At 40.3% G+C, this 137921-nt stretch overlaps 10 protein-coding genes across 16 annotated transcripts; 5 read left to right on the forward strand and 5 right to left on the reverse strand.

The window, feature by feature from the left end:
- Positions 1–2049: 2049 nt before the first annotated feature.
- Positions 2050–11797, forward strand: LOC134626630 (EGF-like repeat and discoidin I-like domain-containing protein 3). The gene is made up of 10 exons (XM_063472613.1): positions 2050–2310; positions 4893–5018; positions 5099–5230; positions 7947–8060; positions 8261–8442; positions 8530–8685; positions 9439–9583; positions 10278–10480; positions 10576–10728; positions 11138–11797. Exons 1-10 carry the CDS (start codon positions 2235–2237, stop codon positions 11279–11281), a joined length of 1431 nt encoding a protein of 476 aa, XP_063328683.1. The 5' UTR covers positions 2050–2234; the 3' UTR covers positions 11282–11797.
- A 3398-nt stretch (positions 11798–15195) lies between these two features.
- On the forward strand, positions 15196–19094 carry LOC134638407 (hyaluronan and proteoglycan link protein 3-like; the record flags this gene model as incomplete). Its single annotated transcript, XM_063489399.2, has 4 exons — positions 15196–15425; positions 15499–15644; positions 16629–16931; positions 17360–19094. Coding segments are annotated over 4 exons (975 nt in total), but the record flags the coding sequence as incomplete, so codon positions are not given.
- An 8190-nt stretch (positions 19095–27284) lies between these two features.
- On the forward strand, positions 27285–29616 carry mibp2 (muscle-specific beta 1 integrin binding protein 2). Of its 2 annotated transcripts, XM_063484467.1 has the most exons (8): positions 27285–27550; positions 27945–28035; positions 28233–28281; positions 28501–28690; positions 28774–28845; positions 28936–29042; positions 29147–29237; positions 29327–29616. In XM_063484467.1, the coding sequence occupies exons 1-7, from the start codon at positions 27525–27527 to the stop codon at positions 29230–29232; spliced, it is 621 nt and encodes a 206-aa protein (XP_063340537.1). In that variant the 5' UTR covers positions 27285–27524; the 3' UTR covers positions 29233–29237; positions 29327–29616. The 2 variants fall into 2 exon arrangements, with proteins under 2 accessions (XP_063340537.1, XP_063340598.1); XM_063484528.1 differs by lacking the exons at positions 27285–27550; positions 28233–28281 and having other exon boundaries at positions 27939–28035.
- A 10031-nt stretch (positions 29617–39647) lies between these two features.
- Positions 39648–44176, reverse strand: bloc1s6 (biogenesis of lysosomal organelles complex-1, subunit 6, pallidin). The gene is made up of 6 exons (XM_063472641.1): positions 44056–44176; positions 43758–43856; positions 42116–42275; positions 41297–41384; positions 41109–41195; positions 39648–41005 (listed from the first exon to the last, which is right to left on the reverse strand). Exons 2-6 carry the CDS (start codon positions 43819–43821, stop codon positions 40886–40888), a joined length of 519 nt encoding a protein of 172 aa, XP_063328711.1. The 5' UTR covers positions 43822–43856; positions 44056–44176; the 3' UTR covers positions 39648–40885.
- slc30a4 (solute carrier family 30 member 4) lies at positions 43830–54512 on the forward strand. 4 transcript variants are annotated; one of them, XM_063472636.1, is made up of 8 exons: positions 43830–43936; positions 44699–45208; positions 45839–45985; positions 47877–48030; positions 48173–48398; positions 48819–48924; positions 49039–49173; positions 53294–54512. In XM_063472636.1, exons 2-8 carry the CDS (start codon positions 44815–44817, stop codon positions 53446–53448), a joined length of 1317 nt encoding a protein of 438 aa, XP_063328706.1. In that variant the 5' UTR covers positions 43830–43936; positions 44699–44814; the 3' UTR covers positions 53449–54512. The 4 variants fall into 4 exon arrangements, 3 of the variants coding, with proteins under 3 accessions (XP_063328706.1, XP_063328697.1, XP_063328709.1); XM_063472627.1 differs by lacking the exon at positions 43830–43936 and adding an exon at positions 44234–44363; XM_063472639.1 differs by lacking the exon at positions 43830–43936 and adding an exon at positions 44433–44562.
- A 6660-nt stretch (positions 54513–61172) lies between these two features.
- On the reverse strand, positions 61173–62610 carry lg1h15orf48 (linkage group 1 C15orf48 homolog). The gene is made up of 4 exons (XM_063472644.1): positions 62444–62610; positions 62222–62310; positions 62007–62067; positions 61173–61696 (listed from the first exon to the last, which is right to left on the reverse strand). Exons 1-4 carry the CDS (start codon positions 62480–62482, stop codon positions 61628–61630), a joined length of 258 nt encoding a protein of 85 aa, XP_063328714.1. The 5' UTR covers positions 62483–62610; the 3' UTR covers positions 61173–61627.
- Positions 62611–62816: 206 nt separating this feature from the next.
- On the reverse strand, positions 62817–67347 carry afg2b (AFG2 AAA ATPase homolog B). The gene is made up of 11 exons (XM_063472643.1): positions 67242–67347; positions 66453–67053; positions 66168–66353; positions 65763–66047; positions 65297–65482; positions 64883–65041; positions 64571–64780; positions 64244–64471; positions 63508–63642; positions 63228–63353; positions 62817–63126 (listed from the first exon to the last, which is right to left on the reverse strand). The coding sequence occupies exons 2-11, from the start codon at positions 67044–67046 to the stop codon at positions 62989–62991; spliced, it is 2247 nt and encodes a 748-aa protein (XP_063328713.1). The 5' UTR covers positions 67047–67053; positions 67242–67347; the 3' UTR covers positions 62817–62988.
- Positions 67348–68942: 1595 nt separating this feature from the next.
- On the forward strand, positions 68943–86374 carry LOC134626693 (NAD(P) transhydrogenase, mitochondrial-like). Of its 2 annotated transcripts, none has more exons than XM_063472647.1 (22): positions 68943–69097; positions 69784–69950; positions 70677–70906; positions 71665–71864; positions 71947–72034; positions 72177–72265; positions 72352–72539; positions 73098–73231; positions 73369–73560; positions 74077–74227; positions 75894–76055; positions 76147–76257; positions 76367–76512; positions 78990–79185; positions 80104–80337; positions 80862–81022; positions 81217–81396; positions 81475–81634; positions 85289–85370; positions 85480–85598; positions 85936–86051; positions 86153–86374. In XM_063472647.1, exons 2-22 carry the CDS (start codon positions 69821–69823, stop codon positions 86297–86299), a joined length of 3216 nt encoding a protein of 1071 aa, XP_063328717.1. In that variant the 5' UTR covers positions 68943–69097; positions 69784–69820; the 3' UTR covers positions 86300–86374. The 2 variants fall into 2 exon arrangements, with proteins under 2 accessions (XP_063328717.1, XP_063328718.1); XM_063472648.1 differs by lacking the exon at positions 68943–69097 and adding an exon at positions 69343–69680.
- Positions 86375–86487: 113 nt separating this feature from the next.
- On the reverse strand, positions 86488–91538 carry dtwd1 (DTW domain containing 1). Of its 2 annotated transcripts, none has more exons than XM_063472657.1 (5): positions 91477–91538; positions 89419–89720; positions 89110–89247; positions 87255–87531; positions 86488–87132 (listed from the first exon to the last, which is right to left on the reverse strand). In XM_063472657.1, exons 2-5 carry the CDS (start codon positions 89716–89718, stop codon positions 86903–86905), a joined length of 945 nt encoding a protein of 314 aa, XP_063328727.1. In that variant the 5' UTR covers positions 89719–89720; positions 91477–91538; the 3' UTR covers positions 86488–86902. The 2 variants fall into 2 exon arrangements, with proteins under 2 accessions (XP_063328727.1, XP_063328721.1); XM_063472651.1 differs by lacking the exon at positions 91477–91538 and adding an exon at positions 90927–91436.
- A 5918-nt stretch (positions 91539–97456) lies between these two features.
- On the reverse strand, positions 97457–103530 carry fgf7 (fibroblast growth factor 7). The gene is made up of 4 exons (XM_063484618.1): positions 103331–103530; positions 102432–103032; positions 99128–99234; positions 97457–99000 (listed from the first exon to the last, which is right to left on the reverse strand). The coding sequence occupies exons 2-4, from the start codon at positions 102715–102717 to the stop codon at positions 98791–98793; spliced, it is 603 nt and encodes a 200-aa protein (XP_063340688.1). The 5' UTR covers positions 102718–103032; positions 103331–103530; the 3' UTR covers positions 97457–98790.
- Positions 103531–137921: the final 34391 nt, after the last annotated feature.

Below are 137921 nucleotides of genomic sequence, written 5' to 3' on the forward strand. Positions count from 1 at the left end.
ACAAGCTGTAGCCTATATAACGTAAGCGTAAAATTCACAACAACACATTAGGCTGAAATACAAGTATACACATTACATTTAATTGTATTTCAGGTAAACACGGGGGATGATAGACCTAAATGACCAGGCTTCTATTTACAGGTCAAGCCCTCGTCATAGATACGCTGAAGGTCAGTGTGACAGGACAAAATAACATTCCCTGTCAAAGAGCCTATGAAAAAGATAATTATCAGGAGGACATGTTAGGTGATTGGAAGATTTAGAATGGTCATTTTTTGCTTGCCAATTAAACACAGCCAGTCTACAACTTTTAATAGCTTTAATTTATCACTTTGAATCACTACAACTCCCATGCCTTCACTGTAAATTACATATATACTGTGCTATATATATAACATAATGTGTTGTACTTTAACACAATTTCTTCTAAAATTTACTATAACGCTTAGAATGTCTGCATTTACAAGATGCTATTTATATTTGCTTATGCAAAGTTATATATTTGTGTTATTGATCGGATCTTTGGGATTACGAGTCTAACAGAGTTCAGATAATTTAATAATATTAATAAGATTAATGTCCCCACTGCAATTGCAGCTTGATATCCACTAGATGGAGACAGAGTTTAATCTCCTTGTGGCGTCTATTAATTTAGCAGGCAACCGAAAGAGGCACTGGCTTTATTGTAGTTTGTCACTTTAGTTTTAAGTACCCTTAGCATTAAGTACTACTTAAAAATAAATAATGGCTATTATATATTTGGTAATAATCTAGCCAGTACCCATGACCAAAGAAAGCGCGTGCCCTCAGATGTGGATCAGTTTGATTTCTGCAGTGTGACTGCTCTGCTACCAAACAGTCGAGTTTTCCCACGAGGATTTAATTTAGACTTGTTAAATCCCTCTGTTTTTCGGTTTCTTTTATGTTGGGGGAAACAAAAGATCCTGTCAGCAAAATGTTCCAACTGCATGTTTTCATGTAATTTTACAGTACTGTGCAAAAGTCTTGGGCGCTCCCTAATTTCTTCACATTTTTCTAGGAAAATGAGAAATATCTTCCAACTGGTTTATTGAAACATTTTCAAAGATACATGGAAATACAGTGTATAAGGCAAAAACAGAATATGTACAATTCTAACAAGCTTGAAAGTTAATATATGTTATGATCATCTTTGTTCTTCAACACAGCCTGAACACTCTCCAGGAATATGTCACCAGGCTTCTTTAAGGACATTCAAAGCTCTTCTTTGGATTGTTTACTACATTTTGTAATTAATAGCTTTTCAGTAATTGCTGATTTGGTACAAAAATGCTGTCAAATTGTGCTATCTTTGGTTAGATTCAGCTAAAGAAATAGGAAGCAGGCTGCTAGTAGCATAAAGATACGATTAAAAATTGCTTATTTACTAAGTTGTATGTCGTGTGTAGACACAACACTGGCTCATCTTTATAGGCCAGTGTTAAAGAAGAATTTTAATAAAGTCTGGCTCCTTGGAAGTGAAATAAAAAGAAGTGAGGTGTGGTTCAAGACTTTTGCACAGTACCCTATGCTACAGGTGTTTTCGTTTCCAGTATATAATCCCTGGGGCTAATTCAAATCTCAGCCTAACCTGTCAATCTGGCCAAGGGGAGGGGGTAGTGGTGCTTTCACATGCTCACAATAAAACAAGTTATTCAACGCACAAATATTTTAGGGTGCAATGTGAAGTGGAATAACAGGTTATTAAGCTGACTGATGCCTTTCAACGACTTTCAGTTAATTTTAGATAAAAGTTAACTCACGGTGAAGAGACAAAATTAAAGTGGAAAATGCCTTTAATGGTAAGGTATATTAGAATAGATAAAGTAAATTTAAAAAATTGACCAGCACCATAGCACATAAATACATTTGTTTTCGTTGTTTGTTGTTGTTTTGTTTAAATGTAGGAGTAAGTAAGTTTGAATTCAACAAGAAGTAAAAATAATGAAAGAAGTGGCGAACAGACTGCCATGAATGAATGTCAGAGGACTTCCTCCTCACTTGTCTCCGCCCACCAGAAAACGTCACACGTCGTTAACTCGGGTATTAGCGAAAATCTCAGCTCTCCCATTTATCACCCGGCTCTTCATCTGCGTTTTAATCGGAATTGCGATATTTCCGACTGCATTTCAAAGCCGCATTGGTATTCAAATTTTAAAAGTAGCGCGTCTTTCCGGACAAACAACCCCCCGGGACAAAGTAAGGCTAAAACAAATATGAAACGTCCTGGAAATGTAACCCCAGCGTATGTAGGAACATTTGCTCTGCTGCTTTGCCTGCATTCAGTCACAGGTAAGTTTCCTTTTGAATAAACGACACGAATCAAAGCGGATTATTGCGTTAACGCAGAACTTAAAAGTTTACTTTGTTGACAGGTCTCTGCCTCTAACACTAGACTCCATTTACTCCTTAAGGGGACTCTGGTGCTGTTTGTTGTATTTTCCATGGCATTTGCTTCCCCTTTCCCAATTATATTGTCAATTCACAGTGAAGTGACCTACTTTGATTGCTTTTTGTTTTTCCTTTTCACATAAATCAACGTAATGCAGGGTGAAAAGAAAACAGCAGATGTACAACAGTAGCCTAAATATCTCAAGTATTTTTACTATTCTTACTTAAGCATTTAGGATTCAGTTTTTTAAATGTGCTCTTTTTTTGCCCCCTGAAAGCAGTCAGTGTAGACGTATGCCTATGATAATGTGAGCTCATTATTGTCCTGGTAGACTAGGTGATTAAATGTGAGACCGGTCTGTTATTACACGTGATACTCTGTTATTACTAAGCTCTATTCTGAGTAGTGATCATTGTACAAGAAGCGATACTAGCAGTAGTGAACAGTTCTCGTGTTTGTTTTCCCCTTTCTCAGTGGACAGTGTTTCTAGAAATGTCATTATTCTCACAGGCACACTTACAGGTGTCCCTTTAGTTGTCTCTGTGGACATCTACCTGGACTCACAAGGATTTGGTGCAGATGGAAAGGAAATTAATGCCATCTGTGCTCCTGTCTGGGGCCATCATGAACCAGCTGTCCACTCATCTAAATTTAGTTCAACATGCAAATGTGATTTTGTTCTCATGGTTGTTGTGTACATTCAGAGTCCCACCTGTCTGTCAGGTGCGGTGCATATCCTGTCCCACCCCTGAGCTGCTGTATTGTCATGCTGTGTACCTAGTCTGTTTTTCAAAGATCCGCATGCTTCTGGAAAACCCAGCTAATCCTGGACATAAACACATTCTGCTGTCAGAGGTTGGCTCATAAAGACAGTGGCTACATCATAGGAACAGCTGTTTTCCAGCTCACGCAGCCTTAGACACTTTCCAGCATTTATTCAGGTTATACTTTTTGAGAATTTAACCACATAAAACTTTATATTGAGTCACATTTCCACTGTATTTTGGGCTATTTATTATGTGTTTATTCTTCTGATCCGTTTTCATGGCGAATAGTTTTGTAAACATAGATTGTGCTGTATTCAAGAATAATTCATGTAGGGTTTTGGCCTCACTGCCAAACAAAATGCCAGTAAATTGCAGTTTGTTCTACCTGGAGCTGCTCACAGTTTGAATGGTGACTGCTGCTGTTGAGTCAATAGACTGGAAAAAGAAAAAAAAGAAAACAAACATAATGAGGTAAAGGTTTTGTAACTTTGAGAGATCTCGTATGACTCATAAGTTTTTGTCCTGCCGCTCCCACTGAGGTCTGAGCGATCATTTCACACAATCCAGGCATGATGTGTGACTCAGTGCTTCCCAGCAAAAACTGCAGGAGCACTGATCAAGGCAGAAACTCCAGCAACACCAGGGAAAGATCTCTGTGTTACTCTTTAGATACACCTGATGGCTGTACCCAACCATTTACCATACATTATCTGCAATAGAACTGAACTTTGGGAAATGCAGTGCTATATTGAGTTGGTAGTGCTGAGCGATACCATCTTTTAGACCTGGGGCATCAAACATAATGCCCGGGAACTAGAATTATCTGCCAAAGACACCAATTTGGCCCACTCTGCAGGTTTGAATAATGTAAAGGAGGGCATATATTTTGGAGGCTTGCAGCTTCTCCTGCTGATTAAGACATCTCCCAGGCCATTCATACTACAACAAAGTAATTAATTAATAGATAAACAATTAAATGACAAGTTTTTTTGTTTTGTTTTTGTTTTTTTCACTATCTACTATAGAAATGTGTGCTTTTTGCAGTGGGTTCACATAAATAATATAATTAGAGGACAGTCTACAAAATGAGCTAACAGAATTTTTTCTGTCATTTTACAAATGTATTTCTTAAAATTTAAAACGTTCTTGTTTTAGAGTAAACATTTGGAGATTCGCATGATCTGCTGCTTCAGTTTTAGTAATTCCTTTCTCCTTAAATTGCTTGTTTGCAACTCCCAGAGTCTCTGAAGATGTCACACGGTCACGGCAGATGGCTCCCCCTCCCTGAGCCTGTTTCTGCCAGAGGTTTCTTCCTGTGGAAAGGGGGGTTTTCCTCCCCACTGTCACCAAGCGCTTGCTCATAGGGGGTCATCTGATTGTTCAGGTTTTCTCTGTATTATTGTAGGTTACCATACAATATAAAGAACCTTGAGGCATCTGCTGTGATTTGGTGTTATATAAATAAAACTGACTTGAACTGAAGCTGGTAGAGACAATTTTAAATTTACTGTCATGATTTTCTTTTTTGCTATGTAAAGGCTTTCGTTCCATTGAATAAACAACATTTTATTTGGGAAACCTGTGGTCACAACACATTAAATTGACTGCTCTTGTACACCAAAGCAGGCCTAAATGTGGCATGCATGTGCAGCTGCGGTGTGAATAGTAAATACTAATAATCGTTGCACTGCCTTTCCTTTATCTCTTTCACTCAGCTGACTACTGTAAGGTAAATCACTGCTACAATGGAGCAACATGCGTGACTGGAGTAGGAGAGGAACCCTTCATCTGCATCTGTGCCGATGGCTTTGGTGGAGACACCTGTAACCTGACAGAGACAGGTAGAGCTGAAAAGGAAAATTCTGGTGGGAAAGCACCGAAGCACGTACCGAAATTAACACCTTTCTTTTTCCATCTTCAGGACCTTGCAGTCCCAACCCCTGCAAGAACGATGGGTCCTGCGAGGTCATCGCTCCGACCAGACGAGGAGATGTTTTCAATGAGTACATCTGCAAGTGCCAGCCCGGCTTTAAGGGAGTGCACTGCCAGATCAGTAAGTTACTTCTGGCTATGAGTCAAAAGCCTGAACTGAACCCTTTTTGTCTTGTGCATCTATAAGACTACATGCTGTACTCCAGAGGACATCTAACTCCTTATTCAATGAATTTTAAAACAATTTCTGGCCACTTAATGTTGACATAAAAGATTTATCGTTTAGGAATGGGTTGCATTCTAATTTATTTTTTTTTAAAGTAGTATTTTTTAGAGAACAGCTTACCCAAAAATGTGAAAAACACAGTAGCAAGCTCCACTTTCAGCAGATTTCTCTAGAAGTTTTAACACAAGGAGTTTTTTCTTCCGGTCACATCTTCGGCAATGAAAGGGATGTGTAGTCCGCTCAGCAGCTTCATGAAAGGAGCTCATTCAGTGGCTTCTGTGGTTATTCTGTTTGGCTAATTAGTAAAAGACCACTCCAAGTCTCTTAGCATGCAGATGCTTCTCACACAGGGTCAACATTGCATCTATTTTAACCCAGTCAAATGAATAGTGAATTCAGTCATATCCTCATAGTAGAATCCAATACAAGTTTGCTTGTAAAATTAGCATTAAAACATAGGGATTATTAGTGGAGCAAATGCATGAGAAAATAAAAAAGGAAGCCAAACTTAGGATGGGTTTTGTGTGTGTGTGTGTGAATATTATTCCTAGACACCTCTGAGCAGTGACTGACATCCTGAACTGTGAATCTGGAAGCAAAAATGATGAAAAGGATTTAATGTATAAACCTTCTGATTCAAAATCTTGCATAACTTTGTGAAGAGGCTTTTTTTTCCCCCTCTTTTCCTCTTTTTGTGGAGGAACAGCTCACCCTCCCAAAGCCTGCACTCTGACCACCAATTGTAGTGTTGGTGCAGTCTGGTCGTCTACTCCCATATTTGCTAATTTTGAACCAGGCAGACAATATACGCCACACTCTATAATATGTCCAGTAAATGCACGGAAATAACGCTCCACAAAAAACAAGTGATGTGATAGTAGGTAAAGAGCCTTTGAGAAGTCACTGAGGTGAAGCCAGAGCGTGTGAAAATGAATTCCACTTGAAAAAAATAAAATGTTCAGTACAGGCCAGATCTTCAGGCTTCAGATTTAAGTAACAAAAAAAAGCAAAGGCTATTTCACGGTCCGTCTCTTGGTAAGATCATTTGTTTCTCAGTGTTATTAGCTGTGCTGTGCCCGTGCTGTTGTGACCAATCCTCTTAGCATTAACTGGAACACGAATTAAACAGACCCATGTGGCATTACGTCAGCCCTGCATTCATTCTGAAGTTTCTAGGCGTTACTAAAACAGGTGAAATAAGGCATGTGTGATGCTTAGGTGTAGGTGTCAGATACACAGCTTTTTTCAAGTCTGAACTTAATAAAGTAACAACGCTTTTGGACTTTACCTTTAAAAAAAAAATCTTATTAGATTTTGTCACTGTCACTATAAAAGTTTGCCCGTAAACTCCTCCTACACAATTAGAGTTAAGCAAACAAAATTGGCACGTAGGTACATTAGGACCCTAAAGTTTCTTATCTATATACGATATTATGCCATCACATTGCCTAGCAACCACCTACCAACTGGCTGAAATGACGCATTTGTAGCATTTATGCACCTATAACACCTTATAAAAGCACTGTATCATTGCAATTTTACAACAGTTAATTTATATTCATATTATAAACTATATATTATGTTGTATCATCATATGTCATATCCCTGTATTAGCCAGTGCGCATACTATTTCTCACACAGAGATGAAAAAGCAGAAGACAGCGTATTTTACTGTGTAGATCGTATAATTTATTGATGCGGCTGAGATTTTCTACTTGTGGATTTTTCATGGAGCAGGGAGTAAGGCTGACTTCCTCTGGCTGCAGGCTTAGGAAAACATCATAAACATGGTACACACTGGTTTTCAATAAAAACCAAACAAAGACTTAACATAACCTACTATTATTACAAAGCAATCTATATACTGGTCATTTAGTAAAACAGCACCTTTTGTCTTCTTAGCTGCTTACCTTCAGTCACATTTTGCCTTTTAAAAACTAAAATACCTGGAATATTGTTTGGTGTGCAATCTCACTACTTGGTTTAAAAATGAATAGGTTCTTTTTCAAACAATAGAGAAGAAAAATGTGCAATCATCCCAGTTGTCTGTAGTCTTCATGTTGTATGAGGGTGCCACCTTGTGGAGATTACCAAGTATTACCTAGACAGTGGACCTTCAATCAAAACTTGACCTTCAATCAAAGGAGAAACATTAATGATACTTAATGACAAATTTCACTATCATTTGAAATACCTTTTTTTTTTTTTTTTTTTAAAGAGCTCAGTTTGTGTATACTGCTGTTGAGCAGATGTTCTAGCTTGTTGCCAGAATAGTTGGTGTGTAAGTGTGTCAGGTGACACGACATGGATATAACTTCAAAGTTTCCGCTGTTCCCACCTGTTCCCTGTTCCTTCTCCAATGACGCCATGCCTCAGGGCCACTTCTGTCAACGCAATAAGATTGAGGGGTAATTATTCGTCATGTTGGAGACACAGTGAAATTATTATGGTCATTCACCTGCTTCAGTCCTCCACCAGTTTTCCCTCAGATGTTTGTGTTTGTTTGACAAGTGTGAACCGCATCTCAAGCACTCTTTGTTTGTTTTTTTTTGTTGTTGTTGTTGTTGTTGTTTTATTTATTTGTTTTGTAATTTCTGAATTTGATTTTCAGATGTAAATGACTGTGAAAACCAGCCTTGTAAGAATGGAGGGCAATGCCAAGATCTGGATGGAGACTACTCCTGCCAGTGCCCCTCACCGTATGTTGGAAAGCAGTGCCAGCTACGTATGTGCACCACTATTAGACACACACATTTCAAACACGGACAGCCTGTTGTTACTCGCTTTGCCTCAACATTTTTTATAAATTTCATTAAGGACTTAAAGAATGATGAGATATCCTTGTAAGCGTGGCTCACTCAAGCATGAGAAAAAGATCTAAAGCGTGGCATGAGTAACAAAAAATCCCTCCATCTCATACCCCAGGGTGTGTTTCTCTGCTGGGGATGGAGGGAGGAGCAATCGTGGAGTCCCAGATTTCTGCTTCCTCTGTGCACTATGGCATTTTGGGTCTTCAGCGCTGGGGCCCAGAGTTGGCTCGACTGAACAACCAAGGCATCGTCAACGCCTGGACGTCAGCCGCACACGACAAGAACCCCTGGATCGAGGTGAGAGAAGTGAATGCTTTTGACGAGACTGACCAGTGCATGACCTGTCCAGATGCTCACTGACCCATGGCGTTTTGGTTACAACAGATTAATATGCAGAAGATTATGCGTCTGACGGGCATCATCACTCAGGGTGCCAGTCGCCTGGGCACAGCTGAGTACATCAAAGCCTTCAAGGTGGCGAGCAGCCTTGATGGAAACTCCTACATCACTTACAAAGTGGTAGGCCAGCAGAGGGATAAGGTTAGACACAACTTTGTACTACATATGTTATTTTCTATTGTGTTTAAAGTGGACCTGTTAAGCTTTTTCTCATTTTCTAACACATAGATACTCTTACAGTGGTGGATGTCGATATTAAGGTGTTAAACAATCTAGAACAATGAGATGAGGTGTAGAATTAATGCCAATGAGCCAAAAGGACCCAATTTGAGACATTTTTTTTTTAACTCTTGCCTCTCCCTGATGTTTATTTAGAGCTGTGTTCCTGAGATGACAGATGATATGTGCTCTCACTGACAAGCTCCACACACCTCTTGTTTGAACCCTCTATTTGTAAGAGGCAGCCAATCAAAAAAAAAAAGTTGAAGGGTAGGCAGTCCAAACTGCCCTGTTGCACCAAAGTCCAGTGCAGGACAAATAAGGAGTATTCTCTTTGTCTTCAAACTTCACAACTATATACTACCCTTGGGGGACCTGGGTATCTAGGTTGGCTAAGCATTTGACCTTGACCTTCAAAATCAACTTTGACTCCAAGATCAAAGTTGATCTTGAAAAGAATTTAAAGAAACCATATTGAGTAATCTATCATATGAAAGGGCACAGACAGAGCTGTACAACACACCGTGACGCCATAACAGGCTGACATCATCATGTTGTAATAAAAACATCATAAAACATCACAGTTTTAGTATAGCCCTTGCCCTTTGCAGGTCGTGCTCTCTGTCTTGTTAGCTTTGTTTATTCAGTTTGCTCACCTGTGTTTTTTTGCTGCAGGTTTTTGTGGGCAACATAGATAACGACCGCACAAAGACGAACCTTTTTGACGTTCCTATCGTGGCCCAGTACATCCGCATCATCCCCGTGGTTTGTCGCAGGGCCTGCACGCTGCGTATGGAGCTGCTGGGCTGTGAACTTCATGGTAAACACAATGAAACTTCCAGCACTGCAGTAAGACTTATAGCAAGGTCAGAGAGCAAAAGCAGTTAGAAAAAAGATAGGACAATAATGAAAAAGGACAGGTGGTGTACACTAAGTCAAAGTCAGGTCACAGCCTTTGTGAACCCTTAACCTAAACTGCATAACTTCTTGCAGCATCGTTTATGTGTCTTGTGCTACTGTGTTGATGTCTTCTTACTGTGGTCTTGCTGACAGGTGAAATGACAGACTTTTTAAATTTAATTGCACCACATCTAGCCTAGTTTGACCACATAGAAGATATCCACTATAACTCTTTGGTGCAGTCCTTATTATGAAACAACAAAAGAAGCCATTTCAAGCACTCAAGACGGCCGGCTGTGTTTTTGTCCATCTTCAGCTTTTGTCTTATTTGATCTTAACTCTAAAAGGTTTAAAGAAAAACAGCTCTGTGTGCTATGTTGCATGCTTTCTTCTGCTTTGTGTGGCTCTTCTGTTTTTTTCCTTTCACTCGGTCACTGGTGGGTGTTTGTGATTGTAATCAGTTACTCGCTTTGTGAATATTCGTCATTCTTAAAATGTTGGGTGAAGTTGATTCTTCTTTTCTGTCGGGTGATTTCAATTTTTCCCCTCTTTTCTCTTTCTGTCGCTTTGGCTTCCCCCTCCCTCCGTCTGTCCATCTGCCTTTTGATTCACAGTTTATTCAAACACGGCAGGTTGCTCAGAGCCTCTTGGTATGAAGTCTCGGTTCATCTCAGACGGGCAACTTTCAGCCTCCAGCTCTTACCGCACGTGGGGCATTGATACTTTCACGTGGCACCCTCAGTTTGCCCGGCTGGATAAGGTGGGGAAGACTAATGCATGGTCTCCTGCTTACAACAACCGCTCAGAGTGGATCCAGGTGAGGGAAACCGCAGCAGTCACCTTTTTTAAAAATCTTGTTTTCTTTGAAGTTACTAGTTGGTAATGCCATTTTTTTTCCTGCTCCTTCCCCAGGTTGATCTAGAGAAGACAAAGCGCCTCACGGGCATCATCACACAGGGTGCAAAGGACTTTGGAGTAGTGCAGTTTGTGTCAGTATTTAAAGTTGCTTACAGCAATGATGGGGAGTCCTGGAGTACGGTGAAGGAGAACACTGGAAATGATAAGGTCAGACGTATGTGAATACCTGAAATGCCATTTCCTCTTTTTTTCCCATATATGTCAAAGCTAAGTTAAAAATAAGGTACGATATACTTTATTAACTCAAAAGTTGAGAAATTGCTGTGTTGCAGCAGCCAAAACATTAAACAAAACCTAATAAAATACAATATGACAAAATGATATTTTGATTCAGTAAGGTAAAAATGCAGGAGCTGTATTAGAAAACCTACACAAAATCATAGAAAATTCCACTTCACCTCCACTTCAAAAAATTGTAATCTAACAAACAAAACACACACCCATGCATGCACAAAAACAGTCACTGACACATGAGTAAATGGGAATGCTACAGTTATGAAAATGTGTTCAAAACAATGTGTTTTCATTTAACAGTAACCTTAACATGTTTTTGCAGCTCTTCCAGGGAAACACTGACAACAACACCCATAAGAAGAATCTTTTTGAGCCTCCGGTCTATGCTCGATACGTCCGAGTCATCCCCTGGGAATGGCACGAGCGCATCACTCTGCGCATGGAGGTGTTGGGCTGCGATGATTAGAAACTAGTCAATAACCATTTATCAGCACTCCATCCTCATCCTCAGATGCTCCGTCTGCTCGCACCACAGCAGAGGACAGATTGCAAACGGAATCATTTGCTTTGTTTTTTACTCCATGGGAATCATATTTGCTGAATAGCTTGGACTTTAACACTTGTAGCACTTTGACTGTAGCAACTCCCCCCCCTAATGTTTACATTGCTAAAAGTTTGTTTGATGCTGCAACATTGAACTGCTCACAGATCCCTCACAGATTGATCATTTGTCCTTTAGGAGCTTTTTTTTGCACAGATCTTCTCTTAGTCTGTCTAAGAATGCAAGCCCTGAGATTTTCCCGGTGTAATACAGAGTGTATTTATGGCATTTCCAACCACACAGGACAGGAACGCTTGTCCAGAACAGGAAAATGATAACTTTCACATTTTGACTCCACGGATGAGTAGGGTTTTCTGTTTGTTTGTTTGTTTTGGGGGGGGTTTAAACACATTTTGACACCTTTTTGCTTTGTTCCTAAACTTAATTTCATGACCAACTAATTCTTTTTACAAAAAATGTGAAATATGTAGAAAACAGCAACGTTTTGCATTCCTTTTTTAATTCACTGTTGATTAACATTATTAAATGTTTAAAAAAAAATCTCTTTCTACACTTTGTGTATCTTTTCAGCTGAGACACTAAAATACATTTTTGAGCTAATGCCCATGTTAGAGTAGATGTTTACAGCTGATTTAAGCATGAGCTGACTTGTTAGCAGAGTCACGTACACGGGGTACAAAGTGAAGGCGTAGATAAAGAAGACAAAAGTGAGCATTCTTTTGTACAACTCAGCATTTAAAAGGAGATAAAACTTAAAAGAAGGTGCAGTTTTTGAGCAGCCTGGCGTCGGCTGTGTTCCTCTTTGTTTCGCAAAGAACAAACTGTTCTAACCACACAAAACATGATGTGAGTCTTCATGCTCAGCCTGGTGATGGTGAAATTCAAGCTAAGGAATTCAGGAAATCATTTCTTAAACACCGATACACAAAAACACATCCTTTAACTTACTATTATGTTTGCAATTTTATGTCCTTTTTATAAGGTTTCAATGTGATTCCACTTTTATAGCAGTTTTATTTTACTCTCACATCCAATGGGAATCTCTACCAAACAGTGGAAACACTGTGGATGTCAAATTTGAGTGAGTGACACGCAGTACAAAAGTACAGGAATCACTCTTAAACTGTTTTCTAACAACCAAATTAGCTCAAACAGCCTGTTTATGTAATAAATAAATACATGATACAGCAATAAGAAAGAGACATGGCAAAAATGGCATCCATGGGGGAGTTCAAGGAGAAAACCACTGCTGACTAAAGAGAACACAATGGCTCGTCTTACATGTGCCAAAAAACATCTTGATGACTTTGGGGAAACTATTCTGTGAACTGACAAGACCAAAGCTGAACTTTTAGGAAGTTTTGAGTCTGTTACATCTGCGTAAAACTAACAGCATTTCATCAAAAGAACTTCATAGCAACAGTGAAACATGGTGGTGGTAGTGTGATGGTCTGCGGATGTTTTGGTGCTTTCCTGAAGCACACTTGGATGTTCCAAAACACGCCAGCAGGTTCATCTCTGAGTAGCTCCAAAAAAAAAAAAAAAATTGGAAGCGGCCTAATTAAAATCCGGACTTTGATCTGATACTTAAAACACCACTCATGCTTGAAAACCCTCCAGCATGTTTGAATAAAACAATTCTGTAATAAAGAGTGTGCCAAACTCCTCCACAGCAAGAGAGACTCGTTGGAAGTTATCGCAAACGCTTGAATGCAGTTCTTGCAGAAGACTTTGGCTTGCTCTTTACACCAGTAATTACACCTTGTTAGCCCATAAGCTCACAATCCTGGCATGTTTGGCCTCTGGCAACATCTTTCATCTCTGTAAAATAAAGGCAGTGGAGGTCAAAGCATCTCTAACACATGATACTTCTTCACTGTTTGTGTCTGCTGTATATGACTGTGTAGGTCATGTTTTCCACACCATAAAAGGAGTTCTTTTTAAAGATTATGGTGTTTCTAGTAAATGCTGCTGCCCTCCATAACAAGTATCTGCTTTCAAAGAGTTTTCCTCCACAAACAGCCCCTCAGCGATCCCATGTGCCTTTCCCGTTGAAGTGTATTACTGTCGTGACCTTAAAAAAAGACAAAAATAATTTTGTGTATTTTAATATTTTTATAGAGCCTCCACAAAGAGTTTACCCAATAGTAGAATAATATGCATAACATAAAAAGCTAAATTTCCATCAAAATCACGATGATCTTTAACTTTCTTTTAAAGCTATAAACCACTGTAACTGCGCTTACTTTGCGGGGGTGGGGGTAATTTCTGTAGGTCTTCTTGAACCGCAGATGCCCTACCTCCATTCACAGCTTGCACAAAGAGACACACACGGGGATGTTTCCAGCAGCTTGATGACTGAACTTTAGCGTCAGAGCAGCGGTACGACCCGATACTCCTCAGGGAGAAGAAAGGTCAGGACACTCTTCATCATTATTAACTGGCCCCATATAGCTGCACCTGCTTTATCATCGACAGAGACTGAGAGGAAGCTAAATGCGGTATTAATATCCTGGGAATATTTTTGATCACTTTGCCTCCAGCTCTCCAACATCAGACCTTTCACACGAGGTGGAAAAACCACGCAGACAGTTTCGTGGTAAGTGGGAAAGAAAGCCATCTAATAATTATTATTATTATAACAACTGTACGTCAGATATAATTTGTTAGCTTTAAAAGTTGATTAAGGGTTTCTTTTGTTTTGTTTTTGTTTTTTAACCGGTAAACTCTTGGGACTCTTGTATTTCACCTGCTTGTTAGCTGGTCGTTTTTTTTGTTTATTCTCACCTGTATTGCAGGTGGGCCTACGCCATGTTTCTAAACTGAGTAAAGTGTGGTAAGAGCTGTAGCATTTAGAAAACGTCATTAAAGGTCTATGGGGCGATAAAGGTGAACAATGATGCTCAGATATTTCTTGTTCCCACGTACCTGCAAAGGAATGTGGGGGGTGGGGGGGTCACCAGAAAACTACTGTGACGAAAATTAATGGCTATTGTTAAATCTAAACACTGAAGTCACTTTAAGTAACAGTCCCGCAGTGTAAAAACGCCTTTTCCCTGTATAAACACAGCAAACTATATACAGTGAGGTCATTACATTTGGCACATCTGCTAAAATTGTATCGTGCTTTCCTTTACTGCTGCTGCTTTATCACAACATCCAGTGTTCACAATACAGCAAGCAGAGTCTTCATTAAAAAAAACAAAACTCTTGAACAAATACTTTAAAACTGGCTTTGATGATTCTTCTTCTTTCGTCTGAGTCACCATGGCAGATCATCCACATCCATCTCACTTTATTCCCAGTATCTTCCTCCGTCACACCAACCTTCTCCATGTCCTCCTTTACTATCATAAATCTTCTCTGATGTCTTTCTTTTGTCCTCCTCCCTGTCAGCTCCATATTCAACATCTTTTGTCGAGTATATTCAAAATCCCGACTCTGCACATGTGCTAACCACCTCAGCCTTGCCTCTCCTTGTCTCCAAGCTGCTCAGTCTGAGCCGTCCCTCTGCTGAACTCATTTCTGATCTTGTCCATCCCTGACCTTTAATGATTAATTAGCTAATATTTTTTCTCTTCGCAGGTTTGAGGATTGTGCAGACACTGCTGATGATGATTTGGTGCTTCCAGACTGTATTGTTGTTCATAGCTCACCTGGTTCTCTCAGACTGGGCCCCGGCTGCCCCCCCAACCCAAAACAGCTTCTTCTACAGTGACTACCTCAATGAAAGCGGCAACAACGAACGTATGCACATTATTGCTCAGACCCTAACCTTTTAATATAAAATCAGTATGATAAGTTAAATTTGTATTTATTCTGCAGTTCATTTTATTGGTATGAAACTCCACGTGGACTCTGCTGAGCCATCAGTGCTTTCGGTCAGAGGGGGTAATGCGACCCTGCAATGCAGATTTTGGTATGAGCCTGTGCCGAGCTCACCAAGGGAGGTCCGGGTCAAGTGGTCTTGGCTGCCCGCCGCTGGGGGACAGGAGACTGACGTGATCGTGGCTTTCGGCCCTCAATTCCGAAGTTTTGGAGATTTCAGGTTAAAGAAATGATCGCTGACTGTTTGACCTTGTTTGTCTCTAAACTATTAACATGCACTGTCTGTCGGGCAGGGGTCGTGTGCAGTTCCGACAGGATTTCCCAGGAGATGCTGCACTTGTGTTGAATAAACTCTGGCTGAATGATACAGGTCGCTATCGGTGTACTGTGGTGGATGGACTGGAGGACCAAAGCACAGTGGTTCACCTAGAGTTACAAGGTGCTCCATTTACACCTTCAGCTATAGACAAATTTCCTGTTTGCTTCAGTGAATGAAAGCTGCGACATGTAGAGTCTAGATCAGCGATCCCCAAACTTTTTGGCACCACGGACCAGTTTATGTCCGACAATATTTTCACAGACTGGTCATTAAGGTGTCGCGGAGAAATTCAACAAAACCAGTACCGGTACCAAAAAGAAGATGATTTATTCATAACACACGGGAAAAGTCCCAGAGAAACAGAGTTAACGATAAAAACGTCGAGAAAACAAAAACAAAAACAAAAAAAAAACTCTGACAAGCTAAAAACCGATAAAAACTTCGCATCCAAGCCTCAACTCTCACGGCCCATTACCAAACGACTTATGGACCGGTAGCGGTCTGTGGCCCGGGGGTTGGGGACCGCTGGTGTAGATATCCATTATCAAAGCAGACTGCTTTACATTTAAGATCCATGTACTGAAGGTGAAAAGCTTGAAAAGGCTTGCATCGGAAATTTGTATGTTATTTAAACACATTAAATGCATTTTACTGTGTTAGTTACAACAGAAACTTAACCTTAATACCTTTAGGAACACCTTTAATCTGCAAATAAATCATCCATTTAAAAAAAAAGCAAAAGACAAAAAAGCTGCAAACAACTGATAAACATTTTACTTTCCAAATTGAGTTGCCATAGAAAACCACACAATTAACTTTAACCACTCATCTGTTTGGTTCAGCTGACCCAGTAGCCTGTGATTTCCCACTGTTGCAGATCAAAGTGTTTTCTTTTGTAGTTTGTAGTAAGAGCAGAGGATTGCAAACCTACTTCCTGGAATTTAAAAAAAAAACAACAACAACAACAAAAAACCCACAAGCCAGTGGTAGTATCACCTGGTAAGCAAAGTAGTAACAATAGATGAAATAACAATAGCAGTGAAAGCTTGACACACTTTGAAGTCCACATAGATATTCTGATGTCTGATTGAATCCTCCACCCAGGTGTGGTGTTTCCCTACCAACACCCTCGTGGTCGTTACCATCTGACCTTCCTGGGAGCCCAGCAAGCCTGTAAGGAGCAGGACTCAACAGTGGCCACCATCACACAGCTCTTCCAGTCTTGGAAAGAGGGAATGAACTGGTGCAATGCCGGCTGGCTGGCTGATGGGACAGTCCAGTATCCGATCACACAGTCCAGGGAGCCCTGCGGGGGAGCCCGCCTCGCCCCGGGTGTCCGCCGCTACGATAGACTTCACCTCTACCCTAATCACTACGATGTCTTCTGTTTCTCCTCTTTGCTCCAAGGTGAGGCGAAGCAGAAGGTGATGCGAGGTCAACAAGGCCACAGAGAAGCTAAAGTGATATTGAGTGGCCATTTCCTGATGTGTAATTGTGTTTTCCTTACTGTGACATGTCAAGATGCCCACACTGACAAAGATTAGCAGATCCATTACTTAGCAGTTTCACACCCTCATTTCTGAAGAGCTCAGTGGCACAGATTCCCATTTTCTCTCTTTAAATGTGCTAAGACTCATTTTTTGAGCCCCCATTTATTTATACAACCACTGTATGAATAAATGACCTAACTGAATATTCTAATTAATCATAATTAATTTTGCAGAAACTCAAGTACAAATACACATTAGTATTTATGTGGGATAAATCGCAGTTAAATAGCAGTCTGAAACACATCTGTGCAGCTAACTGTCAAAATAAATGTGTTTTATTCTAAGGGAGAGTCTACTACCTTCAGTCCTCTCACAAGATGAATCTGACTGAAGCTCAGCATGCGTGTCAGGAGGACGGAGCAGAGATTGCCAAAGTTGGACAGCTGTATTCTGCGTGGAAGTTCACGGGGCTTGACCGCTGTGATGCCGGCTGGCTGGCCGATGGAAGCGTTCGCTATCCCATCACCAGACCTCGAAGTAACTGTGGTCCGTCTGAGCCAGGGGTACGCAGCTTTGGTTTCCCACCTCCACAGCACAAGCATGGAGTCTACTGTTACAAATTAGAGACTGAAAGTGTGTAGATCTCCACCCATCCTTGGTGGGCCATAACATTTAAACATTTTTTTTTAATTATTATTATAGCCAATAAGAGGCTTAACACTGTAGACGAGTGTACTTCTGCAGTCTGCAAAACATATACAGGTTCACAAGATGATGAACAGAAGAAGCTTTAATGCCACACCATTTAAAAAAAATCAAAACTCTTATACATTTCTTTCCATGTGAGCTACTACAGATTTTACTTATAATTACCACTGAAATTATTCAAGTAGAATAAAACTACTTTCAGCTGTTTCTTTATTAACAAGGGCTCACCACATCAGCTAGCACTGCACATTTGATTTAGCAGTTTTTGTAGAGCTTTTTCACTTGTTGGATCAATATGTAAACGACTACACTATGGAGCTGTAAAATACTCCAACAGAATAGTAAAAAGAAAATCCCTCGTTATATTTGACACGAGGATTCAGAGCTCAAATACTGGAATTCCTGTAGTTTTTAAACATTTTTTTCCTTTCACTTTTACTATAGCTGAGAGACAGCAGAAATATAAAAGATAGGAAAACCTGGGGAGAAGGAAAATAACATTCAAAACAAAGTTGCTGTCTGATTTCCTCTTTCATACATGAACGTACAGCATTTACTGTGGTGTCTCACCAAGTTGTACTTACATCGTCTGAAGCACATGACAATCAACTCAAAACCTAGCAAAGGAGCTGGCTAGTTGATTTTTTTTTCCTAATGGAAATATATATCCTATTTATTACAAATAAAGACCCTCATACAGAACATCTGTCTTTGTCTCTCTGCTCATACTGCACCTCAGTGTCTGAATGTATAACTTAAGCATGCCACCTGTCCTCAACAAATAAGTCTGTTAATTGTTAAACTAAAAAAAAGGTGTTTGAATTAAACTATCCTGCTAATTCGCACACATTTATTTTAAATACTGAAATGTTTGAAATAATTGTCATGATGTAGGTTTGCATTTAAGATGCAGTAGCCTGGCACAAAGACACAAAACACTCCAGGCTTTGTCCACAATGAAAAAGAAAACGTATCACTTCCACTTCTTTGAGTAATTCATGTGCAATCAAAAAAAAAAAATCTGTATTTATATATAAGAAGGTATGCCCTTCTCTATGTAAACTGAGCTTCGAGAAGAAGATGTTCGATTTTCATCCTGACCCCTGCCTTTTTCTGAGGAGCCAACTTCTTAAACACTTTCGTGAGGGTCATAAAGTAATACTCATCGCAGTCTTGTGGTTTTGGAGTGTCTGTCTGTACACCTTTGTGACATTTAGAGGAGTCCGTCTCTGTACTCCTCTTCATTTTCCTCCCAGTGTCACATTTGCCTGATCTGGTGAAACTGTGAGACACAGAATGGCCGCCGCTGGCTCCATGGCTGTTTTGACCCTCTGAATCTGAGACGATAGTTATGCCTTTACCGTTCACATCCCTCTCCTGTGAAGATAAAACAATTTTTTTAAACCAATTCAAATCTCTTGGATGACTTTCCTTTTTGTTTTGGAGTGCAAATAGCTTAAATATGTGCAGGGTTCACATCTCGCCATAAGGATTGTGGTAATCAGTGGGACCTTCAACCGATGTTAGCATATTTAAATTTAGCAATGAAACAGAAGCAGCTGGTTCAGCTGGTTGAAGGTAATGGTTATTAGGTGACTGCTGCTTGTCTGATATATGGCTGGCAGTGCATGATTTTATTAATATAAATAGAAAGGTACTCTACTACAATTAAAAGTCCATAAAAATCGTAAAATGAAACCTATTCTCTCAACCCCCTCAGCCCCAATTATCATGAATGTTGAATATCAGAGACATCCACTCATTCTGGGCCATCTCTTTTTCCTTCAGAGAAGGGGAGTTGTGCCCCATCTATTAATTTTTTGGATGTCCCCCTGATGTTTTTAACAAATGCTGGTTTGCTTTGCTTTGACAAGCTGACCAATTGGAAGGGGCTGAGTCTCTTTCTAAAGTGGCTACAGCTTTTCCACTAGACCACACACAAAGTATTCAATAAACTATGGACATGCACACTAAATATTTAGGAACATTGTTAAGAGATGATGCATATCTGCTTTAACGTAGAGCGTGTGCAACACTACACCATCACACCCTCACCATGTCATATGAAGGGCTCCCTCTGTCATTTTGGATTCTTTGTGTCAATTCAGCCTTTAGTTTGGATAATTTCCGGGCCCTCCTCTGTTGTTGCTCACCGCAAAATGACAGATGACTGTGGAAAGTTTTCTTTCTTATTACTGTGGCTTTGCAGTACAAACAGTGGTAATGCGCCTGACTTCTGCACTGGAGTCTACACCTGTGGAAGGTGTATTCTGAAACAGAAAAGATGTAAACATCATGATTAGGAATGAATTGTTTTTGCTGAAACTTAAAGTTAGGAAACATACTTCCAGTTTCAAAGGCTTCCCTTCGATGGCTGTCCAAGTGGATCCTAAGACTGGGGCGGTTTGTGGGTTTGAAAATTTCAGGTGAACAAAACGGACAATGAAATTTTCCTGGAGAACAGCAAGTGTTGCATTTTTGCAGAGCAGGAATAGAAGATCCCTTCCGGATAGACACGTGAAACTGGAATAGATAATAAAGTCATTAATCTGAAAATATCAGATGCATGAAGAAGGGCAGCCAATAACAAGTCCTAATGTCTGCTGGAGGTACGACAGCAAGGAAGCTTAGTAGAAATGCAAGTACTTGGAAACAGCAATGTGGAATCATAAAGTTTTAATTTGTGTTATTTAATGTGTCCAATGCAAAGAAAAAAAATGTGTAATTCTGATTGCAGTTGAATCACTTTTAATGACTCTTAGACCAGGTTTGTCAGCAACTGCTAGCCTTTTTCAGAGTTAAACTTACTCTTTGCATCTCTTAAACAATGTCAAAAAAGAAAAATGCAAACAAACAGTTCCTATGACCATAGACTAGCTTCATTGTTAGCCACCTACTAGATAAGCTGAATGACACTTAGTTAGCTGCCAAATAGAAAACAGTCAACCTGCTATGAAGGTGAAAGGCTCATAATCAATGCTGCCTGGAATAAAAATACTTACATTTAACTGCTGGGGACTGTCCATCTTTCTCACAGAGCTACCTGAGGCCTGCTCTTCTTCTTTGGGGAGCTCACTGCAGTTTATCACCCTTTATATTGCTTTGCTGCCTCCTTCTGGTTTTGAAGTGTCTGTCTGTACACATTTTAACATTTTTGTACTCCTTTTCGTCTTCCTCACGTTCACTTGACCAGGGGAAGCTTCGGTGCTCTGAAATGATAGTTATTTTGTTACAGTCAAAACCTTTGATGTAACTTGCCTGTGTGATGCTCAGTTTGTAGTAACATGCAAGTAACATTATTCAACATGCCCACATCTTTCTAAAGTGCTTATAAACCAGCTTTGTCACCGACTGCTAACCATTTTTAGGGTTAAAGTTACTCTTTTGCTTCTCTTATGTTAAATAAAAATATAAGCAAATAATTTCCACTGTTATGATTAGCCTATCTGATATGTTGCCTGTAAGCCAATTAGCTACCAGACAGAAGAGTTAACCCCCTATGAATATAAAAGGCTCATAATAACTGTTAGTTGCTAGCTAAAACAATATTTGCATTGTACTGTTGGTCACTGTCCATCTTGCTCACAGAACTACCTGAAGCCTGTCTTCTCTATGGATATAACAGCAATTGGTTATCCTTTAAATTGCTTTACTGCCCCCTTCTGGTTCCTGTCAACAATAGTTTGAGTCTTTTAATTAATCCAGTGAATTTTAGAAACCTTTAACATTAATCCCCCCCCCCCCCCCTTTTAGTCCATAGACTGTAGTACATGTGCAAACTTGACCTTAACTTGCACCAGTAAAACTGTAAACACTGCTATCTATAAACAGTAAGTACAGTTGTCAGTAAAGAAGTATGCACAAATCTTGAGTCACCACTCTTGTCTTTATATTTTGCTAGAAAACTGCTAAATAAATGCAGCGATTTTTTGAGTTTGTACAGTTCTAACGAACATGACAGTCAATATTTATTATGACCATCTTTATCCTTTGACACAGCCTGAACTTTCTTAAGACAGCTTCCTTCTTTAAATAGTCTTCAGGAATAGTTCTCCAGGCTTCTAGAAGGACATTCAAAGCTCTTCTTTGAATGTTTTGCCTTTTGTTGTGTTCTCTGTCAAATTTATCCCACACTAAGGTTGAGGTCAAGGCTCTGTGGAGGCCAATCCATGACTGATAGTTTTTCACTGTGTGTTTTTCTATCCAGGTGAGCTTTCAATGCATTGAGAATCTGGTTTGGGATTATTGTGATGCTAAAACAAATGCTGTTCCCAGAAACTTTCCAAATGGTACTTCATGCTGGATTAAAATTTCACAGCACTTTTCTGTGCAGAACAGCAGTTGCTGAAATGAAGCCACAAACGCTCGTGTTTTACAGAGGCTGTAGGCACTCACCTCACTCCTGACCTCCTCTATACCTGCTGATGATGATTTTGAAGCAAAAACCTTACATTTGGATTCATCACTCCATAAGACTTCTTGTCACTGATTTTTAGAACAGTTTTTATGTAACTTGGCATGCCTGCGCCTTTTCTCCCTGTTTCCTTCCTTAAGAATGGCTTCTCGACTGCCACCCTTCCACTGAGAATATTTCTGATGATGCTTCAGTGAACAATGTAGATGGAGCAGGTCCTGTCAGGTCTTTGGTGGATTTTATTCCCCTGTTTTTTAATAACATGACTCTCAGATACTTTTCATCTGCTGTAGATAGTTTTTAAGTTTAAAAGGAAACTCTGAAAACATCATATTTTTGTTTCTGTTATATAGAAACTGACAATTTGATTGAAATTGAGGCTTTTCGGGAAGCAATGAGAACCACAACCTTTAAATCCACCAGATGACAGTCATATGTTTTGGCTGTAATGTGGAGCTCAAGTATATATGTAGCATCTACTTACTTAAAACAAAGCATTTTAAATTCTTATCAACATGACATTCATGCCTTAATTTCACATGATCGCCTGTCTGTATCACACAGCCAGGCAAAATAATAGATTTCCTTGATTTCCTGAACTCAGTGTGAATAACATGCAGAAAATTATTTTCAAAGGCAACTTAATTAAGCATGAAGAATGCAGGGTGGCAAAGCTTTGACCTCTGAAAATCTGAAATGAAATATTATGTGTGAACAGTGAGAAGAAAGCAGAAAATTCAGTGTACATTCACACACCCCTCAGTATCTTTCAGGTGTATGAGGCATTTGTGTTTGAGGCAGTGCAATATTTGTTTTGACTGTGAGTCAGCATCTCGAGTATGGTTGGGATCATGTTGGGAAGTTCAATAACAAAAACTTCACCTAAAAACTGTTAAATGTCCTGTCTAAAATTTGGTACAGATAGAGTAAACAGCAGCATTAACAGTAAGGAAACATCATGTGAAATATTGTTTTTCCCTTTTAAGCAGCCTTAAGGTTGTCAGTATCTTGATCCTCAGCTCCCAGCTTTTTCCCCATTATCTTTTTTTCCAGGTATATCTTTAATATGATAATATAAAACTGTCATTCAACCATAAAACTTTATGGGTGATTTAGCATGAATGCCTCCTTTGATGTTACAGTCAGCACTTAAGAGCAAAACACATAAAACTTGAATGATCTGATTAATTTTCTGACGGACATAAACTTATAACTCTTCAACTCCCACCTCCAGCAGAATTTTAACAGCTTTCCAAGGGAGTTTGGAAGTGGGAGCTAATCCCACTCCTCGTCCTCCTGCCGCCCCTTGATTCCACATTAGACAGGTGTCACAACAGGTGTTGATTGTATCTCCGGTGTTTGATCCTTTGAGGAATTTCCTCTGCTTTGCCACACGGTGGAGTCAGTGTAATACAACACAAGGACTTTTGCAGACAAAACAAGCAACCCCAGTCATCTCATAAACTGCTCACATAGGAATTGAATAGGAGAAAGGGAAAAAAAGGAGGAAATGACCGTTTTAGATCCCAGGCAATCAGTGAATCAACAATCAGATATAAGTCATTAAATGTTAGACAGAAAACCACCTCCAAAGAGTGCCACCTTCTTACTGCTTTTCTTTGTGAAACTACTTTCTCTGTACACAAACATCCTTTTTATGAATCCCTCGTTAAATGGAAATAGGGCATCCTATTGTGAGTCATTTTATATAAATTGGTTTGTTTGTATAAAATGATCTAAAACCTGTTTTTCTGTTGAGTTACTGGTGCCCGAAACTGACCCGAAAGCAGAGCACTGTGTGTTTGGCAAGCTATGGCATCTAATGTTTTATAGGAAAGGAAAGACACAAAGAGTGCAGTTTTACAGCCATGTGTATAAATGCCTCTAAATAGAAACAAAACAAAGGCGGTGGATAAAATTTGACCAAATATGAGGCTGCAAGTACACAAATACTTGGTTTGTTGGCTTTACAATGTGGACTATTAATACTCTACCTTGCATAACAAGTAATTCTTCACAAAAACATGCATTAGGTGGATTCATTCATTTTGTTCTCACATTAGAGCCAACAGCAGAATATGCAATATAGTTCCACTTCATGGTTCTTTGTAATGGCTTTATAGCAATTTTGTTTTGGGGAAAAAATATCCTGTTTCCAATACAGGTGCTAATTGCCTTGCAGGTCAGGTTACGGTAAATTGTAATTAGCCAACATTATACAGCAATCTGCCAATACAACAATGTGAGAGAGATTTTACTCTGAAAACCTAAATATACGCCATGCCTCAGTAGCTTGTAGAACCACCTTCAACAGCAACAACTCGAAGTAATGGTTTTCTGTATAACTTTATCAGCCTTTCACATCACTGTGGAGGAATTATGGCCCACTCTTCTATACAACACTGCTCCACTTCATTGAAGTTTATTACCATTACTTATGCATGCCTAAGTCTTGCCACAGTATTTCAGTTGAGCTGAAGTCTGGACATCATTTTCTGCCATTCTGTTGTAGATTTCCTGCTGTGCTTGAGCTCAAGTCCTGTTAAATGACCCAGTTTTTTCCAACCTTTAGTTGTCACACGGATGGCCTCACGGCCTACAGATGAGTTTGTGGTCAGCTCAATGACTGGAAGGTGCCCAGGCCATGTGGCAGAAAAACAAGCCCAAACCATCACCACTCCACCACCATGTTTAGTTGGTATTGTTGTTTTGTTTTGTTTTTTTTCAAATATGCTACCGTGCATTACGGCCAAAGATCTGCACTCTGGTCTCATATGTCGAAAGGACATTGTTCCAGAAATCTTGTGGGTCATTGTCATGCAACTTTACCAGCTCTACTGCCGTGTTCTTTTTAGAGAGAAGCGGCTTTTTCCTGGCAACCCATCCAAACAAGCCAAACAAGTATTTTTAGTGAAATTAGTCATGAACTTGAACATTTAACATACAAACCAAGGGCCTGTAGAGTGTGAGATGTAGCCCTTCTTTCTTTGAGTATTGCACGATCGGACATCGGGGTGAAAAACTTCTGAAACTGACAGAATTTGTGTTTTTATAAAGGCGCTCACACTTTCTTATCAGCTAATCAGTTAATTAAGTGCATTTGATTATCAGCACCTGGCTGCTACTTGTCCACCTAATTCCTGTGGAAGCAGCAAAGATGTACTTAGTATCTTTTTCATGTAGAGCTGTTTTTCAGAGCACAATAGACTATAAAATAATATAATGACAATGATACAAAACTAACAAATATATTTAGGGTTCTAAACGTATGCATAATTTAACAATTATCATTTTACCGTAATTTTTAGGTTAAAGGAGCATTTTCATATTGTGCTACATTTGCCTAGCAACATGAACATTTGTTTCACTACAGGCTGCTTTTGTATACATGAGAGGACTGTAACACAGCAGTCACACAGCTAGAAGTGACTTCTTCAGCATTCTAGTTATCTATATTTTGTCAACATATAGATAACTAGAATACCGGTATCTCTCTGTGTAATACTCAGAGAGAATTTTTTCTATGACTTTTGGTGCAGATGTAGTCTCAGTATCAGAGGAGGTGTTGATTATTTGACTCCTGTTGACCTTGAAGAACACAATTACACCATAAAATGAAGGCTTTGTTGCTGATTCCTCTTCTTCAAGAAATTCATGAAACTCTCAGACTCCAAGCTGCCAGAATATAGCTCTGTCAAGCTATAAATATAAGTCTTACAAGCTGAACTGAATTCCACACTTGGCCACTTGCTCTTCATAGTTGAGGTTGTAAGGCCTAACACAGGCAATATTTTGGTGCAACCTCAGGAAACAGTGTCATGGAGTTGGTTGGGAAGTTTCAAAACAAAACAGAAAAAGGTCAGCAGCATACTGGCCAAAGTAACACCACAGCAATGTGAGTGTGTAAAGACACACTCACATTGCACATTTTATATTTATTTATTTATTTATTTATTTATTTATATATGTACAGCATTGTGCATTGCGATTAAACCAAGCCGCAAAATGCCACGAGGTTATGAAAGAAAATCTGTAAAAGAAAGCGGCAAATAATTGGAAAGTTCATCTTCCACCAGTTGCCCTAAAGTCACACATCTGTCAGCCCCAGTTAGTCAAAGAGCCTCTGTCTTCTCTGATTAGATAAGTGAAATGCTACCAACGAGGCACTTTCTGTAAAGTGCTTTCTGCCTTTATGGTGATTTTACACCTTCTATAACTCAGTGAAGTGGCATAGTGTGCACTAGGACTCTGTATATCATATCTTAAAGGTGATGATATTGATTATGCCATGGTGCTCATGAGAAAAATCAGGAATTCAGTGGAAAGCGTTCATATGACTTGTAGCTGATATTATATCACAGTGCTGTGCAGAAGTTCATCTAAGTTTGACCCTTTACAATTAGTGCACATGTGATGCATCAAAAGGTTATGCTGGATTAAAAAAAAAGTATCACTTCTGTCACCTCATTGTTACCATGACCAATTATTTTAAAATAGTTTTTTGTTATTTTAATTGTTGGTTTCATTGTCATTTCATTGTGCATATCATTTTAAATTGCTGTACTAATGTAAACTGCTTTTGGACTTTGAAATGGGCCTAGAAATAAAACGTATTATTATTTTTATTATTTTTATGTAAAAAATTGTGAAAGGGGCAGTAACATTAAAAAGGTATGCCTTCCTGGGTCCTGTAATAACTCTGTAACTAACTAGACTTTCCTGGTGTGAGATAATGTTTCTTCTCGTGATTAAAATTAAATGGCACTTGCCTTGTAAAGTTCAAAGCACTAAAAGAATACATTCGAAAAACCTAGCAGCAGTGTCTATTTCCATAAAATAGGGATTTGAGTAAAAAAAAAAATCCTTCACCAAGCTTGTGAGCAGTTTCATGTAGGAACCTTTTCCATCGAAGTTCACAATATTAGCGGCTCGCATTCATGATAGCTGTGACGTCATGTAAACATTAATATAGCTGATTAAATTAAGATGAAATAGCATAGTTTAATCAAATACTGCAGACCAGAAACAGTTAAATTAAGATTAAAATAAAGAAGTTGACGCTACCTCTATTCCGCTTCTGATTGGCTGAGAATAGAAGCGCTTACGCCTCCGGCCAACTCGAAGTGTTTAAATAGCCAATCGCGTGGCTCTCTCCGGTATGTGTAGAAGCGACAGAGAACCGAGGTCCTCTTTGGTGGAAGACCGTGTGCGCGTGACAGCCCGTCTCCTCCGCTCTTACCTTACTCACTCAACCCAAGTACCATGGAGGAATCAAGTAGTTGACGTTTCCTGCTGCAACCTTCTCTTTTTAAGCTTTCTTCTCGTCTGATCACTGTGCTCCTGACCCGGTTTTATTGACGTTTTGACCTCTCGGCTACTTACGGAAACATGAAGTACATCATCGGCATTGGCGGGTGAGTACTAGACGATGAATGGCTAAGCTAAGCTAAGCTAACCAACCTTGTAGGCCTTGTAAGGCCGTCACACGTGGGGACGGCAGTCATTACATCCGGTATGGCTTTTTTATCGAGCCGTAACGTTATAACATTTCGATTGCCACCCATTGGGTTCTGTAAAAATTAAACTAACCATGTGGTAATTTATGAATAATAGCTAACGTTGTAAGCATGTAATATAGCCGAGTACACCATGCACCCGGCAGCCCTGACATTACACGTTAAAATGCATTAGATGAGTAATTAACGCGGAAAATATGGCTGCCTATTACCTTAAAATGATCCTGCAGCCCATGCCCTGTTTTCCATCAACCACACTTCATTCATTTTTATTCCCTTTCTTCCCCTGTAGTGTAACCAATGGAGGGAAAACCACCCTTACCAACAGACTGATCAAGAACCTGCCCAACTGTTGCGTGGTACATCAGGATGACTTCTTCAAGGTGAGCCACATGCATATCTTCGCATCTTTGAATTTTGGATATAGTTCACCAAAGAGACTGCTCTGGGTAGCAGTTTGACACAGTGTATTTTAAAAAAGCAAACAAACAAAAAAAAAAAAGCTATCAGAGCCTTCCATATAGCAGAGTGTAGCATTAGTGGAATGTACCTGGGTACATCTCATCAATGTATGTTTCAGCCCCAAGATCAGATTGAAGTTGGTGAAGATGGCTTTAAGCAGTACGATGGTAAGCCTGGGTTTTTATGAAGGGCTTTGTGTGTGGGTGTCTGTGCTTTTGTGTTTTGTGTGTATGACTCAACCTTAATGTTGTGTTTCATTCCTAACGTGCATGCAATGTAAACGAAATCTGGGAGTTTGAACATGTGTTTCTCACTTGTTTTCTTTTTTGCAACTTTCTGCACACTTCTATTTTTTTCTTCCTTCTCCCCCTCTGCCATCTCTTCAGTCATCACTGCTCTGGACATGGAGGCTATGATGAGTACCATCTATGCGTGGCTGGAGAACCCGGTGAAGTTTGAGAAGTCTCATGGCGTTAATAACACCCTGGATTCTGAGATCGTGCCAAAGTCTGACAGCAAGGAGGATGAGGAGACTCACATCCTTATTGTGGAAGGCTTCTTGCTTTACACCTACGAGTAAGAATCTGTGCTTGGCTACATGTGAGTTAAGTGCTTGTTCTAGAAGTCAAATGACACCAATTCATCTCTACCTGTTGCAGACCTTTGATCGACGTGCTGAACCAACGCTACTTTATTTCCATCCCATATGAAGAATGCAAAAAGAGGAGGTGGTAAGTGCTCTAGTGTTGTTCTTCACATGTGTTTGCCATCCAGGCAGCTGTAGCTTAATCTTTTTAAACCGGTCTTGTGTCATTCTGCAGCTCAAGAAACTACCTGGTACCAGACCCACCTGGCCTTTTTGACGGCCACGTCTGGCCCATGTACCTGAAACATAAGAACATCATGGAGGCATCAGCTGTTGATGTTGGTAAGTTGATTTCTTTTTTTATTAATGTAAATGTTGTAACCATGTGTGGTGCTTTGTCACATAAACACTGACCACACTGATTAAATGTCTGTATCCTCTTACAGTGCAGCTGGATGGAACCAAGTCAAAGGAGGCGCTGTTCAACTTTGTCTATGGCGACATCCTGAATAACATCCAGAAGTCTCTCTAACAAAAGTATTAAAATCCTCTAATTATATAGCAACAAAAAAACTCTTTTATATGTAAACTTCTGTTACTGATTTCGTGTACTTTCTGTGTTGCAGATCATCTGATTGGCTAAAAGGATCATATAATCAATCTGCAAGCTGAAGACCGCCTTGCCTTAAGTTTCCACCTGGCAGCTCATTTATCAGAGTGCTATGTTTTTTTTGTTTTGTTTTTTTGTTATTTTGTAAATGTTTACCTTTCAGCATATGATGCTGGCATGATTTTATATCGATCATATTTATTGCTTTGATACGGAGTACACTCCAAAGAGAATTGATGGATTTGTTAACAGGATGGTTGCACTCAAGTTGCGTATGTCAATAAATGATCCTCCTGCCAATTACAACGTGTACTGATTATTTTTAGAACACGACACTCCCACTTCAGCTGTTGCAAAATGTGAATTCTGAAGTCTTCTTTACCTTTAAATTGTTTTTTTAAAATATACACCAGGAACATTGTGTAGCTGCTTAGATGGGCACATTTAGCTTTCTCTATCTTCCTCCCAGGCAACAGTTGGTGCAAACGATAAGAGTTACTCGCCTCGTGAGTTCAGCTTTTGAGTACAGGGCTTATCCAATTTCACACACATTTGGACTCTTCTTTAGAAGTGGTTGATACAGATTAAACTCAATTACATAACTTTGAAGTTTTACTGATTAAATGGGTTCGTGTAACACAGATCGCATGAATAAATGGCTGAAAACAGTAGTTGCATTTAGGAAAAAACGTGCGGTGTCAGATTGGACAATGGTGTAAAGCACACAGATCATGTTTTTGATCATATGCATAGTTTATTTCTTAAGGACATTAGTGAGCTGAGGTTGTTTTAGAAGTGTTTTTGATGATAAAAAATATATGCACTATACACAACAGTCACTAAAGCACTATGCATTTTTTTACTTATGTCCTACTAAAATCTTAAACATCTTGTCTTATGACACCTGTGATAAAAAGAAATATTTTAGAAATGTAAATGACCAGTAATGTTATTTATTAGGAAAGCAAAATGAATGTATCTTGTTATATCCAAATTTGAGGCAACACATTGGACGCCTCATAGAAAAACTGGTAATTGCCAGTACTGTTATTTTAGATGCTGTATAAACCTTACACTTGGTGATGGGTAATTGGGCCCATTCACTCATTTTTAAAGTTTTTATACCTTATCCTATAAACAAACTTCAGTTTTCCCCCATGTTTAGCAAATGTAGGAAATTTGATGTTATTTTCCAGCTTTTATAGATGTGTCACAATTATATAAAAACTCCAACAAAGAATAAAAACCCATGACTGAGTTTAAACAAGTAGTGCTAAATACACATTTACAGAAACATCGACCTTCAAATACAGACCCCTACAGACTGTTAGCTAATACAGACTGTTAGCTAATACAGACTGTTAGCTACGTTTAAAGATTTCGAATGATACCTATTTAATGTGCACTTTGAATAATAAAAATAGGAATAATAGAAATTGTGTAGCCATATATAGACTTAACCCGCATCTTTCTATGTAATTTTTTTGAAGCAAAAAAAGATGTTCCCTAAAAGTTTCAGAAAGTTTTCCTTTTGCTTTTGAAAATTGAAAAGGAAAAACTCGAGAGAAATGATATGAATCATTTCCCTAATGTTTTATAAACAGGCCTATATAATGTGCACGAGTCAGTATAGAGTGATGTACTTTTATTACAGCTGATGAAATCTAATTCAGCAGATGAACTATCTGAACCATGGGTGTGTCCTCTGGGCCCCTCTGAGTCACTCCACACGTTATGTAATGTGGCTGAAGGAATGTATGGAGGCATTATGTAGGTCAGAGAAATGTGAGAAGTGCTTTTTTTTCTCTTTGTCAGTGTCTAGTCGTCGTCTTATCATTTGCAGTTATTGTGCAGAAAGCTCCTTTTCAATATGCTTTGGATTGGTTAAAAAATATGAATCATTGTACAAGAGGAGCCGTTTACCCTGATGTTAAACTAACCTGCCTTTTGAAACAAACTAAATTATATTTTTAGATCTGTCGTCATAAATCTTTTCCCTTTAGTAGTCACTGTTTCCCCAGTGTCCAGTGTGTTATTGTGGAATGAAACAGACATGTTGATATTATACTACAAGCATGCATGAAGGCCCGAGAGCATGGTACAAAGCAGCTTTTATGGTTCTTTGAGGTTAAAAAGCAGCTGCACTGAACAATCCCAGAGGAGGTGAATTAGGCTCTTACAAGCTGTGTGTTAGATTTTATTAAAGATTTCATGTTTTATTGTTGTATTTATCGACATTGATGGTCTCCATACACTCTTCAGTCTGCTTAAACTTCCCCCCATTTTGGTTTTGATTGTTATGATTTTTTTTTCACCGAAAAGCTTCATACATTCATTTAGAATATTTGATTTATGCCATTTAAACTTCAAAAATATTCTTTGCTTCCATTCTTCCTCCTACTAGAAGATCAGTGCATTCAAACCAGTATGTTCAAATGTTCTGACGGGGGCATTGAGGGGTCAGAGAGAGAGAGAGAGCAGGAGAGATAGTGAGTGGGAGATCTTATTACAATCCTACACATCTTGGGAATTTCCTGGTTTCATGCAGGGCAAAACCCATAATAATTCATCCCATCCATTTACAATGCAATTCCTTAGCTTGGACCAAACTTTCTGAGGCAGGAAGTCTGACATTGTGTGCAAGGTCACAGGCAGAGATATCAGTATTTGAAAATTCTCTATGTGAGAGTCTCGCTCTGAATGTACTCTGTGTACTAATGTCCTCAAATGGGTCAGCCTGGCACGAAATGATGCCAAGAATCATTTCATAGATGGTGTCAATTTCCTCAAGAAGTAGCAAACCTGTTTTAGAATGGGTGTAAGCGAGTCAGTCTAGACCTGGCTGTGGGAGATAAGCAGTTACATAACTCTTGATTGCTGCGGGCAGGGCCTGCCTGGGAAAAAATGAGACGTTTTCTCAAATCTGAACTGAGGCATGGTGGCATTTCCATTTCCATGGCTTTCCTCACTTTACAAAACAAAGTGACTGGCAAGTCAAGGACAACCAAAAACTAACAAGCTCTACTGGTGCAGAGTTGGGCCCTCCTTTGCCTTCAGAAGTGAAGGTTGTAGTGAGCTCATTTACTGTTATACTTCTTTTTGCTTTAAGTGCAACATCTCAGGTCTAAATTTGGACTATTTATGAGTGACAAAAATTTTAAATAAAAACTAAATGGAGAAAAAATTGTGTCTGAAATTTTGACGCACAAATTCAGTTGGAGGACTTTTGTGCTTATCTTGGTCCAGGACACTCTCACAAAAGAGATTCTTACTCTCAGGAAATTCATTTCCCAGTTTATGTTATACATTGTTGCAATAATGCGAAGTACAAATACACTCACTGGCCATTTCATTAGGTACACCTTACTAGCACTGGGTTTAACCCACTTTTACCTTCAGAACTGCCTTAATTCTTCATGGAGCATATTCTAGAAGGAGATGGAAACATTCCTCAGAGATTTTGGTCCATAATGGCATGATAGCATCACACAATTGCTTCAGATTTGATGTGCTGTGCATTCACAGATGATCTTGTGCTTGGCTCTAACAAGTAGCCATTCTCCTCTGACATCAAAAATGCATTTTCACCCATAGACCTGGCCCTCACTGGATATTTTCTCCTTTGCTTACCACTCTCTGTAAACTTTAGAGATGATCATGTGGGGAAATCCCAGCGATCAGCAGGATATAAATCACTCAGGCCAGCCCATCTGGCACCAACAGCTCGTCTTGACCATGTCTACATGCCTAAATCCACTGAGTTGCTGCCGTGTGATTGGCTGAACAGGTGTTGCAAAGTGAAGTGGCCAGCGAATCTATAACTCTTACAGTTGCAGTGAACTCCTTGTATTCAGATACAGCGCTAATAGAAAGGCTGTGTGGGTAGAGAGGACATCATCTTCTGACACTCATACTGCCGTTGGACTGCAACACACCCTGGAGTTTTCCAAACCACACAAGCCACCGCACAAAAGGTTATGAGGGTTGCAGTACTGGTTCTTGCTGGATTTTGTTTGTGCGTGTGAGTGTGAAAGTTTTTGTATGCCTGCTTTTCTGTCTGGGTGTGCGTGCGTCTTCTGCACCCGTCACTTCCTCTGTCTCCTTACGCACCTCTCCAAAATGCATCCCAAAAGCAGAGGAAGCAGCAGACGTCTGTGGTCGACTCAAATAGAGCATATAAACAACCCTATAAATCCTCCCTCCAGACCTCTAACTTCAGGTTTGTATTATCACATCTCCACCTCACACAGGTCAGACAGGACACAGCCATCCAACCGCTAACCACCCTGCCAGAAGAGGTGACTGTAGCTCTGCGACTGCCTGTCTCAAAACTATCTCTTTGTCTCTCTCGCAGAGTTGTTGCTCTATTCCCAACCAAAGAAAACAACAAGAACAGGGCACATTCATTTAATCAAATCACCCTTTCCCTCACCACAGCTTCACTCTTTAAAGTCTTATTTTCAGACTAACAGTTGTTTCTATATTTACCTCTTTTACTGCAGTCTCAGAGGAGCCCGTGAAACCAGCCATTTGTGCCATAAACCCTTTTAGTGGCATTTGGGATTGTTGCAAGCATTTGTTTTGAAAATGTGACCAGCGTGGCAGCGAGCTGTTGCTGCAAGGTTCAAGTTGCACCTGAAGGCTTGAAGTGAAAACATCTACTGTGGTTCAACAACTATGTCTGTGTTTACACCGAGTAGAACTAACCTTGGAAGAAATTATACCACAGTGCAGACACAACAAGCCACCCGTTAACCCCAGCGTTACATTAGGTACTCAAACTGTAGACGCTGTACTGCTGTTTCTACAGCAGATAGGTGCTAGAAGTAGTATTTACTAAAAGCAATAATAATCTACTAACAAAATGTAAAAACATTGTATAAATGGAGGAAATTTTGTACAGTGATGCTCACGTCTTAGTAAATACAACTGAAAACTGGATGTGTAGGCTACAGTACAGTCATTTTCCTTTAGCAAGTAGAAAATGTGAAAGTCCAAATCATTAATTTAGAGTTATTATAATGGCTAGTTCTGCTCTGTAGTGTTTAGACTTTGATGGTTGAAACTCCCATGGTGATTAATCAGGACCAGCCTGGGTCCACCTTCAGGGTGTTGGTGGGAATGTCAAATATTATGGCAGCATTCCCATAACCGTGCTGCAACTTCAAGGGGAAATTTATTACAGTATAGAAGTTCAGTGAATCCACTGAGTTTGTTTTTGGTTTTTTACTGTAATGAAGGTACAGGCAAAATGCCCAGCTTAAAAGCATTTGCACTGGCTGTAATTCATTTTTGGATTTTTACAACTGAAAAAAAAAAAACCCAACAAAAAAACAAAGTTAGATTTTTCCAACAGCTCCATGCGCACCGTGTCAGCTGATTTTACTTATTTGGCATATGAGGCAATAACGTATAATATTATAGGTACGCTTAAAGGTAGATGCTACCATATTGCTTTTGCATGTTAATGTCTGTTTTGGTAAATATTAATAAAATCTACAGACATGTGGCAAAAAAGCTTTCACAGTTCTGTGAAAAACAAAGCACTTTTAGCAGTATTAACTCAAAGTAATGGTGTCCTGTATGACTTCACCAGTCTCTCACATCTCTTACAAAGTTGCTTTGAGGCCTGTTATCAATAGTTATGCACACCTTTCTCAGAGTCCCACCACAGTATTTAGGTCTGGACTTATCTTTTTTAGCCATTCTGTTTTAGATTTGCTGCCGATATCATAGCTCTGCTGCATGACCCGGTTTCATCCAAACGTCAGCTGTCACACAGGTGGTCTAACATTTGACTTTAGTATACTTTGTTATTAACTCAGTGATTGCAAGGTGCCCCTTGGATTTAAATCAAGCCTTACCACCCCTGTGTTTGACAGCTGGTATGAGGTGTTTGTGCTGATGTGCTGTGTGTGGTTTTTGCTAAACATGGTGCTGTACATTATGGCTAAACATCTCTGCTTTGGTCTCATCTGTCCAAAGGACATCCAGACGTCTTGTGGTTTGTTTACATGCAAACCTAAGATGTGCTGCCATGTTCTTTTTAGAGAGAAGAGGCTTCCTCTTGTCAGGCTTGCTCAGTCATTTTCTAATTTTATTGTCATGAACTTTAACATTTAACGTGCAAACCGAGGCCAGTAGAATCTGAAATGCAGCTCTTGAGCTTTTTCACAGTGCAAAGTTGAGGTGAATTTTCTAAAATTTGTGTTAACACACACCTAAAGCTCCAGACCAGTAAACATCAAAAACATCTGCACTTATAGAGGTGCTCACACTTGCTGATGATCAGTTAATCAAGTGCATATAATTAGCAGCACATAGCTGATATTTACCCCCTTATTCCTGTGGAGGTAGAAAGGGCATATTAGTTTTTCACAGGATTACACAGAATCTCATGAAAGCTTCCTTTTTCACATGTAAGTTAAGCTTTTCATGTTTCATATCCCTAAACACAGCAAGCCTCTCACTGGTAAAATCCCAGCAGCGAAACTTTCACAAAGAGGAATAGCCAACTGCTGTGTCAAACACAGTGATCGACACTTTCATTACGTAACGCTCCAGCAGGTTGTCTGTTTATTTTATGATGTTTTATCAGCTCATCGCATATAAAATCGTCACCGGCAAGCCAGCGGTCAGCCAAGACAGTCATATAAAGTTTGTGGACCAAGATGAAGGACATCTTGCTCTGGCTGAGTTGAGTAAACCATAGCATAGAAACAAAACACTTTATAAAATTATCACTGAGTTATGACATTTTCTTCCTTCCCATCAAAGCATAAAGTTGAAATATGTTTGAAAATTACTGTTTTGGAAAGATGCGGTGGTTACATAGTAAACTGTTGTGCTTAAAATCTGCACTGTACCATCTGTTGAGTCACAGAAACCTAATTACTAATCTTCTCCGTGCCCACTTATCCAGACTTGCGTATGTAGAGTTATATAAGACACGGCTGAGAAGGGAAAGTAACCTCACTCACTGTCACTTTGGTCAAAAACACCACAGGGAGATATATTTTCCAGAAACATGGGTCCAGGTTCTCACATGGTAGTCAGCGTGCATGAATATTACCAGGCAAACCAAATGGTAAAAGCTGAAGAAGACAATATTATGAAGCAACCATGGCCAGTGTGGGCCCACGGACCATATCCTGTTGTGGTGGAGCTGGGAGAGGCTCGGTGCTGCCAGGCTGGAGCAAACCACAGCCTCCCACTCCTCATCCGTCTGAATCACTGTTTACTTAGACAGGAAGGCTGCACGCTACAGCATCATCTGCTGTTGCTCCAGTCTGTGACTCGCTTGCGGCTTTGTGAAGGAGGGGGGGTATGTTTTTCCTGACGGCCAAGTTTCTAAAAGCAGAGACAAGTTTAAACCAAATGCCTGCAGGGAACAGAGCTCAGCCTCGGAAACCACTGCTCCTCTATAGCTGTCTACCTCTGGATCCTTCTCCTTCTGGGAGAACAGAGCCTCATTCAATCAAAGTATTAACTACTCAAGAGCAGATCCGGATACAGGTTCACTTTGTCAAATTTTATGAGGCCAAAGTAGGAAAATAAAACCACTCAGTAGGTTGGGATAAATGTCACTTTTAAGTGGATAAAAAAAACAATTATAAATCAAACAAAAACCTTTTGATGGAACACATAAGTTCAGGAAGTGTTTTATATGTGGATGCATTAGTTATTTGCAAAATCATTATTACCTTTTGCCTTGTAACAGTTATTTTTTTCATTTCAACATTTAGACCCTTTAGTCTGAAATTTAATCAAATGCGATCAACAAAAAATAAACGCACAATAAAACGCACGGGGAACACTAAAAAGGTGCACCATTAACCAGAACTACTGGTATTTCCTGCTTTATTGAATAATTATCTCATCTAAAAAAGTTCTCTTCTTGTTTACACAAAGAGGAGATTTTTTTTCTCCTCTAGTAAGCCCCTGACATTCTTTTATAATAAATCACAATCCCAAACATAACCTCTCTCCTTTTTTTGGGTCTTTGCATGACCCATTTTCAGAAAAATGCAGAAAAACACCAGCAATTAGTGTTGCAAAAAGGCATCCATATACTGAGCCACTGTATTTACAAAAAAATGTCAAACAAAATCAAAGTCAAGGTACTGAAAGTGATATTCAAACTGTGGTTTCCACTGTACTTCAGTTCATCGGTGTGGAACCGGAGTGCCCCTCTCTCCTAAGTCTGGACCCCACGATGCTTGCCACGCTGTGGTTCACCCCCGGCCGAGAAGGACAGGGCGGGGGTGAACAGAGTGATGTTGTTTTTGACTCAGTTTCCTGCTGTAGTAGTGAGTATAAAATTAGAGTTTTATGCGAAGTGGAAGGAGGTGGGAGAGACTCATGGTCGTGTTGGGAGAGAGAGGAATGTAACCTACTTTGCTGTCAACAAACCCCTGTTGTGTGTGCCTAGTACGTGACAATAGTATATAAAATTAATGTGAACAGAGACAATGTTTGTCCGTCTCGTGTTTACCAGTTCAGCGACAATTTAAGGTTTATGTGGGGACTGTTGAGGCTGTCTTAGAAACCAGCGAGGACCAGAGTCAGTAAACAAAAATCAGTCCTGCTGTTCGTCTCTATAAGAAAGTTACTTGCAGTCAGAAATTGTCACCTGCCAGCACGATAAAACCCAGCATAGGATGAGGTTTTTAAAATATAAATTTACAGATTAAAATTTTCAGTTGTGTGTGGCGTAAGAAAGCGAGTTTTCATTCAAACCACAGAATATGCAAACATCTAAAAAAAGGAGAGAAAGTATTCATGGATCATTCACTTTGCAGGGGTGTGTCCCACATGTGGCCCATCCAGAGCCAGATCTGGTTAAATTAACTGTTACTCTGCTGACACCTGGTGGACTTAGATGCTTAGTACAACTCATATAAGGTAAGTAATTGTTCTTTTGTCAGTGAAATGTCCCAAATATAGAAATGTGTGAGAAGAAAAATTTATTTTGTCTTCTATTTATGGATATAAGAAGCTGGGAAAATTGCACAATACACTTACCAGACACTTTATCAGGTACACATGAACAACCACTCATTAGTGCAAATATCTAATCAGCCAATCACATGGCAACTCATGTATTTAGCTGTGCAGATATCGTTAAGATGACAAAGTTGATGAAGTTCAAACTGAGCATCAGAATTTGGAAGAAAGGTGATTTAAGTGACTTTGAATGTGGCGTGGTTATGGGTGCCGGACAGGCTGATCTGTATTTCAGAAACTGGTGATATTCTGGGATTTTCCCAAACAAGCATCTCTAGGGTTTACAGGGAAACCCTAGAGATGCTTGGAAACCCGCTTCGAAAAGGAAAGTATTCAGTGAGCGGCAGTTCTCTGGGCGAAAATGTCTTGATTGCAGAGTGGAGAGGATAATGGCCAGACTGCTTTGAGCTAATAGGAAGGCAAAAGAAATTCATTACAACAAAGTATGGAGAAGAGCATCTCTGAATGGACAGACTAAAGCAAATGGGCAGCAGCAGCAGACGATCACACCAGGTAAACACCAGGAAAGCACTGCCTGGTCCGTTGAGACTGCATTTCTGCTGCAACCATCAGTAAGGTCAGAGATGACGTAAACAACATGAAAGCATGGCTCTATCCTGCTTTGTCCCTGGATGATTGAGCATCCTGCTGTGTATTAACTGCCTACCAATCTTCGTATGACTGCCTCCAGCAGGATAACGCACCATGTCACATAACTCAGATCATCTCAGACTGCTTTGTCGAACATGACGATGAGTTCACTGTACTCAGATGGCCTCCACAGTCACCAGATCTCAGTCCAACAGAGCACCTTTGGGATATAGCGGAATGTGAGATTGACATCACGGATGTGTACCTGACAAATATTTGTGATGCTATCATATTCTGACCAAAACCTCTGAGGAACGTTTCCCGCACCTTCTTGAATCTGTGCCATGAAGAATTAAATGGCAAAAGGGTGTATCTAATAAAGTGGCCGGTGAGTGTATCTGTGCAGCCCAAAATGTAATCTCCCCAGATATTTACCAGACAGAAATATTCTTAAGATTAAAAATCTATAAGCAGAAGATCCTACTTTGTTCAAATCCAAGAAGCTTACGGCATAAGCGTACTTTTTAAACTTCAGTACAGTTTCAAACCATCTCCCAGCATCAGGAGCATGACCCACAGTGCCCCACACAAACACTGTCTTTGCACCACTTTTAGTTTGCTTCGACCAGTTCACCCTAAATTTTTCCACACAGACAGCTGAGATGTAAAGAATACAGAATACAAAAGAACACAGCAATAAGACAGTATACTATAAACCAGTCAGTTTTTTTATTAATAGTACAAATACTGAGGTTTCAGGAACAACTAGTGCATAGAAGCCTCTCAAAAGGTCTACTAAACAAATTTACAGACGCTGATTATTGTGATGGCAAAGTTTGATACATTTTTATTCATCCACCATCATAAATTAGCTATACATCATCTGTATGGCAGAAATACAGTCAGTCAAATTTAGTGCAGACCTATGTGACTTTAAACAGCATGTCTTGTTTTATAACATTCAACACTAAGAGGGTCCAGGAACAACATATTAATACTTCAACAAATGACACCAAGCGCAGTGATTATCCCAGGCTGTGGTCTGATGGCTACATGAGTATGTAAGTAATTTTCAACAATTCTGTTTGAAGAAGTGCACAGATTGGTGTGCCATCAGACACTGATAGTGGGAAATACCAGCATTTGATGATTTAGTTAATGTCTTTGGTTTGTGGTCTTCTTGGCAATGTAATCTGGGGTCAATCAAACCAGAGGTTTTGCAAGTTTTAGTCCATGTACTAAGAACTACTTAATAAGAGAAACATTTTCCAAAGCATCTTTCGGTTTCAAGACGGTTAAACAGACCTTTTCTTTACGTCTTTTTCCACTTCTTTCAATGACAACTGTTTCAGATTCTTCAAATAGAAAAATTACATCTTGTTCCAAATTTGTTTCCTTATGAAATGGATCTAAAAATGGTGAGTGCTGCCATAGAAATGAAGAAACAAGGTGCGAGAGAGTCGCAACTCCAAAACTCAAGCAGGCTCCAGTTATTCTAGTCAGTTTACAGCCATTTCCGTTACTCCTAGAAACCAAAAACGTCTCTGAAGCCAATCTCAGCGTGTAACGACTGCAGAAACAGCCATTAAGATAACAGGTGGTACACTCTGTCTGTACCACACAAACCTGCCTGCAACAGGAATAACGCACGTTTAAAACAATCATGCTTCAAACGCAATCAATATTTCAAAGAAAATTTATATCAGTGAGCTCTGCATTAACATTTAACAATAATTTAAAGTAGAATTTGATATTAACTGCCATGGATTACATGTATCAAGCATGTTTCAAGTTGATGTTCATATAATATTTCTCCATTTCATTTGATCTTATAATTTTAAACTTGTGCACTTTGGAAAATGGCTAGCAGTAACGGGCTGTATAATGAATAAGAAATGTAATAAATAGACTAAAACATGCAAACCCCCGCCCCCTTCCCCCATATTGTCTTTTAATACAGCAGACGCACTTGGGGATCCTACGTTCTTTTAGCAGGTTTGGCGATGAGCTGCCTTTCTCTCTCCAGTTCCTTCTCCCGCTGCTGCTCCTTCTCCAGCGCCTCCTTCTGCTTTTGTTGCTGCAGCTTCAAAGCTCTTTTCTGAGAGGACACAACATGCAGGCCTTTGATTAATTTGCCTCCATTCAGTATTTTGCCCTCATCTTAAGAGCACGGCATCCAGTGCCATCTAAGATAATAGTACCTTTAGTTTAGTTGTCTTTTCATGGAGCATAATCATCTCTTTCCTTATATTCACCAGTTTATTGTGGTACATCTTTGCCTCTGTAAACTAAGGAGAAAGGCCTTGCTTACAAATCACTCCTGTAGGCTGATGCAGAGTGCACAAACAACAACGACAACAAATTAGATTAGAATTCAGTTCACACATACCAGGGAATTGAGGTCCAATAAGGCATTACATTCTCTGAACTTTGTGACTTCTTGGTCCAGTGTGTCCAACAGCACAAGCTGATTTTGTCTGAAAAACAAGAAAATAAAGTGATTATATAGATGAAAAACATCCCATTTAAAAGTGTCCACAAGCTTGTGTTTGTTTTTCATGACACATGATCTCACTGCCAGCATCAGAGGAACTGATCAAACCAACTGTACTGTGTATACTGTAGGTTAGCGTCTGTGTGTTTTAGGGAGTTGTCTGTGCAAAAGGCAACTCGAAATTACAAAAGCCAGATTCTCTAAGCAGCTTTTTAGTCTCTACTCCAGGTTCACTGAGTGCTTCTTATTAATGCAAATAGTTCAGTTAGTTACTGACAAGCAAAAACCTCTTGGACATTATTCAGATCCACCAATGTGTGCATTTACCTGACTGGACTTAGAACAATTGCAACAGCAAGGGCAATCTCATCCTTGATTGCAACCTTTGGCACAGACTTGCCCTGACATGTCATTTGATTACCAGATCCTGATCTGGAATGCTCTTCTGTATTTACAGTTCCCCCACTGAAGCAGGCTGGACAAGAACATGCCGAAAACTGGTCAAACTGCAGTAAGCGGAGCGAAACGGAGGGAACCTGCTGCTGACTGAAGCTACTTTCTGCTTCTCTCTTATTCACAAGGGGTTGCCAAAGCAGGTACCTCCGAATGCTTGATTTGGTAATTGATTATTATTTTTTAGGCAAATGTGTGAACCCTAACATGATGTCAAGCCCAAGAGTGTGTCCTGAAACAATGACACACGTGAATACTCACGTGAGCTCCTGGAGGGCTCTCTTAGAGTTCTGCAGATCTGGTAGGTAGTGAGTGAGGAATCCCTCTGTGAGTTTGTCCACTGCTTTCTTATCCACATACACGTTTTCCACCGGGGCTGAGCCATCCAGATGCAATGATTCTTGCTGGACCAACTGTAGATCTGTGAAATATTTATGAATATTTATGAAAGAAAAAGAATATCCTTTAAATGTAACGGGCTACCTTTTACTTCGTTTATTCTAATTACTGAGATGTTGGCTTTCTTTGTTGTGAGTGTGATCTGGATTAGCTGATGTTTCAATGTCATAAATACAAGCTGAAAGCTTTGCTGTAGACAGTGGGAAATCATTTCCTCATTCTATAAACATGTGCATTTCAGCTAATTGTTGGACCATCCACAGAGTTTAGTTGCGTGCAGCAGTGACAGTTTAATTTAATTATCGAAATTGTATGCATGTTCTTTTCTCTTTGAACCTCAAGACCAGAAGTGCCCAATTGATTTCCCCAAGGTGTCACACGAGAAACCGTGAATGCTGTGGATGGCCGTACCAACAAGCTTCTAAAGACATAAAGTTACCATTAAGCAGAATGGAGTTCAGCCTTTTGGTGTGGCCCTAATAAAAGCTAAATGAAATTCACCTGAAAATCACATCATCCATACTTGATTTTGATTTTATGGATAATATGAATAACAGGTTTTCACAACTGTCCCGTTAAAGCCTCCATTATTCTATTTTTGTTTTAATAAAATAGGTTTTTTTCTCACTGTGAATGTTAAAATGGCACTACGCTGTGTAAATATGTGTCTCTCTGGAGGAGCTTTCTAAAGTATGATAAAGATGTTGTCATTGGGATTATCCTAACATGAGGTTAGAGAAAACATTAGAAAGGTTTCTGAACTACAACTGTTTGTATAGTTGCAGAGTTGGTTGTGTAGGGGTTACATTAAAATGGAAAATTTACTGTGAAGAACAACACACTTTGGCTAATGTGAGAAAAAAGCGTTAGTCTGTTTTTAGGCACTTCTGTGTTTTCAGTTAAGGGGAATATATTACACATATTAATTTTTAATACAAATATTACGCTCTCATATATATATATATATATATATATATATATATATACATATATATATATATATATATATATATATATATATATATATATATATATGTGTGTGTGTGTATATGTATGTATGTATGTATGTATGTATGTGTGTGTGTGTGTGTGTGTGTATTTCCAAAGTCTGTCAACCCTTTGAAACCAGAATTCCACATTGTGCTCTTGGTGCAATACGTGTATGAAAGTTCCCAAAGTTCCCACTTGTAGACAGTTTCTGTTTTGGTGGAGTGGCTTTATGAAACTTCTCACATTTATATAACACTGCTGAGGTCGTGTGAATGTATTTGTCATACTGTGTGGATCTATAGTTGTGACCTATATAAACCTTGACTACGTTATGCGTAAAAAAATGCAGAAATACTGGTAACTCCACAAACCTTTCTTTCAGCTGTAGATAAAAACCTTTTACAACTACTTGAGGATGTCTGAGCTGCCATGTCAGGGCTTGCAGTTAAAGCCAACCGCAAATTCAAGTGTAGGCAGCAGAGGTTTAAACACACACACACAGACAGACACACACCTTCACTGTGAGGAAGTTCACTTTGGGACGAAGGTCCTTCATCTTCCATTCCTTCTACCTCCATATGCAACGATTCTACTGACCCAGTGCTTTTCTACCCTACAAAGAGGCACAGAAAAGGCAGACAGTCGGGTTTTACTGTTTTATCTAGAGGCAAATATCAGCTGATCGAGCATCAGGTATGTAAACGTTGTGAAGAACTAGCTAGCTTGCTCAGCGGCTCCATAATGAGCACAGCGTGACCCACGAGAGGCAGAGCAGCGGCTCGGCAGTCTGTAAACACCAGTCAGCACCTTACCTGGTTTAATCGGCATGTATCAGTAACTGTAGCCGTGATTAGTACGGCTATGTTAGCAACAAAAAAGAAGAAAACAGAGCGGAAATATTTTGGATTTGTCACTGCGTCTTAAAAGGAAAAAAAAAACGTCATGTGATCTGTGTAATCACGTGACTGTGCCTGTGAAACCAAACTTGCTGCTGGGAATGTGTCAACAGCAGTACAGAGGTAGTTCTCTTCCTCGACTCTGACGGTTCAACCACTTTTGACATGACCGTTTTTAACGTGGGAACGAAATAAGTTTGAACAGTCTGAGGGAACAGTTAGTGGTAAGTCCCGCTCATGTTTCGTCACAGTCTTCCGCGCTGTGCTGACTGTGTGAGAGTCACAAGCCAACACGACAGGGTAGCTAACATTTACTAGCTAGCTTGCTACTGTTTAGCAATACTGTTTTTAGGGGGACTGTTGAACTCAAAGTTCATCGGCTCACGTGGAAAAGTGAGCGGCTTGAGGTCTTATAGTTGAAACGTAAGTTCAGCATTTTGTCAGTCGTGTAAATAGCTCTTTGTGACCCCGCTGTAGAAATCGATGAGCTGTGCGAACGTGAAGGGATGCTTTCTGTGTGTTTTTGATATCACTTTCGCTTCTTTTTGTTGTCCTCCAGTTGCTGAGATGGAGTAGACGTACAATCCCACCGTCGAGCACCCGCTAGAAAAGCGTGAATGATTACCCCAGAGAACAGCAGCCTACAGACAGAGCTCACCCTTATCAGTATCAAAGATGTCAGGTGGGAGCCTGTTCGGCAAGGTGCGGTCCGCCTTCAGGAGGGAGCGAAGCGACTGGGACCTGAGCGACACGGCACCTTTCGATTTTTCGGACGAGCTGGCGGACGATGAGGCGCCCAGATTCAACAAGCTGAAGGTCGTGGTGTCTGGAGAGATGTCGGACTATTCCGCCGGAGCTTCGTCCAACGGTGTGGCCGTGAACACGCTGGTGGCAGATGATGATGACTCCCTGCTGGACTCGTCTTCCAGCCTGGGCAGCCCGGGGCTAAACATGGATCCTTGTGACAGCTGCACTAGAAAGCGGGAGGCCATCAAACACAGGAGGGTGATGAAGAGGCTTGGCATTGCAGCTTTGCTGTATTTTCTTTTTATGACGGGTGAATTTATAGGTAAGAGATGGACCTTTGTCACTGTGTGGTTAATCACAAGAAGAAACTTAATAACAGATCTATGAACTATAAGAGGAGAATGATATGTCAGTAGCAATAAAAGGCTTCCATGTAAGGCCAGCTTTCTTAAAACAAAAACACCATAAAGCATGAAGATTAGGTAAGTGTGAGCCAGTAGATTTCATTCACATGTCTCAAAGTTTTAGAGTCAGAAAAGTGGCAGCATTTGCTTCATTGGTGTTCTGTGTAAGCTGCATGTCAGGATTGCAGGCAGCCTGCAGATCCTATGACTGATTATACATGTCAAACATTAATTTCAGGCATGGGTTAAAACCTCTCCTGTTTATTTCTTGATGCCAGCCATCTCATAGATTAGTGATTTTACTTAGCCCCGGTTAAAAAATGATTATTCCAGAAAGAAAAAAAGATGGTTAAAAAAAACACAAAAAACAAGTCATGTTTAATCAAGGTTTTATCTGCAGTTCTTGTTTTGAACCCACATGAACTGGACTGCTCTTGTCTTCTTTACGTCTCAGTTGTCTCTAGTAAAACAGTACTTTTTAATGGTGTATTAGTTACACACAAATTGTTTGAATATATTTTGTTATTACCATTATGTTTTGCTTTCAGGTGGTTATGTGTCCAACAGTTTAGCCATCATGACCGATGCGTTGCACATCTTAGCCGATGTTGTGGGTATTCTGTTTTCTATGCTGGCCCTCTTTCTTACGACTAAACCACCAACCAAGAGATTCACTTTTGGACTCCATCGTCTAGGTATGTTCTTATTTTTGTTATCATTCCAGGTCTGCCTGGCCAACGAACTCCCAGAACTTTTTCTGTTTTAAAGATTTATTTCTTACAGTTTAAGCCCAAAGAGACGTGCTGAGAAATTGCACCTTTTATTTCTTTTATTAAGATATCTCAGGGATTAGATGTGTAGTTAAACTTCTTTACACTGACAGAAAGGGGACTTTAACTGGTCCGGCCCACTTAAGATCAACTTGGACAGTATGTGCCCCATGGTGTAAAATCAGTTTGACATCTCTGCCTTACAGCATTAGAGATGCATAATTGTAAAAGCTCTGCCAGAAACTGATAAATGTCATGTTGACTCTATGAATGTTATCTGTTATGAATGTTTATCCTTTGGTTATAAACCACTTTCTATTTTATGGCAGTAGAGTTAAAGTAAATATATAAATGTCTTCATGTGTCTCTGGATTCATTACAAAACTCTTGTTGAAGTGCAATCATTCATGGAGATGGCAACTACTTGAACTAAAGGACGTATTGTTTTCTAAGTTTTGGAATCCTTAAACAGCGGTTAGTGTGGTCACTCTGTTTGGCTCTAAAGGCGGCCCCCGAATCCTAGATTAAGTTGCTCTATTTGTTTGTGTTGACTGCCCTTTTCTTCTTCTCTAGCTGAAACTGGGTTAGACCTTTGAAGTAGAATATCAGCTACAGGAGGGAATGTCTCTGAAAATAGTTTGATATTAGAGTGTTTTAGTTTATATTCACCTAATTCTTTGTGACCTCAGCTAATATTATTCCAGCAGAAGTGTTGTAAAGTTGCAGTCCATCATAATTTTTATTATCAGTTTATCTTAGAGTTTGTTTAGTTTACTAGGCAAGGCCTAGTTAACACATTCAATTTGCTCTGTTTTGTTTGACCAAAAGTCAGAAACGCCAAAAGTTCATCCTAGCTGGTTCCATTTGTGAAATGTGGAAATCTATGGTTATTGGAAGACATCTCTGAGGAATCTCTGGGATAATAAAAGACCCAGCAGGGAACCTGACTTACAGTTTTCTTTCTTTTTGTATTTAAATGTAATGTAAACCAGGATAGTTGTGTTTTTTCTTTTGTTTTTTTCTTTTTGCTTTCTTTAACACATTAATTAATTAATACGCACCTCTTTGACACGTGATTGCTTTGGTCTGCTACGTTTTATCAGTTCAACACTTATAAATATGACAGAGCACATTTTTAAAACCACAAATTTCTTTCTAAATTTCTCCTAAGATTTATGTCTTCTTAAACAGCATACTCATTGGCTCGGATAAGACATGGTGAAATAATACAAAGCAAAACATGAGCTTAAGGTGGACTAGAAATAAACTAAAACAGGGGAAAAAAACTAACACAGGGTATTGGGGAGGAACAATTTGTCAGTAGACAAATAGAAGGGTTTTTCCTACATAGAAGAAAAAACTCTTTCTGAGCCGGGAAAACCCCACATGGTGGTGTCCACTTAAATTAAAATTAAACTTAAGGTTCACACTGGACTTGTATTTGAGCCATAAATATGAATTTATATTTGATCAGGAACAGCATATAACTTGGAAAACAAATGTTAGATCAGGGGGTGAAGGTGCAGTAAACTTTGTTTAACTTGCAGTAAAAATTAAACCTGACAGGAAGAAAATGCTCCGCAGTGGGCAGAGCGAATGAACTGAGTTATAGTAACTGAGTAATAATAAGATCATTTCTGCTTTTTGGGGGGTAGTGTCATAGAAGTGCTATATCATGATAGTATCTTATTCTAAGTTGCTTGATAATACTTACTAACATTGAATAGAAATGCTAGATTAGATTGGATGGTTTAAAAAAAACCTTAATTTCCTAGACTGGTAGATAAAGATAAACTGGTTGTTTCTTCCTTTCTAGAGGTGGTAGCAGCAGTCCTCAGTGTGCTGCTCATCTATATACTGACTGGCATACTGCTCTATGAGGCAGTTCAGAGGACAATAAAACAGGACTTCAGCATAGATGGCGATGTCATGCTCATCACTGCAGCTGTGGGGGTGGCTGTTAACATTATGTAAGTAACATTACACACATTTTCAGTGTGTAATGTTTAACCACAGCTTGTGACTGCAAGTCTTTAAACCCCTGGTGGCAGCAGGGAAATAAATATACCAAATGACTCAATTACTTCTTGTTTGCTTCCCTGGTTATGATAGAATGGGCTTCTTGTTAAACCAAGGTGGTCACCTGCACTCACATAGCCACGGCCACGGCCACAGCCACGGTCAGTCTCCTGCCTCTGCTGGTGCTTCAAGTTCACAGTCGGCTCAGCAGCAGAGGCCACATGGCAGCCTCGCCGTAAGAGCTGCATTCATCCATGCTTTGGGAGATCTCCTCCAGAGTGTCGGAGTGCTCATAGCTGCTTACATTGTCCGGTTCAAGGTATGTGTTTGTTTGCTTTTTTTAACAGCTTATATTTATTTTTAATACTGCAGGTGTATTTGCTTTGCATAAATTTCATTTGAGACACACTTAATATAACTGATTGAAAATGATCTTGAATGTTATTCCACAGCATAAAGTGAAAAAGTTTTGTTTTATTATCTTCCTCAGTGACAAAGTAAAAAGAAGTGTTGATGTCCCTTTGTCCTTATCAAACCTGCATTTAGAACCAGTTAAACTAACTAAAATGGAAATGTCATTGAAGTTGTTAAACATGGGAATTTTGCCTTTTGGAAGTAGTAGTTATGGAGCTTTACAACAGTGTAGGTCTGATGTATGATGAATTGTATTTAATAAAATAAAAAAAGAAGATTAATTGAGAAGATTCAGGAGGTTTGATGTAGCTTTCTGATTTGACAGCCAGAGTTAAAGTTGGCAGACCCCATCTGCACGTACATCTTCTCCATTCTGGTTCTTTTTACCACGTTACGCATCTTACGAGACACAGGAGTCATCGTTTTGGAGGGTAAGTCCCATCTCCTGTTGCAGAATCCCATCAGGGCATTCTGTTTACTTTAAACAGTGTAGAGCGGGATGGGCACACTAATTTGTTTGCTGATGTTTTATCTTGCTGTGTCAGGTGTTCCCAGACACCTGGACACTCAGCAAATCAGAGAGGACCTCCTTAAGCTGGAGGATGTCCAATCAGTCGATGAGCTGAACGTCTGGGCGCTGACGGCAGACAAGACTGCAGCACTGGTGCATCTCCAGCTCAGTGAGTAGCTGCAATAAGAAATGCGTAATGTGATTGAAAATAAAAACTACAATTTCATGACAGTGCAGAGCAGGTGATTTTTCATCTGGCTAAAGCTTTTGGGGAGATTTCTGTATGCAGGAAAAACCCTGTTCAATTTGGAATTGACGAAACTCTTGAATGTTACCGAGAAACTACTGAAACACTGGAAAACAGAACTTCTATTCACACAAACAATTGTCATTGTTTGCACACAGATAATGAGCACTTTTTCTTTAGTCGTGTACAACTTTTCGTGATTTTAAATGGATGTAATACACTCACTGGCCACTTCATTAGGTACAGTTTGCTAGTACCAAATTGGATTTAATTTTTCCTTCAGGACAAGAGCAGAACAATTATTAATAACAAGTGAGCTTATACAATGCTAACCATGTAGTCAGAATTGACAAAAAAAAGGTAAAATTTACATTCCTTTAAGTCCAGTTTAAATATATATTAAAAATCTGTTGGCAGTGACTTCTTTTTTTTAAAGTATTCTTCTTTGTGCAAGATTGAGCCAAGTTAGTGAAGTCATGAACTTTCTGCTGAGGAAGCACGTCAGGGCTGTGGTTTAGCAAGCTTCTCTTATTTGTGCCATTTCCTGTACTGATTTGTCCGTGCTTTAAATGTCAGAAGAGAAGGGTCTGTGTAGAGTCTTTGTCCATCTGTATCACAGCCTTCTCTGGAATTTCTTTGTTTTCAGACTTGTTTGTTTTCATAATTCTGGCTCCATCGGACTTGACAGCAGGGAAGATTTGCAGGAAAAGTGCTCATACTGGTTGCTGCGAAATGTAGCGTTTTAGAGTTTGTTTGAAAAGTTTGGGCCACACAAATGTTTTTTTTCCACCGTTTTAATCTCCTTTACAAAAGTAAAGTGCCAGTTCTTCATTTTTCTTTCACCCATATTTATTTATCATTGTTAGACAACTATAGACTGTTCTTAATTCAAGCTTTTACTTTAAAAATTAGAAGTAAGTGTTTATAAAGCCACTGCAACAAAGTAGTGTATAAAACTGGCTTTCACTGTTTAACTCTGACCCACTTAACTGTATTCAAATGTGGCACACAGAACAGTTAACTCATGCACTAAGCTGCAGATTGTACACAAGAGGGAGCTGTTCAGTCATTGTTGGAGTTGGAGCATGAACTTTCACTGCCTACAGAAAAGGCAGTTCAACAATAGTTGCAGATATCAGTCTAAAATTAAATATGATAAAAATTTGATTTCTTTAGCAATGACCAGAATGCCAAACTCACAATGGCCACGTCCAGCTTAAGATAATATAAACTTTATGTATTCCGAAGCTTGGACTTGCCTGTGTTAAAGCAGCCAAAAATGTAATTATAACAAACATACAACAAATATCTTAAATGGTTATGCAACTCAGTACAATAGTATAAAGATCGACTTTCAGCTGCTCCCTTTGACCTTTAGGAAAGGGTCACAATAGTGCGTAGCTCTGCATGTTTGATATGGCAGAGGTTTTACACCATCCTGACACAATCCCAGAGGGATTCGAGTCCCCCCCTGGCGTCTTTGAAACAGAATACAGTTCAGTGCAGTAAAGCAGTTTAGTGTCTGTGTGTGTTACGTGTTGTAGTGTTGTAACAGTGCAGGTTGGAAATCTTTTTACCTGACTAGGTCAGATTCGAAAGACAGACACCCTCTCTACTTTTAAGATTAGGCTTGAAACTTTCTTTTCTTTCTTTCCTTTTTTCTTTTCTTTTTTTAATTTAATATAAAGTTCATAGTTGGGGCTGGATCAGGTGACCATGAACCCTCCATTAACTAATAAAGTGTTAAGAGTCACGGTGCTTCAATAGCTGTAGGCTTCTGGGGGTATTTCTTCTTCACTCACCTCTTTTCACTCTGTGTGTTTATACACCACTCCGCATTCATTCATTCATTATTATTAATCTCTCACTCTCTTCCACAGTGTGTCGGCTAACAGTTCCTAGCAGATGGCTGCCCCTCCCTGAGCCTGGTTCTGTCAGAGGTTTCTTCCTGTTAAAAGGGAGTTTTTCCTCCCCACTTTCATCAAGTGGTTGCTCATAGGGACTGAATTAAACTGAATTAAATTACCATAGCACATAACATGGTCAGGAGCAGATTGTGTTCAGAGTTTCAGTTTAAAATCACCTGGAAGTAAACTGAAACTGGAAGTGCCACATTTTCACTGATTCTTTTATTCACGGTAATGGATTCTCTGCTGCAGGAATACATATAGATGCATCTTGTAGAGCTCAACACAGCCAAAATGTGACCCAGCTGTGGCATCACAAACAGTGCATCACATTGTCACTGTAATTTACATTAATTTCGATGGTGGTATAGAACATATATAGGGCTGTGCGATATGACCAAAGTCTCATATCCCGATATAAGATATCTATCGTCCTGATAACGATATAAATCACAAAAATTTAACATTTTCTGTAAATTCTGTGAATCTCGGGCAACTCGACTTGCGTGAAGTGTTTCCAGCTGGGTGTCGTGTACCTGGAGTCGAGTGTTTTAACGATGCATGAAACGACACATTTTTAGACATAAGTTGTAACGGCCGCTGTTTTCTTTGTGAGTATTTATTACACAGCGTGCTGCGGGGAAAAGCCTGTTCTAACGTTTGAGTATAAGGTTTATTTTTTAGCACCTGACGGCTCTTTTTTGCTTCTCATCCGTAAACACTCTGCATACTCTTTCACGTGATTCAGTTTATTTTGAAAAGTCTCAACAGGATCTTGAGCTTTATTTTGAAAGGTTTATGTGGAAAATAAATAAGCGGACATACGATGGTTTTGCTGTCGTTGTTGCTAACGACAACGCATACAAACAGGCGCTTGTCCGTCCGTAGTGTGGTTATATTAAATATAAGAGAAAGAGAGAACTTTAAGAAATTAATATAGCCACTACAGTGACCATCAAAACGATGAAAAAATATTGCCGTAAACAGTTTATTTTGCGACACCACGAAACAAACGATATCGTAAAACAGGGGTGTCGAACTCCAGGCCTCAAGGGCCGGTGTCCTGCAGGTTTTAGATCTCACCCTGTTTCAACACACCTGAATCAAATGATTAGTTCATTACCAGGCTTCTGGAGAACTTTAAGTCATGTTGAAGAGGTAATTTAGCCATTTAAATCAGCTGCGTTGGATCAAAGACACATCTAAAACCTGCAGGACACCGGCCCTCGAGGCCTGGAGTTCGACACCTGTGGCGTAAAATGAAACGATAGATGTTTTTATATCATCCGATATATATCGTTATATCGAACAGCCCTAGGTATATATATTTTAAAGCACTAATTTGCGCTCTTTTATTTTTTTCCTCTGCTGTTGGAATTGCAGTTACTGCAGCACACATTAGAAAACTGATCTGTTACAGTTTTAGGTTATTCATTGCCAAAAATCAGTCAAATTAATTTCACTTTGATATGGCGACATACCAAATCGAGTTCTCTTCTTCATTAGGCTATGGGATAGTGTCAGAGCTGAATGCACTGAGTAACCATTAATATTTAAGTGTATGCAGTTTAAAGAGAGCACACTAGTGTAAATATATTATTACATTTATTCTTCTGGATGTGTTTGTGATCAGATCAATTTAGCATGATGTAAGCATGCCCAGAGCCAGAAGCAAAAAGCCTGGATTAACAAAGAAAGCTGCTAACTGCTGTTGTCATACCCCTCACCTCTGACTGAGGTTTTTAAGTTTGTCAATCCAGCTAATGCAACAAAAGCCTGGTCATGTTAGTATACTGCTCAGACAGATGTGTTGCAATGTCTAGACTTATTGCAAGATTTCCTGCATTTATCATGACGGCACAGCTGAATGAATCTGAGAGAGAAAATACTCCACCTCTTGTCCAGTAATTGGTGCAGAGAGTGGACAGGATTATCCATGATGCGTAATTTTGCCACCAAATTTTAAACAGTGTCCAGTGTGCAGCCAATCACAGAGCCAGGCTTCTTCATCGGTTTATCCAGTCTGTTGGCGTCACCAGCTCTAAATATCACAAGCTGTTTGTTGTTAGTTGCAAGTTGTTGTTGTTTGTATGTGTGTATATATAATATATTTAAATGTCTCTTTGTGTGCACAGCGCCCTCCAGTGCTAACAACTGGGAGGAGGTCCAGGCAAAGGCGCGTCACATGCTGCTTCACACCTACGGCCTCACCAGGTGCACAGTGCAGATCCAGACACACAGGCAGAGGGTGGCACGCAGTTGCACAAACTGCCAGGAGGCTAGCGCCTAAAGAGGGAGGTCAGCAGTTCATCACACAGTGTCGGATGGCAGAGAACGCAATATATAGAGAGCCCTGAATGTAACAGTGCTGCTGCAGCTCAATGCTACAGCAGGATCCACAGCACACTGATGTAACTGGAAAAAGAGAGGTGCCAAAGGACAGTCAGAGGAATAACAACAGATCTAATTAAGAGAGATCTACAGCCTCTGGGGGCCTCACGTCTTCACGCTTGCAAAGCTTTTGAAGTGGGAGTTGAATGTTTTACCTGAGTCAGATGACAAAAACTTGCCCTTAATTCACCATCAAAGCCTCTTCTAAACCATGTAACCTTTTATTTTTTGTTTTATAGATTGATTTGTCACCACTGATGTTTTGTTATCAGATGTAAATTTTACCTTTTGTTAGAACTGCACATTATGATTTTTATTACTGTACAAAGCATGTCAGCTGACATACCTCATGTCTAACAAGATATTTGGTCAGAGTGAGGCACTGTACTCTTTACAAGTGGAAGAAGTGAGTAAAACCTGCACCACTGCATCCCTTTAGGAGACAGTATAGCTCATTACGTGCTTGGGAGCTTTCATGTTATTTAGCTGATGTCTGTAAAAAGGCAGACTTTAAGAGAATAAATAACCGTAGAAATTCTTAAATTACTAAAATGACCATCACTTAAAGTTAATTGGCATTTTTTGATACTGACATTTTATTGTAATTCTCAATTGTGATGAGAAGGCAACTGACAATCAAATCATGACTTTAACTAAGGGGACGTGCTAAAATGGATAGCTTCAGCATGGTATCATCCATCCTATATACTCCACTTTCTTTTCCACATCATAAACTGACAGTATTTTAACACAGGTGTGGGTGTATTTCCAGTATTTCAGAGTTGTTGTTTTGATGGAGGAGGTTGGAATTTGCCAGTTATGATCTTTAAAATGTTCTTTCTTTCACTTGTTAAGAGGCTGTGGGGGGTTGTGTGTAAACCTTTCCATGTCTCTGATATTAATCACCAAGGAAATTCAGGAACGGTATCACTGTTTTTGTTTGTAATAAAATGTTTTAATTTTTTTGTGTTTCTGCCATGATTTTCTTGACAAACCGAGCTCACAATGCAGCATAATAATAGTTAGAACTGCACTGAGCAGAGGCAAATGTTAGCTTTTCTTTATCTCTTTTCTGTTACTAATTGTGAAATTGCAATATTTTATTCTGAATGATATTACTCATACAAAAAAAAGAGAACTGGAAATTTAAGAAGCCTGAATATAGAAGTTGCAAATCTTTGTTAGAAACATTGTAGCTCAATACAGACCTCATTTAGGTGTACACTGACTTCATTAAGTACATCTATTCAACTGCTGGTTACTAATACTATCTAATTAGCCAATCACATATCAGCAACTCTGGGCATGTAGCCATAGTCAAGACTGTGGGTGTCAAACATAAGGCCCAGGGGCAAGAATCGGCCCACTGTACAGCTTTGTAAAATGTGACTGAGAGGATTGATTTTGGACTTTTAACTGTATTTTAAAAACTTTTTAAAAAAGTTTTCCTACTCATTAAGATCTAACCTGTTGCCATTCATACTACACGAAAGTAATTAATTTATAAAAAATAACATTTAAAATATGAAAAAGTGACTTTTTGCCACAACTCTTAATCTTTAGATTTAGTTAAAAGAAAAACAAAAACAGGACCATTTAAGCACCACAGCTTAGCTCAATCTTTTTGTTATCAAGCCGTTTATGACCACAGTGTGCCCTTCTTCTGTTGGCTGCTTCCACCATGCTCAAGTCATCTCCAGTTGGTTTCTTGATCATAGCAATGGCTTCACAAGCACCAGATCTCAAGCCAATAGAGTGCCTTTGGGATGTGGTGGAACAGGTAGGTTCTTATCATGGAAGTGTGATGCAACTGTGTGATGCTGTCATGTTACTATGTACCAAACTCATTGAGGAATAATTTGGGCACCTTGTTAAAACCATGCCATGAAGAATTAAGGCTGCTCTGAAGGTGAAAACAAAGTTCATCCTGGATGTTGTTCCAAAAAAGGGATTTGAGAATTGAAACGGTAATAAATGACTCACTGGCCTAAAATCTGTGAAAAAAACAATATGCCAAACATATCTCTCATGATAATATTAAGTCATTTTGAACCAGAAAGAACATTCCTATCATAGGTAGAAGCTGCAATCAGTTTCTGGCAAAGTGACTCTTTCATTTTATTTATTTATCCAGGTAAAAAGTCTCATTGACATCAAAAATGTCTTTTTCAAGAGAGATCTGGGCACATACAACATCAAAAAGTTTTATAAAGACAGTTACGAGTGATGATTGGGTGGTGTGATCCATTGTGTGAGGCTAAATGGAAGGAGATAGATCAATCCTACTGTGAGACACCGCTTCAGTGGAGATCAACCACTTATTAAAAGACATATAGATGCAGACCTGTTCCCAGTGCTAATGAAAGTGCCCATAGAGATATGGCAAAGGATACTCAAATATGAGAAAACTGAAAAAAGTGCCCAGACTTTACAATGGTCTGCACACGATTCGGATTTTGCACCTGCAAACATGGATAAGAGATTTATACAGTGGTCACATAAGGTATAACAGGCTACTGGAAGATCGCAGACAAAAATGTACTAAAAGACTACCAGCAACTCCAAAGAAGTTTTTATTTGGAAAGACAGGATTTCTTTAGATACCTCCAGCTGAGGCACCATTACGACAGAAACATAAAACCCCTAGAAGAGGAGGACCCTGGCTTGGTTAAAATCTTCCTTGAATCATGTAAGGGGAATGCCCCAAAGAAACAGATATCCAGATTATCCAAATGTTTACAAACATGTAGAAATAATGACACAACGTACATTAAAGCTAGATGGGAAAAAGAGGCCGAAATAATAATACATGACGACAACTGGTTCAATATATGTAAAGCTGTGGTAATGACTTCGAGCGCAGGTCTATGGAGGGAATTTGCATGGAAAAACATGGTGCGTTTTTTTGTCACGCCTAATGCTAAGAGTAAACAAAATAAAAAAGACCCCGACAAGGCTCTGTGCTGGAGGAACTGTGGATGTGTATCTGCAGGACATTTTCATATTTTTTGGGAATGTGCTAAGATTGTCCCCTACTGGCTAGTAGTGATTACAGAAATCAATACCATGATGGGCTTGAATTTGGCCCCTGATTTCACTGTGTTCTATCTATGTAATTTCCCCCAAGGACTGAGGGAATCGGACAAATATCTTTTATTAATACTATTGGCTGGTGCAAAGAAAGCCATAACTCGCAAATGGCTAAACGTGGATCCACCGTCATTTTTGGACTGGATAGGCATTATCCAGGAAATTTACACAATGGAGAGACTTGCTGCTGATAAATATGAGAAGTACTGGAAAAGGTGGGACCTTGACCTGAATGGAAAAATACTCTAAATCCTGGTACCAAATGTATCATTGCTGTGATTCACCTATTTGATTTGATTGTACCTTAAATGGCTGTATCTTTCTTTTAATGCGTCTTTGCTAGCCTAGATGCTCTGGATACTTGTTAAGGGTCTGATTGTTTTTTAATAAATAAATAAATAAATAAATAAATAAATACAAAAATACAAATAAAAATAAAGTGTTAAAAAAAAGTTTTATAAACATAACTTAAGTGATTCATAATGCACAAGAACGCAGAGTTGTGAAGATACCTGCAAAATTTTCTTTTTATATACATTCTTCATGAATCCTGTTTATTACAGTATATTTACCAATATAAATAAAGATATTAGACATTAAAAAAACACACAGGAATTCAAAAATTACTTTTTTCAGACGATTACTTTTTGGCACAACAAGTAGCAAGATGTACCTAATAAAGTGGCCAGTAAGTGTACACTCACTGTTCAACGCTAGGTGGTGCACTTCTAAAAACAACGAAAGAATTCAATGTTTCCTTGTGGTGAACAGCCCTGTGATGGACTAGAAACCCGTCCGCATTGTGCCACACCTCTTTCACAGTGACATCTGGGATAGGCTCCAACCCACCCCCACACCCCTCCCCCCCCACAACCCTTAATTGGATGAGCTGCTGTTAAAAAAAATGGATGGATGAGCAGATAGGTGGATGGGTGGATGGTGAATCTATTGTTTATACAGCAAAACTGCCTTTACCAGCATGACAGTGCAAAGTGGTGTTGAATGAATGCCTTGTTGTTACACGGAGCCATTATTGTCTTCACAGAATGAAACTGAAAAACTAGTACATAAATAAGTAAATGAAATTATTGAATGGACCCTATATGTCAACTCACAGTGTGCGCTTGTGAATATCTAGCTTTAAATAGACAAACATACTCCAGATTACTCATAATAATCATAATCATTATGCAATGGAGCATCAAAAGAGTCATTGTTAGAGGCTTTTATACACAGAGCAAAGTTAATGTTTAAAATGTAGACATATCAGAGGTTAAGCACTGACAATATCAAAAAAATCTAGGAGTGCCCCAGTTTCCAGGCAACAGCTTCTTTATCAAAAACCACTGAAGCAGTGAACCAAAGGCAGTCTGGCAAAGGATGTTTACAGCATATACCTGTCTGCCCTACCTTACTTTAGGGGGCCATAAAACGCTGCTGTTGTCTCTCTCCTGTTACAAGTAACCACTACAGTCACAGCATACACACTCAAGATCACACACATGCATGTTTAAAAAAATACTAATTCAGAGACAACAAGTGGCAGAAGGTAACTTTTTAAGTCTTAAAGTTGTACCCCTGTTAGCTGAGGGGGAAATTCCATCTCTTATTTTTTTTAACGTGCCCCGCAAACAATACCTGCTTTGCTTGGAGGTCACATGATCTGTGGTGTGGTGATGTGTTTCATAGTCACGTACACAAATTCCAACACCACGTACGAGCACACAAACACACATACAGACACAAAATATCCTTCCTCTTCTGTCATTGTTCCCCTAAATAGGCTTTCAGCTGCACTCCCCTTGCCTGATAAAAGAAGCATGTTGTGACTGTTGTGTGTGACCTCTGCTCCTGTAGTAGCCTATATTTGACATGAGAGCACTTGTAGCCGGCAGCCTCCGTGCAAGTTGGCGCTTGTCCACAGTATGTGTAGTTTATATACTCCTCTCACGGCATACGCAGCATCAGAGAAACAGAGAAAGGAAATGTTTTTTAAGATGTCCGACATGTGCATTAATAATTCAACATGTAACTGAAACCAAGCAGAAAATGAACTTCCTGAAAAATAAGCGCAGCCCAGACGGACCAGGAAACAAAACCCATTACTCGTCTGCTTACTTTCTCTTTGTTTAGTGGTTAATAAGTCATAAGACTCATCATTTAGGACCATCACTGTTTCAGCAGGCTGTGGAAGGGCACATGGTGCCTTGAAAGGACGGACACTTTCTGGTGTTATCGCTCTTTTATGAGATGCAATATGGGTGTTAAGAGGATTGTCTGTTATGCTGAAACACAATGGGAGCACTGAATGCCCACTCGGCCATAAAAGGAGCAGATGAGTGGAGATTAGATGGTGAAAAAACCAAAATGGAATCCTAAAAGTTCATCCTAAACAATTCTAAACAGCCGTCTAATGCTGAACTTTAAGTCTGAGCGTCTTGTGCGGCAGATTGAGTTTACTCAGTTGCTGTGGATTAAAATTGCTCAGATGACAAATGCTTAAAAATCCAAACACACACCTATACAATTGCATGCAAGCTTTGGCAAAGCTTGGTAAACAGTTTAGTTATGAAATCATGTAATATGATCAAAACCTAGACAGTGGCTGCTTGAGGGAATTGAGGGAATCTGCCGTGTCACTGCTGCAAAACGACAGGTGGATCTAATAACGCCCATAATGGCACCACTCCATGTACCCAAAAGCTGCTATTGTACCAAGCTGGCATGTTTTTCAGTTATGCTTGAATACAGAGCCACTGACTGTTACTAGTTACACCTGTTCTTTTCATATCCAACTATTTGTGGGGGAGTATTTTTTTTATGACATATTCCTTAAGGCTATCCTTTCAGGAAGGATTCACTAATCCGAACTGAGGAAGGGGCTCATGCAGCTATGTGATAATAATAAGACCTGTACATTGCTCTTAGTCAGCATCACAGCATTATTTTCACCATACAGAGAAAAAAAAACCCCAAATCAGCAATTCATTAGTCAAAATATTCCAGCATGTCATTTTTTTAAATGTTTTTTTTTTTTTTTTTTTAAAACAGAGTATTATTCACGCCTGCACACTTTAAAGCTTCAGCTATCATATCTTTGGCTTACCTTAAAATAAATACAGACATGTCTTCCTGCCCCGTGCTCACAAAGCACTACCATAGGTGCTTGTTTGCTTGACCAACAGCTGCTAAAAGAATGGTACCATGATGCTGGTCACCTCTACATGCTCCATCAGCATGCAACTGGCTCTGTGCTTGTTGGAATTTGGCAAAACTTTTGAAATTAGATGAAATTACCCACATTCAAATGATCTTAAAAACAACAAGATATAATATATATAATATTATATATATTATATAATATTATATATATTATATATATTATATATAATATTATATTTATTTATTATAATATTATACTGTAATATCTTTATATATATATATATATATATATATACATATCATTATTTATTTGTTATTTCTTATTATTATCATAGATATGGAGATTATTAGCCTCTATCTCTATTTACTTTTCTGCTTGAGCATTGTTGGATTTTTTCTATAACGGTCATGTGACACCTGGGAAGCATTGGAATGGAGCTGCAAGGTTAAAGGTGGGGATGGACCGGATTGTTTTAAAAAGGGAATGGGAAGGGGGGGAGGATGGAAAATTGCATACATCACCATTGGGACTCTGTTGCCATCCTTTTTTTCTGTTCTTAATTCATTACACACAGGCCTAAGAGGAGCTTTAAACCCCTCAAATTAATGTTCCTTATATAACCAGTGTGCTGGAAAAAGATAACCAGCTTACGTGAAAGAGGCTGTGTGCAACAGTGATTCGTAGTATCTTAGTAAAGCTTTTAAAAATTCAACAGTGGATTTTGTGGTCCAGCCTGGCTGTCCGGCTAATTTCTTGCTGCCTGTGCAGATCTGCTCCCGTGACCCATTTGCTTGCATCTCTAATTTTATTAATTAGCTAATAGGTTTATTTTTAAAACTCGAGCACTATGCTTATTTAAGAAAATGCCACTCATCAGTTAAGAGGGAACTGCCTTTATTTTGATTGCCCTAAATTTCCTATGTTCACTTGAAAAAGTGTAAAGGTGAGTTTTGAACCGTTTTTGGTGTTCTGCCCTTTTAAATGAGATATTTTACAGGACGTGTCACAGATAGCATGTGGACATCAGGTGCAAACAAATTAGAATAATGAGACTGAATTCCATTCAGCTGCCTTTTAGCCCCGGGGTTCTCGTATTGCTGGTTAAGCTTATTAGTAACACCTGCACCCTTCCTGTTTTGATGAGCATGTTTGGTGTGAAAAACAGCAGCGTTGATGTCATGAAGCTGCTGCTAATAAGAAAAATGCACAAGAGCTTAAAACTAACCATGTGTGGCATCTCTTTTGGCTACATTTAACTTAATAATGAATTTCTAGGTCAACCACACTTAAATGATGCTTATAGTTTTACAGCAGACAGCATCTTTAAATACGTTAGTTTGAATAAAGCACAAAAGCAGCACTGGGACAGCAAAATTTCAAAATAATTTATTATCACTGTACAGTACATTACAAAATAAATCAACATTCTGTGTCTTTTCCATTAAAACACTATCGTACATTCACATCTACAGCAAGAACGCGTGGACCACCAACCTTGGCAAAACCTGAAAACAAGAAATTCAATGATATATACTTCTGTAATAATATATACTGACAGAGACCCAGAGAAAGATAACATTTATCATCCTCGGACTCAAAGGTTGCACAGTCGTCAGTTACCATATTTGCCTATTGTGATGTGATGGATGTCCTTGAGAAAGGTCAGTACAGAGCAGGGTGAACCCCACCAGTTGAGCAGAAGCATTTCCGCACACTGAGTGTCAAAGCGTCCTAGTTTGTGCAGAAACGATTCTGTTAGACTAATGGGGGGGTGGGGAGGGAGCGGAGGCGTGCCGTCAGACTCGTGGGAGGAACCCGGGCTCTTTCACTTTGTGAGGCTCTTCACGATCTCCAGCTCCTCCACGGGCTTCCACTGCTGATTGATGGTGATGAGCTGCAATGAAATGCCAGAAATTTAAAAGAAAAAACATAACGAGGCTTCGTCTGACCTATTTATAAGTGTTACACTGAACTAACAGACTTAATGATGTGGCCGCACCGGGACTGTGCCATTACTTGTGGTAATTTATTTTCTCTCGATGGCATTAATGACTGGGGTTAATGATAAAATTCTTTCCTCAGTGACTCAGCAGATTGAAGCTGCAGGAGGAGAGTCTGCTTATACTTTGGTGCTGATAAGAACCGGAAGGCTTATTAGCCAGAATATAAACATTATTAAGTGCTCTACAATGTTACTACATTACCTTCTGGGGCTTTGACGGGTCCAGCCTCTCCCATGGCTCTGGGTTGCTGGTCTTATTCAAACTATAAACAGTAAATTCAAATGCATTCTTAAATATTTGTACACAACAGAGTTTAAGCAGGTGTGAAAGTAAGATAGAAGTGCAAATGAAGCTAAAACATACCATAAGACAAATGCATTATTTTAATAAAGGAGAAAGAGCTTTGTAACACTCACATAACGTCAGGTTTAGTAAGCAGAAAGTAGATCGATGCAGAGGTGGCTCCTGTTGCAGCAAAAGCCATAAAACCTATCAGAGGGATGAGCTACAGCACAAAAAACAGTCCAACAAATTAAAACACACAATACCCCACACACAGGATATAACTCAATGCAACAGAGTAATAATAATAATAATAATAATAATAATAATAATAACAACAATAATAATGATCTTACCTCCTTCCTTTTTCTCAACATTTGGAAAAATCCAGACATCTTTCTAATTGGTTTTAAGCACTCAAAGAGGAATTAAGTGTATTTCCACTCAACTGTGGTTATTCTAAGGCTTCAAGCATCCACTTGCAAAACTGAAGAGGAGCAGTCTCACACGCAGCTATGTTGTGACAGTTTACCTGCTGCTGGGAACTCCTTTTAAGTGCGACACAGTGTGAGCTCATGAGATGGAGGCGGGATGGGAGGTTGTACGAGGTGATAAGCACGTACACAGAGAGAGTTTCCTGTACTGAAATGCACCACTGGAGGTTAACGCATCTATAGATGATGATCAATATATTTTCTAAGTCTGCAGCGCCCTCCCATGGCCATGTTGTAAAAGTGAAGGTCAGTAACTGGTGGTTGGGTTTCGAGCTGATCTCAAAAAGGATTTTATTTGAAATGACTAAAAGAGAGAGAGAGTGTGTCAAATTTTAGAATTTATTTTTTATTTTAAAACAATATTTGAGTAATAATACAATTTTAAGATCAGTCAAATATTATGTGTGTCATCGGGGAGGAGTTTCATATTTGTGGATCTGCTGTGTAGTCAGAGAGGAGCTCATTTTGCTGAGGGATCGCAGGAAATGCGTGTGTTTGATGTCTGAGGCTTCCATGTTCCCGTCCAGCAATGCCAAAAGAGCAGCCTGAGGAAAAAATATTTTCAGTTATTTCAAATCTATCCGCCAAGAAAGGATTTTACATTTTACAAGTCTAAGAATTCCAGGGTTTCATATGTTTATGTCACCTCTTTGCAAAGATTTTCCAGGTCAGCTCCAGAGAAAAGCTCGGTCTTTGCTGCGAGATCCTCCAGGCGCACATCGGCACCCACAGGCATACACTTTGTGCACACCTTCAGGACAGCAAGTCGAGCCTAAATATTAGAAAGTGAGGGTCATTAAACACAGATACGCTGACAGGAGAGGCGTGGTTACTTTATTTTAAATGACCTCTTCAAGTCCAAGTCTTTCTTACAACATTGCTGGTAAATGTAATATATTTTTGTCCTGTTTTGAGAAGTCCTTTACCTCTTGGTCTGGTGGTGGGACATAAATGATGTGATCAAGTCTGCCGGGCCTGAGGAGGGCGCTGTCTAAACAGTCAGGTCTGTTTGTGGCGGCTACAACCATTACATCTTTGTTGCACACTTCCTGGCAGTCCAACTGTCAAACAGCAAAAGCACATAAAGTGTTGATTAAATCATGAACAGATGGATGGATGGTGTGTCACACTGAACTGCAGGATGGTATTATGTCCTCTTTCATAAAGGATGCTCCAGTGTGTCCTCCGCTAAAAGCTGTAATAAAGGAGCTTTTAGCATACCTTTGTTACTTCCTTTAGTATCTGGAGAATTCAAAAAGCTCTTATTATGACTGCCACACATCTACCTCACTCATTAAGAAACCGACTGATAGTGTTGACTGATCTTCAGGGCAGTTACTTTGGAAAGCTGTAACAGCAAAAACCATTTATACAGAATCAGCTTTACGACTTTGCCCCAAAATAGGGTTAAAAAAAAACCCTTTTAAAAATTCAGTTGTTACAAGGAAATGTGGAAATTTTGGGGGCGATAGGAATAGGGTAAAGCCAAAGATCAATAGATGTCAACCCCAAACATCTGAAGTCTACCCCTGAAAAAATCTGTGCTATTTTTACATTCACCTGTGTGCCACAAAAGCAAAATGAAACAAAACAAACTGGAAATTTAAGAGAAGAAACATAGAAGCCAGCTGCAGCATCAGCCATGTTTCTAAAACGTCTGACCTGCTCAGGTGTGTGACTCTCCTCGACTCCCTCTGCCTGGAGGATCTTCTCCGTTCCTCTCCTCTCATGAGTCTTCAGGCCGATCCCATCCATCTCGTTGAGGAGCACAGAGAGAAGACGAGTCTGTACGCTGTTTGGTGTTTGACTGTGTGACCGCGAGCCAATCAGTGAGTCAATCTCATCGAGGAACAGGATGCTTGGAGCGCAGGCCCGGGCCTGATGAAACAGCTGCATGTGGACAGACAAGACGCAGGGCTTAGTGGACGAAACACAAGGGAGGACACAATCATTAATGCTCGTCTGTTCGAGGTTATAAAGAGGAAGAACCTGAGCTAAAGCCTTCTCTGAATCTCCGACGTAGGGAGAGTAGAGGTCAGCACCACTGACAGACAGGAAGGCACAGTTGGAGGAAGTAGCGGCAGCCTTGACGAGCGTCGTCTTTGCGCATCCCGGAGGCCCGTACAGCAGCACACCTCGAGGTCGACACAGACCCAGACGAACAAAGGCCTCAGGGTGCGCCATCGGCCACTCGATGCTCTTTGACGTGGAGACAGTGAGGGAAAATAAACCTCCAGTAATAAGGTTTTTTCTCTGAATACATAAATGTGCAGTTTTGAGCAAAGCCATTAAATTAGCTACCTGTCTTAGTTTGAGTTTGACGTCATCCAGGCCTCCAATTTGCTCCCAGGTCACCGGAGAGAGCTCCGTCCTGCCCATGCTGCTCCTAAGGCAGGAGGGACGCACCGACTTCAAAGCCTCATGAAAGTGCTTCATACTCACCAGCTGCTCCCCTGAACACTGCAGACAGTGTGACAACAGGTTTTTACAGCTGTCATCCACTCAGTCTCCCTATTATTTTCTATGTAATCTTTCACACATATAAAGAACACATTCACTGGGAGCCTTTTGAGATGAATTTCTAAATGTGATTCTTATTCAGGCTTTAACTTTGACTTTACAATTACAACACAGCTGCACAATTTGCAATAAAGTGTGTCGTTCCTGTAGCAAAAACTAGTGTTTTGTTTCACTGTGACAGGTCGCTGTCGTTACTTTGGAGTCTTCCCGTATAGCGTGCATGGCGGCCTCCCGGCACAGGGCACTGAGGTCTGCTCCCACATAGCCTGTAGTTGTTTGTGCAAGCTCTGTCAGGTTCACACTGGGACACACAGGCATCCTCTCACACAGGACAGACAAGATGGCCTTTCTCTGCTGCAAGGTTGGAGCTCCGATTATAATCTGTGGGAAAGACGAACACTCAGAGACTAACGACTCACATACACGTATCTGCACCAACTCACCGACCTGGACAGATATTTTATATAAGTAAAAAAGGTACATCTTGCCTTATAATCAGAAAAAAAACAACTGAAACCAACTGAAGCATTACAAACGTCTGAGAGAAACCCCTTCATAAGCACCCCCAAATGCCTACACTTCATAGAGAAGATGAAATTCATGTCATCTTTCTCAAGAAAAATTTAAAAAACTGGATCTGTGACAGTGAGCGGACACGCACCTCTCTGTCAAATCTTCCTGGCCGGCGCAGTGCTGGGTCTAAGCTGTCCGGCCGGTTGGTGGCTCCGACGATGAGGAAGCGGTCAGACTGATTCATCCCGTCCATGAGTGTGAGAAGCTGAGCAACCAGCCGGTTCTCCGGTGCCGACGAGCTGGTTCTCCTCGGACACAGAGAGTCCAGCTCGTCTAAGAACAGCACACAGGGACCTTCATCTGCTGCAGATCGAGCACGCTCAAACACGGCCCGCAGCGTCTCCTCGCTCTCACCTGGCCGAGCCCCCACCACCTGAAATTATTGTTCAGAATTACTGGTAATGCATTTACATGCAAAATGCTTTGTGTATTACGAGGAACATTAGACGGCATCAACATTACGATGAGGTGTGTTTAATATCATCTTTTTTACCTCTGGCCCTCTGACCACCACCAAGCTGGCTCCCACCTCGCCCACCACTTGGCGGACCAGCAAGGTTTTGCCTACACCTGGAGGCCCCACCAGAAGCACCCCTCTGGGACAGGATACACCGAGAGAGCTCAGTGTGCTTGGATAGAGAAGTGGCAGCTTCAGCATCTCTCTAAGTGATGCAGACACCTAAAATGTTGTAAAAAACAAACAAACAAAAAACCCCACACACATTAGGTGTTGCACAGTGGGAAAAAACTCTGTTAGGGGTCATTTAAATGAATTCACCTCCTCCAGCCCCCCCAGCTGCACTGTGTGCCGGTCCTGCAGCTGACTCCTGTAATGTCGGAGTGTCTGGATGCCAGCAATCTCAACAGCAGTCTTCGAGGTGATGAATCCAGCACTATCCGACTCTGGACTTATGCTTTCAATAACAACATATTTGATCTCTGTGTCGAAATCCTCCAGGTTTATTAAAAACCCATCATGGACACAAACACCTTTCAGCATGTCTTTTACAAGCTCATGAACAAGGCGATGCGGTGTGCGTTTCCTGAAATCGACACTCTGGACTATCACGGTTATCCTGACGCCTTTGAGTTTGGAGCAGATCACAGGTGTGAGCTGAGAGGGGTCCAGGCTCAGGTGTGAGGGGAGCTGAGAGAGAAGACTGGGGGAGAAACATTTCAGGTCCATCTGCAGGAAGCCCTCTGCCAAGTCAGCCCGGGGCCAGGCAGTGCACAGGCAGCTTCCTCCGGGAACAGACACCAGCAGAGGGGAGCCCAGGTGCACACCCAGCGCCGACATCATGCCCGGACCGAGCCTGCATCTCTGAGAGCCCCGGTCTGATGGATCCACGGAAAGCAGCCTCAGAGGCTCCATACTCCACCTGACGGGGAAATAGAGACAGAGACGCACGTAACGTAAGTGAAGCAGAGAGACCAAGCAGAAACTCAGAGGCAGCATAAAACTTCACCGAGGCTACATGCTACAAGCTAGCCGTTAGAGCTTCTTTTAGCGGCGCTAAATGGACAAAATTCTGACTAAGATGGGTCTAAGCCAAAGAGGTTTACGTACCGGAAACGGCTGAAACCAGCCGACAGCAGCCAAACAATCAGAAATAAAATGGGTGCTAATACCAACTATATACTACACAGAACATCAACTCCGACTTTACTGTTTACAAAATCCATGCGGCATTAAAACAACATGGCCAACCAAAACAGCTTCCTGCGTGAGGTGACGCTAATCTTCCGCGTCGATACTTTACTGTGTAAAAGTCTTCTGCTAGGGAAATAGGAGCATGTGCAAACATACATGGAAATACAGTATATAAGACAAAGAGAGTTTTTACAATTTTAGTGAACATAAAAGTCAATATTTGGAATGTTTAGGAATATTTATTCTTCAACACAGTCTGAACTCTCTTAGTCAGGTTTTCTTGTAATTTCTTTACGTAGTCTTCAGAAATAGTTCCCCGGGCTTCTAGACAGACATTCAAAGCTCTTCTTTGGATGTTGGCTGCCTTTTGTTCTGTCCTCTGTCAAAGTGATCCCACACTGCTTCAGTAATTTTGAGGTCCAAGCAACTGAATGGTCACATGAAACTCTCACGTCCTGTGTGAGGCCTTTGCTGTTTCCCCCCGTTTCTTAAGGACATTTCTTTTTAGATATAATTTGTCTGCTGCATTTGTTTTTGTTTTTTAGGCCTGTCACTTCTTCTGTTGTTGTCCACTTGTTGATCCAATTTTATGCCTGTCAAACTTGTTATCTTTGGCTTTAATTCATAAATTCAACCGAACAAATGAGAACAAATGATGTGTTTTGTGACAGGCTGCTGGTCTAAAGTGTCTAAAGAAAAGATTTGAAATCGGTTCTTTCCTAAATTGTGTAATTGTCTGTATTGTAGACACAACGCTGGTTCATCTCTTGAGTAAGGTGCCTTTTTATGCTTGAATGATTCATAAGTCAGAGTTAGGTTAGCTTAACAAAAACACTCCTCTGAAAATGGTCAGGTTTAAGGATTGGAATGAAAATAAGTGAAAAAGAATTTGCCATAAACAACAATCATTAGAAAACTATGGATAAGATACTTTAAAAAACCTACCTGCTAAAAATGACCTATTATTGTGTGAATAAATGTTTGGCTGCATGTTTTGTACTGAGGTCATTCCTCAAATATTAAGTTAACATTAAAAAAGAATAATATAATATAATATAATATAATATAATATAATATAATATAATATAATATAATAATGATTTTATTCCCGTAATTACATTATTATTAATTGTTCCAATCTATCTATCTATCTATCTATCTATATACATATATATATATATATATGATGCAATTATGTGATTTTATGTAAAATGTCACGTGACAGGGACTAACAAAGAGAGGGAGCAGTAATAGTTTTTGTCGTCCAACCATTTACAGGTGGGACAGCGTTCTCTGACTCTCTGGCGTCACCTTGTGTGCAGAAACGAAAATGCTCACTGGCCTAATTAACAACACCGACACCAGGTAGTCCCCAATTACTTGTGCCCAAGATAGACTGAAAGTGTTTGTTCTTACTGATACTGTTTTAAAAGCTACTTTATTGCACAGTAAGGACCACAGCCGGTCGGTTCATCCGCTTTAAAATAAAATGACCAGCCAGTGTCTTCCTTCCTGGGCGTCTTAATCCAGCCCTTAATTCTGTGGGAGTGTGTATCAGCCTGCGCAGGGCCTGAAGGAGTTTAGCTGCTTCAGAGGTGGTGATGACTGAAGTCACGTGGGTTTGCTATTTATACTCAAATAGTCCGGCAGTGATAAGGAAACTGTGGAAGGTCGTCTGTCTCTCCTTGCAAGCAGACGGGAAGGATTTTGGGGGTATAGGAACCTCGCAGGTGACACTGCTGTTAAACCCGCTCTTTCTGGAAACCTGAAAGGCAAGTGTGAGAACAAGCAAGTCCATCAGCCGGTCTTTGAGTGTGTGACTGGATTACTGGAGAATGAGGAGCAGTGATTTGACTGTGATTCAGTAAAATGAATGAATGAATGAATGAATGGGAGGAAGGGAGGGAAGGAGGGTAAACAACAAAACGTTGTTGTGACTCAGAAATCAAAACAGCAACCAAAGTATGACAAGTTTCCACAGTCATGTGTTTTGTTTTGTCTTTCTGGTTGTGGCATTGTTTGTCTTTATATAAGACAGACCAACATTTGTAAACACCACATTTTTTCCAGTCTTGACTGTATCTGAGCTGTCCCCCCTCCAGCCCCCCCTTTGTTATCTGCACACTGGTTGCTCTTCCCCGGCTCACAACAACCAGGCCACACTTGGCACACTTTCCCTCCTGTGCCGTCATAATTCCAGTTCTCGCGAAGAGAAGCCTGGAGTGTGTAATCAACCCTGTGCTCTGCATGTGTGTGTGTGCGGCTGAAATGTCACTCTGCTGTTTGTAGGCCTCGCAGCACACACAGTCTGAGTGTGTGACTTGGGGAAAGGGGGGCCCGGGACTTGCTTTGAGGGTATTTTTAAAAAATAATGTTCTTTTTTATTTGACAGCAGATGTAGAAGTAGTGTCGCCTTATCGTCAACGTCTCCTTCTCCTTGTTTGTGTTCGTAATCAAGAGCTTAGAAGGAGCCTCAGGGCGGACGCTCAGCAGCCATGTCGACCCTTCTCCGCTGCATCTGTAGCTCCTCTGTCATTCTGTCCCAGCGAGGGGTCCATCTGAAGTTCCCTGGAAGGAGGCATTTCAGGACTTTCCCTGTGTTATGGGACCAAAAGGCCTCCAGAGGTAGGAAATTTACAAATCTCTCTGCTTCACTTTACAGTGTTCTCACAGAGGACAGGCTGGGCTTGCGTGCTTTCTCGTGTCTGACTTGAGGAATGAGAGCGTAACGGTTCACTCAAGGACAAGCTCCGGCCGGCCAAAAGAGTGGAAAAGTTCCACTGCAGATCACAAACTGTTTGCAGCAGGTTGCTAGAGATGTTCTCAAAATAGGGAAAGCTGCTATAAAGCAGACGGCGGCTTTGCTCGTGAGAGCTGCTAACATGTGAGAGCGGACGAGAGGTCAGTTAAAGGTGACATGTAAAAACTTGACAGCAGTGCGGCTGATTCTGATGACAGCCTTTTGTGTATGGAGCCGGTGCTGTGTGCGAGGCACATGGCACAGAGTGTTCGTCAAAGTTTTGTGAGTTGCTGAAAGCTTTTAAGTTTGACTTTGGAGTGTGTCTGCATAGGACTGCAGGGCCTCTGTGTGTGTGCTGGCCTGGTGCCAGTCACCTGCTAATAATGTCTCCATGGTGGCGAGGTCACCACACCATGTAGGGAGAGAAATGTGTAACCTGACACTGTTTCCAGCAACGCAAATCTCAGCTGTATGCGCATGCCTGCTGCGTTGTTGCGTAAAAGAAGACAAACTTATGTCTTGTTGTGTATATTTTTTGTGTGACAAGCTCCAAGTTCTTCACTCTTGGCTGCATTGGGTTTTTTTGTTTTGTTTTGTTTTTTTGTCCTCAGGTGTGCTCTACAAGGACGTGGTGGTTGGAGTTCCTAAGGAGACGTTACAGAATGAGCGTCGCGTGGCGCTGTCTCCGGCTGGGGTGCAGGCGCTGGTCAAACAGGGCTTCAGGGTGCAGGTGGAAAGCGGCGCCGGGGACGAATCAAAGTTCTCCGATCAGCAGTACAGAGATGCTGGAGCCACTATTACTGATGTTAAGGGAGCTCTCGGCTCAGACTTGGTCCTTAAGGTTCGTACCCGGCACGGTTTGGTCCGCAGATCAGACTCTTCTTTGCAGCTCAGAAACTGTAATCACCAACAATCGTCTTAAGGCCTCATACTATAGACTCATCTCAGTGCAGCATCTGACACCAGTAATCACTTTGAGCTTCCTGATATGTTCCAGTCAAAGTAACCACTCTCCTCTGGTTTGATTAACACCTTGGCTAATGAGTCTTCCTCACAGACAAAAGTTCATTATATAATTTCACAGGATTCTGTTCTAGGCCCTGTGCTTTTCACTTTATACATGCCACTGGCAGTGTTAAGTGTTATTATGAAACAAATTAGCCTTGCTGTGCAGTCAAAGCTCAGCTGTATTTATTTATGAACCCAGATGACGCACATCAGCTGGTTAAAAGAGACTTATAATATTTCAAATTCAAAGCTATTCCACTACAGCTGCTTTTTAGGACTCGTAGTTCAAAATATTCCTTCGTTATCTTAAACTGTGTCTTATTGTGGCTCCTCAGTTTAGCTTCCGTCTTTCTTCAGAGTGGCTGGAATCAGAAAGTTGAATCCATTCACAGGTGGGACTCACAGCCAGGGGTCTTGTGTATTAAAAGTATTTGCTCTTGAGGACATCGTATACAGCTTAGGGTGGGTGGGAACTTTGTGAAAATGAGCACTGATGTTTTGATTTGCTGTTACATAAGCAAACTAGATCCACATATCTGTCAGTTATATTTAATTGTGAGTGGAAAATAGATTTTTTTTTTTTCTTTTTAGGTTCGAGCCCCCAGTTTGAGTGAGGTAGATCTCCTGAAACCCAGATCCACCCTGGTGAGCTTCATCTATCCAGCACAGAACCAGGAGCTGATGAATAAGCTGTCACAGAGGCAGAGCACTGTGCTGGCCATGGATCAGGTGCCCAGAGTTACCATTGCACAAGGCTACGATGCACTCAGTTCCATGGCTAACATTGCTGGGTAAACAAAAATGTATTTATAAATCCAGATTTCATCTGTTTGTTTAGTTAATGTAAATGTGACTTGAGTTTTTGTTATGTAGGTACAAGGCTGTGGTTCTGGCTGCCAACCACTTTGGCAGGTTCTTTACTGGTCAGATCACAGCTGCAGGAAAAGTCCCTCCAGCTAAGGTAATAGTCTATGTTTTACTCAACCAAGCATGATCTATTTCTACAGTCAGTACAGCGTTTTCTTTCCTTTCAGTATACTTAAAATAAAAAATGAAGTGTGAAGTGAAACCTTGGTACATTTGGATGTTTCTGTTGTAAACAGGTCCTGGTTATTGGAGGTGGAGTGGCTGGTTTGGCAGCAGCCGGGGCAGCCAAGTCAATGGGAGCCATAGTCAGAGGGTTCGATACCAGGTATAAGGTTGGCAACGCCTCAAACCGCAGGCTTATTAATGATGGACAGATTTTTGATGATAGGCTGGCTGCTTCTTGACTTTCAGGCCAGCTGCTCTGGAGCAGTTCAAGTCGTTTGGGGCTGAGCCTTTAGAAGTAGACCTCAAAGAGTCTGGCGAGGGTGTTGGCGGTTATGCCAAGGAGATGTCAAAGGAGTTCATCGAGGCTGAGATGGCTCTTTTTGCCAAGCAGTGTAAAGAGGTCGACATTATTGTCAGCACTGCCCTAATTCCCGGTGAGTCACATCGGTACTTTAAGCCACTTTTGCCTTTATCGTTTCAAAAGTTTCATCACTATTTGCTTTTATTTCATCTTTTCCAAAGCAACACTGAACATCAGTTAGAGATAAACATATGAAATATTGCTCTGCAAGTGTGCTGAGAATTTCACTCGCTGTTGGCTTATTTTATTTAATCTAGCAGTTAAGGACTCAGTAGGCTTCGTGGGAGTTGGTCCTAAACATAAGGAACGTATAATTTTATCTGCTGACACTGAGTAAATTGTCTGCTAGTCTGCCCCTCACTCATCACTTGTGCTTTCAAAAGAGGTGGCGATGGTGAAAAGCCTCCGCTTTGGACTTTGCAACTAGATCTAACTAACCAACGTATGATGGCACAGTGGCCTCATCCAATTTTTCTATACTGTCTATGGCTTAAGCCCCATCAACCCCATAATGTCGCTTTCATGAGTGTCACTACATCTTTAATATGGATTGACTATCCTCTTTGTTAGACAGCATGATGCTGTTTGATGCATCTCATTCCTTTCTACCTGTGGTCCTATGCTCACTCAGGGAAGCGTGCACCCATATTGCTCAAAAAGGAGTTTGTAGAGTCTATGAAGGATGGCTCTGTAGTGGTGGATCTAGCTGCAGAGGCAGGGGGCAACATCGAGACCACAAAGCCCGGAGCGCTGCATGTTTACAGGGTGAGTTTTTGGCCTAGCTTGCACATTTGGATAAAAACTGGATAATCTTAAGGAATGCAAAAGATGTATTTCTGATTTGGGATATATATGATTTATTTATGTATGACTAATGTACTTTTTTTTTTTTTGTTAATTAGGGAGTAACACACATCGGCTACACAGACCTGCCCAGCCGCATGGCCACCCAAGCCAGCAGCCTGTATTCAAACAACATACTGAAGCTTCTGAAGGCCATTAGTCCAGACAAGGAATACTTCCACTATGAGCCCAAAGAAGAATTTGATTATGGAACAATTGACCATGTCATCCGTGGGACTCTTGTTATGAAGGTGGAGGGTTTTTTTTTTTTTTTTTTCGTGTAACTGTCTCCTGTCAGCTTCCATCCCCACTGTCATCCCTCCTTCCCTCTCAGCATGCGCTGTCAGATCCTGTCATGCTTGGGTAGAGCTCCAAATGAGTACTAAAACACAGTCCCAGCTGGGAATAGCTCAAGTTGGATCCCAGCAAGAATGTTATGAACGTTTCAAAATACACTTTTCCAGGAATTTAGCTTTGACACATTGTTTATGGCAGAATAAGCACGCAACCTCAATAGGACATATCAGCTTACCTCTTGTTACACTAAGCATTATTCAGCCCCTTAAAAGAGAATTTATCTTTCAAAACCACTGCTAACTGGTTCGTGATTGCTTTTTTGTTTAGCGTAATCCCCTGTGCCGTCCACGAGTTCATGTTCGAGAGCTCTCCCACTGTGCGAAAGTCTTGATGTCTGTTTCTCACGCAAATCTTTTGTGGACTCCTCTCTCCTCACTCTGGTCTTCTTGTGTGTTTTCTGGTGCATTCAGGAAGGCAAGAACATGTTCCCATCACCCCTTCCAAAAACAGTCCCGCCACCGCCGGTGAAACAGAAAACGATCGCAGAGTTGGAGGCCGAGAAAGTGGCGTCCGTTTCGCCCTTCAACCGCACCATGACCTCTGCTGGTGTCTACACTGCAGGTCAAACACAAACGCAGAAATGTTCAGACTTCTGGGACTTTATTTGTCTTCACTGAGAGGATTAGTTCTGTGTAAAACATAAATTTGTACTGAAATTAAAGCATACAAATAGTCCAATTACAATAAAATGTAAACTTACAATCTTTTGGTTTAAATCAGGGGTGTCCAACTCCAGTCCTCGAGAGCTACTGTCCTGCAGCTTTTAGGCGCATCCTTGTTCCAACACACCTGAATCAAATACTGGCTTGTTATCAGGCCTTTGCCAAACTGGATGGCATGCTGAAAAGAGGTAATCCAACCATCTGATTCAGCTGTGTTAGAGTAGGGATGCATCTAAAAGCTGCAGGACAGTAGCTCTCGAGGACTCAAGTTGGACACCCCTAGTTTAAATGGTTTGTGTTAGTGTGACATTAATATTAGACAAAGATAACTTGAGTAAATGCAAAAGTTTTTAAATGATTATTTCATTTATTAAGGAAAAAAGCTATCCAAACCTACCTGGCCTTCCAGGTTAAAAGTTAAAACAATCTTTGGAAGATCTGAGTTCAGTTACATCTTGCATACACAGCCTTTCATGAAACAAACATCATACCAGCAATCAAACATGGTGGTGGCAATGTAATGGTCAGGGGTTGCTTTGCTGTTTCAAGACCTGTACAACTCGCCATAACTGATGGAACCATGAATTCTGCTCTCTACCAGAAAATCCTGAAGGAGAATGTCTGGCCATGAGTTTATAGCCCAAAGCTCAAGCACACTTGAGTTATGCAGAAGGACAGTGATCTGAAAACACACCAGAAAGTCCATCTCTTGATGTCTTAAAAAACACAAAATAAAGGTTTTGGAGTTGTCTAATCAAATTGTGGACTTGAATCAGATTTAGATGCTTGACCTTAACCTCCTAGGACCTGGCGTCCACATATGTGGACATCACATTTTGGGTCACGAGAGACCCATTTCCAGTTTTTGCACATGCTTGATTGCAGTTCTTGCTGCCAAGGGTGGCTCAACCAGTTATTACATTTAGGGGGGAAGGTGGTTTTTCACATAGAAGTTTCAGGTAGGTTGGGATGGCTTATTTTCCCCTTAAAAACCTGTTTACTTAGGTTATCCAATATTAAAATCTGTTTGATCTGAAACATTTGGGTATAGCAAGTATGCCAAAAACTAAGAAATGAGCTTTGATTCTATATAAAACAAAATGTAAAGTGGGACTGCTTTTCTACATAATGGATATGTACTGGAAACCTTTGTATGTGGACAAGAAAAGCAATTTGCAATCTAAGCATGTCTCTTTGGAATTTCATTGTAAGATTCATGAGGGGAAAAATCCTTTACTTTCCAGTCTGACTTTGTAATTTTTCCATTTTTAAAACAAGTCATTGTTACTCATAATACAGATCTTACTGTGACCTTTGGAAGCCCCTCTGTAACCGAGCTCAGCGATGAATATATTTTTCAGTAAATTCAAACATTTCGCTTCACTTCTTTCAGAGAAACTATGAATCATAATAGCTGGTAATAAAACGACATGTTTATTTGTCTTATTCAGTTATTCCATTCCTTTAATGGTTAAGAAGGGACTGGAAACCAAACTTGAAACTACAGCAGCAGGGAAAGCACAAACATAGCAACAGCAACACTGCCTTGCTCTGTCTCTCTCTAGGCCTGTCTACCTGTCTGGCTCTGGGCATCATCTCGCCCAATGCTGCTTTCATTCAGATGGTCACCACCTTTGGTTTGGCTGGGATAGTGGGATACCACACTGTGTGGGGTGTGACCCCCGCTCTGCACTCACCTCTCATGTCCGTCACCAATGCCATCTCAGGTCAGAACTCATTAAAGTCATGAAAATCTGTATAGATGTGGTGATGTTTGAGTGTTTCTTTTTTATTTGTTAACAAATTCTTTTCTGTCAGGTCTGACTGCGGTAGGAGGCCTGGTGCTGATGGGTGGAGGTCTCACACCTTCTTCTCTGCCCGAGAGTCTTGCTCTGGCTGCTGCCTTTGTTTCCTCCATCAACATTGCTGGTGTGACATTCAAAACTGGGCACAAAAATGGCTTCAGTGAACATCAATAATTTCCCACCCAAACAAATGAAAACGGTTAATTCATTAATTTATTTCTGCACCTGTGCAGGTGGTTTTCTGATCACCCAGAGGATGCTGGACATGTTTAAACGCCCCACCGACCCTCCTGAGTACAATTACCTGTATTTGCTGCCTGGGGCAACATTTGTTGGAGGATACGGAGCCTCTGTGGCTGCTGGGTACAGCATCGAGCAGGTGAGAAGATGCACATCATGTCATCTCACTCAGATTTGTTTCCACTGACAATCAGCTACTTAATGTAATGTGCACTAAGTAGCTTGACAGTGAAATTAATTGGTTGTAGAGCAGCGGTCCCCAACCTTTTTTGTGCCACACACCGGTTTATGTCTGACAATATTTTCACGGACCGGCCTTTAAGATGTCTTGGATTAGTACAACAAAATAAAACCTGTACCGGTAGCAAAAAAAGACGTTTTATTCATAAGACATGGGAAAAGACTCAGGGAAACCGAGTTAATGATAAAAACCCTGAAAACCATAAATTTCACACCCAAGCCATAACTCTCGCGGACCAGTACCAAACGACTCATGGACTGGTACCAGTCCGTGGCCTGGGGATTGGGGACCGCTGTTGTAGAGTATATGGTACTCTGTCTGGTACTTTAGTGTGGTGACCTCTGCTTGCTAGAAAGTGCATTTAATTTCATGTATAAATCTGTATCTTATAAAATGAGGATACCATGAACTTTTTTATGCATAATTCAATTTCTATATTTATTAGACTGAAATATTATGTTAACTTTAAATATGGCTTACCATTTATGAACATCATAAATGCAGTTATGTCAGTTTAATAGAAAAGTTAAGCGCGATCAAAAAGGATTTCAAATACAGAAATGTCCAACTTCTGAAAAGTGTGTTCATTCTTGCTCTCAGTACTTGATTGTTGCTCCTTTGCATGAATTACTGCATTAGGTTGCCATGGAGGCTATCTGCTTGTGGATCTGTTGAGTTGTTTCTGAAGCCCATGCTGCTTTGATAGCTTGTCTGTATTGGATCAGGTGTTTCTCATCTTGGTCTTGACAATACCTCTTTGATTCTCCATGAGGGTTCAGGTCAAGTGAGTTGGCTGGCCAATCTTGCACAGTAATAACATGGTCAGCAAGCCATTTGGTACTAGTTTTGGCACTGTGTGAAGGTGCTGTGTCCTGCTGGGAAAAGAAAATCAACTTCTCCATAAAGCTCGTCAGCAGATGGAAACTTGAAGCTCTCTAAAGCCTCCTTGCAGACAGCTGCACTGACTCTGGAGTTGATAAAACACAGTGGACCAACCATCAGCAACACCGGCAGATGATGTGGCATCTCAAACCATCAGACTGCAGGAAATTCACTCTGGATTTCAAACACCTCGGCTTGTGTGCCTCTTTGCTCTCCCTCCAGACTCTTGGACCTTGATTTAGAAATAAAAAGCGAAATTTACTTTGATCTGAAAAGAAGGGCTTCGGACCTCTGCACAATAGTCCAGTAATTTTTCAGAGTGACCCAGGTAAGATGCTTTTGACTTTGTCTCTGATCTTTGTTTGATCTTAGGAAGATCAAACCCCAGCCTCAGTCCACTCGTTCTCCAAAGCTCTTGAATCAACTTCTTTTTTAACAAACCTCTCAAGGCTGCAGGCGTCCCTGTTACCTGTGGACATTTTTCTTGTTACTACCACACTTTTCCATTTCAGTCAACTTTCCATTAACATGTTTTGATGTGCTATATTAATGACCTTCTATGAAAAGAGTCAATGATCCTGCTTGAGAAGAGAATCAGTGATAATCATCTATACAAGTGTCCAGTCAGCAGTCTTCTCCATGATTGTGGTTGTGTGTATTAAGTAGGTATTTATTTACAGGTATTTATACTGTTCTTCTAATGACTTTTTTTAATCTACAGGCCATAATTATCCAAATTAAAACAAACAAACAAACAAAAAAAAAACCCCAGTTTGAAACATTGTAGCTTCTGTGGGTCTACAATATATAAAATTTTCACTTGTTGTAACTAACTGATGGGGTCTACTGAACTTCTTTTAAATATTTGAATTTTCTGAGATGCATCTGGTTAGAGACCTCCAAGGTGAAGTGTTTGGGCATGCTGTACTGGGAGGAGGCCTGGGGGCCAGACTCAGAATCTCTCCAGTGTGTCCCATCTCTCAGCTGGTTTTGGAATGATGTGTGTGTGTGTGTGTGTGTGTGTGTGTTTTTTTTCTTTTTTGTTTTGTTTTGTTCTCTGCTCTTGGCTCTGCATGATGTCAGTGAGATGGGGAAACTCTCATTATGGTCATGTCAGGTACACAGTTCTGGCTTGAGCACAGAAACCTACCCACCTGCTATTCAAATCTTTTCTTTGAGGGAGTTCACTGTGGGGCTGCATCAAGGACTGGTAGAGGCTATATAGGGATTTTCTTTAAGTGTGAGCTATGCAAAGCTTTAAGTAGAATGTAAGAATATTAATAAAAAAATTTAAAAAAAAGCTGTAGATTAGCAGACTGGGTCCACTTTGATGTCAGGTCTAGATCAGAAGCTTTCATTGAATTGGAATTACCTCTCATCTTTAAACTACTTTCATCCTGCTTCTCGATTCTTTGATGACCTAAAGATGACATATTGATCCATTCTCAACACGTAGCTATGATAAATTGCCGATTCTCACTTTTTCTCCTCAGATGATGTACTTGGGCTCAGGTTTGTGCTGTGTCGGAGCGCTGGCCGGCCTGTCTGCCCAGAGCACCAGTCGCTTGGGGAACGCCCTCGGCATGATGGGAGTGGCAGGGGGCCTTGCTGCCACCCTCGGTGCCCTCAAACCCTCACCGGAGCTGCTGTCTCAGATGTCTCTGGCTATGGCCGGCGGGGGAACCCTGGGTAGGTGGCTCCATGCATTCAACTAAAATGGATATCATGATATTGTGTTCACTGATGTTTCTTTACTTAAACTGCCCCCCCAAAAAACCTCTTGTGCTGCAATATGCCCACTGTAGCTTCACAGCGCTTCTAATTTGGTCTTGGAACAACTCAAGCGGTATGCCCTGCTGTTTCATTGGGTCATGTGAAGGAGACTTGCAAATAACGTAGCACCTCAAGGTTTCAGTTTTCAATAAAAAATAAATTGATAAAGTTTGGGCATGACTCCTCTGAAGTCTAGCGGTTGGTTTCGTTATTAGCTTTGTGACAGGGGATTTCTTTAAATCACCCTGCCGTTCTTTCTTTAGCCAAGACTCCTGAGGTAGAAAGTTATTAGGTGAAAAGTCACGTAGACATGTGCTTCACTGATAAACATAAAAAATACATTTCATGTAACTGATCAAAACATAATTTTCTTCTGACACTGCATGCAGCTCCTCCAGTCTTCTGAAGAAGTATTGCTAATTCATAACATGCATCAATCACCCTGTTGTACATGTTAATCGTAATTTAAGAAGCAGGAAGATGAATGGCAGTGTAATCATCCTAAGAATGTGCACATACACACAGCATTAAGAGCCGGTTAGTTTTCAAGAAAACGCAATTAAATCCTCAACTTTGAACTCCTAGGATTACCTTTTGAAGAACAGGCCCCATAACTAGAAGCAGGTGTCTGCCTTTTAACCATTTTCCCCCTTCTTTCTTTCTTCTCCTTTTTTTTTTTTTTTAATTTCATGTTTTTTTTTTTTTTCAATGCCCTAAATGCTTCTAACAGTCAGACTCTGCCAATGTGCATGCGAAGTATAGTTCTGGTGTTTGACTTTTTTGGCTGCTTTTTTAAAATGATTATTTTTTACTTTCTTCATATCTCAACTACAGGTCTGACCATTGCCAAGCGTATTGAAATCTCAGACTTGCCCCAGCTTGTGGCAGCTTTCCACAGCCTTGTGGGCCTGGCGGCTGTTCTTACATGCATTGCCGAGTATATGATTGAGTACCCTCACCTGGATACTCACCCAGCTGCAGGTGTGCTCAAGACTGTGGCTTACCTGGGTACTTACATCGGAGGCGTCACATTCAGTGGATCACTGGTGGCCTATGGCAAGCTTCAAGGTAATCGATCTGACACTAATCTCTCATTTGCACATTGTCAGTCCAGATCTGACAAGGTCAGTCCCTGTTAGATCTGACCATAGCTCTTCTTATTACACACAAATCTCTATGAAAACACATCAGGTTGTCTGGCCGGCTGCTGATTGTTCCTTTCATCTACTGAAAGCCAAAGATCCCCTCTTAAATCCAGGAGTTTCTGTGTAAGTGTCAGCACTCTCTAATTTGCGCTTTAGGCCGACCAATCAAGAGGAACACATGAGAAGCTCTCCGGTAATTTGTCATGGGAAGGGCAGGCCAGTGACTGGATGGCTGTGGTTGGTAGAGGGTTGCTGGCTGATTTGTGGATGAGACAGATGCTCAGACAGCTGATTAGAGGCTTTCGCAGATAAGTCTGAGGGTTCAAAGACACCTGACACTGGTTAAAGAAAAGCACGCTCACTTGTTTTGTCTTGTTCCTTTAACCCCTGCAAAAGTGTGAGAACACTTTCTCTTGCCTCTGTGAAAAATGTGTTTTTTGGTTGTAGGTCTTTTGAACTCTGCCCCCCTCCTGCTACCTGGACGGCACATGCTGAATGCCAGTCTGATGGCAGCATCTGTTGGAGGCATGGTGCCCTTTATGCTTAGTTCCAGTTATGGTACTGGCATGGGGTGCCTGCTGGGAGTGTCTGGGCTTTCCACTGTCATGGTGAGTTTGTGACCATTATTAAAGCTGCGAACAGGCAGCGGGGGGAGGGGGGAATAAAAAATTGGCAACATCTCTTTCAGTGAATTTACATTTCAGCAGTTGGTTTTTAATGTAAGTATTGTTTTATCTAACTTGGAATATGTTAAAATACTTGTTTGTTTTTTGTTCTGTTTTTCTGATTCAACCTGTCATAGGGTGTAACGCTAACAGCAGCCATCGGAGGCGCTGACATGCCTGTGGTCATTACTGTGCTGAACAGCTACTCAGGATGGGCACTATGTGCCGAAGGCTTCTTGCTTGACAACAATCTCATGACAATTGTTGGAGCGCTGATTGGCTCCTCTGGTGCAATCCTCTCCTACATCATGTGTGTGGTGAGTAGATGCACATTTCCAGCATTCTGCATGAAGTAAAAGGATACAAACATGTCACTGGGCTGCTTCTTCCTCAAGGCTATGAACCGCTCCCTGCCAAACGTGATCCTGGGCGGGTACGGCACCACCTCAACATTGGGTGGTAAGCCCATGGAGATTGTTGGCACTCACACCGAGGTCAATGTGGACCAAACCATTGACATAATCAAAGAAGCCAACAACATCATCATTACCCCAGGTACACACTGTTTTACAGATGTCTCAAAGCACTGTTGAGGAATGTAATTTTCAGCTTTGTCATTGGTAACTTTTTCTAACCAACCAATCTGTTAAACTGATCTTTTATCAGTTTGTTTCATTTAATGTAGGTATCTATATTACCACAATAGTACCCCACTTGTAAGGGACTGTATTTAGTTATTAGGTTGCACCATCTACTTTGATTAGCAGTGTATCCGACCATCCAAAAGCAATGGACAGTGCACAAGAGAGGTCAAGAAAAGGGTTCAGGCAGGGTGGAGCAGGTGGAGATTTAGGATAGTGGAAAGACTGAGGTGATTTTTGACAGAAAGATAGCAGCAGGAGTGAAAGGAAAGGTTTACAAGATGGTAGAGGGACCTGCTGTAATGTATGGTTTGGAGACTAGAAACCAAATGGAGTTGGCAGAGCTGAAGATGCTAAGATTTTCATTTGGTACATCAGAGGAACAGAGCAGGTTGAGCAGTTTGGAAACAAAGTTGGAGACGCAAACCTGATATAGTTCGGAGATGGGCAAAAGAGGAATGTTGGACAAAGGATGTTGAAGATGGAGCTACCGGGCAAGGGGAAAAGAGAAAGACCACAGAGAAGATTCATGGATGTAGTGAAGAAAGACATGCAGAGGGTGGGTGTGACAGATGAGGATGCTGGGGAGGGGTGAGATAGAGGCAGATGAATTGCCTTGGTGACCACTAAAGGGAGCAGCCGAAAGGAAAAGAGAGAGGGAGAGCGAGAGAGAGAAGAAGAATCTTGTGTCTTCATGTAGGATCAAGTGAATGAAGACCCTAATCATAAAAGCCTAGAGGTTAGGCAGTGACTTTCTGGCAACTACAGGCTGATAGGGAAAATGTGCTGTGCTGTTTTATTTTTGTTTTGTTTTGTTTTTTTCCCCCAACCTGCTGGTGAAAACCTTGCGCTGCTCTTATAGTTAATGGTGGCAAAATATGGGTGACCACAGCAATCTAGTGACCAATGCTATTCTAAGGAGGTTTTTGGTGTAACACCCTGTTTGATTGGGGAGGGATTCCAGGTTGCCACTGGGTGAAATAGGTTGCAGTGAATGAAGATACTTACTTTTTTTTTTTTTTTAAATGACGAGTCATTGGGCCATGTCCAATATGGAGAACAACTTGAGCATAATGCATTAAGAAAATGCATAATAAACGTCTATTGTATATACTATGTAACATGCAGGTAAAATAATGCAATCTTACTCACTGAACTGGATCTTAGATTTATTTATTTATTTTAAATTTGCTGTCTCAGAGCGTGCCATATTATTTATCAGATAAGCATTACAAATGTTCTGCAGGGCTAAAGGAAGGATGTCAAACTCATTTTACATTGTGCCATGTACAGCCTACTTTGAGCTTAAGTGGGCTGGACTGGTCGAAATCCCCTTTGTTTATTTAAAAGACTGATAGTCAAAGGAGTTTGCGAAGAAAAGCGTCTGGACTTCTTTAAGTTGCTTGAAGACGTTTCACCTCTCATCCGAGAAGCTTCTTCAGTTCTTCGCAAACTCCTTTGACTACGATGACCTGGATGACTGAGAACCTTCACAGACATAAGAGACTGATAATGTCCTTTTAAAAAAAGATTGTAAAGCATAAAAACGGGAAGTTTCTGTGATCTGCTTATCTATTAATTTACTTTGGTATAATCGATGTGGAAGGTCTTTATTAGTAGGAAAAGCTGTAAGTCCAAAATGTATGCCTTTTATCACATTTTCCATAGCTGATTCGGTGGGCTAGCTTGGATTCTTTGACTGGCCAATTCTGGCTCCCTGGGTCTCATATTTGAAGGGTTTCCAGCAAAATGAATTAGCTGAGGTGAAGGTCAGCAGATAGATATATAGCCACCTGTAACGGCATCCATGTGTTAATAAAGCCATGTCTTTAAGCTCCAAGATTAAATTCAAACAGATGAGTTAAAATGGAAACAAAGTGTTTTGATATGTTTATTTCTTTGTGTTAGCTTCAAATGGCCATTTAAGAAACTGTTTTTGGCACTCCAACAGTGGTTTCAGGTGTGTTGTGTTATCAGTGGTTAATTAAGTCTTAAGCAGACATGAAGAGCAGGTAGCAAGTTAGATTAAATGGTGCTTCACCCAAAGTTTCCTCATTTTTGAAGTCCTTAGCTATAAGTTGTTTCATCTGGGAAAAAAACATTTTTAGTGCTGCACAAAAAATTATGTAAACTGATATAAACTGTTAAAATTTGGGCTAAAGCCAGCTTGCAATCAGTGCATTGGAAGAATGCTCCACCATGATTTATTTTTCTTCAAAGGTCAGCTACTTTTGTCATTTGCCACTTTGTCTGTAAGCAAATTTTGGTGGAAGCTTTAAATCTTCTACATAAGAAGTAGAAAAACTTTTTTTCCCCAGTTGAGGGTGGAGACGGTGCTGGAAACAGATGGAGCCCTTTAGAGACAGGTGCAGACAGGTGTAGAAAGAAGCTTGGACTAACATAAGAGATTTAAATGGAGCACAACTTTTATATTGGTGCTCCTGTCAGCAGATGGCGTGGAGTCCAAACGTCATTTTTCAGATCATCAGTTTAGATCAGTACCATCATCTATCTCCCACATAACTGCTTTCACCTCACCAAAAAAACCAAACAAAAAAAGTTGCTCTGTCAGATCAAAAACAGCTCTGGGAAAGCCCAAATGTTTTGCAGAGTACTTGGAAATGGCCAGAATCAGGCATCTGATGGTAGCGTTTTCATTAAACTCAGAATGCTGAACTGTAGCTGTAGTGACCACAAGAGGGAGTAGTTTGTTCACAAACTGTCCACAGGGCCTAAATAATGGTGGTTTGGATTTCAGAGTGTGAGATAATGCCCACATCATGATTTATTAAGCAGAAAAAGCCAGACTTGTCTGACAAATGAGTAGTTGTTGAACGGCCTGTGCGAGAGGAACCACTCCATGTAGCTTGGATACCAGGATTGCTGTTTTTTTCCAATGGCTCCGAATCGGTGCAGAGACAGCTGTGTGGTCGAACATGCTGGTTTGATTAGAGAAACAGTGAAAAATCATAAGGGCTATTCGGTCCAGACTCTCCATGTGCTGTCAACAACAAAGCACGGCAGTGAGGAAACAGAAGGCTCCGGCTGTCTGGGGAATTATAGAAGATACAGGATACAAGTCACTGGCTTGGAAAAACTCGATTAGGGGTAATGCTGAACTCTAGAAGGTACCTGACCACCAGGGTTAAGGAGGGGTTATGCAGACAGAGGGTAACTAGCTCTTTGCACGCAGGGGACCCCAATGCACACCACACATGCAAAAGTTTTCCTTAGAAAAATGTCTCTCAGACTTTTGACTGCTATGATTTAACACAGAGAGGAGTCTTGTGGTGGTGGAGGACAAAAGAAGGAATGAAGGGTGATGAATATGTGGCTTTACTGTTGTCCTGCAGGACTGCTGTGCCTGTCATTTAAAAATGAACAATAGCTGTGAAATGCTTATCTATGACCAGGCACCCATCCAATAAAAGAAAAGCTGTTTGACAGGAGACTCAAGCAACCTAAAGGGATTATGGAGTCTCTAGATAGTAGAAATATAATGGTTATATCCTAAGTTCACGAGGCCAATTTGCTCAGCTATTGCAAGTTTCTATATTTATGTTGTTAGGTTGGGGTCTGTGTGCAGCCAAAGCCCAGTATCCTATTGCAGATATGGTGAAGATGCTGAAGGAACAAGGCAAGACTGTGAGGTTAGTTTGTACACACGTATACACACACAAGGCAGGACATTCTTTTATCAGTGTGTGTGTGACAAGTTTTCAGTGAAAAATCAGTGATGTGCTGTAACATCTCCTACAGGTTTGGCATCCACCCAGTGGCCGGTCGTATGCCCGGCCAGCTGAACGTACTCTTGGCCGAGGCTGGCGTTCCCTATGACGTGGTCCTGGAGATGGATGAGATCAATGACGACTTCCCAGGCAAGCTCAGTTTTTAAAAATAAATTCTAGAAAGATCTGTTATATTTACCGTTACGCGGCTGTCACTTTGGCAGGGAGGTGTTGGATTAAATTACTTGATCGGTGACTTGTAATAAACGCATCCGTTCCTTTTCATCTGCGCTTGAAGTGGCCACATGTTGTGTCTGGATACTTGGATGTGCCAAGTTATTAGGACAACACTCATTGTTTTCTTAGCAACCAGGCACGCAGGCTGACACACATGGTTCTGTTTATGGTGGAGGGAGATTAGTGCAGCGCTGGAGTTTCTGAGTTCATCCGCCTTGTGCGTAAACGTGTAAATGTTTATGACCCACAGAGACCGACTTGACGCTGGTCATCGGTGCCAATGACACGGTGAATTCGGCAGCGCAAGAAGATCCCAACTCTATAATTGCTGGCATGCCTGTCCTGGAGGTGTGGAAGTCCAAACAGGTTGGTCTGCCTTTTATTAGATGAAATGTGTTTGAGGATATGGTACCAAAATAAGAAAAATCTAATCATATACCACCTTCTTTTCTTACTATTACCACCAGGTGATAGTGATGAAGCGTACTTTGGGCGTGGGCTACGCTGCAGTAGATAACCCCATTTTCTACAAGCCCAACACATCGATGTTGCTGGGAGATGCCAAGAAGACTTGTGACAGTCTGCAAGCAAAGATCAGAGAGACCTACTACTAATTACAACTCATTACTGCCGTGTACAATTGTTAAGAACTTAAAAGTTATTAAAAATTTTGGCATTTGAGATACTTATTTTACGAAAACAAGTTTATTGGGTCTGCAACAAATGTGATTACAGCAGAACACAAACGTCATTGTGCACTAATTTGTAAATTAAAATGTTTAAATGTATCAGAAATTCCTTTCTTTGTACTACTACATACTCTATACTGTTGTCCATTCACGCATAAGAAAATGTCATTCGAGTTCAAAAACGAAAAATTATTTTTCTGCATAATCAGAATCGATTAACATAAAAACCCATCTCACTGTCTGTTATTCCAAGTTACTCATTTTGATCTTTTCATTATCCACAACTTTAAATTACGAATCCATTTTAATAGCTTCCTTTTCTATCCCCCACTGTGACCCTGGACAGGTCCTCAAACAGAGAGCCGACCATTAATGTTTTCATCCACAACCACGGCTAAATTATGATTGACACATAATATGAGACGCATGTCTTTGGGCCGTTGGGAGGCAGAGCACCTGAATGTTGCATTTGAATCGTCGCTTCAGCTACAGTGTTCGATGTCTTTTAGTCTGTCCTCACAGGAAGCCTCAGCATTTTCCAGCAGAGGTTTTGGCTTTGTTAACAATCGAGTGCAGGTAGGAGTAGAAGAAGAGAAGGTTGTCGTATTCTCCGCTGTACTCCTCGTCGAGGCAATGCTCGTGGAAGTCCATGAGAAAATAATATATGGCTTCGATAGTAGCTAGATAAGTGTCCGGCTTGCCCTTTTGATGACGCCAGAAACACGTTTTTCTCATCTTCAACTCTACCTGGAGCAAATCTGGGGGAGAAACACGTCAGTCACAACATCATGAGATCATGGTAAATTCAATTGTGGGTGAATAATCACCAGCAGTCAAGAGTTCTTTGGAAACCCACTCAAATGCAATCTTTCATGATTACCTTGCAGTCTCTCGTCTGTGCTGATCTTATTGGTCTGGTTCCATGTGCTGTCAATGAAGACCACCCTCTGTAGGGGATCCACCTTTGACACCGAGCTTTTTGCTTCATCTGGCGTCCCCGACTCTGAGCTCTCAGAGGTGCACGTGGAACCTTGAACTTGCTCAGTTTTTAACCTCTTTCTGCACGGTTCATCAGCGGAGTCGTGTGACCTGTCATGCAAACACTTCATCATGTCTTGAACTGAGACGGCCCTCGGACCAGGGAATACCAACACCACCTGGAGCGAGCGAAGACGGAGAGGAACGCCATCATGCAAACTGTGCTAAGGCACAAAATATGTGTCTCGAACACATGTTTTTACAGTGGGGTGATTTATAAAAGGCTAAATTTAGGAAGCAGAGAACAGGATGTAAACTGTTTGACAGGTGAGGGATAAAGTTGAAGAAGTGAAAACACTAAATCAATTGATTTAAATAAATGAGAAGGCAAGAAGAAAAACAATACAAATGTATGGCTTGTGGACTAAACTCATTCAGCTGAAATAACAATCTGATTGCATAAGTGCTGTGAGGTTTGAACTGAAGAATGAAGCTGCAGCAAATGAATCTAAATCTTTTAGAAATGTTTCACCAGACATTGTTAGCAGACTGGGTAAAAATCTAAGATTTTTATGCTGAGAATAAACAACAGTACAAAATGCAAAAGATAAGCATTTACAATATGACTTTAGTGGAGAGCAAAAGTGTCAGAACATACTCTTAAATTAGAATTCTGCATTAAAATAGAAATGAGTTAATTCAACACAGTAAGGAGAATTATTGTAAGCAACAATATAAAGAAAAAGACTAATAGATGCCAAAGAAAATGCTAAGTCAGTGATATCAGACATTAATTCTAAACTAGCAAAAGCCACTGCATAATAAATGCTCTCAGCTACTTCCATTTGTTTTAGTGTAAAGTAAATTCCGAAAGGGAACCATCAGTTTACAAAAGGGGAGTGGCTTAACAAACCAAAAAAAACATTCCTCTTAAAATGGTCAGGTATAAAGACTGGACTAAAGAAAATGAGTGAAAAAGCAGCCAAAATCCAAAGACAAACTTTGAAAGACCTTCAGAAAGCCTGGAGAACTATTGCTCAATAACAAAAAAAATTGCTTTCTTCTTGGAAGAAAAATAATAAAAAAAAATGGTGAGTGACTCAAGACTGTTGTATAGTGAACTCAGTGAAACACACGGGCACAGCTCCTTTGCGCAATCACCTTTCCTCAGTTTGCTATGGTGGGCTGTGTGTAATGTTTTTGTCACTGAGAAAGTTTTTAAACTTACAATGATTCAAACCTCTGGATCGGATGAAAATAACAGTTCGCACAATCCATTTTAGTTCTCAAAGCTTTTAAGCCTTTTTGGTACTAAATACACAGAAAAGTCCAAAAACTACATATGCCGCCCCGCTCTTTATATTATACACTCCAACAAGCCATCCAGCAGGCCTGATGGGATCTTTTGGAGCGCTGTTCTGGCCTGTAGGCCATATGTTTGACACTCATGGATTAGTAGATGAGAGAAAATCACTTTTGATGATCAATTTAACCTCGGTTTCCAAACAAAACATGCCACATGCTTTTCTCTGTGTTGTGTCATAGAAAACTGAATATGTTATTTGACTGAGTAGTGAAAACAAGACAAGTGAAGATACAAAAAAGTTTTCTGGGAAGTAATTTCCAGATGAATCAATCATAAACGTAATTGTTAGCTGAAGCCACACAAGGTACAAGGCAGACAGCATGTTTCACAGTTGAATGAACTCCATTCTTTCAGGATAAAAACACAACTACAAGGGTAAAAAAGAACTAACCTTATCTTTTTGGTACTCAGGTATGCAGGGGTAAGTATATATTGTGACATCACTGGGTGCGAGAATCTTGGCGTGGATGGCAGTGCTCTTGCCATCTGTCTCGTTGGGATGCTTGATGATGTCTATCTTCACAGGAAGCTGAGCGTAACACACGGTGTGTACAGTTAGGTCGAGGGGAGAGTTGGATTTCAGCAACATCATGTCAAAATATTTAACGTTAAATAAAAAAAGGCATTTTGCAACCAATTAAGACAATGGTGAAGGCCTCTGTTAAAAGACAAAGCAGGTGAGTCCTAACCTCCTACAAACCTTCACTGTGGGGACATCTTGCAGGCTCATGCCCACTAAGGAGCAGCATGTGTAGCAGAAGAACATCCTCGAGCCTCCACATTTAGAGCACTTTAACCTGCCCCTTTGCTGTGCTTCCTCCAGCACTGCATGTGATGCCAATTTGAGCCCTTGGAGCTGCTGACTGGGAAGCTCACGGGAGTCGGATGAATCAGAGGCCAGTGTTTTTTCCCGGCAACTGGGATGATGACGCTGGTCCTGATCCAGGCCGCTCATTTTTGCTCTGTTGACAGACTTGTCTTGGAGCACAAGTACACTCATAGCTGATGAAGAATAACAGAGCAAATAATGCCAATATTAGCAGACATAAATAATCTAACATTTACAAAGACTTAAACTCAAAGAACACAATCACATGGAAAAAGCTAGTTATGGAGCTAAGAGTTCATTAAAATTGTGCGTGACTGGTAATGATTAGATTAGAAAATTTGTTGCTGTGATAGTACGGTGCAGCTTGAATGCTTTTCATTATAAAAATTTCATAAAACAGCTACAGCGACACACAACCTACAAAATTATGTATCTTAACGCTCATGCGAGTTGCCCAGTGAAATAAACCTTTCTTTGAATACTCGCTTTAGTAAAAAGAATGTCATAATTTCGACTTCCTTCAGGTGCATTTTTAGAGCATTGTAACTCATGGAATGAGTAAATCTTTTAAAAATAATGTTTCATGTTTCATGTAACTATTTTATTGTAGCGTCTTGTGATTTAAATAGGCCAGATTAGAAACTGGTATATTTGAATAAGAGTGGAAAGATCATCATGTTAGTTCTGCAGTTCTGGTAACTGAATAAGATCACATTATATGACATTAACCATTTCTGGTTCAAATATGAACGCGTCAAATTCCCAAACGTCACATTATGAGCACAGTCACTGAGATAGAAGTTCTTAGAAAACAGAAAACCATAAATCTTATTAATGGAAATATCTAATTAGTCAATCACATAGCAGTAACGTAATCCATTTAGGATAGTAGACATGGCCAAGATGACATGAAGAGAAGATGAGATGAAGTTCAAACCAAGCATCAGAAAGAAGGAGAAACCAAAAATTAGGGAAGAAGGTTTTAAACAATGATCAAACAAGGGTATAACAGCACTATCCAGATTGCTTCAATCTGATCGCAAGGCAAGAGTAATTCATTAACCTCGTTACAACCAAGGAATGCAGAGAGCATCTCTGAAGAAACATGTTGATGACTACAGTAGCAAAGGACCACATCAGGTGCTGCTCCTGTCTGCTAAGAACAGGAGACCGAGGCAACAACTGGTAAAATTGAAGGCTGGAAAAATGTTGCATGGTCTGAGTCTCAATTTTCAAATGGTAGGGTCACAATTTGGCAAAAACAGCATGACAGCATGGATCCATCATGCATTGTATTAACAGTACTGGTACTGGTGTAATGGTGTGGGGAATACATTCTTGGCAATCTGTAGCAACTGTGAATCAAAAGTTTACATCACCTTGATGAATCGATGACACGAAGAATTAACGCACCTCTGAAGATTAAACTAGCAGGGTGTGCCTAATCAAGGGGCCAGTGATTGTATGTACATACTGTTGAATTTCTGATAAACATGAACAGCATCAGCTAATGAGGAAACGCTGGTGTCCGAGTGTAGCGTGTGTGCTAATTAGTAATTAGCACATGGATAAACAACATGAAACGTTGCTCTCTTTAACTTCTCTTTAGCGCAGTGAGATGTGATAGAGCAGACACCGTACATCTGCAGCTTGCAGTTACTTTTCTTTGAACCCATAGACGGTATAAAATAGTCAGTATTTTACACTGCCCATGCTTCAACATAGTGGAGCTAGCTTCTGTTAGCAAACGTCACGTTTCCTCAGCATCCGCAGCCCCCGCTGCTACCGTTAACAGACACAAGTCAAAAAGTCTAGTTAAGAGGAGCGAAGATCAAATGAAAACGGATGCACTGTTGTGCACTGTTAGCTCAGCTGAGTTCACTAGCTTAGCTACATAAAGAAGTCCCATTATAAAAGTACAGTGCCTACCAATGAAGTGCAGAACGGGATGAGCGTCTTCTTCTACGCCGGAAGCACAGCTCCGTGTGAAGGAAATGCTGGGTAGTTACCTGTCGCTAAGCACCGAATGTGCTACTCGGTGCTACCTCGTAGGCAGTAGACACACTCCTCAAAGATGCCCTTTGAGGGTGTTATGGCAGCCGATTTATAAACCAATAGATGGTTAATTTTCAAAATGTATCAAAGTAAAGTGAATAAAAGAGTGTGCTTTAGTCCAGTAAAATAAAATTAGTTGGGTTAACTCGAAGTAGTTACTCATACTAGCAGCCTAATAAACGTCAACTCTCGCTCTTATGTATTTCGGTAAACGTTAGAAATAAAAAAAAGATTTATTTATTTATTTTTTCTTAAAATATAACAGCTTATGATCATGTAAACCTCTAGATTTTACATGTACAACTTAAATTACAAGTTTAATATTAAACACACTGTGTATTGTGATGCTTTTTGTTGCATTTAAAAATATAACATTTTAGGCAATTTAAAAAGAGTTGTGGATAGTTCTCAAAAATATTTAAAATAATATATTAAAATAACGTTAAAATAAAAATCCGTAGAGACTCTGCTTATTCATATGAATCTGGTCTGTGGCAATAATTACAAATTCCAGAAAGCATCTGTTTGGAGCAAAAAATAATTTGCTACCAGGAAATATTCAAAGTATGTTTTCTGTAGAGAACATAGTTGTAATTTAAGGGGTTTTAGCAACTTCGAAACTATTAATGTGTGTACTACCAGAAAATGTTTTAGTGTTTACGAGTCAAAATCTGGAACAGGTTGAGTGTGGAGATGAAGCAGTGTCCCAACATGAAGCAATTCAAAAACAGAAATAAAGATAGGGATTTTCCTGATATATAAAGTAGAGAAAGATATTTGACTTTTAGTAAAAGTCTCTGTTTGTGTAGGTGTCATTGTAAGTGCTTGGGTTTGATCTGTGGATGTAAGGAGTTGGAGTTGTAAACACACAATAATATGGTAATATTTTGGTGGTTTCTATCTAACATTTACACATGCTCATACTGAGATTATTTCATCAGAGATGAACTTGGAGTTAGTATCTCGCCCAAGGGTATTTGGCATGCAAACTGGAGAAGCCAGGAATTGAACCACCAACCTTCTGATAATTAGATGACCTGCCTGACATCCTGAACTACAACTACAGACGCCTGACCCTTGCATAGTGTACATATTCTGTGTAACAAAAATAGTAACAACAATAAACAATAATTTATTATAGTTGCTGATGTTAACACAGAAGCTTAGTAAATAACTGATGAATTATGATATAAGGAATTGCACAAGTGTTGCCCCTGTACACCACCATTTTAAACCAAATAATCAAGCTGTGATTGAAGTGTAGACTGTCAGCTTCAATTCAAGGGGTTTGACTAAAACATTTGTATTAACTGTGTAAAAATTACAGACTTTTTATACACCACCTACCCTCCATTTTCAGAGTCTCAAAAGTAATTGGACAGCAGAATGATAAGCTGTTTAGACGCCTCATCCCTCCTCCTTTCATGACAGTTTACACAGAGAAAATGTTTGGGGTTGAGTCCAAGTGTTGAAGTTGCTTTTAACTGGAACTCTCAATATGACGTCAAATGAATGTTTATGAAAGCGATGGTGGCTAAATATCCAAAAGAGCAAAGTTTAGGAGTGGCCAAATCAACAATCTGGTGCATTCTTAAAAAGAAGGAATGCACCAAAGAATGCAGAAATCTTTCCTTGGTTAAGAAAAACTCTGTCACAGCATCTAACTGAATGAAGACTACTTGGGGAGCTAGGTGTTTCTAGGTGTATAGGCCTACAGTCAAGACAGGTTTTCATTAATGTAAATACAGATGATTTACAACTAGGTGCAAACCACTAATTAACCTCAAGGACATGAAGGCCAGATTAGATTTTGTAAGAAAACTGTCATGATCCTGAGTCTTTGATCCAGGTTTTTGAGTTTGTTTAATCTTGCTGTTCTTTCTTTGGGAATATTGAGATTTTAATATTCAGTTTTGATAGTCTCTGAGTTTTGTTACTTGTGTTTCTAGTTTTTGGTTCTTGTTTAATTTCATTCCCTTTCGTGTCTGTCTTAGTCTCACCTCTGTGTGTCCTTCCCAGTGTCCCCAGTGTGTAGTCAATGAAGTCTGTTTATGAATGTCGAGTTCGATCTCTGTCCCTCACTCTCTCTTTGTCTTTCGCTCCGTCTCGCTCCCTCTACCATGACCGCAACATCTAAAATAGCCGGCGCAGTTCTGGGAAAAATCTTTGGACAGATGAAACCAAGATGAACTTTTATTAGTTATCATCATGATGGGATGAAAAAAGAATGGAGAGGGAGGGAAACAGCTCATGATCCAAAGCATACCACATCATCTGTCTTGCCTATAGATAGATCGACTGAAAGATTGATAGACAGAATTACCTTCATGCTTTTGATGAGTGAATGTAAACTTATGACTGCATATTTACTTAGGGGATTAATTAGAAATATTTCCCAGCACAGTGATGATTTTTGCGTTTTAGCAGTTTGTTTTGTTTGGTGGTGTTCGTGTAGTGCACCATAGTTTGAAAGCCAGTGGCGCTTTTTACTTCAGTTACATGGTCAAATACTAATTTATATTGTAATCACTGCCTGTTCTCATTTGGCACTGATTTAATTTACTTCTCAGTAAAAGTGTGATGCTGCAGCGAGTTGCTGGAGGTCCTGATCTTGTTTCACAATAATCTGGTGGTCTGGGGATTCCGTGCAAAGAGCTGCAAATACAGAATTCCCCAGGTTGCATAACAACAGATTTCCTCCAGGGAAACAAAGTTTTACAGCCCTGAGATGTATCAAGTTCAACTGAGTGTTCCCTCTCCCCCTCCTTCAGGGCCTCCCCTTTCTCCCGCGGCCCCAAGTCCACCACTCCACTTTGTACGAGACTCTCTAATGTCTCTCCCTGTTACTCTTCACTCAAATTAGTAACTTTCCCCCTATTCTTCCTTTCCCTATTGCACTGTTCAAAGTGAGTGTCAGACACTGCAATTGTCTGCATATGGTGCTTGTAATGTGGTGCACATGTGGCTTTCTGTGCATTCACTTTCACAAAAATGCTGCTGACTTGAATTAGTAATCATCCCAGGAACTACCTTTTTGAGCAAAAAAACCCCCCATCAACAACAATGAAGAATGTAAAAAAAGTAGACAACAACAGTAATTACAGCCTGTTATTTACCTGTTCTCTGTTTCAGAACTACTGTTATTATCTGGTAATATAGAGCTTTGATTTCAGATTTAAGTTTTTAATTTGACTGCAAGTTATCACGACTGGGCATGATTGAACAATATTGATGGACAACATATTCGGCTGAATGTCAATTTATTTGCACACATGAGATTTATATTTGTATTAATAGTGATGGTAATAATATTACAGGGCACTGTTTTTTTATGGGAAGTGACTTTGTCCTTACGTGCCTTACTGGCAAGAGTTCACTTAGTTTTGCAATCAGAGTTTCAGTGATTTTTGATTTCAGAAATAAAGAGTCTTGGAACACTGTGTAAGCTGTAACAATTTATGTCCAATGTGCCTGTGTTGTATCTTTTTTCTTGGACGTCTGCAGCTTCACGTCTGTGACAATCTTCTCTCTTTCTCGTTGGCTTTGGCTTCTCCTCATCCTGCTGGGAATACGCAGCCTTGAGTCTGAAATGTGTTTACATTTTGAGTATGTTACAAATTATCTGCTAAGACTAACTTTGCGTGACTTGGCAGAAGCCTTCACCTTGCTCAGATGTTGTTTGGGTCAAACGTTTTTTACAGGGTTGCACTCTCATTTTGACTGTCTTTATCTGACAAGGGTTTTCCAAGCCAGATGTGAACCCAGGAAAAAGTTAAAATTCACTATGCTGATGTCTGTCTGTGCGCCCGCACACATGTGCTCATATGAGTGTATGCATGAACGTGTGATGTAGGCACCTTGCCAATATGTCTGCAATATTTTTCTCAACAGGAAGGCTCCACTTTTTCATAATACAGCAGAAAACCAGAGGCAATTACCTAAACAATCTGACAACATTAATGTATTTTTAAAAAATCTGCTATTGTAAATTAATAGTTCTGTTATATCTTAACCTCCCTTATCAGGTTAACTGATGTTATATTGTGTATCAAGGATTGTCTAAGGACATTCAAAATGTTCCCTTGCAGTGTGTCTGTCTTTAATCTTCTTAAAGATATCAACATATTTTATTATGCCACTTAATATCCCCAGGGTACTATAGAAATATTAGAGTCTGAAACTGAGTGCTTCTTGTGCAATGTGTCCTTTCAGGATTGTGCTGTTTACAGTAAGAACAGACTAGAACAATCCCCAAAGACATTTAAGCTCAAACTCACAGCAAAATGCATTTTCTACAGTTTTATCAGTAATTAAAACAAGGCCAAGTCATGCATGAGTAACACATATTTAACAGTTGTCCCTGAAAGCATATATATGTGCTTTTTGACTCATTTTCAGTCCAGTCCTCATTTCTTTCTTTTAAGTCACTTAATGTTGCCCTGAGAATCATTCAAGCTTAAAAATGCATGTGATACATGTAACCCAAAGGTAAAACCAGTATTATGTCAACATTTATTAGAAAACTTAGCAAAGAACCTGTTTTAATCTTTATCTTTTATATCTTTAGGTTCTTTGTTATGTGCAGTCTGTCATGAAACAGTATTTTTGTAGTAACAATGTGGTTCCCAAAGAGCTATTAGTTAAGAACATGCCATATCTTGGTATGGTGTGCAGTGTATCTCGAATAAATTTAAGGAAAAAGGGCAAGTGTTGGACAAAATAGAAGTGGCAGACCTAAAAAACAAACAAACTATCTACTGGAGATGGACAGTATATGAAAGTCATGTCCATAAGAAACATGCATTTTCATCTGATCCATCTACTGTTCACTGAAGGCTCATCAGAAATGGTCTCAGTGGAAGGATAGCTGTCAAAAAGCCATTCTAAAGGAAGGGAAACAGGGAGAAAAGGCTGAGTTTTGCCAAATTACACAAGAACAGGACACAAAATCAGTGGCATCAGGTCTGATAGAGTGATCATTAATATGTCTACAGCCATCTGTAAAACACTGTGGAGGCTCTGTCATGGTGTTGGGGGTCTTGTCAAAACTAATGAAACTACAAATGCAGAAAAATGTTGTCAAATTTTGACCCACCATGTAATACCACCTGGACAGTGCTTGATTGTCAGTATTTTTCATCATGACAGTGATCAATAACACATTGCCGTTGCAGTAAAAGCACCTGGATAGAAAAAGACACAGTGGAGCACTATCAGTCATGGATTGACCTCCCCAGAGCCCGAACCTCAACATTATTGAAGCAATGTGGGATCATCTTGACAGAGAACAGAACAAAAGGCAGCCAACATCAAAGAAGAGCTTTCTATTCCTAACTAACTATTACTGAAGACTACTTAAAGAAATGACAGAAAAGTAGGCCCAAGAGAGTTCAGGGTGTGTTAAAGAATAAAGGTGATCATACCAAATATTGACATTCATGCTCCGTAGAATTGTACAAACTTTTTTCCCCTTATATACTGTATTTATATATATGTTTGCATGCGCTTCAATAAATCCCTGCACCTGTTTCCAATTTTCCTAGCAGAATATAAAGAAATGAGGATGGGTCGAGACTTTTGCACAGGAGTATAAATAGATAGATATGACATGTAAAGAAGATGTGCTGACAAAAGACAGAATATTAGGCAAGATAACTTTCTGTAAAGTATCTCTGTTTCTGTTCTGAATATGTAAGTAGGTCATTGTTTTTTGTTTTTTGTTTTCCAAAGTTTACTTCGTGAATTTATTTGACCATTTATACCCCCTGGTGGACAAAAACAAAACAAAACATGAATACAGTGTGCAATACTTTATTTCCACAGTTGCACAGTAAAAGATCCAAGTGGGTTACATTGTAAGACAACGGGACACCTTAACATACAACATATGTTTTATGTAAAGAAAACAAATAACTTACACCCATAAATAACAAGGTACTGTAGTGATATAGTTAGTACTGAGATATTGCAGTGATATCATGAAGAGAGAGCTGGCCTAGAAGTTAAAAGTTACGACTATTTGATGAGTGTGGTGAAAATAAATACATCTCCTGGTGTATTTCTGTCTTTTTCATGCTTAGTAAAATGGGAATGATCCGTAACCTAAAGATAGCATCTGTAAAAATAAATATCATAACCTTTTAGTGTACAGGATTATTCACTCTGATAGAAAGAGATTACATAACATATGCATTTATTATGGTGTTCACTTTGTGGTTTCATTTGGGTATCTTTTAGCAGCATCAGCAGCAGAATATTTGAGCATTTCAAAGTCACACCCTAAGGCAGAGGGAGTTGGCGAGCATCTACAGTGCATTTGGCCAGAGTCTGGTCTTCAGTGCAGGAAGGACAAAACAGACCATCCACAAGTAACTGTCTCATGTGCTTACATTTCAGCGATAATGCTATCGCAATTTATTGCGTCTCTGTTTGTGTGCGCTTCACTTTCGAAGGGTTAGCACTGTCAGATCACAGCAAGAAGGTTACGGTTGGAACCTGCCAGTCAGTAGCAGCCTTTTTGTGTGGACTTTGCACATGTTGGATTGGTTTTTGTTCGACATTCCCAAGAAAAAAACAAAAAAACGAACCAAACAGGAACAAGTGTAAGGTTAATAGGTGACTCTAAATTGGCTGTAGGTGTGAGTATGAATATGTATGCCTCCAGCTCTCTTTACAGGATGGTTGATAAATGGATGCTCTGTGTGGTCTGAGCACCATGAGGGGAAAGAAAAACAAGTCCTGCTTGCTTCAGCACATCATGGTCAAGCTTATTGTGGACTATTCTGGTGATCATACGATTGTCCTCGCCTGGCTGAATGTAGCTCATCGCTGAACAAGATACAATACGGGACTGTACTGCATCGTATAATTTGTATTTGTATTGTATAATTTTACTGTATTATATAGACACACTTTTATAAAGAAATATCATTATTCAATTCAAAACACCAATAATATAGAATAGCTTTCATGGTATTTCCAGAATTCCTGCTTCAACTTCTAATTTTTAAGATGATTAAAACTGTTTTGCGTGCTCAAATTGAACTTTTTGTTTTCTGTTTTAAAAATGACATTTTGTAAAACAGGCTCATCTGCAACTGGAGTGAAAGTGGAGTGTATTCAAGTGTCTGTTAGCACATATAGCATGACTGAATCCATAGATATTTTGCAGGTAAATTCTTTGATTCTTCAGTCTACTCTCCTCTCCTCTGCCTTGCATTTCATAGGGATGAAATGAGATGCAATGTGCTCCCTCCTGGTCTTCTTTCCTCTCATGGGCTTTCCCTTTTGTGACAGGGCTATGAACATTTCTTTTTTTGTCCACTTGGCCGAGGAGTAAGCATTGAAGTAGTTTTCTAGGAAAACCTCCTTAAAGTTGCAGTTGTCGTTGTAGATCCTCTGTAATGGAAACACATCGAGCCATTAATATGATAAAGTAAACGCTCTGAACTGTTTGTTTTATTTCTGCATGATTTAAATTAGCTGACAACAGCATATGACTTTCCTCCCTGTGGAAAAATATTACCTTTCCTTGCAGCTGTCCAGCTTTGTTCATAGAAATATAATACTGGCTTTTTACGCCTTTTATAGCCAGTATGCCTCCCTCGGACACTGTCCTGATTTCTAGGATACCTGCCAGACAGTCAGAAAAAGGAGGCATGTTACAGGAGAGATAAGGCGCTGTCATCATCCAGCCTTTACTCTAGCTCCAGCTCCACATACATCTTCATTAGCAAACGAGGTGGAGGTTCCTGTGATTAATCGGTCTGTGGTCTCTCTGACTTTATCCAAGCTTTGTTAAGTGGCCTGGGTGGCTTTTACACAAACCACAACCTATGCCATAGCACATATGGGAAACAGATTAGGGCTCTCTCTCCCCCAGGGACTGAGAAAACTACCTTCTTGCGTGTGCTTTAGACAGGGCATTTAAAGCCTGCTTTTCAAATCTGTGGGAGGGTAAACACATTTATTCTTCCCTGTGTGCCATGTTGAAAGGATGGAATTTTTAAAGTATTTAAACACAGAAAATCAAATGATGTAAACAGCAAATTTCTTTGCCCAGAGTCCAAAAACAGGAGATCTTTTGTGAATATTTGAAATTATTACATTATTGGGTAAAGTGAAGTAGATGTTTAGTTATCCTGTAGGACATAAAATGTAACTTTAAAAAAAAAGTCATGTCATGTCAACAGGCTGCACCAATTATCAGTTCATAAATCAAATATCCATAACATTGACCTTTGGTAAAAACATTGCCATCATATGTATGAAAAATCCTTTGCATGCTGTAAACATATGATGTTTCTGTTTAAAAATAGTGAATGGTGAGATGTGGCAGTGGCAGCAAAACTAAAATAAATAGAGAAATGTGCTTTTTACAGACTGGCAATCTGGTTCAGAGCTCATGTTTTTAGGCAATTCAAAACCTTGTTGATTTTTTTACATACTCTAGAAATTCTTTCATTTGATAGGCAGAGGGGAAAGAAGGGGGAAGAGGTCTATTAAAGCTCTTTAGGCTGACACTGAGCATGCCACATTTGAGTGTTTGCTAGATCACAAACAGATGGGATCTCCCAATCTTGGAATGTTGTTTGTGCTTTTCTTGCTCTTGATATCTGACTTAATACTACTGACCTTTAACTGTTTACTCATATTTATTTCCCCGCTTTTAGGTTCCCCCCCGGCTTGTACTTATTTTAGAGGCAATCTCGAAAGTTCAGTTTAACACTATAAAAGCTACAACCTCATTTGTAAACCTGCTTACAGACTCAGAGTCAGCCAAACATTTGTTTAATCCACATATATTGGTGGGATTTATCGATGTAACTGCATGCTTGTCGTCTGAGAGCATTATCCCCGTAATGTAACGTGTAACAGCTCCAGTCGTTTGGTGTACTGTGGAAAGATGGATCACATTTTTACACGCATATTGTAAACATTTTGGCTCTGATGCAAAAAGCCTCACAAGCTGTCCTCAGTTGAAACAGATTTGCCATCACTCGCTGCCCCTGGCTAAGTAAACTACTTTGTGGATAATCCCTAAGTCTACTTTCTGAACACTGTTGGACCTCAGTGTTTACATTCATTGCGAAATGTGCTCCAGACATAACTTTCACGGAATATTGTTAAATGTGGAGTTAGCTTCAGACTAAACACCTTGTAGTTTCACAGAGGTGCAAGTTTAGCAAATTGATTCCATTTAACTTTCGTTTTTGCTGCAAAATACTGCAGGATTTAATCAGGTAATATGTATTTTACTTCAACATTCATCAAATTCGATTTAGAAATGCTTTATTTATCCCAATAATTGAGCCTTTTCTTGTCGTGAGTTTACTGACCTAAGGTATTTGTCATGTTTTGGCTGTGGTAACACAGTGATTTTCCATCTTTTGGGAAGAAAGCATTTCTAATTCTAATTCTAAATTGCAATGAATTTAGCAGGGTGGCCGTAGAGTATGGTGCAGCCAGTCTACTATGCTACGATTGCTCTGACTCAGCAGAGAACTGTAACAAAAACATATGTCTTTACTTTTATCAGGTTATTTTCCTAGAAGTCCCTGTTTTCCACCTGCTGTTTAGAAATTATTTATTTCCAGCTTGTTGTTTGTCTGACTTTCTGTGAGGGCTAACATACCTTTTATCAGTATGGCCTCATTTTGCTTGAACCACAAAAAAATTGTGATTTTTATCTTTTACTGCCCTGGATGTAACAGAAAACAAAACACTACAATGTAATATAATAAATCATAAAAACAAAGATGAATTCACTAGAAGTGACCCGATATTTGTGTTAGAGGTACAAAGCAAACGTTTCTCATTTTGGTCCCCCTTTTTTCCTTTCTGTCTTTGTAATAAAATACTTTTTGCAATCAGCTTTTAAGGACTTCTTGTTCGCTGCAATCAAAAACATAAATCGCGGATTTATTCCATGTACATCTGCACCATGCTGCTTTCATCAAAGAACTTTGTGTGCTTTTAGCGTGCGACTGTCAGCCGCATATGGGCGTATCAGTTTTTCAGTCTTTCATTGCCAGTTGTTGCACAAGCATCTTTTCCATGAGGCATCTCTCTTTCAAGCCAACATTCCAGCCACGGAGGCACTGTCAGATAGGAGGAAATGATAACTACTTAAAACATCCTCACCATGACACAGAGACTCCTCGTACTATCTGACAACCTTTGAGAAAACGTTGGCCCCCTGAGCAACAATTCAAACAAGTAGGTGTGTCAAAAAGCACTTATCACGATTAGCAAATAAAATGTGTCATTAAGTAGTTAGATGGTAATCATTATTTTAAAATATTTGGCTTCTAATTTTACAAAAGAATAAGTTTGGGCTGGACACAGTGTGGTTGCTGTCTCTGTGTTTGATCTCAGCAGCCAACCACAGATCCATTACAAAGTAAAATTTGATTTTTCCATTGCTAATATTCTCTCCCACTCTTTTCCCTGATAACTCATTCTAGCGCTCTGAGTACTGAGAGGAAATCAGGCAGAACAAATGTGAATCTGTGCCGGTGTGAGTCTCAGGTCACAGGGTCCTAACATTCATAAGTCTCCAAGACCCTTCAGTTTACTTCATTACAGCCTGTGCTGTAATTTAACCCATCAAATCTCCCACCAGCTCCATTTTACCTGTCACTTTGGCTGCTCTAACAGACACACATGACTTATTAACAGAGTAATTACGCTGGGGCTAAACCTGTATAATAACATGTCCCACGTGCACAGCAGTCAGATTCACATATATTTTGGCAAATGCCTGTAATTCAGATATACAGTGGGACCTATAATAAACTTTCGGTCTACACAAAAAGAGCGATGCTTACTGTAGCAGTTGGTAGAGTCTTGAGTACCATTGATATTGCCGGAGTCATCAATAGTTAGGAACCACTGCGTGCCGCTGAACAGTTGTCGTATGCGCACATCTCCTCCCTCCATATAGTCATAATTCCTGGTGTGGCGCTCGTGTTTGGAACAGTTCATGATGGCGGCAAGTTGTTCTGGGGTGCAGTCACTGTAGACTACACACACACTGCCAAACAGAAAGATTGCATGCAGGTACAGTCCCGGGAACAGATTTTGAAGGTTCCATGTCAGCATCCATTTGCGCATTATAATACAATGCAGTGGGGATCAGTGAACAACATACTGAAATACAAGATAGAGATCTGTGCGTCGTTCCTCAGCTCAGGGATCTCCTGACCCCTCACTTGTGACCTGCTGGTTTTTGTTACTGCAGCACTGCTTCCTGGCGGGGAGGTGAGACAGAGTGGCTGTAGAGGAAGCAGGTTGGCAGAAGTTGGCTGATTGTATCACGAGATGATGCCCCTCTTTTAAACTTCAGTGACGGCGCACATCTACTGCTCCATCTTCTTGTCCCTCAAGGGGCATTGTAGTCCAGTTCAGGAAATATTATACAGAATATCACTGTAATAAAGAAACAATGCATTTTAATACTTACATACAAGATTACATTTTCAATCAACTTTCAAAATAGCTTCTGGTTTTCTGTGTTTACACAAGTATGTTTTGTACATTTCCAAGCAGTAAATCAAAATTTGGGTGATGCACGCTGACAGATATATATCTCCCTCTCATGGATCCAGAGCATGAAATATTGCATCACTGGTGCTGTCTATAATTCCTGTACATGCATACATAATTTGAAACAAGCAAAATATATAGCTTTAATTGTAACAAACAAATCTGTATTGTAATGACTTACATGTGCTCTGAGTGGTGACAGGAGTTGGCAGAGGTGCGCTTCCTTTCAGCAAGAGTTTTAATTTGAAGACTCTTTAGATCTAAAGCTGCAGTCTCAGTGGTAAACCAGACCCAGTGATGCAGTAAAGTTAAGCACGAACTGGGAGCTTCTGTGAATTCCCATGGATGTTTCTCGGATTCTGGCAGACTGACTCTGTGCATCGTCCACTGTCGTTGTGCACTCTGCTTAGATAAATGCCTCCTGCTGACCTCACTTGAGAGCAATTAAATTCCAACCAGTCAGCTGTCCCTTGCTGATATGCAATGAAGAAACACCCTCTGCCTGCCTCTCACTGTCACTCAACCACCAGACATGAGAGGGAGCTATAAACTCTTGGAAGACTGAAATCATAAGTACTTTAAGAACATTTGCATGCTCACTCACTCTTGCAGACTCACTCTTGTTACAACCCTTCTGTCTTGTCCAAGAAACATCCTGTGCTTAAATAGACTTGCACAGTGCGTGTCACAGATCTCAGACTGACTCACATTTATTTTATTGACGGTTACAATATTCGCTGTAATGACAAACCTCAAAAGAATTTCTTTCCTATTCAATTTAAATGTCATAATTAATTTGCGGTTTTACTCGGCTGCATTGGATCACCGGTAAGGGGTTTACTGATTGAAGTTAAAAAAATAAAAACTTCAAAGAAGTCCTTTAGTTTTCTTTCTTATTGAGTCTTAAAGTGGCTAAGGTTATGGCTGGCAGGTATCCATCCAAGCGAGAAAAACAGAAGACGTAACAACTCAGAAGTAGTCGTCTCAGTGTCAAGGGTCATATACTCTTTCACTTTTTATGTTTGCATTTAAAGCCATAAATTATTGCCTTACATGCCTTGTGTTTTCCAGGACGCACAACTTCAAAAGTTTATATGGGCCCTAATGATGCGCTCCCCTGGGGAGCTCAGGGCTGCAGCTTGAGAGAGTGGGACCTCTGGTCGCAGCAGGTTTCCTTCTTATCTCTAAACTGGCAGTTGTAAAGACCTCATTCTTTCCTGTTCCTCTGTCCCCTCTATCACCTCAGAGACAATTTGAGCTGTGTTTTTTTTTTAAGTACACGAGCCAAGAAAATATTACTTAATCTGTTACAAACACCAGAAAAACAGACATTAAAATGAATGCTAAATGCCCAATCTATATAAATCAACATGGACAGACATATAATTCCAAAACATAGTATATACATTTTCAGGTCATCTGAAGACTGTGAAGTTTACAGGATCCGTGTCTATAAAATCCCAAGGTTCTCATGGTGGGTGGATCTGTGTTGTCTGGGCAGGTAGCACCTGGTACGTCCCCCTGAGGCAGAGTGTGTCCGTGGGAGGAACCAGACAAGGTGTTCCCAAGACTCCTATGAAAAAAATCCCTTCAAAAGAGAGAAATGACCTTACCTGGAATTTTTAACACGAAGGTTAGAAACGTAGTTGGTGAGCCACAAAATGCCAAAAAGATTAATTGTACAGTTAATTCTGCCCCAAGTGAAGATACTGACATGCTCTTTCTTTAGGCCCTGTTCATATCAGGCTGACTGAGCTCTCGACTTACTGGTGTACAGTCTCACCCTACTTACCTACACGTAGTCATCAGCTTCAGCTGAAATGCAAGCAGATTACAATGCTGCATATATTAATAGCATGGACCTGAGTTACCCAAAGGAGCTCAGATTTTAGTTGTTTTGCTTTCATTTCCAAAAGGAGCCAGTTGAAGCGAGTGAGCCATCGGATTAGTATGTCTCCCTGTGGAGGCATTGTTGGTCTGTCCAATTTAGCGCAGACCCTGTTTCATATCCAGAACATCCTTCAAGGATAACTTATCCAATCAGACTTGGAAAGACATGAGAATCTCTTAAGAAGAGCTTCACATGGCTCAAGAAAAGGACATTTGACATCTAATATGGAATTGCATGCACTGGAAAATGGAAGGAATAATGGAATGCTCTGCTACCAAGTATTCATACATTTTGCTATTTCATTAGGTAACCTTTTGGACAATGATTTCTTCCACTATCCTTCAACCATAGTTTCACCATTTCATAATATTTGTATTAAGGTAGGAAGAACAGGAAGATGTTGTAAGAATAGACACTATTTCTAGATTATCATTTGCTTAATCAGTGAGCCTTTTCTCACTTTTGGCTGTATGAGTGGTTTCACAGAGGTGATGCCTCTGGGACTACAAGTGTAAAAGTTTGTGTAAATCTTCAAATGCTCCTGGAACGCCTCATTTACAGTTCATAGCACCATTTAAATGTACTCCACTGTAGAGTTTTTCAAAAGTCCAAATTCACAGGTCAACTGCAGCGTCGCTGACCTTATGTGATGTCTTAAGGGGGAGATGGGAAAATTAATGTCTTGGCAAACAGTAGCTAAGTGCTGTAATTATTTCAGTGATTTCAATGACTGAGGTGCTCTGTTCTCCCTGTTGTTGCCTAAAGACTCACTATTATTTAAAGCATATTTGGAGACACTGTTCTTTTTTTTTTCTTGATTTTTTTTCCCTGTCTCCTCCAAATTTAAAAGTGGTAGTAGTTTATTCAAATTTTATTTAGTAGCGTGAGTAGGCTATTAATTTGTGTAACAGTCAAATAAAAGTTGGAGCTCTAACCATATAAGTAGTGGGAGTATAACTACTGTTATGGATGTTAATGTAAAAATGCTTTAATAGGTTATTATGGGTTGTTATGGTGATACTGCAAGCTATGTTTTAGTTGACATGATATATTCTACTGTAATCATAAAGGACATGTACTTAAATCTTGTGTCAATGTGTGCAGACATCTGTGCACTTGGATACAATGTGTGTTTGCAGGTAGTTTGGCTTTATAGACTGGATTGCTGCCTCAAGGATCAAAGGCACTGTGTGAGGTTTACAGTAGCATATGAAGCACAGTATCTGTAAAACAGACAAACAAGACCTGCGTGAGTGAATTTCTTTAAATGAGTGAACGCCTTCATTCCCGTATGTCTGCCTCAATACTTTATTTCACTCTTTTTCTGAGTTACACGCTGTTGTGACGAATAGAGGTCTGTGTTTAGGAATCTTACTACTCCTTTTAATTGATTCCCATTGCTATGTTGAATGCTATTGAAACCAGCAGGGACTCTGCAAGGGTTTAGATGATTGCAGCGTAACACGCAATCATGCAAGCTCACCATGAACCCAAATCCCATTCCAACTCCAAATCCAGACCAACCACCAGCTCCAGTTTCAAGACCCCAATGTGTGTCATGCTAGGCACTCCAGCATGAACTCACAGTGACACTATTGTCAGTTGGTCTCATTGCTTTTAGAGAAATGAGACCAACTTTATACTTTCACCTACACCTTTGCACCATTTAACTAGCAGATGCAAAGATAATTAAAGAAAATACTCTTGCTTTGGCAAATTTGTCTTGTTTAGCCTTAAAAAGATATCCGTTCTAAGGTACAGTGCATTATTTATTTATGCATTATTTTGAGCCAACTCTAGGAAGTATTGATCAAAGTTTTACCGTGAAACCACATGTTATTTTATCGTCTGATGGCTCACCAGATAAAACGACTTAGTGGCTCCAATTAGTTTTTTTCCACTCCCTGGGACAGGAATATTACTCTCTAATTTATCCCTGTTTGGTTCTTAAGAACCTCTTGGAGTGTTAGCACATGAAGTTAGGTTCAGAATTTATGATAGTTTCCACTATTATTGCAGAGACATCTGCCTTCACACACGATCTTCTCTCAACACTCTAAAAGCATTCCTCAAGACAGAAGAGCCTATCTCTGTCTCTCTCTCTGTGCTCTTTCCCCTGTCTTCCAATGATATGACTACATTTATGTTGGAAGATTAGATCATCTCTAAGGTCACTCTATTCTTAGCGCTGTTTTGGACTGTTTGGGTTTAGCTTTTGCTTTCTAAATTCCATGGTAATTGGGGGATCTCTTGGGATGGAGCCTCACAACATTAGCTCTGACTATAAATAACTGTAACTTAGAAACACACAGTGTACACTTGTACACGGACACAATTTTACCCAAATAAGAGATGTTTTACAGTAGATATATTGGTAATAGTATATTTATTTCAAGCAAATCAAATGTGTGCAATTTTGCTAACAATTTAAGGTGTGAGAAAAGTAAGCTCAGCATGCATATACAGTGTCACACATTGCACTGTTGCTATTGTGCACATTTGATTAAGTTATTAAGAGTATAGATTTAATAACAGTACATAATGGCTGCATGCTGATGTGGTAAAGATGTGGTAAAATACAAAAAGTGCATATTTGTTTTTCATATAAAAATACTTTGGTTTGGAGGCAGTTACAGTGCATTAGTGGTGGTGTAATCAGCCTTGTTGCAGAATGTGAACTGGCGTTGTGCTTCGCTGTCGGGGGAATACTCTGATCCTAGCTAATGCAGGAACAGCTGTTAGGGATCACAGTCTTAACTACTCACCATATCTGCTCATGTATCAGAAAAAGCAGAGCTTTGCTTATAAAAACATGCCCTATCTTAGTAGCTTTGTAGGAGAAAGAGGTTTAAAATGAGCAGGTTTTTAGATCCTGAGTCAAAACAGTGGACAGTTTACATAACCTCTAATTAAGTTCACATTTATAATTTGAAGCATAAATGCATGAATAAAATATAACAGCTGTTTTTAGTGTTATAAATATGTCAGTTTTGGACCCTGTAATTTTTTTCAGTAGCTGTTGACCAATTTCCCTGTATTTTACGAGAACATGAGCCCTGTTATCTCTCATGCAATGTCATACTCTCATCTCCTGTTTTGCTGCTAGTGGCAAAGAGCACTTTCAAGCCAAATTTTCCAATATTTAAGTTGAGATCTGCAAAAACCATAGTAGATGATTCATATCATTTCATTACTGTTCAGTGACCTCTTGTTCCCTAAAGATGGTGACATCGCCATTTTACTTTTATGTAGACTTAAAAAAAAAAAAAAAATTATAGGATAAAACTTGCAGTCTCTGTTGGGACAAGTGCACCAAAATGTCTCTCAAAACATAACAAAGTAACTGTTATTGTATCATATTGATGAAACGTTTCACAGTATACACAGTAGGTTGGTGTTAATGTTTCTCTGACAACACAATGGGTGGTAAAAGGTAATTTTTTTTAAACAATACTTTGATCATTTGTTCTTTCTTTTTGATGCTTTTTTTTTTCTCACCACAGCCAATTCGTGGTAGGTAAAATAGCTGTGTGGTCATGAAGTAACATTGCTTGTAACATTCACGGTACAGTTGTTGCTTAAGTAAATTGTTTATGGGGAAAAAATGCTGAGAAAAAACAACAAACTCTAAAATGCTCAATGGTAAATTCCATGCCATTTTCAAAGAACAAGTCAAAGTCTGACCACTAGATTGTTTTCAGCTTTCAATATCCCTCTCTTGTGACTTGCTTTGATTCCTTTTCTTTTGATTCCTTTTCTTTTTTCCCTACTTATTGATATATATTAAAAATGTTTATTTTTATGACTAGGAATGAACTTAGAAAATCTACCTACATTATGTTGTTCTTTCTTTGGCCGCCTAGGCCAATGTAGTTAGGTAATGTCATGCAGGTAATGTTGGTCATTTTTGTCTCACAGTGTGACAAACTTGAAACTGACTACGCTAACTTAATCTTGGTTAACTAACCTGACCCAAAAAGTGGACGTTTTGGGAGTCTGCTCATCAGGAGCATTCGGTTATGATTATAAAATCCCATAATCATTCTAGGAGTGGACGTCCCACAAAATTCACAGCAAGGGCAAGGACCGTGCAATGCCAGAGCTGCACCTCAGAGTTTACAGGCCTAAATTAGCATTGTAAAATTTTAACCTCCTAAGACCCGAACTCTCCCATGGCATGTATTTTTAGTTTCTCTTTGATATTTGGGCTGATTGGGACCTCATGAATGTAAAAACAAAGAATTGCCAGATTTTTTTTTTTTTTTACCTCATTTTGTTTCTGACAAAAATGAGATCCACATATGAGGACATTCGTTTTAAATTGTGATAGAACAGTGGAAGTAGAATGTCCTCGTAAGTGGATATCAGGCCCTTGTAGAGAAAAATTAGTGTTTTTAGGTCTAGACAACCCAAAATGTGATGTCCACAAATGTGGATGCCAGGTCCTAGGAGGTTAAAGTTAATTAAATTAGAAAAAGACTAAACAAGTATGGTTTTAAAAAGAACATGGCAGCAAAGGCTACATTTGCAAGTTGTATCTGAAAAAACTTAAAACAATGAGAGTAAAGTAGAAATGTTTGGCCATAATGTACAAAAAACAAAATAAAACACAGCACATCTACACAATTAACTCAAACACAGTTGTAAAGGGGATTTGGGCCTGTTATGCAGCCACAGGACCTGAGCACCTTGTAGTCACTGAGTCAACCATATATACCAGAATACAAGTATTCTAGACTCCAGCAGATAAAGCTTGGCCTAAACTGGGTCTGCATAACAGGACAATGAAGGGAGCAGCAAATCTAGAACAGAATAACTGACAAAGAAAAGAATCAAGGTGTTACAATGACCCAGTCAAAATACACATATCAGCCTAATTGAAATGTTGTGTTGGGGCCTTGAGAGAGCTTTGCATGAATAAATGCATGCAAACCTCAATGAACTAAAACAACATTATAAAGAAGCATGCACCAAAATTCCTCCTCCAGGATGTTGGAGACTAATTTAGGCATACAGAATACTATTACTTTAAGTTATTGCTGTTAAAAGTGGTTCAGCTAAAAGCTAAAACCCGTTAAATCATGGGGTGTACTCGTTTTTTCACAGGACTGTATAGTAAACTTAAATAGTCTTTTAGCATAACTTTTGAAAATTTAAACCTTTATATAAAGAGATTTGATTTTTAAACAGTTTTTAATGAGAAAAATTGACTAACAATCACTGTTAGTAAAACTGCTTTATTTAAACACTTCTTTTACAACTTCATGCTCTAGAGATGTGATTATATATTTAATTTATATAACTTTAACACAATATAAGAACTATATAAGCCATTGCTGTGTCTTAGTTTGTAGATTTATTCCAGAGCTATCATGACTTGATGGAAACTTTAGCATTAGAATGAGAATGTCCAAATAAATTGTGATGATAATTACTACCAGCAGTCATGTGTTATCAGTGGAGCACCCTATTTAAATAATTATCTGAAATTAAGACGCCAGATAACTGTGTGTACTCTAGAAAATTGCTGTCACGACCATTTTAAGAACTACAGTTGCTTTCCTCTTTGACACAAAATGCTTCCACATGATGCTTCATTATTAATCAGAACCTCTGCTTTACTCTAGCTGTCCTGTTTTCCTCACCTCATGGCCATTACCATGGTTCTTTACCCATGCATCTGGATGGTTGTGAAGGTTGCTTTACAATAATAATAAAGTGCATCCTGCTTTTAAAACAGGATAAATGTGATAATAAAATGCCATGGCTGATTTAGGTAAAGTGCTTTATATGTTAGCCTCATTATAAAATGTATGTGAGGGGTTTCAAACAGCAGGGTGCAGTGATAATAACATGTTAGGTTCAAATACACCACACATATTAACTTTATGAAAACAATCACATGCTTAGAGCTTCCCTTAAACAGTGCACTTAATAGACCTGGCAAGAATCAGGGTTGGTGTACTGGTGCGTTGGTGGGATAGACCTCTTAAAGTGTTCTTTTTATACGGCTCGATCACCAGAGTTTGACTCTTATCTGTGGCATATACAGTGTTGTGTGTTTCCTCTCTTGGTTGACTGGAATTAGGTGGGCTGATAACTGTTTTTAACATTTAACTTGCAAAACAGGGCAAAGTTATTTGGATAGTGTGTTCCTGAGACTTGGCCCATAGACAGTGTCATACAATCACGCGATACTGGTCTTGTCATTAATCTCTACCTGTATATTAATCAGTATTTTTACCGGACAGTTATACAAAAGACTTGAGCCAACCCTCATTTCCTTACATTTTGCTGTAAAATGGGAAACATGTGCAAGGGATTTATTGAAACATGTGTAAACACATATAGAAATAAAGCATAAAAGGCAAAAACCGAGTTTGTGAAATTCATACCCCCAATCCTGAGAGGCAAGTTGGAGTACACAGGTGTTGGCAATCACCTCACCACATGGATCCTAGACTATCTTTCCAACTGCCCTCAGTATGTAAGGATCCAGAGCTGTGTGTCTGACAGGGTCATCTGCAGTACAGGCACCACATAGTGAACAGACCTGGCTCCATTTCTATTCACCATAAACACCACAGATTTCTCCTATAAATCTGCTAACTGCTTCCAAAGTTCTCTGACAACTCAGCAGTTGTTGGCCTCATCGCCAATGGGGATGCCAGGGAGTACAGAGAACTGACTGAGCACTTCGTCAGGTGGTGCCTGCAGAACCACCTCCAGATCAACAGTGGGAAAACCAAGGAGCTGGTGGTGGACTTTGAAACATCCTCCACCTATACCGGTGAACATCCAGGGAATGGACATTGAGATAGTGGACTCATTTAAGAACCTGGGTGTTCACCTGATCAATAAACTGGACTGGACTAACAATACAAAACAGTATCTGCACTGGGGACAGGAAGAAACTGAACAGGCTGATCAAGAAGGCCAGCTCTGTTCTGGGACGCCCTCTTGACAAAGTGGAGTTAGTCAGTGACAGGAAAATGATGGATAAGCTGTCATCACTGTTAGATAACACCTTCCACCTCATGCAGGTCACCCTGCAGCACTGTGCAGCTCCTTCAGTGACAGGCTGCTGCACCCAAAATGTGAGAAGGAGCGATTTCAGCTGCTGTCAGACTCAACAATGTACAACAGCAGTAATGTACACATGTGAAAACACACCACATGTGTGCACACTGGGGTCTGTACATAGTTTAGGTTGCAATATTTAATACCTGCTGCTCTTAACATCCAACCACTGCACTGTGAAATATTCCATTCTGCTGGTACTAACATTCTGTACTATTGTATCATATATACACATACATGCTTACACATATATGTAGATATAATTATATCTAAATTATCTAAATGATATTTCTTCTAGTTTGTATAGTGTATACTATTTTTTGCATATTATTGTTTTTCTTAGGTATGCTGGATCTTTTTCTTTATTCCTTTATTTATTCTTTATTCCTGCCCTGTCTACTTTGCTTTATCTTATCTTATCTTATCTTATCTTATCTTATCTTATCTTATCTTATCTTATCTTATCTTATCTTATCTTATTCTAATGAGCTTGAAAGGACTTGGATCAACTGAAGGACTAGATGCATCTCTCAAGTCCTCTGTCAGATGTTGGCATGATTTTTTTTCCCCCCAATTTCTGGGGTTCATCTTCTTTAAATATATTTTAAAGTGCAGTTTTTCCTTTCACTGTAATTTTATTGCTTAAGTAAATTCTTCATTGAAAAAAAAAAAAAACTAAAACAAGCAAACAAACAAACTCTAAAATGTTCAATGGCAAATTCCATGACATATTCAAAGACCAAGTCATAGCCTGACCATGGGGCTTTTTTAATTTTTTAATAACCCTCTCTCATGCCTTGCTGTGATATCTTTTCTTTCACCCCTACTTACTGAGCATAATAAAAATATTTCTGTTTATGACTAGGGGTGAACTTTAAAAAAAATACTTACGTCATGTTGTTCTCACACCATGCTGAGACATGCCAGGTTTTTGGCTAACAGTTCTTTGGACTGGACTGAAAAGGAGTGAAAAACAGCCAAAGAAGAGAGACCTATAGAAAGCATGGATGGCAAGTAGTAATAGTAAATAGTTTAGGACAGGACAGAGAAGACAGATGGTTTGAAAGAGGAGTGAAAGAAGCCATCTATGTCCACTGTGAATGGCCATCTTTGATGGCAGACAGTTGGTGTCATAAGCCATCTATAATCAAGTTTTGAAACCCCTCGCAGACGCCTTAATGCCCACTCACATCCTGGACCATTTGACCTCAGTAAATCACATGATAGGTGGGGCTAGGTTTCACAATAGCTTCACCTGAAACCTTGGCTGAATGTGACCTACACCCATTTTCACACCTTGGCTCGTGTGATTAGGTAGAGGATCAATAGTGGGCCCATGACCCTCTTGGGGACACTCCCATAGGGACTCTCCACCAGTTGCTCTTAAAACTGAAGAAGCTTCTCGGATGAGAGGTGAAATGTCTTAAAGAAGTCCAGACGGTTTTCTTTCCAAGCTCCTTAGACCACGATGACCTGGATGACTGAAAACCTTCACAGACAATAGTAAATGTTGTTTCAAGGCCTTGAAAAGAACTCGAATGGACTTCTTTAAGTGTTTGAAGATGTTTTAATTATCATCAAAGAGGCTTCTTCAGTTCTAGCAGAAGTTCTAGGAGAAGAACTGAATGAAGTACTTTGACCTGGATGACTGAGAACCTACACAGACAGTAGTTGTAGTTGCTAAAATGATACTGTTGTATGTAATGGATTATATGCCAAACAAAACTACAGAATGACCGTTGTTAGCTCATTACCACAAGTAGGGTATAAATATTTGATTGTAGCTACAGTATCATTAAAACCCATCTTTACTGCAGATTTGCTTTACTGCAGAGTATTAACTATACTCTGCAGTAAATTAAATATATTTACTGCAGAGTTGTTACTGTAAAATGTGACATAAATTGGTTCATCTTCTGCCAATGCAGTGTTCACTGTTTTTTAATTAAAATACTAAATGTAAATGTGTGCAATCATTAAAAAAGACAAAAGTCAAATCCTCTAAATAAAAAATAAGACTAGTAAGTGAATCAATGTGTGGAGCACATGAGTTATAGTTTGACTTGGAGACAGCTGGAGAGGCCAGCAAGGGAGGCAGTAAAATGAGGACACCTTCAGCTGCCCACAAGACTCATAGGCACCAATCAAGACTCACAGGCACCAATCAAGGCTCACAGGCACTAATCAACTCTCTGTCACTTTTGTATTAGCCTTGGTAATTAGTGAAAATAATAAGCAGACAAAAAGGGCTTATGATCAGAATTAATCTCCCTTGAGTGAAAGGCCAAATCAAATTCCTTCTGTAGCAGAGCTTGTTTTGGATCCATCTGAAGTCCTCCTTAATCTTCTCATAGCTACCGGCTTTAGTGGAGCCATAACCAAAACACTGAGTCACTCAACTGTTCATTGGCTTCTGAGAGGAATGTCTGTGTCATGTGTTATGACAGAAGTTAACGAGAGTCAGTATTTTGTGTTTTATTTTCATAACCCTCATTACAAAAGGCTCACAAGTTCATGGATCCACGAATGCTTGCACACATGCGCACTCACAAACACACAACTAGGAGTTTACATGCGAGAATTTCTCAAAACACGGAGGGAAACAAATATGTTTTTATCGAGTTTACATCTATTGCTTTCAGCACTAAACACAACCTCTGTGGTATCGACACGTTTGTTTGCAAGCTAGTCATCCTTCATGGATATTTGTCTAACCAGACCATCTGTTCAGAGTGATGCAAGTGAACCTGTGTGTGCATGTCTGTGCGTGTGAGGCTTGTCTATTTTCATGTGACGTATCCATGTGGTTTCATTTTTGACAAGTAAAGCACTGCTGTCTGTGGGTTTATGATAACAGTGCCTCTGCCATTCCCTCTTTGTCTGAGGATGGATGTCTTTTTAATGTTGGAGGTGTGAGAAGCACAGCAGAGCTGGAGAACAGGAGCTGATATTGGATGTAGAACAAACACATTGCCCTATGAATTCCTGATGGAGTGAACTTGCCAGGAAGTTTCTCTGTCTGCCTCAAGCCTGACGTGCCTTGGGTTTGCTAAGTGTTTAGGTGATAAACCATTTTATGGCACTGAACTGGCTTTTCCTCTATTCCTGTTATTTATATTCACATCTACTTCTTTTTATTTTTTGACTTTGACCTTGCAATGAATGCTAACGGTTATTGCCTGAACTTTTTCTAGCAAGGTTAGAGGTCAGTGTTTCTTAGTGTTTCATTTAAGTCCACCATCACCTGAGAAGTTGAGACTTGCCATGAGGGGAGGAGCGCTGGATCAACATGAGTTATTCGTGTGGAGAGCAGGTGTTGTCTAGGAGAAGAAAGCCTGGTGCGTGTTGTGTTTGTAGATGTGTGTTTGTGTACCCTACAAAGACCCATGTGAGGTTGCACGCATGCAAAAGGCCAGGCAATCGGCCAGAGGAAATAACTTTTGTGAACAGTTATGTTCTGAAGTGGCCTGGTGTATAACCAAAGGTGTGTTGCTGTTGTCTGTGTGAACAAAACAAAACTGAGAAACCTACAAGGGTGACATATGTTTCTGTTTACTTGTGACATCTGTTGTAGGAAATCAGTCGTAAAAAATGCAGTTGAAACATTTACTAAGCCGCCATTCTGCTTAGTAACAAAGCATGCATACTGAAAACAATTAATGTTTTTTAGCAAAACTTAAAAAAAATATAAAGCAAATGAACTTTTCAGATGCTGCTTTCTTCCAATTTTTCATACAAACTGCACCTAACACTCAGATAAAGTCAAGTTTAATAGTAAACTGCGAAAGCTAATTTGCTCCTCATCACTCTTCTTTCTCACAAGAAGATTCATCCATTGACGACCGATTCAGCTTAGGTTCTGACAGAAGGGCTGAAAGCTATTCAAGCTGTCAAAGGGTTAACTTGAACAGGTTGACATGTGGTCAGAGGCCATATCAAGATTCAAGTAGACCAAACTTCATAGCAGCACCAATAGTCCTTGGATTCCAAGTGACTATATTTCTGCAGTATTTAGCTGATATCATCCCCTTAGGTACACCTTTCTAGTAACAGGTTAGACCCCCTTTTGTCCTCAGAACTGCCTTAATTCTTTATGGATCAGATTAAACAAGGTGCTGGAAACATTAGTTCTATTGTTGTAGGATCTACTGTACAATATAAAGCGCCTTGAGGTGACTGTTGTTGTGATTTGGCGCTATATAAATAAAATTGAATTGAATTGAATTAGTTGGAGAATTTGGTCCATATTGACATGACAGCATCACACACTTGCTGCAGATTTGTTCATCCATCATAAGAATCTCCCATTCCAGCCGCATCCCAAAGGTGCACTACTGAGAAGAGATCCTGTGAATCTGGAGGTCATCTGAGTAAAGTGAAGTGAGTTTGAGATGATCTGAGCTTTTTTACATGGCACATTATCCTGCTGGAAGCAACCATCAGAAGATGGGTTCACTTTGGTTTTAAAGGGATGGACATGGTCAGCAACAACACTCAGGTAGGCTCTGGCACTTTAATGATGCTTAGTTGGTACATAGTGGCCCAAAGTGTGCCTAGAAACAAGGGTTGTTTTAGTTACTGTTACCGTTCTATTGGCTCAGAGTAGTCTGACCATTCTCCTCTGACGTCTTGATGCATGCTCAATAATAAGGTAAGTAAATCCCCAAAAGTTGATTCTGTTCATCTGGATGTAGCGTTTTCAGTTGGAGAAACGTTTCATCACTCATCCAAGTGACTTCTTCAGTCTCAGCTGACTGCAGGTTTCCCCAACCTTATAAACAGTACCTTTGCATAATGACTGAAACCAGCCCACTGAGGGAACAATGGGCTGGGAGGTCAGTTCCTTCTTTTATATTCTCAAATTCTCATGACCATTGATCAACAACCGCTGACCAAAACCCACTGATCAAAGACCATCGATCAATGGCCATGAGTGCCATTCACAGAGAATTGGGGAATGGCTGCAATCACAGCATTATAGGATGGCGAAAGATGTATCCTTAGGCCCCCTCCTCAATTCAGAGATGGTCTTTCCCCCACATGTTTCTCCCACTGAAAACGCTACATCCAGATGAAGAGAACCAACTTTTGGGGATTCTCCTCTGACCTTTAGCATCAACAAGGCATGTTCTCTTTTTGGAATGAGTGGTAGAGATGATTGTGTGGGAATCTCCCAGTAGATAAGCAATTTCTGAAATACTCTGACCAACACCCACGCCATGTTTAAAGTCACTTAAATCACCTTTCTTCAGCAGGTCACCTTGAACATGTCTATATGCCTAAAGACACCAAGTTGCTGCAATGTGTTTGGCTGATAAGCTATTTGCATTAAGGACCATTTGAACAGGTGTACCTAACAAAGTGGCCAGTGAGTGTATTTCCTTCAAATAAATGAATGTGAATAGAAGTGTAGATTAAGGTTTACCTTAATCTTAATCTTCAAGGACTTGGATTGAATGTTTTCTTAGTGTAAGAATCGATACAAGAGAAGATTTTTCAGTGTACTGTAGTTTAGCTTTGCTCCCCTTCACTGAATCCCCCCACCCCCCACCCCCCACCCATAATGATTTCAACCTTGCACCCCTATTAGAAAAGCTTGAATTTCCCTTCTTGCTGGCATGCTTTTTCCATTAGCCAAAGAGGAGATTGTGTCCCAATTTGAGAACATGACTGGCTGAAAGGATGAAAAAAACTGAATAAACAGTCTTGGCCAAATGGAGGGATAGCATGAGTTTACAGATTAGTCCTTCCCACAGGGTGGAGGGGGGCCTGTTTCACAATGTGCTTTTACTCAGCCCATATCTTGAGTTGCGTGAGAGATTTCCATATCTCACACACTCTTGTAAATCACAATTGAACAGTAGTAACTCAGAGAATGAACTCCAAACATGTCTGCTTTCAATTTGGACCCAGGGGTCCTGCCAAGGCTGGGGCAGCCTTAGAGACCACCCCTCAGTGGAGATTTACTGGCCTCATCACCTCCTAAGATTGCAGGAGCGCCTGCCCTGCTCTCATCACTATAACACGCATCTCACACCTATGTAGCTGGGGTAAGCTGAGGTGTAGGGTGGCGTTTGTGTGGTCGGGAAGTGAGCTGGGGGGATGTGGTGTGTGTGGGGGGGATCACATGAGAAACTATTTTTGCAACAAAGACATTACACGGGTGGCAAGCAAGCAGAGAGGGAATCCACTTACTTAACCATGCAGTGCATGTTGGTTAACCATGCAGTGCACTCTTTTTTTCCTGTTTTTGTTTGTTTTGTTTTTTACAAAATTGCAGATTTTTACATTATATTTATAAGGATTATGTTAGACTACACTTCATAAAAACAAATTATGTGCAAGCAAACAGACCCATACTCTGTCTCCAGCCCCTTACTTACCAATTTGAGACACTATTTCACATTGTGGGGAGTGAAAATTTCCCAGTTTCCTCTCTCGATACGATATCATAACATGGAATGCATGCATAAATGAGTCTCAGAGGTCATCAATATAGTTTCTGTTGTGTGACTTATATGTGGTCACACCACTCATCTGTACCACAGAGTAGTGTAGCTCAAGGGCCGCAGCAGAGAAGATTACAGGGATGTTTCAACAATCTGCAAAGGTTTAGGAAAGCTGGCTGTTGAGTCCAGTTCACTGTAGTGGTTTGCGTGTGCTTGAAACAGACAGTGTGGCTTGCCATATCCCTGTATGTGGTTGTGCAGTTGTGATCTGCATAAACAGTGCAAACAGTGCTCTGAAAGGGCCTCTTTAAAAAGGGCAGAGTGAAACTTGAAGAGCAAAATAATGCACGTAGTATAGTATGCTGGTGTACATTGACGGGATGTGTAAACTCACCTTGACAGGTGGAAAATAACTGAGACTGTTTATTGTGTCAGCAACAAACATTTACCACCAAATCCTCACATAGAACAAAGTGTATTGAATTACTGGTGCCACATTATCATTATCTTTTAGCATCCACTCTCTGGTACGGTGGCCCTAAGAGGCCAAACAGACTGCAACTTAAGAAAACACCAGCTATAAGAAAAACCCTGCAAAAGCACACAAAACACAACGGAAATAGGAAAAAAGAAAAAAGAAATAGAAAAAAAGAAAACAGAAATAGGAAAAAAAAAGATTTCCAAAAGCACAAGGAAAGTGTTTCTGGGGAGACAATAACCCGACGGACCAGTTGTAGGAACCAAAATATGCTAAGACTTGCGCTTGGAGACACTTAAAAGAAGTGGAGGATCTATCGTTTTTTTGAGAAAAGAAAAGATGAGAGTTGAGTTTTTTAGCCTAACTATTAGGGTAAAAATCCATCATCAGTATTATATGAATCATGAGATTAAAACACACTTACCTAGAATATCTTGGTTTGGCCTCTCAGGGCCACCGTACTCTGGTGACTACAAGTATCACTGTCAGCTCAGTCATGATGTATGGTGTGTTAATAATTTCCTCTCACAGTCCAAAGACTTATGTGGGAGGTTAAGTGGTGGTTCTAGCTAATGAGTACCCCTGTATCCAATTTTGCTCCTTTTTAATAAAAGGTCGATTTTGCGACCAGGTCGGTGACCACTCACAGTCAGTTCCCTGTTGTGTGAAGAAAGCGATAAAATGGCAATAAGATGGAGGAAGTCTGATATCAATCTACGATTGACGGTTAAGGTGGCAGTTACATGCAATGTGTTTGTGAGAATCAGCAAAAAAAAAAAAATCACCAAAAAGACTGAATCAGATTGATAACAACTTGTTTGCAGTCTGGTTGCATTCATAAATGGGTCGATCAGATGTTGAGAGTGTTGCTTTCTCAACCACTGGGCGACCAGTTAGTCACTGCAGTCAGTTTACAACAGCAAAAAACATAAAAATTACCAAAAGAAAAAAAGAAAGGCAATCGCCACCCACTGATTGTCTTTTAATATCATATCAGCAGTAGTTCCATAAAAGTTTCATATCACACATTGGATTATCATTATATTATACACAGTAGAAATTCATAGAAAATAATCCGTCTACTGTCTGCCCACCAGGACCTCACAGAAATGATGTGTCATTGATCTTATTAAGTCATTGCCAGTTTACATAGCAAATTCCAAAGCAATGAAAGATACGAGCCCGACACTATAATATTTAATTTCACTTTTGTAGTTGTCCGGTAGTAACACTGTGGAGAAACTGTGGATTGCTAAAGAAGTGTTGGGCAGATCAAAAAACCACAACAATTGTAAGACTAGAACAAGGGAGGCCGGTAAAGTAAACATAGCTGTGTGGTCAGGAGGAACCACACACCAAGGCCATGTGGGAAGCGAGGAGGGCTTGTTTAATGTGTGTGAGACTGTGGAGAGCATTGCGTGTACTGACTCACAGACAACCTGCAGCAGCTCATCGTACGTCTCTGGCTCATACTGTACATGTTGAGGTTTCACAAGCATGTTTGTTTTTGGAGCCATGTCCCTTTGCAGGAATCTAATTCGCTGTGCCTTGATAGCTGATTGCATTACATAAAGGTGGACAGTAAAAAACAAAAAAACAAACTCACGCTCTGTCTGTGCAGTCACTGAGGGATGTGAGACTCACATGGAAAAGCATGACAGAACCTGAATAATCAGCTTACATTGGAGCTAAGTAGGAACAGAGGGTGGTGGACTTGTGTTTGCTTTCCATTTTCAGCTCTGGCACTAATTCAGGCCACCTTGAAGAATCTGAAAACCATTATCCAGGACAGTTGGTCAAAAGTGCAGACTGTATAGGATATCACAGAGCTGTGCCTCGCTGAGAAACTGAGTGCTGAGGCTGGAGGTGGGAGAGAGGAAAATGAAGGGAGGTATCATGGATGAGCTATCGTGCGAGAAGGGGAGAAATTGAGACTAATAGATGATCGGCACGCCTCCCTGCAAAGACATCTCAAATACAGGCACCTTGCCATGTCATTCACGAGGATGTGTTTGGTTTCACAGAAACAAAGGCATCCTCCCCAAGTGATGTAATTCAGAGCGGCTGTTTGTCCATCTGAAGTTACCTTCATGGTTGTCTTATACACCGCCTTTTGCGTGCAACAGGAGATTAGGTATAGACAAAGATGCAGACAGACCTTTCCCCCCCATTGTCTCTTCCACACGCATCCACTGAACATGCATAAAGAAAACTTGGGCACATAAAGGCAGCATCAATCGCTCTGTCACATAGCTCTGAGCAAGCTGCTGACTGATGCCCTTTAAAAGGTGCTATTCATAAATATAGGTCTGGTTTGCTCCTTTTATGTGCATTATAATTGGTGTGTGAGACTGTCTTTGACAAACAGATCAGTGTCACTGAAACTTTGTCAGTCAGCTCAATCACTTTGCTTTTTATAATTTAATATAACATGAAAATGATCACAGTTGTTACAAATGATAATTATGAATTATAGAGATCCATTCTGAGAAAGTATCACTTCTGTGTTCCAGTCATTTTACCTAAAGCGTGATCGTGATAAAAAACATGTTGTCACAGCTATAATCTATTGTCCTAAAGAAGCACATTTTCTGTGTGGATTAGCAAGGCCAGTTCTGGCCTGCTGTTAGGCTGGGTGGTTAGATCAGGTGATTATTAGACCGCCTGTTTGAGGAAAAAATATAATAAATAAAAACCTGACCAAACTGAGATTCATTTATTTGGCAGAAATGTAGCAGCTATAGGATGGTTTCTACAGGCTGAACACCAGACTGAAGTGCTATGTGTTCACTCATTTTAAGAGTAACACAGCACACAGTTAATACACTGACACAGACATAGGCTCTCTCTAAATACTCCAATTTGTTCAGTGCCATCACAGTAGCTGCACTTAACGGTAGATGGAATCAATCATCGAGTATAAGAGTTATTTCTATAATAAATGTGACGCTTTCACAACATCTTATCCGGTACTTTCCAATTAAATAGAAGCATTATTCAGAAGAGCTGATGTTGTAGGTTTTTCAGTCGCTTCTGTCCTTCAATAAAAGTACATGGGAAAAAGTAAAAAGTCAACACCTAACTCACATCTGGGGGGAAAGTGTATACACATTGGTAGGCTAAACTATGAGGCACGCTGTAGGCTGTACACCTATGTGAGGCTCTTCCAAATATATATATATATATGTATTCTTCATGTGAAGTGACAGCACTAAGGCACCACTGTGACATCCTGCGCTTCTGACTGGCCAAATGTATTAGCCAAACAAATTGATCATATTAGCACAGCTTTTAGCTCTGATAATATTTCTTTTTACATCTAAGACATGAAAAAAAGTAAAGCAGAATATTTTTGGACAAGGTTGTTATTATAGCACAAGACTGTAATCAAAAAGGAAATCTTAGAGTTCAACATAATCACTGCCAATTTCATGTTGTCGCTTTGTTTTAGCACTGATAATAGATTATTTCACAATGTTTCCAGTTTCAGTTGGTAAAATTCTCTGATCTTCTCTAAAAAACCTTTTGATAATATTCAAGCATACTCAGGGGAAAAAGAAATGAGACCAGGTTGATTTTTAGAAGAAAACGATCTCCTCATAATAACGAGAGTAGGGCGATATCTTTTAAAATATTAGATCATTAAATGAGATCATCTTAAAGTAATCATCCCTTGATAGCAATCACGACAGATCCTTAGCAGTCTACCTCTGACTCTCACGCTAACATACTGATGTCATTTAAAGCCTCATCTTCACAGAGGCTTGTTGTTTTATAGAGACAATAACAGATTTTTATCACATTATCCTGCAAAGAGCAAACAGGTATAAAAATAAACAAAATATACTGTGCTATATTATTTTGGCCATATGTAAAAAAAAAACTTTGCATGGCATTTGACAAGTGATAAAAGCAAAAAGCAAGTGCAGAGAATATGTTTTCATTTTTTTCTTCATAGCCTGACCACCTGCAACTTGCATGTGTCATGCTAGTGCCAGTTCAGACATAAACTAAATGAAAGCCAGACCTATGCTTTGGGGTTGTAAGGGGGACGTGTAATGGGAAAGCAGCACACTCCCTCTGCACTATACACAACAGTCATTAGGCAACCCATCTGCTCAGCGCTTGCATGCTAAGCTGTAATTTTCAAGCTTTGGTGTATGCGTCTGTGTTTCTGTGTGTGTGCGTAAGTGTGCGTGAGAGGCCAGTGGTGGCAAGCTCGAAGCAGACGAGATGCTTGTTCTTGTGCATCTGTTGTGTGTGTGTGTATGTGTGTGTTTCTGCTATTATCTGGATGTCATCAAAACCACAGAAATCAGGGCCTGATAGCATCTTCCCCACCCCCTGCTTCTATCCCCAGCCAGAGTCACGAGAGCTGAGGGTCTCCTTTGACCACACACACACACCCACACGCACCCCCACTCGTGCGCACGCACACTCACACTCTGAAACTGACACATAGGCACTGCATCATGCTTCCACATTTTGCAAGTAAACATCTCCAGATTGGTGAAGTGGGATGGAATTCCCGCCTGTGCAGGAAATGTGCCCAGAACCATTTGTAAACCCTCTTCTCCGCCGCCTCCTAACTCTTTACAGATTGTAAAACTCTGGATTTCTATATTAGGCTACACACAGAGGTTCTTGACCCTTCTTTCAGTGGGTCACTTAATGACAGTGAAAAAGAAAACAAAACAAAACACAGTCAAAGAAATGAAATATATTTATCTTTCTCGGGCTGAAACATCACAGGTTCAGTCACATGTATTCATTTCCATAATAGTTTGAAAGCAATAGCTTTGCTATAGCCTGTTGCTTCTGTGTAAATATGTGGTTAGCAGACCTCAGCCTAACATAGACAGTTTACATGTAGACAACTATGTGAATGATATCGATTTACTGTATTGCGCTATATACTATGCACAAGTAAACCTGTTTACTCTTGGGGTAAGGTTAAGCACCGGAGTCTACAATCAGGGGAAACACTGACCAGCCTTTGTTCCAGTCATGGCTAAAGCTGAGCCATATGCCCAATTTAAATCAATAAAACAGCGTGATATGTACAATGACATTTGTTTTATTGTACTTAGCACGAATCTTGCGCTCATAAATATGAAATATTTTGGCAACTGAGTCTAAGTTCATAAAAATGTCTGCACGCAAAATATCCTCTGATGCAGCACTGGCCATAACATCCTAAAAAGTACCTCCAGCCTAACGCCCACCCCCTAACCCTCAGTACAGATTTCAGCTCCAGCCTTGCTCGAACTTTCAGCTTTTTCTCTGCTTTTCAGTGTCAACAGGGCTTGTATCACACCAAGAAAAGGGCTCTATGCTGAACTACTATTTGTCTTTCTCATTTCCCACCTTATTGGATTGTCTAGCCGTTGTTAACCACACCGTCATCTGTGGTAGCTTATATGCACACTGCCTTCACAGAAGCATAAGACAAAAACAAATGAGAGTTTGATGTGGCTTTGCTTGCTGTTAAATGTCTCCATTAACAGTAGTCTGTGATGACTGGTATTATTTCTGAGTTAACATTTGCTTGATTCACTGCAACAGCTCCAGTGTTGACAGCCATGTGTGTCACCTCTGCTGCTGGTTCTTATCTTATGTGAGCAGTGATCTCATCAAGTCTGGGAAATGGAAGATCATAGTGGATCATCCATCTCTGGGGAGGTTGTGCAACAGGGCTGACACTATTTACATCAAAACAACAATGTACTAACTAGTAAGTGGGCACTAACAGGCAGTAGCTGTACACAAACATAGATATGAACTGTCCAAACATAAATACCGTTAGAACCTATGAATGGTCATCAATCCACTCTGTTATCAAGGCTGTTTGCTCTTCCATAAATGTCTTTCCCAGAACTGTAATTTGTTGCCATTTAATCCTGAGGACATTCAGACATAGATAAGACCAGGACCCTTTTCCATGCAATGGAAACTTACTGTTTGAAACTGATTGTGGAAAATCTCACTGCCTCCTCAGTAGTAGACCACCAGTCTCAGCTCACAATTTGGGCGACTCAGCGGAGAAGTAAACAAAGTTGATCCTAATGGGTGGATGTATGGGCTTTTATCTAATCCAGGAGATGCTCACAGTCTTTCATGGCAGACATAAGAGCCTGCTGGAGTGACAACAGGGCAGACAGATGAAGCCACAGCGGGCTCTGCGCCATGCATACAGTGTTTATCAGACCAATATATATCTCCGTTATACTAAACAGAACTAATTTGTGGCTATTTTTCAACGAAATGTGTCTGAATTTAGTTCTTTGTACATGACCGAGCAGCGAAGGAAACTCAGGCACAGGTTAAAGTCCAAAATAAGTTGTTGTTTTTTTATTTAACCCCAAAACACAGTTGGTTAAATCTTACAAAAAAATCTAAATCTTGAGCCCATAAAAGAGGTCAAAATAACAGAACTCTACTCAAAGTTAACAAACAATACTGATAACCCAAACAAACTGACCTACCCAACAAGACAAAGGGGAAACTTAAATAGTGGCTGATCAGCCCACAAAAACACAAAAAGGGGCAAAACACACAAAACACAGTATAGACTTAAACCTAAGTCTATTAGTTCCAGTTGTATGTGAACTATTTGGTAGTTCAAACACAAGCAATTAAATGCAAATTGAAACATATTTCACACATTATAGATATTCAACAGACACTCGTTATAATCAATTTACTTATACAATTGGTGTTCCTTTGTCTTATTTAAAGCATTCATCCTGAAACTGAAAAGACTGCAGAATTACAAACAGGTGAGCACAATCAGAACTGCACTGAAACTGATGTCAGAAAGCGCATCATTCACAGCCTAAGTCCACAAGGAAAGAGTCATTGCTAGATTCTTTAGTACAGACAACAGTTTTTTAATTAAAAAAATAACAGAAAGAACAGAATTGAAGAAAGACTTGTACCTACTTTTGTTTGATTTAGTGTATTTGCACATTCTACAGTAATAGAAAAAACCCATAAGAACATAGTAATGTACAAAAAGCAGACATGAAAGCTTTCAGAAATCTTTATGCTTCCACAGTGTGTGGAAGCTCAAAACACATGCAAGACTTTTAAGGACAGAAGTTATATCCAAGCGAATGTTTTATCACTCAACTTTTGACACTTTTTATGAAAACTTCAACAGCTGCGGCTCTTCTGTGCTTGGCTAAAAAACTAAATACATAAATCTCCATACTCTGGCAGGTCAACTCCATGATGTCAGAAGGTAAGTTTATTGTCGTGGACTCACTCTGTATAAACTCTGTCACGCCTCTTTGACTGAATGTGGTCGTGTATCTTTGCATGAATATAAGGTTGGAAACCACCAATACCCATAACCTCCATAACCTCAGGCTGGCACCTGAGATATGTCGAAACATACACAGTCTTCTAATTTGATTTTCTAGCTTTCTACAGAGATGTGCGTGCCAAAGGGGAGGGAGAAGACATGAAGTAACACGTAAAGAGACAGAAAAGGACAGAGGGATGATGGATATTTCACAGAGTCCCATCCTACATTCTGCATCCTGGATTTGACATAAAAGCTGGACTGGCTTTTGAGTCACATCTGTTTTTTGTTTTCTCTTACAAAGCAGAATAATAAAAACAGGGCAACTAAGAGCTGTTTCCCTGCCATCCCATTGTCAGGGAGAAGTCACATCAGTAAAGATGGGTGGGATATTCCCATGCTCTGTGCTGTAAGGAAATCTTTAGCTTGATATTCTGACATATTTACATTTATGAAAATCAAATAGTAAACTCTTTGTCAATTCAGAACTTTAGAATTTTCACTTTCGTTCACAATTTTGCCTCTTAGGCATCTGTCTCATCAGAATAGTGATTTTTATTCTCAGAATTCTTTGTTCTCAGAACTCCAGGTTTACCCAAGATATATCACTTTGTTCCTCATAATCATTACTTTAGTCTCAGAATTTTGACTCATGGAATTCTCACTTTAATCTGGGAATTCTGATTTTCATCTCAGCACTCTCACCATGTTCTCAGAATTCTGGGTTTAACCTCAGATTTTTTACTTTCTTGCCAGAAACTTGCCTCTTAGAGTTCACTCTGTCTCATCAGAATACTGTATTCTCAATTTGTTCTCAGAGTTCCAGCTTTTACCAAAGAATTCTCACAACCTATGAAATTCTCACTTTTATCTCAGATTCTAATGTTCATTTGAGAATTGCCACATAGTTCTCACAATTCTATTCTGTCAAATCTATGTGTCAACATTCCAAGAACAATCTGACAGTTCTGAGAACAAAGATAGAATTCTTACTGTCTCATCAGAATACTGATTTTTGCCTCAGAATTGTAAGAGGCAAAATTCCGACAGGAAAGTGAAAATTCTGAGGTAAAGTCCATAATTCAAAGACCTGGGAAAGAATTCTAAAATGGAATTAAGAATTTGGGGATAAAAGTAAGCATTCTGTGTCAACATTCCAAAACAATTTTAGAATTGTTCAAAACTGGGTTGGAAGAATAGGCACGAGGACGGTGGAAATCACGACTGTTTCTATTGTCGCAAACCCTGACATTTGATCATTGTTTGTCCCGCTCTCCGGAGGAAGGAGCAGCACAAAAGCTCTAAAAGTCTAGCTGGCATGGTTATTAAGGTTATCTCTCTGCCTGAAATGCTTTCCACTCATGGTCAAAATTTAGATGCTGAGATAGAACCACGTTTCAAACCATTCATTTCCAAAGGTTTAATTTCTGTGACGGGTGAGGAGAAGGATAAGGTGCCTGTTATGTTGGACATAGTACTGCCATTGTGAGATAAAACTGCTTGTGATTCAAATGTGTTGATATGGGGGTTTAGATGAGCATTCTTCGGGTGCCGCTACATAAGGTGCATTTGCATTCGCCCGTAACAAGCGGGCATGTTAACGCTCCCAGTTACGGATTAAAGGGGTTTCATTTATTCTGTGAAATGATTTGGCTGGTGGGAAAGTTTTCCCCGCGCCTGAAGTGATCGAAATGCCTGTTACCTCTGTCACTAGTGCTGCCACCCCTATATCAGCTGTGTTCCCTGTTTGTACCATACTCGTGTGCAATCGCGCAAATTTGATGATGTTATTGATGTCGCTGACACATTCATGGCTACATTAGACGGGAAGACGTTTCCCAACACTAAGAGTGGTAGAATAAAAAGTGGCAATGATGTGACAATACTGATGGCAAGAGCTAAGCTTAAAGTTAAACAAGGATGCATTAATAACTGCTCAGTAAAATGACCCGTCACTGACTCTCTGTTTCGAATCTGCCGTCACTACCAACCCCCCCGGACACCTCGGGGTGAACAAAACTTATCACCGGGTGTTGCACAATTTCTTTTGGCCTTTGCTGAAGGCTGATGTGGTGGCATATTGACGTTCACTCACTACATGTCAGCTGGTGGGGAAACCTACTAAACAAATCCCACCTGCTCCGCGACATCTTATTTCAGGGGAACCATTTAAAAAAGTAATATTGGATTTCGTGGGTCCACTGCCGAATACTAAATCCAGACACCAATACATACTCAGAGTGATGTGTTCAGCGACAAGATTCTCAGAAGCAATTCCATTACGTACATTAAAAGCCAAAATGTTGATAAAAGCACAAAGTAATTTTTTCTCTACATTTTGGCTCCCAAAGATTGTTCAAATTGACCAAGGAGCCAATTTTACGTCAAAAGTGTTTGCGCAGGTTGTTGATGAGCTACAGGTTAAACATGTAAAATCCAGTCCATACCACCCAGTGAGTCAGGGTGCCCTGGAAAGATTTTACCAGACCCTCAAAACTATGCTGCGCAAGTTCTGCCTGGAGTCTGGTAGAAAGTGGGATGAGGGTTTGCCATTATAGCTGTTTGCCCTTAGGGAGGCCACCCAGTAATCCTTGGTTCCGCAGATCTAGTCTTTGGACATGTGGTCCGTGGTCTCCCCTGGCTCCTGAAGGACAAATGGTTGTCAGGAACTTCTGAAACTCAACATATTGTTCTTGATTATGCTAGCAGTCTTCAGGAAAGACTCCACCTTGTAAGTCAGTTAGCTAGGGAAAATCTGATTCATGCACAGACTAAAATGAAGCCTCGTTATGATTAAAAAAAAACAAAAAACTGTTATTAGAAGTTTCGAGCTAGGAGACAAAGTGTTGGTGTTGTTAACTGTGGTAGGATCCAGCTTGCTAGCCCAGTTCGCTGGCCCATACCCAGTGGAACAGAAACCCCAGACCGACAGGGAAAGTCTAGGGTTGGCCACATTGACATGCTGGAATCGTATCACTTGAGAAACCACTTGGTTGAGCCAGCCCCGGTATGCTCCCCTAGTGTCATGTCTCCCTATGAACCCTCCGATGATGGACTGCTGGACAAATGTGCTGTGCTGGGTAGCGGCTGGTTGAAAAATTCTGAGATCTCAAATGATCTAGAGACATTTTTGGCCCACTTATCAGATTCCATTCGAGCTGACATCATTGATCTGATAGAGAGCAACTTATCACTTTTTTCTGACCACCCTCACCAAACTGCAGTCCTGTACCACAACATGACGTGGTACAATTAAGCAACATGCTTACCGAGTGAACCCAGTGAAAAGGATGGTAATGCAAAAGGAAGTCAACTATCTTATAGAACAGGGGTAGGCAACTCCAGGCCTCAAGTGCCGGTGTCCTGCCGGTTTCAGATATCACCCAGGGTCAACACACCTGAATCAAATAATTAGTTCATTATCAGGCCTCTAGAGAACTTCAAGACATGTTTAGGAGGTGATTTAGCAATTTGATCAGCTCTGTTGGATCAAGGACACATCTAAAACCGGCAGAACACCGGCAAATAAACGCTGTTACCAAACCTGATTCTTTCCCTCTTCCTAGAATGGAAGACTGAAATGACAGGGTGGGATTGGTCACTTTTGTAACCAAAGTTGAACTGCTAAAAGGCTATTGGCAAGTTCCTTTAACTCCCCGAGCATCCGAAATATCTGCTTTTGTCACCCGGGATAATTTTTTCCAGTACACAGTTATGCAGTTTGGGTTGCATAATGCAACCAGTCGCTACCCAGTAGAAAAGTGGCCAAGGTACTTGCTGGCGTGAATAACTGCAATGCCTATTTGGATGATTTGGTCATCTATTCATCAACCTGTCTGACCATTTAAAAACACTCTCTCTTGTTTTCGGCCGTTTCCAGGAAGCATTGCTTACTTTAAACCTCACTAAATGTGAATTTGGCAAAGCTACCATCACATACCTGGGAAAACAGGTGGGCCAGGGACAGGTATGTCCGGTAGCCACAAAAATACAGGCTATTGCAGAGTTTCTGGTCCCACAAACAAAGAGAGCACTGCCCCGATTTCTGGAAATATGTGGCTATTACAGGGGTTCCTGTAGGAACTTCTCCACTGTTGTCGCTCCTCTCACTGATTTGATCAGTCCGGTAAAACCGTTTGTGTGGACACCTGCTTGTCAGACTGCTTTCAAGTCTTCAAAGGCATATTACTATGTAGTTCCCCTGTTCTTACAGCACACAGTATTACGTCCCCTTTCAAACTAGAGGTTGACGCTAGCGCCTGTGGTGCAGGGGCTGTCCTCATGCAGTTGGACCATCGCGGTGTGGATGGCCCAATTTGCTACTTTTCCAAGAAGTTCAACAAACATCAAATGAACTATAACACTACTGAAAAAGAAGCCTTAGCGTTGTTGTTGGCTCTGCAGTATTTCGAGGTGCACATCGGATCCAGCTCTGTACCCATTCAAGTATTCACTGACCATAATCCACTAGTGTTTCTCTCTTCTCTCCCAGATGCAAAATTCGAATCAGAGACTTATGCGTTGCTCCCATCTCCTGCAGGATTTTAACCTGCAAATTAAGCATAAGAAAGGCACCGAAAATGTAATCACCGATGCCCTGTCTAGAGCAATTTATTAGTTTGGAATTAAACAATAACAGGGTTGTTCAATTCTTATGGAAGGGGGTGTTACGACCATTTACCATATGTGCTTGTTTTGTGTGAACAATGCACTGTGTTATGTTAATTCAACTGTGCAGGGGCCCTGGTGCAATTAGTGTGTCGATGTAGAGCTCTGAAGCGACTGGTTCCAGATTGAGGACCTCCCCTATAAATGAAGCCTGGAGCATTTCCTGCGAGAGCAGTTCTCGTACTTCCCCTAACACCTGAGCAGCACGCCTGTGACAGCTGCTGGCTGCAGTTCCCCGTAGCAGTTGAAGTTATGTGTGTCGGAATCGGAGTTTAGTTTCATTTTGTTTCTTATTTTGGCTTTGCCTCACCCCGAAGTGTTGACACTCCCATTTTGTTGTTTCCTTTTCATCGTGTAAATAGATGACATTGCAAAGAACAGTGATTTGTTTCTTGTGGCTGCTTGGGCCTTGGGGGCGGGGTACTTCATTCATGTTATGACCTGGCCCCTAGATGGGTCGCAACAACTAGATAAGAATTCTAAGATGGAACTCAGAGTTTTGAGGTAAAAGTGAGAATTCTGTATGTCAGCATTCCAAGAACAATGTGAGAATTCTGAGGCAAAAATCTGTGTTCTAATGAGACAGTAACAATTCTATAGGCAAGAAAGTGAAAATTCTGAGGTTGTCACTGTGTGCGGAAGCAGACTGTGTGTGTAGTGTGAATGGAGGACCCAAACAAAGATACAATGAACGTGGAACGTAAATGCACACAGGAGGTGATCAGGGGAAGTGGAAACACATGGGGAAACAGCTGATATGAATGTACATAATGACGCCACAGGGGAAGTGAAACTAGACCCACTGAACATGGAAACAGACTCTTCACAATAAAACAGGAAACATAATGAGACGCAGACATGAAACACGACAGATTAAAACAAGCAGACTTAACATGACGAACTGACAAAGGAGACTTAAACACAGGGGGTGATAACACAAAGGGAGTCTAAGAAACAATGAGCTCTAACGGCAACCTAGGCATAATAGAAATGAGCTTAGATAACCTAATGAGCTTAAACATAAAACATTAACATAAAAATATATTAAAACTTAAAATGCTGGGTCAAATGACCCAGGATCGTGACAGAGGTAAAGTCCATAATTCTACAAACTGGGTAAGAATTCTAAGATGGAATTCAGAGTTTTGAGGTAAAAGTGAGAATTCTATGTGGCAACATTCCAAGAAAAATGTGAGAATTCTGAGAACAAAGATAGAATGCTTACTGTCTCACTAGAATACTGATTTTTGCCTCAGAATTCCAAAAGGCAAAATTCAGAGAAAAAACTAAAAATTTTGAGGCTAATTGTTCTCACAATTGTACTCTGGGTTTTACCTCATAAGTTTTCTGACTTTTAATTTCAATCTATATTTAATTTAGTTCAAGTCCCAGAAGTTTCCGTTTTACCTCAGAATTCTCATTTCTATCTCTGAATTCTCATCTCATTCTCATAATCCTATTTTGGGTTTAACCTCAAAATTTTCACTTTCTCGTTTGATTTTGCCTTTTAGAATTCTGACTTTTTCATCAGAATGCTTAGTCTTGTCAGAATTCCATTTCTGTTCTCAGAATTTTAACTTTATTCACAGAATGTAGAATGTCTCCCTTTTACCTCAGAATTCTTATTTTACTTATGCTCATTTCAGAATTCTATCTTTGTTCTCAGAATTCAAGCTTTTAGTTCAGAATTCTCACACTTTCTGCTCAAGGAACAGGGGCTCTCATCGGCTGAAAAAGAATTCTGTACCTGAGACCAAATAGCTCATTCTGCTGGAATCCTATGCCCACCTCCCAACACCCATTCTCACCACCTTCTACAGAGGACTATCGAGAGTGTCCTGAGCAGCTGCATCACTGTCTGATATGGTAAGTGCACTGTATCGGATCGCAAGACCCTACAGCGGCTAGTGAGAGCAGCTGGAAAGATCATTGGAGCCTTTGTTCCCTCCATCACAGACAATTATTGCACCCGCTGCATCCGCAAAGCCACCAGAATTGTGGACCCCACACACCCCTCACACACACTCTTCACCCTGCTGCCTTCTGGCAAGAGGTACCGGAGCATTCGGGCCCCGACTGCCAGACTGCGAAACAGTTTCTTCCCCCAAGCCATCAGACTCCTCAACACTCAGTGACTGGACTGACACATGCACACCTTCACACATCAAGTTGCTTTTTTCACAATGTCATTGTTGCACTTTTCTATTGCACTGTGTCTGCACTGTCTTGTGTCTGTATCGTTCTGTTCTGTCTAGTGTTGCACTGTTTTTGCACACTTGAACTTTATGTAGTCCTGTGTTGATGGTGCTACATATTACAATATGTAGCACCATGGTCTGGAAGAACGCCATCTAGCTTCACTGTGTACTGTACCACTGCACATGGTTGAAATGACAATAAATTCACTTGACTTGACTTGTTCATGGGGTTTCTGAGTTTCAGAAGCTCTCTGTTTGGTCAACGTCCTGCAATCCCACTTCATTGATGCTGCCCGATCCTCTGGAAGCTCATGGGAGGCAGAGTGTGGCGTGGTGTGGTTTGGGGCCCAGCTGCAGGAGAGGTGTGGAGCAGCAGGTTCAGGGGACAGTGTCAGGGCAGAAACAGCTGATGCTGGTCAGACTGATTACTTTGCTCTCCTCATTTTAGTAGCTGCTGGTGCCTGGAGGAGACAGTCTGTTTGAGGCTGAGAGAGTGTCAGGTGGACTGGAGCTGAACGGAGTGGACAGCTCCGACTTATATGTGGACGTATGTGCATATAAACATATAAATAAAAAGTTAGACAGAGACCGGAAAGCTCTTCCCTGTTGTGTGTGTGTGTGTTTTGGTGTCGTGTCGGGGATGGTGGCAGAGTGCTACACAGAGGTATCAGGCTTCTTTTCATTCTGTAAATCTGCAAATTTTGGTAAAGATTTAGACATTTCTGTATCTAAGTGGGCAAAGGAGAGGTCCAAGTTTTCTGCGGGGGAAGTTGTGTTTATTCTGCTTTTGTGTCAACTGGTAACCAGTCTGAGTTTTCTGTCAGTGTGTGTTCTGTTGCTCAGCCAGGGTATCAGAAAAATATTCTGCTAGGAATAATAGATGTGCTTTGTTTCTCTGTCAGCAACGTCTGTGCCCATGCATTCACCTCCAGGGCCTGAGAAGAATAATATTGAGTTGGTTTCTGAGTAACTCAACAATGATGTGGTGTCTCCTGAGCCTATGGAATGTTATGTATGTTATGGAGTCTGAGTGTTTTGATTCATTTTCTGTTTCTGAGCTGGTCAATGCTGAACAAATTTCTTGTGTTCATGAGACTGTCCACTTGGAGACTGTTTGTTGCGGTAGTCAGCCAGCTAAATCTGAGACTGTTTATTGTGCAAGGACACTAACCTCCGCAGAGACTGATTATGCTCCTGAGCCAACACCTCCGTAAACTGTTTGCTGTGTTCCAGAGCAGGCACTTTCGGAGAATGTTTATGCACCACACCCTGCACTCCTAAAGATTCTTGCTCCGCCTGAAGCCACCCCATCCGTCCCTGCTGCTAGGGTGAGGGCAGGAGGGCCCAGCCTGTCCCTGCACTCGCATCAGTTCCTCGGGTAGGGGTGGCTGGTGTCCAGCCAGTCAGTATCTATTTCAGTCAGTTCCTGCACCCATCCTGGTTCCTAGGGTGAGGACAGCCAGGACCCGGCCTACCTCTGCACCTAAGCCAGAGGAACACCCATCACCTGAGGCGAAACCTGAGCTCAAGTATCGTGGGCACCCAGAGCCTGTACCAGAACCAGAGGCTGAGGGTCCAGGGCTCCAGAAGAAGAAACATGAGCTGCTATCAGACCTGAGGCCACGCTCACCTCTTTCGACCGATGTTAACATTCAGTTTCTGTGACCCACAATAAGTGTATACTACCTGGGCGTGGCAGCTTTTGTCTCTGAGACAGAAAGAGGAGGTCCATGGCGCCATGTAAAGCTAATTTGAAATTCGAACCGTTTTGATAATAAATTGTGAAAACTTAAAATTTAAGCATATTTGTCTTCTCTCTCATAGAAAACCCCAACAGTCCTCAGTTTCCCTCTGTTATTTGTCACATTGTCATCTTACCTGCCCTTATGCTGCTCGAGTGCTTGTCTTGTGTTTTCTATGTCTTCCTCTGAGTTTCCTAGTTTTTTGAGTAATTGTATTTTGAGAACACAGCAATAAAGCTGTTTTTGAGTTCACACCATGCCTCCTGATTTCTGCATTTGGGTCCAACTTCCTGCTTCAACACAGCCAACACATGACAAAGGCCAATATTAAATGGACTGGTTCTTATATTTTGTTTTTCTGCTTGAGCACTCAGAGCTCTTTATACAACATGTCTCATTCACCTGTTCATACAAGCAACTTATTTCTATACATTTTTTACCTAACATTCACACACCAATGGATGCATCAGAGAGCAACAAGGACCCAAGAATACTTTGGGACTGCTTCTCCCCACCGCAGTGAAAAGGGTAACACCACCTGGGTCTGGGTGCAGTTTCCCCCTCCAGGGGCAAGGGTACCTAGACCCGGTTCTTAGAGTACGCTTGGGGAGTGTGATTGTGTGTACAATGTCTCTTTATGTCTGTCTCCACGTTGGTTGAGTGTGGAGTAATTGCTTATGAGAGCATGAGGGTGGGAATGGATGTTTGTATCTGTGTGTGCCTGTATGTCTGTGTCTATTTGTCAGGTTGGGTATCAGACGCCACCTCTCTGGGGACATCTCAGGCCCTCCGAGGTTTGGAGGCCTATCTCCCCCCACCACTTCCCCTGCCGGTGGCGGACGCCCTCAGACATCGGTGCGTTGGTGGTTCTTTGTGTCGGGGGATGGGCGTCCAGGTATACACCGGCTCACTCCTTGGTGGCTGCTTGCCGGGGCCTGGAGCCTGGGGCTCGGTCACTCAGGCACAGCTGGCTGCCGGCGGAGCTCACGGGCACGTCACTGCAACCCCTCCTGGCTTCTGCTCCGCGGCTGCTGAGTGACCCCTCATCTGGGACTCTCCTCAGCTCTTTCTGGGACAGTGGCGCGGCTGCCCCTCTGTTGGTCTTCCTTGGTCTCTTATGTTCTGGGGGCCTCTGGATGTCTGGAGTTTTGATCTCCTCCATACCTGCTTCATGCCCTGGAGGACGGGGCAGTGGCCCCCCACACCCTCTAACAGATCATCACATGTAGGAACCTTTTAAAAACAAGCGCGTCCATGCTCACAGGTGTACACACGGGTGATCACACACACAAACTACACCCTTTTTGGCTCCTACCTCAAAGCACACTGTGCGCTGTCAATCTTACGTGCTGCACAATAATGTTTAGTATTTAGTATTTACTGTCATATTCCCATATATCATTGTGATGTTGTTTATTCTATTGCTCTCGTTTTCTTCTGCTTGTTTTCTTTTTTCTTTCTCAACAGGTGATCCAGGTGATCGATATATGTATTTTTTGTCTGCTTATTCTGTTGGTTTTTGTTTTTTGCCCTTTTTCCCCGTCCCTCTTCTCAGCTGTTTTTCTTTCCCTCTTTCTTTCTCCCCTTTCTTTCCCCCAGTCAAGTCTGTCCCGTATTCAGCAAGTGAAAATAAAATAAACAATAAAAGGTGAATCAAATAGACCATTACGGCAAGGCTGGGATGGTCCATTTGGTAAAGTAAATCCGTTAGGCATCTTTCTTCGCCTTTAGACAATAATTCTGATGGCAAAAGAGCCAAACGGGACAGGCAAAAAAAAAAAGAAAAAAAAAAAAGAGAACACAGCAATAAAGCTGTTTTTGAGTTCACACCATGCCTCCTGATTCCTGCATTTGGGTCCAACTTCCTGCTTCAGCACAGCCAACACATGACAAAGGCCAATATTAAATGGACTGGTTCTTATATTTTGCTTTTCTGCTTGAGCACTCAGAGCTCTTTATACAACATGTCTCATTCACCTGTTCATACAAGCAACTTATTTCTATGCATTTTTTACCTAACATTCACACACCAATGGATGCATCAGAGAGCAACAAGGACCCAAGAATACTTTGGCACACACACTGGAGCAGCCAGGAATCTAACTACCAATACTCTAATTAGCAGAAGTTTAAATATTTAGTTTAAATCTTGTGTTGTGTCATGAACTCACCTAACACATAGAATAAAGTGATTAGTATTTTTGAAACCTCTGTAAAGTTATATAACACTCCCACATATATATAACCCAACACTTTCAAACTCACCCATCTCCTATAGGCCACACAAAGCAAATACATAACACACTATGTTAGCGTGTGAACTATAAGGAGTGTGTGTAGACTTGGCTGCAGTGACTTTGCAGCTCTTTGTAAGTTGGATTTGAAATAACACCCCCAAATGATGGAAGCCGTTGCATAAAATTGAGACACGCTTCTACATACCTTGTAAAAATGAAAACATCTACCAAAAAATAAAAAGAGAAAAACAAGCAGGCTAGTCACGCATCTTGCTCAAGTTTAAAAGTACGAGCCGCTATGATCGCCTAAGGGTAGGCTGCACAAGGTTTGCAACTCTGCATACTGCTGGGGTGTGATTGTTTGTGCATTTGTTTTAATACGTGAGTAATCATCTACAAGGGAGTTGGCATAGGGACAACAACGGCTTAACACTCTTGTGTGGGCAAAAGTATATAAAAGAGGCAGCCTGCTGGAGGAGAGTGGGCGTGAAAGAGACAGAAAGGTACATAGGCTTTTGCAGTCACATGCCATGATGGAGATGTATTAAAGACTTTTCTAATGTTTACTAGACTGTCGTGAATGTGATTAAATTAACTCTGCAAAGGTTATTAGGCTCAACATAAAACACTTTTTGGCAACGAAAAATTAAACGGCTTATGAACCGTAGTGTATACATTGATACCAAGGGAATAATATCATTGTACTAATTTCAACAATTAATC

The sequence above is a fragment of the Pelmatolapia mariae genome, linkage group LG1 (genome assembly GCF_036321145.2).
Source record: "Pelmatolapia mariae isolate MD_Pm_ZW linkage group LG1, Pm_UMD_F_2, whole genome shotgun sequence".
NCBI lineage: Eukaryota > Metazoa > Chordata > Actinopteri > Cichliformes > Cichlidae > Pelmatolapia > Pelmatolapia mariae.

What these genes read in the sequence shown, in the direction of transcription:
- LOC134626630 (XM_063472613.1), top strand. Translation starts at nt 2,235, where the DNA reads ATGAAACGTCCTGGAAATGTAACCCCAGCGTATGTAGGAACATTTGCT. An exon ending in CTGTAACCTGACAGAGACAG is followed by an intron (nt 5,019 to 5,098) that starts GTAGAGCTGAAA and finishes TTCCATCTTCAG; the next exon opens with GACCTTGCAGTCCCAACCCC. An exon ending in ACAAGAACCCCTGGATCGAG is followed by an intron (nt 8,443 to 8,529) that starts GTGAGAGAAGTG and finishes TGGTTACAACAG; the next exon opens with ATTAATATGCAGAAGATTAT.
- mibp2 (XM_063484467.1), top strand. Translation starts at nt 27,525, where the DNA reads ATGAAGTACATCATCGGCATTGGCGG. An exon ending in TTCTTGCTTTACACCTACGA is followed by an intron (nt 28,691 to 28,773) that starts GTAAGAATCTGT and finishes TACCTGTTGCAG; the next exon opens with ACCTTTGATCGACGTGCTGA. An exon ending in GGCATCAGCTGTTGATGTTG is followed by an intron (nt 29,043 to 29,146) that starts GTAAGTTGATTT and finishes ATCCTCTTACAG; the next exon opens with TGCAGCTGGATGGAACCAAG.
- bloc1s6 (XM_063472641.1), bottom strand. Translation starts at nt 43,821, where the DNA reads ATGGAGGTAGAAGGAATGGAAGATGAAGGACCTTCGTCCCAAAGTGAA. An exon ending in TGAACTTCCTCACAGTGAAG is followed by an intron (nt 42,276 to 43,757) that starts GTGTGTGTCTGT and finishes AATATTTCACAG; the next exon opens with ATCTACAGTTGGTCCAGCAA. An exon ending in AGAGCCCTCCAGGAGCTCAC is followed by an intron (nt 41,385 to 42,115) that starts GTGAGTATTCAC and finishes CTTGTTTTTCAG; the next exon opens with ACAAAATCAGCTTGTGCTGT.
- slc30a4 (XM_063472636.1), top strand. Translation starts at nt 44,815, where the DNA reads ATGTCAGGTGGGAGCCTGTTCGGCAAGGTGCGGTCCGCCTTCAGGAGG. An exon ending in GGGGTGGCTGTTAACATTAT is followed by an intron (nt 48,031 to 48,172) that starts GTAAGTAACATT and finishes TGGTTATGATAG; the next exon opens with AATGGGCTTCTTGTTAAACC. An exon ending in CTTACATTGTCCGGTTCAAG is followed by an intron (nt 48,399 to 48,818) that starts GTATGTGTTTGT and finishes CTGATTTGACAG; the next exon opens with CCAGAGTTAAAGTTGGCAGA.
- lg1h15orf48 (XM_063472644.1), bottom strand. Translation starts at nt 62,482, where the DNA reads ATGTCTGGATTTTTCCAAATGTTGAGAAAAAGGAAGGAG. An exon ending in TGTTGAGAAAAAGGAAGGAG is followed by an intron (nt 62,311 to 62,443) that starts GTAAGATCATTA and finishes TTTGTGCTGTAG; the next exon opens with CTCATCCCTCTGATAGGTTT. An exon ending in ACCCGTCAAAGCCCCAGAAG is followed by an intron (nt 61,697 to 62,006) that starts GTAATGTAGTAA and finishes ATTTCATTGCAG; the next exon opens with CTCATCACCATCAATCAGCA.
- afg2b (XM_063472643.1), bottom strand. Translation starts at nt 67,046, where the DNA reads ATGGAGCCTCTGAGGCTGCTTTCCGTGGATCCATCAGACCGGGGCTCT. An exon ending in CAGGAAGATTTGACAGAGAG is followed by an intron (nt 65,483 to 65,762) that starts GTGCGTGTCCGC and finishes TCTTTCCCACAG; the next exon opens with ATTATAATCGGAGCTCCAAC. An exon ending in CTATACGGGAAGACTCCAAA is followed by an intron (nt 65,042 to 65,296) that starts GTAACGACAGCG and finishes CACTGTCTGCAG; the next exon opens with TGTTCAGGGGAGCAGCTGGT.
- LOC134626693 (XM_063472647.1), top strand. Translation starts at nt 69,821, where the DNA reads ATGTCGACCCTTCTCCGCTGCATCTGTAGCTCCTCTGTCATTCTGTCC. An exon ending in CTGGGTACAGCATCGAGCAG is followed by an intron (nt 76,513 to 78,989) that starts GTGAGAAGATGC and finishes TTTTCTCCTCAG; the next exon opens with ATGATGTACTTGGGCTCAGG. An exon ending in CTGGGCTTTCCACTGTCATG is followed by an intron (nt 81,023 to 81,216) that starts GTGAGTTTGTGA and finishes AACCTGTCATAG; the next exon opens with GGTGTAACGCTAACAGCAGC.
- dtwd1 (XM_063472657.1), bottom strand. Translation starts at nt 89,718, where the DNA reads ATGAGTGTACTTGTGCTCCAAGACAAGTCTGTCAACAGAGCAAAAATG. An exon ending in AAGATGTCCCCACAGTGAAG is followed by an intron (nt 89,248 to 89,418) that starts GTTTGTAGGAGG and finishes TGTTACGCTCAG; the next exon opens with CTTCCTGTGAAGATAGACAT. An exon ending in CACAGACGAGAGACTGCAAG is followed by an intron (nt 87,133 to 87,254) that starts GTAATCATGAAA and finishes TTTCTCCCCCAG; the next exon opens with ATTTGCTCCAGGTAGAGTTG.
- fgf7 (XM_063484618.1), bottom strand. Translation starts at nt 102,717, where the DNA reads ATGCGCAAATGGATGCTGACATGGAACCTTCAAAATCTGTTCCCGGGA. An exon ending in AGACTCTACCAACTGCTACA is followed by an intron (nt 99,235 to 102,431) that starts GTAAGCATCGCT and finishes ACTGTCTGGCAG; the next exon opens with GTATCCTAGAAATCAGGACA. An exon ending in CTGGACAGCTGCAAGGAAAG is followed by an intron (nt 99,001 to 99,127) that starts GTAATATTTTTC and finishes TTTCCATTACAG; the next exon opens with AGGATCTACAACGACAACTG.